Source organism: Mixophyes fleayi, chromosome 4, assembly GCF_038048845.1.
Source record: "Mixophyes fleayi isolate aMixFle1 chromosome 4, aMixFle1.hap1, whole genome shotgun sequence".
NCBI lineage: Eukaryota > Metazoa > Chordata > Amphibia > Anura > Limnodynastidae > Mixophyes > Mixophyes fleayi.
The window spans coordinates 82,076,763-82,220,518 of NC_134405.1; the positions used below are offsets into that span (position 1 = coordinate 82,076,763).

The window sequence follows — 143,756 nt, forward strand, 5'->3', positions numbered from 1 at the left end:
GGAGGGAGAGAGCCCTTGGGAGTCCAGAGCAGGTCGGCTAGGGGAAAGTCCGAACAGGCGTCCCATTCAAGGTCTACCCAGGGTTTAGTGGCAGGGGGAAAGAAATAAACACGAAGATGAGCAAATAGACAGGCCACCTGGTACTGTACCAGGTTTGGTAGCATCAGACCGCCCCTGTGTTTTGTGACGGTCATATGGCTATAGGAGAGGAGGGGGGTTCTGTTTCCATATTTAGAACACCATCAAATTATACAACCAATCCATATGTTGTTTTGGAAGAACATACAGGACGATACGGAAGATGTGCGTAAGTTTAGGTAACAGCATCATTTTGAGAGCCGCTATACGGCCCAGCCATGAGACCTCATAATTAATCCAATTCTTGGCCAATGTAGAGAGTTGAAGAAATAAAGGGGATAAATTGACATAAAAAATACCAGTAAGAGAGGGGGATATGTAAGGCAATGAGTACCCAGACAAAGGGAAATTTATTCTATAGATTCACAGGGGAAGGCAAGAAATATTAACAGGAATATTAACAGGAAGAGCCTCCGATTTGTTGTTGTTTCATTTATAGAAGGAGGCTGTGCTGTATTGGTCCAAGATGTCATGTAAGGCTAACAACGAGGTTACCGGCCTGGTGACAAACAATAGCACATCAACCGTGAACAAACACAGTTTATATGAAGTGGAATGGAAAACAGACCCTGGGAAATCAGGTGACGTTCCTATCGTCACCTGACGTTCCTGGCTGTAAGGCCAGGGCAAACATGAGGGGAGAGAGGTGACAGCCTTGTCTAGTACCGCTGGAGATAGGAAATGGAGGAGATAGGAATCCACTACTGAAGATCCTGGCGGAGGGACCCTGGTACAAAGTTAACATGGAATGTAGAATATTGCCCACAAAACCAAACGTAAACTGCACTTCGCGCATGTATTACCAATGGAGCCGATCAAAGGCTTTTTCCGCGTCTAAGGATAGGAGGATGAGTTCTTCCCCGGTCCCCATCAGGAGTTCTACAACATTCAGAATACGACAGCCCATTACAAAGTCCACCTGGTCCGGGTGGATTAAATGAGGGAGGAGAGGGTTCAGACGGTGGACAATGACTGCTCATATCTTAATGCCAGCACTTCCTGACAGTAATGTATTACTAATGAATGAGAATGTGAACAAATAATTTATGGAAAGACAATTTATATTAAAACATGGATGCACTGAATTCTGACAAAAACTGACCTAACATAAACATGTTCCTTGTAGCTTTCCTGTTTAACAGATTGTCCTTGTTATAAATCCTATTTGTAAACCTGCTTTATACCTTATAAATATTGCATTCTGCAGTTTGGATTTATTTTTTTTAAGTCTGTCTATCTGATTGTAGTGGTGCTGGTTTCCAAAATGGTTTTTTTTTTATGTTAGTATAGACAAAAATGTCACACTTTTGTCATTTAAAGCTGTAAGACCAGCTATCAAAATATTTTATTACGGTGCTGTTCCCTCTAGGTAGAGCCCACTGTTCCCCTCATAGCCCCAATGAAAAACAGGGAGTAGGTGTTAGCGGGAGGACCAAACACAACCCCTGTCACCACCTCTACCACCATTTAAAAAGTAGTAGGTAAAGAGTTATTTGTTCTATTAAAAAAGTGTAGCTCTTTCTTTTGTTAAGTAAACTAGCACAGGTTGCAAATTATAACATGAATGCAGGTAATGAAATTTCCAAATTAAGTATCTGAACTTTCTGTGTTCCTGTACTTAAAATGTGGCATGCCACAGGAACATGGATATTGGATACCGCGCATATAGAGCAAACCACAATGTATTACAGGAATGTTCCACACGTCATACAAAATCATAAAATAATGCAGCATTAATGACAGTTCCTAGTTTCGAGTCCCAGTTGAGTTTAATACCCCAGTCAGTTGTGAATGCAGATAATCTAGATCATGATGTAAATATGTGGCTACTAAGCGTGGAGCTACTGGGTAGCGACTCGACACTGGAATAGCATGTCTATATTTTTTTTGGAAGGGGGTAGGGACAGGAAAAAAAGAACATTTGCTCTATCCCCTCTTATATAATGGACTTCCTGGAACATGTTATTTTTCCAAGGTTCCAATGTAACTTTATATTGTTGCATCTGCATTTGAGATTATGTAGTGAAACATGTTTTATATATTACATTTTATTAAATAATTTGATATATTGTTTTATTAAATTATAAGGCTTTATTTTTAATCAAATAAATTTTGTGGAGTCCCAATTTTTTATTGTCCTGGGCAACACAGTTTCTGAGACCAGAGGGTATGTTTACTAAACTGAGGGTTTGAAAAAGTGGAGATGGTGCCAATAGCAACCAATCAGATTCTAGTTATCATTTATTTAGTACATGCTACAAAATGATATATAAACAGCTGCTATTGCTGTTTATATATTATGTTGTAGCTGTTTAGATGAAGAATATACTAGCTAGAAATTCAGTTTGAAACTGAACATATGAGGCTGTTATTAATATGATGCTGTTACTAATATGAGAGGATGTTATTCACATGAGGAGTTTATTAAAACTAGGTAAAGACCTACACAGGGAAAACAGAATTCTGTAAATGGTTCTCTTACCTGTGTGACCACTATAGAACATACTTACCAACTTTACGATGTTGGTATCTGGGAGCCTGCGAGGGAGGTGGGCGTCATGGGGGACGGGCCTCAAAAATCCCTGTCATTTTGGACCCGCCCCCGTGACGGCATGACGCAAATTGCGTCATTTGACAGCGGGGGCGGGGCCAAATGCCGCAATTCACCGGGAATCGCGGCGTTTGTGATCTTATTCTGCCCACTTCACTAGGAAGTGGGCAGATCCGGGATTTTGCCACACTCGCCCGGGAGTCCGGGAGACTCTCTCAAAATGCGGGCGTCTCCCAGACATTCCGGGAGAGTTGGCAAGTATGCTATAGAAATGTTGTCCCGTTTCTGTATATGTGATACAGTTCCCTGTATGAAAACACCTGCTTCTTCAGCATGTTAATGTGATATTTGTGTGACTTTTTGGACTCACATTTGAGTGTCATTTATGTCTTTTAAAACGTGTAACAGTAAGGGGACCTCGGAGCTACTGTTACATCAAGAGTCGCAAGTTTACATTTTCATCTTTTATTTACATTTATGTCATACATACCAACTTTTAAGATTTCTCCCCCAGAAGATCCGGGGAAGAAGCCATAGCCCCGCCCCCACCATAAAAAGCTGAAATTCACGGCATTGAATGGAGGGGAGGGGCTTATTAATTACACATTTAAGCCCCCCCCCCCATTCACTGCCGTGAATTTCAGCGAATGCAGGAACTTTGCCTACTCTTCGGGAGGACTCCCTGAAATTCGTTAGCCTCCCGGGAATCTCAGGAGAGTAGGCAAGTAATATTTATGCCTGCCTAACCATGAAATCCATCTACATGGCATAAAAAGTGCCCCATTGTAAGGTGAGTAAGGGCTGATTATCACTACCTGTGTGGTGGTTGAAAATCTAGCATTCTGCACTAGTACAAATGCCCTGCTGACACCCAATGAAACAGAAACTCTTCAAGAAATGAACACTCTCTCCCTATATCTTGTTCCAAACAATGGTATCTTTTTTTGCATTTGCTCCCAAAATCTAATGCATTACAACAGCTAACTCGGATTCTCCATGAAACACCCCTCTTTGGATCAGTTCCTCCCATCATACATGGAAAAAAAATTGCTCCCTTTGTTACTGTACTTATATGCAGAAAAACTATTGCAACAACACAAAAAATGAACATAACGCTCTAAAATGTGGTACTAAAGGCTTTTGTGCTCAACTTCATTTTTGGTTCATAAATGATGTGCCTTGTTTCCCACTTTTGAGTAGACATTTTTTCTTTGCATCATTCTTGACAATATGGATGTTAAAAGGTATTATATGTGAAAAAACAGTGCTTTCTAAAACGACATCTTCCTTTGACACAAAATTGTCTGGCAACACAAAATAAAGAGAATGAGTGCCCTCTGCAGGACATATATGGTAACTATTTTATCATTCCTACTGTAAAACAATAATTCAACAGCAATATCACAAGCTAATCAGAAACTTTTATAATTACTTAATCAGTACATCGTAATTATCAACTAAACATTCATCTGGCAAGTTCTGATCTGAAGAGATGTTTAGTAATCTGCCTGTGCTCTATTGCACAGAGTAATAAACAGAGAACTAGCAGAGATCAGTGAAAATAGGGAATGCGCATTTAACTGAGTGGTTACCTAAACACCAAAAAATGTAACAAGATGGCCTGTCATCTCAGTACAGAGGTAGCAATGATCCCATTTACAATCTCTGCCAACGATGATGTGAATAAATCGCTGCACAAAAGAGCATGGCTGGGTGACTTAACATCCGTGAGTACATATGTGAGGAAACGGTGTGCTGCTAGACTGAGAACTTTGTATTCATATCCCGTTTCTCACAGTTTAATGTACTTTTTGATCCTTGGCCCAGTCTAAGTATATACACCAGAGCATCGGTGTATTATGTGTATAATTATTTCATGTTATTAGGTACATTTTGCCCTTGCTATTACCTACAATATTGTATGTAATATACATATAAAGAAAATTGCCATAATGTGTGAAAATAACAGGGCAGCAGCAGTCATTTTGCTTGTGTTAGCTAATGTAATTACCATTTGTCTCAAATGTCCATTGTTATAGGTGCAGCTAAGATTTGCTTTGTAATCAGAATGTCTGAGTTAACAAGCTGGCAGCCCATGCTAATTAGCTAGGTGAGCAGGTAATCTGAGAGGAAATCATCATTATAATCATCACCATTTAATTATATAGCGCCACTAATTCCGCAGCGCTGTGTAGAGAACTCACTCAAATCAGTCCCTGCCCCATTGAGTCTTACAGTCTAAGGGGCATATTCAATTAGCTTTCCGCTTCGCGGTAACGCGAATCCTGCGCACTATTGCCTTTAATACGGTACCGCATTAACGCAGATTTTCGTACGCAACCCTATGGTCTGCGAACGAAAATTGACGTTATTGCGGTACCGTGTATTGACTACGCGGCCCGTTCCGGCGCGATCCCGCGGACCGGAAAGCTAATTGAATATGCCCCTAAATTCCCTAACACACACACACACACAGACTAGGGTCAATTTGTTAGCAGCCAATTAACATACCAGTATGTTTTTGGAGTGTGGGAGGAAACCGGAGCACCCGGAGGAAACCCACGCAAACATGGGGAGAACATACAAACTCCTCACAGATAAGGACATGGCCGGAAATTGAGCTCATGACACCAGTGCTGTGAGGCAGAAGTGCTAACCACTATGCCACCATGAGGTAATGAGGTTAGAGCTTCTAAATGATACGCAGTTTGCCTCCACAGTAATACATTGGCTGACATAGCATTGGGAAATGTATCAATATGTATTAATATAAATGTTATTGTATCAAAATGTATCACAGATTCAGATGTTGTAACACTGCTGATACAATGTGTCAATAGTCTTATGGTTTCATGCAAGCGTGCAGTGTCATTCCCTGCTGTAATATGGTAACCCCATGTTTAGTGTATCCAGCCAAAATAGCTAATTGAGTCAAGCCATTCCATTGTATAATCAGGCTAACAGGGACAGTATGTCTAGCAGCTAAAGTGTCCACTGAGAGACCCCTTCTGTAAAGGGGAAAGTTTGAGATATTTGACGCTACTTCCTGTACATACAGCAAAGAATATAGGGAGAGGAGAATGCCAGGGGAGCTATTGTAGCTTGGAGGATCCTGGTGTACAGTAGATCAGCGAAAAGGACTCTGGGCCAGGCATCGTGGTGTCGCTGGAGGAAACCCTACCAGGACAGGGGCTGTGTGAGCCATTAACCCAGGCTGGGCGACACCGTAACTGTTTTGCTAATCGGTAGTGGTAATATTGCAGGAGGATAAGACTCTGAAAGATACTGAGATTATTACTTTGGAGTGCTGACTGCAAGAGGCTGCTGGAGGGTACATGCTACCATTTACCCTGTAACTTGTGAACGTCTTGTGGTGTTGTGCTGTCGTAATAAAACCTTATTTTGGATATATTCTGGTCTACCCGAGTGAGTTGAATCCCACAAACAGTAATTGCCATCCCAGCTAAGGGTGGTATCCTCACAACATAATATAACAAAAGTATATAAATAATACCATATGTCATATACTTCTAGGAACAGAGCAAGGTAACAACACATGAGTATGAAATATATATATGTGCTATGTATGTAAAGGAAGATGAAGAGAGGAGAAAGCATGACAAAAATCCAGGAACTCCAGAAAAACAGAGACCCAAAAAAGACATAACACCAAGAAGACATTATAATAAGAACACAGTCTCACACACTGGATATTATAATCATGTATTTAGCCCTCTGCACAGGTAGAAGTAGAAATTAAGACACTGATACAAAACCTAAACAATATAAAAGCATAAAAAATTGTGACGAAAACATAGAAAGTTATGGGTAGAAAGTGGAATAAATATGACAATTGAATAAGCAAGGCAAGACATTAACAAAAGATTGTCACTTATATAATACAGGAATACTGAACCAGTCAGAACATTGAAGTCATTCACTTCCTTATGCCCAGATGAAGAAATAGGATTATACTTGTCCCTAAAAAGGTAGTAAAAAGCATATACCTTCTAGTCCTCATCTACCAGTCAATAGAATCAAAATATTCATTGGGTAATCAAAACACAAGGGCAGATGTTCCCCAAGGTGTAGTTAGCCTAGGACCCAGTTCTATAAGGTGGTCTAGACCTTTGCTATTCATGTTCAGTGGTGACAGAAGTTAAATGAGCTTGGTGAGAGGTTTTCTGTATACTCCAAGGAACCTGTCAAGATGTAATTGCTTCAGTTAATACTGCTAGAAAACCACTACATGTGCATCTGCATGTTAGGGCAACAGTTTGATAAAGTTGCTGTACCTGAGAGGCAAGTACACACATAGCCGGTCCTATGGATGCCACTACTGACTTGTGTAATATGCCATTGCATCTGACACAATTGTATGACATATTGCAATTGTAACTTGAACATAAGGCTAGGACTTCACTAGTCATAGTGCCAGTTATTCTGTAGTACACAACTGCAAAGCAGCATCACTAGCCACTTGTCTTCCCAGGGGACTGGCTATGCTAGCTACTCTGTTGGTGGAGCTGGTGGAGGTAAGGCAGACAGAGTATGCTCTCCACTTGTTCCAGTTGTGTTTTATTATAAACACAATTGGAAATGGTCAGGGAGTAACCTCAGCTTGCGAATCGGCTGCCTGCCCTGTCCACAGTTAGTGGGTATTCTGTCATAGTCAGTAGATGCCTCCTAGCACACTGATTGGTGGATGGTGCTGGCCATTCACCAGAGTGTCAGAAGGTCCCCACACACTGATTAGTGAATGGTTAGAACTATCCATCAACCAGAGTGCAGGAAGCAGTCTACTGGTTATGACAGCATTCCAGAACAACTAAACCTGTCATTAGGCACACATTGGGGAAACACAAGAGGAGAGCTGTGGTCTGTTTTTGTCCCAAGAGGGATTATGGTGAGAGGTCTGCATTTTAAAGCCACCATAGGTTTATGGTCTGTATAGCAAAGCCACTAGAGATTTGTGGTTCCTATATTGTAAAGCCACCAGAGATTTGGGGTACCTTTATTGTAATATCATCATAGATTTGCGTTTCTGCACTTTATAGTGGTCTCAATGATAGGGTTGGCATTTAATAGTAGTTACTAATATACTTTGTGTTTTGACTAGTAGTCACAAGCATGATCTCAGTATTGTATATTGTTTATTAAGCTTTAACCTTTAAGATGCTCTATGTAATTTATATTGCTCAGAATGATGTTCCCTGTATTGTATAATAGTCACAAAGAATGTTCTCTGTATTGAATATTGTTCATTAAGATGCTTTCAGTATTGTATCAAGGCCACTAGAATGCTCTCTGTATTGTATAGAGGTCACTATATGGTCTTTGTATCAGTGACTAGGATGCTTTGTGTATTATTATTCCCCACATCGACTCTATATCTAAATCATGTTACATACTAAAAAACATTTCCAGAACACATAAGTATCTCACACAAGACACTGCAAAAACTATAATTCCTGCACTCATCATCTCCAGCATCGACTATTGCAATTCTCTCCTTACTGGTCTTCCCCTAAACAGAGTCAAACCTCTACAATCTATTTTGCACGCAACGGCCAGACTGACTTTCCTTGCAAATCATTCTTCCTCTGCTGAGCCACTGTGTCAGTCTCTACATTGGTTGTCTGTCTTTTACAGAATCCAATAGAAAATACTTCTATGTCCAAAAAAGAAGAGAGCAAGAGAAAATATGTATAGAGGGGCACTCAAAGGGTTAAATTATTGAATATAGAGACAGTCAAATTGAAAAAGATTCATATGTATTTAAAAAACACAATTGGAAATGGTCAGGGAGTAACATGATGAGTGCAGGAATCAATTGTGGGTTTACCCACAATTGATATGACAGATAGCAACACAGAATAGCAGGTAACACTGCTTATTAACAGTATCTTTATTTTGGTCACTATTATTCATTCACATTTTTTATATTTTTGCTAATTTTGTGATTTGTCATTAACCCCAGATACTATATGGGGAATTCTAGTATTTTAATGAATACCAATAAAGCTATGTTTTTTAAATACATATGAATCTTTTTCAATTTGACTGTCTATATTCAATAATTTAACCCTTTGAGTGCCCCTCTATACATATTTTCTCTTGCTCTCTTCTTTTTTGGACATACATGTTATAGTATGTGAGGGTGCACCACAAATCAGTAATGTATTACTTATATAGGTCACATTTGTGTTGACTTCATTAAATATTTCTGGATGGGTTTACCCAGTGCGGTCTACAATTCTCTAGCTCAGAAAAAACTTCTAACCTACAAGGTCATCAGTAGAACTGCACCAACATACATCTCCTCACTTGTCTCAAAATATCTCCCAACTCGACAACACCTTTCTGCACAAGATCTGCGTCTCTCATCCACTCTTATTACATCCGCCCATTTACAGGACATTTTTCAAGCTGCACCCACTCTGTGGAATTCACACCCTTGCACAATAAGACTTTCCTCTGGTCTACAAACCTTCAAGCATTCTCTGAAAACTCACCTCTTTAGGCAAGCTTATAATATTCCTAAACCACCTTCTTAACCTCACTAGGTTACCCTATTACGATCCTTTACACAATTCACATAAAACAACAACCCTCTGACCCCCTGACCAACATTGCTGTGTGACTGGATAACATAGCATACAAATCACTTTTTACCTTTGCAATCTGGCTGGACCAATATGCAATATGTAGATTTAACCTCATGTATATCACTCCCATTGACCTATAGATTGTAAGCTTGCGAGCAGGGCCTTCTTCTCACTTGGATACTCTCTGTATTGTATATCAGTCATTACAATGCTCTCTGCATTGGGTACAGATTCCTCTGAAGAAGATAAACTTTGTTGTAATGAAACGTGTCAGGAAATGAGAATATGTGCTTAAAATGTAGTAAATTATATACAAGCATTTTTGGGTCAGCCTTGATTAAAATTTTAAATAGCAAACGTTGATCTCAGAAACTATAAACAACAAACTTTGATCCTGGAAACAACTGGCACAAAGCGGAAACTCAGCACCAGCTGAATTTAAACACCTTTCATTTCTTTCTGGAGACTGCACATCACGTCCCATATCATCGATTGAGGAACCGTTTGGATCCTAAGGGACATTTTTCCAGTATAAATAAGGTACTTTTTATGTCTTCTGATCTATTGTATTTGTATGAAGACTGGTGTTTTCTCTGGGGAGTTTGCCTGTTACAACTTATTGTGGGACTTTTCTGGTTCCTGAAGGTAATTTACCAAGTAAAAAGATTTTCTTTCCATTAATAGATGATATCTGCCTTATAATTGAAGCTGCTGAAAGATATATTTGAAAGAGGCTAGATATATAGTATGTTACTATTTTCATATTAATGTATACATATGTATGGTTTAATTGCTTCATTAACTGTATTTTTTGTAATACATTGCTGTGGTTTTATTGATATGGAGATATAGTGTATAATAGATAGATAAGAGATAGATAGATAGATAGTCTGTGGATGTGAGATACAGATGCGGTTTTCTTTGTGGTGTTAGTTACTAGCTCTGTGTATTGTATAAAGGTCAACAGAATGTTCTCTATTTTGTTTTCAGGGCACTAGGATGTTACTAGAATGATCTCTGTATTGTATATTGGCCACTAGGATGCTCTCTGTTTTGTATATTGGCCACTAGGATGCTCTCTGTTTTGTATATTGGTCACTAGGATGCTCTCTGTATTGTATATTGGTCACTAGGATTCTCTCTGTATTGTCTATTGGTCACTAGGATGCTCTCTGTATTGTATATTGGTCATTAGGATGCTCTCTGTATTGTCTATTGGTCACTAGGATGCTCTCTGTATTGTCTATTGGTCACTAGGATGCTCTCTGTATTGTCTATTTGTCATTAGGATGCTCTCTGTATTGTCTATTGGTCACTAGGATGCTCTCTGTATTGTCTATTGGTCACTAGGATGCTCTCTGTATTGTCTATTGGTCACTAGGATGCTCTCTGTATTGTCTATTGGTCACTAGGATGCTCTCTGTATTGTCTATTGGTCACTAGGATGCTCTCTGTATTGTCTATTGGTCACTAGGATGCTCTCTGTATTGTATATTGGTCACTAGGATGCTCTCTGTTTTGTATATTGGTCACTAGGATGCTCTCTGTATTGTATATTGGTCACTAGGATTCTCTCTGTATTGTCTATTGGTCACTAGGATGCTCTCTGTATTGTATATTGGTCATTAGGATGCTCTCTGTATTGTCTATTGGTCACTAGGATGCTCTCTGTATTGTCTATTGGTCACTAGGATGCTCTCTGTATTGTCTATTTGTCACTAGGATGCTCTCTGTATTGTCTATTTGTCATTAGGATGCACTCTGTATTGTCTATTGGTCACTAGGATGCTCTCTGTATTGTCTATTGGTCACTAGGATGCTCTCTGTATTGTCTATTTGTCATTAGGATGCTCTCTGTATTGTCTATTGGTCACTAGGATGCTCTCTGTATTGTCTATTGGTCACTAGGATGCTCTCTTTATTGTCTATTGGTCACTAGGATGCTCTCTGTATTGTCTATTGGTCACTAGGATGCTCTCTGTATTGTCTATTGGTCACTAGGATGCTATACGTATTGCATAAAGGGCACTAGAAAGATTTCTGCATTTTATAGAGGTCACAAACATGCTCTGTGTATCGTATATAGATCACTAGAATTCTCTCTGTATTGTATAAATGTCACTAGAATACACTGTGTATTGTACATCAGTCACTAGAATAGTCTCTGCAATGAATGCTATTCAGATAGGGCTGGTAGGTGTTGCATTTGTTTATAGTTTTTTGACAGAACAACTTTTTCTAAGTTTACTTGCCAATATAAAACCACGTATACATTTTACAAACCACACCCATACGTTTTTCATCACAGTAATTTGTCCATTGCAGCACTAGTAGGAGAGCCTGGGCCACTTGCCTGTGTTTGCCCTCCAGACCGAAAGTTGCCACCCCTCTTTGGTTTTTCAATTGTAAGTCACTTGTAGTATGGTTTTCAATAACACAGATGTTCATAAATTGCCCTACAACAAAGGAAGCCTATTACCAGTACAGTGTGCAAAATACATTATTGGGCAGATGCATTTACAATATTTTTTTGACATTTTATGCACATAAACATAATTTTCTGGCAAATTTGGAAACATACTCAGTGAGTAACAGTTGTTTGTTACTGTTGTTACCAAAACAACATCCATTTTCACACAAAATTAATACATATTGAAAGAATTAATTCACTTTCAACCTTAAATAATGAATCAGTACAATCACTTAAACATATTTGCACCAGGTATTATTAAGCTTTTACTGATATTAATCAACATAAAAAAACCAAAGACTGACGTCTGAGTAAGGCAACTGGTAATTAACCTTACCATAAAAGGAAAACCACAAGAAAATTCTGAAATTGACTGTTGGGGACAATATAAAATGCTTTAAATTGAAAATCAAACAGAAAGGTATTAGAAGCAAAAGCTGTTGAAACCAGCAATGTTGACTGAAATGCAAAGAATAAACATTTTCAAGAAAACCAAAAGGGGTCTGTAGTATTAAAAAAGAGATTATTTTTTTTTTAGTCAAAGTAACAAAACAACCCTTGAGAAATGTCCTTTAAAAGCATAACTCCCCAAACAAAGCCACCCATCAACATAAAAAGTGAGATTGTAGACTTTAGGCGTTTTGTTTGGTTTAATAACAAAAACAAATGTAACTTATTTTAGACAGATGGCAACATGAAGCTGTGGGGAAAGTAGTTTGGACCTGAAACCAAAATGTATCACACCAGTTGGGAACCCTTAAATGCACATAATCACTCCTTGAATCTCATTTAAATAATCTTGCAAAATTAAATTCCACTTTCGCATGTTGGGGCATATACCCAGGCATCATCAGCAATTTAGATTAATTGTAACTGGTGGTTTACTGAGCTGATATTTATTGGAATTGAGAATTCACAACTAGGCAAGAAGTACTTCCAAGATTACTATCTACAGTGCACAATATGACTACGTGTTTGATATTCTTATATTTATCCCAGTGGGAGAACTCAATATTCGGGCAATGCTGGACATATCCTAGTAACAAGCTCCAGCATCAAGTAGCCAAGAGAGGAGGGATGGAGCACTGTCTTCTTACCAATAAGCACTGGGGAGGACACTGAGGTACGTCAGCAGCCTGTCCTGCCTCCCAAGGAGGGACCCTAGACGGCTGGGCCGAATCACCGGCTTGTATTTATTATTGCAGCCGCCGGTGTGCTGCCAGTGCCGGCTGCCTGTAGCTGGGTCAGACATGGAGGGGTTCCGGGAGGACCTGGTCAGCGCCCTGAAGGAAGTGGTGGACAACAGTAACTGGCAGTGTGTCGGGGAGAAGGAGAGATTTAAATCCCCCTGCACCAAGTAAGAGGCAGATACTGTGCACAATGACTGCATGCACCACCTTCCTACCTGTGCAGTGTGATGGGTCACTACGATAAGGAAGGCTTCTATTGTGAATCAATGTATTTCATGCACTGTACATTGACAATTGTAAACAATCTATATGGAGGGTTGAGTGAAGATAGAACTTGATGCAATCATGATTCCTACTGAAGCTTTAGTCTGGTATAGGTAGAAGGACACATACCCAAAGTAGCTATTGTCTGATGCTGATTTAAGATGTATTTAACACACTTCTAATATTGTAAATGTATATAGGCTTGTAAAATTACAGTTCAGCTCCAGATGGGTCCCATGTATTGGATGCCAAGCTCTGGTACCCTCAGGGTTATCAGACCAATCTGCACTAATTGGTGTGCAAAAAAAGAATTATAAATTGTTAATTGGTTAAAACTTCCCAAACTATTTTAACGTGCCACAATGCATCCAATAAAAGGTGTAAAATAAATAAAAATCTATATATTGAAACCATATGGAGGGGAAGCTATGGGTTGTTTGTATTCTTTGTTTGTTTTTTTAATGTGTTAATTATGTACGCAAATGTTAGAAAAACACATGGAAATAATATCATGTAAATTTAATGTTTGTGTTTTTAAAAGTGGCAAAAAAGCATGTTAAAAATGTCATGAGTCCACAAGTAACATTGAATGGTTTGTATTAAATGACACACGCACACTATATATGTGTATATATATATATATATATATATATATATATATATATATATATATATATATATATATAATTTGTCCTTGGGTTAACAGCTAATGTATGCTTAGAAGGTCTTCGGTTACTTTTTACTTATTGGTTCATTTTCAATGTTCTGTTCAGCGTCACTTTCCAACAAATATGTGAAGAATATAATTGTTCACTTTTCCTTTCAGGTTATACTCCGATGATGGCGAGCATTTGGTATTAATTCACACAGATGGCAAATTCTATGCTATGGATTCTGCATGTCCCCATGAAGGTATACTATTTACATTTCTTAAAATGATGTATGGTATCTGGTTTACGTATCCGTTGTACAAAAATGTCATAAAACCAGATAAAAAGTAAACAATTGCTGCATTTTGCTGATGTCATACACAGTCACTGAGAAACACTATTAAACAATTTAATGGGGGAGGGGTAAATATTAGGGGCAGAGTGGGGAAACACAGGTATAGCTTCTAAACAGCACTTTGAATAAACCCAATGTTTTATTTTTTTATTTTACTCATTTTATTTTTCTAACTGTATAGTTCACAAGGAACGTTGTAGTCAAGCAAAGAAACCGCATCACATGGCCTGGTGGCAGGTCCTCTTGAGAAAGAAAAACTTTGCAGCAGTGAATAAGTAATCATGACAAGTGTTGTCTACATATAATAGGTGGACCTTTGGAGCAAGGGGACATAGAGGAGCTGTGTAATGGGCGCTTGGCCTTAACCTGTCCATGGCATGATTTTGAGTTTTGCTTGGATGATGGTTCCTCTTCTTCTGGATTACAGGTCAGGTAAATCTAAGTTTTCTGTGAAAAGATTAATATTAACAATATTATTCCTTTGCATTGTACTTATATTTGGAATATTTTAATAGCGTAAGCAAAAATATAACTATATCTTTCTGGCTTTTTTTGTGCCTCTAATGCATTTACTGATCCTTGATCTGCTATCTGGAAATCTGGGGGTTTTCCGTAATTATCGTCATTACAGCTGCACGTCACATTAATGTCGGCGAACCTTGAACTACATTACCCACAGTATCATCATAAAAATTTGGGAAGGGAGAGAGTGCTGTTGTACAATACAGCTTTTCTCTTGGCAGAGACTTTGGGTGCTGCTTAAAAACCGGGAGGCCGAATATGGGGTACAGTACCTATAAATACTCTGCCTAGACTAGTGGAATTCATGTAATTCTTCTAATAAACAAATTCATCCCTCCAGAGCCAGGTTTATGAGGTGAAGGTTTGCGAAGGGAAAGTTTATATCCTGACTCAGAATGTCTTGTCCCTCACTCCTTGGAAGGAAACTTTATGTGAACTCTCAGGTAAGGGTGACCTTTGTGGCATGTTTTAACTGTTTGTAGATCTAGATTGTACATATGATTTATTACATTCCATTTTATTTTTTTTGCTCAATTATAAATGGACTACATTTTTATGTAGTGCTTCATAGTAGAATGGTCAAAAAAAAACTGTGTCCACAGGAAGATTTTGTTGTTGTAATTTTCAAGTTTTTTTTAATTTATTAATAATTTTAAGGAATATAAATAAAAAAGGAAACATTGCAAGATAGACAGACATAAAGACAAACTGACAATCCCCTGGTTCACTAGGATTATGTGCAGAGCGTTCCTAACAGAACGCAATCTAGGAAGAGGGCATACAAGTGTAATGCAGGGACAGAACCAAATTCTCAGTCTTTACCAATAGGGGCAGAGATTGTAACGGGAAATTAGGCCAAACTGTCCCATGTACACTTTGACATACTATTTTATTACAATAAGTTAGTTAGCAGAACCAATTCTTTACCTAAACTTGAACCCCAAAATTTAAATTATTAAACCAACTGTAGAGGTATGAAATGTAGCTTGGGGGACATCTTTAGTAAAAGCACACATTATTCAGTTCAGTAATACACAGCCCTTTCTATATAATTAACAAGTAATGCAAGGTGTTCTGTTCATAGGTAATACAGACTGTACGGAGAGCACACAAGTCACAGATGATGAATGCTCCTTGACTTATTGGGCCAATAAAATACTTTGCACTCCAGATCCAGAAGAAAAGGTAAGACGCCTGTAGCTAACTGCAAACATATGCTGTAAGTTCTAGCAATCATTTTAATTTATAATTTAAAATGATAAAATGTGATGGATTTACATATTTATTTATTTTTAAATAAATGCCACCTACTGTATTTCATTACTGTACATAATATATCTTCATCCCAGGCAAAACTAACACAACAGGTACAAGAGTTGTGGAACTCTTGGAAAGTTACAGACATTGGCCAAACAGAACCTCCTACCCAACCCAGCCGCAAGGAAAACCTCACTATAGTACAACCTGGCAGGATCAAGAGAGGGAAGGGAGGCACGCTGGTGAGACATGTTTACTTTGACAATATTATACATTTTGTGAGAATATGTGGACTCCCTTAACCTGGCAGCTTAAACAATTCACAACTACATGTGTGGGGTTGCTAGAAGTCTCTAGAGGCACCGATAAAGCAGGTAGCTTCAGCGCATATCGTTATGTTACGCCGCAGAGTTCCTGATTTCAGATCATTCCGGATATAAGGACGCTGCTTATGGGGTCCAGTGCTTACATTACATCTTCCAGCAGTTGTGTGCAGTGACATTGACTGACTGTGGTAGTGGTATCCTGGGTCGTATTAGGCCCAGGGGCTCTCCCTGCTGCTGGGGAATCACCGATTAGGTCACCAGGATTTTTTCCGATATGCAGAAGTTTAAATAAAACTCACGATAGATTGTACTGCAATAAAACATTATGGGCCTAAGTCATTAAGGCACGTTTTAAACTGCTCGTAACTGTTACGAGCCGCGGCGGCACTCACCGCCGCCGCGACTCGTCTCCTGGTCTCCCCGAAGTCCCGGCCGTCACCTTGACGACCGGGACGTCACTTCCTCCGCAGCGCCGCATCCCGGCAATGAAGGAAAGCCGGGCGCATGCGCAAATTGGCCCCACCAGCCTGCGGGCTAATTAATGAAATAGATTAATTTTATGCAGGGGGCTGTGTGACTTCAGAGCCAGGCTCTGATTGGCTGCTTGTACTATTTAAGGCAGGGAGGGCTTAGGCTCCCTGCCGGTTATAGCTTCCAGACCCCTGTGTGGCTGCCTGCTGCTGTTCTGTTGGTGTTTAACCTTGGATCTCTGTCTGCCGTGTATGACCTTTGCCTGACCTCTGGATTTGTCTTTGCCTGTGCCCTTGACCTTTTGGCTTGTACCTTCGTTTCTGCTGATTTGCTTGTGACCTCGACCCCCTGGTGTGTTTACTGACGATTCTATCTAGCAAGTGATCCCTGACCTCGGCCTGTTCTTTGGATTTGCTGTCTGTCATTACCCTCTGCTCCTGGGTTCCCCGCAGCTGGTACACATCACACGACCCTCTGTAGTCTGTGGCCAAGTCTGTCCCCACCACTAGGGGCTCCAGTGAACACCAGACTGTCAGAGCAGACTCCGGGTGTTGTTGTGCTAGCTGGAGGGGTTCCTGACAGTAACTCGGCTTTACATACTCCCAAAGTCAGAGTAACGGATCTCAAGATACGTCTGGTGATGACTACTGGTGTGGGTCTGCTTTCCTCTACTAGACTCTGCGGGATGCGTATAATACCTATATGGAATATAAAATCTCAAAAGAAGGAAAAAAATATATATTCAATTAATGTTACATGTCAATATTATAGTCATTTATGATTATACATGGACATTTTTAAAAAAAAAAAAATTTTTCTTGAAAAACACATATTGGGGTGTACTTCATATCTACTGTACTTGACAGATTTTTACAGTTGCTTCTGATTGCAGACATGTTATAGCATGCATACGATACTGACATAACTAGGACTTGGATTAGACCTCTAGCTGGAGCAAGAGATACGACAGAAAACCAACGTGCTTCTGCATGCCCCTGAGTGTGACTTGGACGTGGCTACATGGAAACGCCCTTACTGTGCACTGCCTATGTGCATCCGCCCATTCAACCACCCCGTTCCCTCCCAGAAATAGTAGGCTGTAGTAAGTCGTTTGCGCTCGACGTCGACTTGGACGTGGCTGCGTTCTGTTGCGAATCGTCTGGTTCTGATCATGCGCAGAGTGATTATTGCGGACAATACGCACAATATTGGCAGATATGTCCCTGAATGGCTCAGGCCCTATGTGTGCAGAACTAAAAGCCAGCTCCCAGCCTTTGCACTAGAACCAAAGGCTATATCTATAGACCTCTTACAGTAGAGGAGCTGAGCAGCAGCACACAGTACAGTTTGTTTCATGAGTCCCCTAGCGCAGCAGGACCGTTACATTGGCAGGAAGAGGTTAATCTGATTTAAAATAAAGCAAACACGTTGTCATGTGACATTATGTTCCAGTGAAACCACAATACTTTAATATCACAAAAATGTCATATACATCCTAGAATATCATTTATATTTCTCTCCATGTGCACTTTGCCTGACCCAGAACATAAGGATAATCTTTATTTGTGTCATTTTTGAATGATGTGTTTTCTAAACCTCTTATATATTTTTGATGGTTTTCCAGCAGTGTTTAATCTGTTACAACAGCTTCGTTTTGAATTGGCACAAAGTTTTTCTTTTTGATTACTTTTCTGTTTGCCCATTTATGAAGACTTGGGAAGTTTGATTTACACTCATGCACCCCACCCTTCTGTCGTGGTTTTGACCTGTGTTTTAAAATGAATTTAAAAATATGTTCTACATTCTCTTTAGTCTGTGACATCCAAAGACATGTCTGAGCTTCAAGTAACACTTATTGCATTTATATGGAACGATAAGTATTTCTGTATCTGTAGCAACACTACATTTTGTGTTTCTAAAACACATTCCAACTTGGTTTTTTTTTGTTGTTTTTTTTTGTAAACTTCTAGAAAATCCTCATCATTAAATTGATTGAGCTGGTCATGGATGCACTGCAACTTTTTGGGCTTTTAAACTGCAATATATCATATCATGTGTGTGATGAACTGTCATGTATTATTTACCTTGCTCATCTCTGCACATCTATATAAAAACGTGATTGGAAACGTTTATGTCATAGTGCAGACCGTGATCTGAAATTGAGACGTGTGATTTTTAATAAAGGCACACCCAAGACAAATGAATTACTGTTAGTTACCACCTTGACTTGTTTACTGCATAAATAAACACATTCATCATATGAAAGTTGTGATAAGTAATAGATATTGACTACACCACAATACTGACTGACATCATAACTGATGATAGTGAATTGTATGGTAATAGGTTATAGCCCTGAGTTTTGTTTTTGGTTTTTTTGTAGACTGAATTAAAAAAAAAAAAAAAAGAGCATTTCCTGCAACTTAATTTGATGTCGACAGAGCTATTAACTTCAAGAAGAAATCGCCCAAAATGTAGCTCTAATAATGTGCAAAGTTTGTGCCAGCCTTGTGTCCCAGCAGTGCTCTGCTGTCTTCTAAGGCAGGCTTCATGTAAACACGGTGCAGTGTTTGTGCCAGCCTTGTGTCCCAGCAGTGCTCTGCTGTCTTCTAAGTCAGGCTTCATGTAAACACGGTGCAGTGTTTGTGCCAGCCTTGTGTCCGCTGCCCTGCTCTCTTCTAAGGCAGGCTTTATGTAAACACGGTGCAGTGTTTGTGCCAGCCTTATGTCCGCTGCTCTGCTCTCTTCTAAGGCAGGCTTCATGTAAACACGGTGCAGTGTTTGTGCCAGCCTTATGTCCGCTGCTCTGCTCTGCTCTCTTCTAAGGCAGGCTTCTTGTAAACACGGTGCAGTGTTTGTGCCAGCCTTGTTAAGTATTTAGAAAGATCTGCCATTTGAAGTAGAGATCTGAGAAGTATTGGATCAGTGGAGTCTATGATGGGAAACAGTCAGGTGACACTATTCCCGCAGCATAGACAAAGTCCATATTTACATTTTATTACAATATAGTCAACACCATGCAAAATTAACTTCACTTTTTGGGCGCGTTTTCCTTTTAAGTCATGGACGTTAGATAGTTTTTCATAAATATAGCCGTATAAAGTAAGCAGAAGTCAAAAAAATTCCTGACTCACAACACATAAAAATATAGTTCACTTCATTTGTTTCAGGTTAAGTCAAATGTTAGTTTCCTTTCTCTTGCCATTGTCCGTGCTCTTATTTGTTCACAATCTCTGTATGTATTTTAGTGCTTCATTATAAAATCTCATCACTCCATCAGCTCTGACCAGCCTAATGGTTCTTGCCATTTCCTATCTTGATTATTTTGTGGCCTAGAATGTAATATAGAACTTACATGATCTTGGTGCAACTGGCATGACGACTGCTGTCGTACTATTAGTGCTGTGAGTTGCCCACTATGGATTGACTGATTTATTTTAAACAATAGCTGAAAAAAATATTCCACTTCTTTTTTTGTAGTCTAGAATCCAGCACTCTGGCTGAGCCACCAGATTACTTTCAGCTTCACCATAGCCTATGATTGTGGTTGGAAGATGACTAAACAGATGTCGATGGGTCATGTTCTGACCACATTTGTCACCATAACTGATAATGTTGCTATCTATTTCGATAGGATCATTATCCGGTACTGTGTGTGTTTTGGGTCTGTACACCTTGTGATACTGGGCTAGTAAACCAATAACAGCTGCAGTATTGCAGCATGTGACCAGTCAGGGTTAAATGGGCAATGTAGAGTCTCTTACAGTGTACTTAGATAACTCCTTCTGATTGTAATGGTAATGCCTACTCCTCTTCTAATGTGGGAGGTTAATGCCTCTGTATATTGTGCCCTTAGGCCAGTAGGATCGCATTGCTGCACTCTTTGGCAAACATCGAACAGTGGGCCATAGACCTGTCCTGGGATATCATTGCTCGTTTTGCTAGCTTTCAACTACAAACTGGAGAGAAGCTGCCGAAGGAATTCTTCTCAGATTTTGTGAAAGTGGCTGGAGACGAAGCAAAGGTTTGTAGACCATGTTGTGTAGTTGGAATTGTCCATTTTATGTGTGGTACAATTAACCTGTTTTCTTCTGTTCATCAGCATTACTGTTTGTTGGAGAAGCGTCTTGCAGAGCTGGGCAGTAACTTCGGAGATCTTCCTGTGCACAACAGTAAATGTTTCCCTCTTAAATATCTGCTTTGGGTGTATGATCACTTAGTGTGAGGTTGTTCACCTGACAATATTTCTTGCAAAGATGTCTGTGAGCTTCATCTTTATATGTTTTTCAGGGTTGTGGGAATCTGCATCAGACACTGCACATGACCTCCTGGGGCGGTTGGCTATTGTGCATATGGTCCACGAAGCCAGGTATTAACAAACTCCAAATATGAGGCACTAGTAAATGCTTGTTTTACAGATGCTAGAATATTCATCATCATCAACATTTATTTATATAGCGCCAGCAAATTCCGTAGCGCTTTACAATTGGGAACAAACATTAATAAGACAATACTGGGTAATACATACAGACAGAGAGGTAAGAGAACCCTGCTCGAAAGCTTACAATCTATAGAATATTCAGCTGGAGTCCTGAGAACATTACAGTAAGCTCACCGTGTACACCCTATTTCACCAGCTTAATATTATTGGTTAAGTGGTGAAGGACAATGGCATATAGTTGCTTTGTGCCCCCATGTGTTTTAGCCCTGGGAATCTGATGCTTTTACTCTTGCCTGCAAATAATAGGTAGTGCAAGCATCGAGTTTGTGTTACACTTATGTACGATATGAATGCCGAATTCAATTTGCTTTTTTGGGTGGTATCAAGTCTTAGCATTGGTTTGTTGAAAAGTGACCACATATGTGCAGATTTTTTCGGCCAATTTTGTAAAGCTTTAACCAGATTGGCCAATTAGTGCACTGTGTGAACCCCCATGCTGACCAATTAAAATCCAGTCCACTCCGATCAGAATTGATCAATCGGGACGAAATAAGCACTTTGGCTGATCATTCCCATCTGCGTTTGTGTGAATGGGCGCTCTGAGTGGCAGGTGCCTTGCTCAGTGCAGCACCTGGATGGCTGGGTCTATGCCATTTAATGAGCCGCCCATTCACATTTCAGTGTTTGGCCAGCTATATATACTCAGTATAATAGAGAGAATACATTAATTATGCTTTACTTTTAATTCATATGCTTTTCAGAGGGCTAGACGTTCACCCCCAGACGTTGCAGCGGTTTTTAGCACAGGGGGATGAAGATTCAGCGCAGATCCTGGAAGTTATTTACACGGATGAGATTACTCATGTGGCAGCAGGTCTGAAGTGGTTCACTTACATCTGTGCCAAGGAGCAGCGGGTGAGAGGCTCAGGAGATGGTCTGTGTTCTCTGGGCATTCTTCATCAGACATCTGGTTTACATTTATCGACATTGTTACAGCTTAAATGCCGTGTTCTTCATAATTTAGAAGTACACCTATAAATCCATCTGTATGACATTGATATCTGTGGATGCCAGTATCCACCATACAAGTCCCAGGGTGATTATTACACAAAGATCAGATCATACAACACGGCTGCTTTCTATGCAAATCCTCAGGAAACACGAATTCCTTTTATACTGAATAGTTCAGCTGGAGGGTTTATGGGTAATATAAAGCTACTTTTACCTCAAAGAACAGTAATTACATTACTACAGAATGCTAGAAAGCCCTGCAGCTATGATAATGTAAGTTTGTCCAGAATGATATGTCTGCAATATATTTGAATGTAATGATCATTTATCTCCGTAGGACTGCATATCTACTTTCCATGAGCTGGTACCATTGTATTTCAGGGGATACCTGAAACCTCCGTTTAACGCTGAAGGCAGGAAATCAGCAGGGATGTCTGAGGAGGTAATATTTTATCTGCTGATGTCGGCTTTACTGCATTAATAGTGGAATGCAGCTTAAACTGCATGCTTGCCATGTAATATCAAAGGCACAATTTGCCCTGGCCATAACAGTGATTATTTAGAGGCATCGAGGTGTTTATAAAGCTGTATTGTAGTTTGGGTGGTTTTCAAGTGCCATTAACAATCATTTAAAATACGTTTTTTTCTTTATATTAAAAAAAAAAAAAAAAAAAAGTGTTAAATTCAGGAAATATAATGAAACTGTTAACACAATGAATGGCAGTTTTAAGAGCTGCCATTTTAAAAAAAAAAAGGGCATGGCCAATTTAATACGAAATAGTTTAAGACTTAAACCAAAATGTAAGGTTTTTAAAGGAAGATTTAAGCCTAAAAAAAAGACACTACATGGTTCATTCAATGATCAGGCCAAATTTAAATCGTATTAATGCATATGTATCAAGGTATTTCTTCAGAATATTGTTAATTAATATATTTTCCTGTTTTGATTATATAGATTATAAAAAAAAAAAACTTAAATATACAGCGATCTGAAACAGTTAATTATATTTTGTAAAAAGATTTTTTTTTAGTCATTTATAAAACGCAAAGTCAGTGCTTCACCTTTCTAAAGGAGATCCATCATGAAAGTAAAACAAAAAACCAGATCAGTCAGTGGTAAACAAAGGACTGACTTATGTATATTCACAGCATGAATAGAAAAAGTGTCAGATGCGTGTTGACCGCAAGAGCTTTATAAGATAGAAAAGAGATGGCGTTTGGTTGCTGACACATTCGAAGTTAAAGGGGAACTTACCTCCCATTACACTCTGGAATGACTGCAGCATCTTCAGACGGGAGAGCGTTCCCACTTCACTTGAAGTTATCAGCATGGTAGCCATTGAACACTATAAATGCTAGTGCTTTTCCATCTGGAAAAGCATTGGCACCTATCTATCATACTTCATATGGCTGCAGATAATTCCACAGGGCAATGCTTCGTAAGCATTTATTGGTATATGTTACTTTATAAGGAAATGTTGGAAGTAATGTTGCTTTAGGATAGCTGCGGTCCATTGTTTGAGGTTAGGGAATCTTCTGAGGTAGTTGTGTGCTAATTAATGGTCTCATCCTCTTTTTCAGTGGTACCTACCCTTGGTAAAGCCATCCTAAATGGATCCCTGCACATGGTGGAGATGGATTCAGACGCTTTTTGTTTTAAAGCACAAAGTCGCATTCTACTTCTCAAAGCCACAAGAGCTGGCACTCTATTTTCCAGCTACCTGGACTCATTGCTGGGCAATGTATAGAGCTGGAAGTGAATCATTAGGTTTATTGATTCAATTCATTTTTATGCCAAAAAAGTTAATGTATAGAATATAGGAACTGGCTCACATTTTATATAGGGCTGTGTTAAACATATTGATCGACATTGTGCTTGATAAGTAAAATGAAACCTCAGTGGACCGACATAAGCAACGCAGATGCGGTATTTCTTAGTGAAGACAGAATTGTTGGTCATTTTAACTTATTAAAATGGATCTCGCTGCTTTCTTTTAAAGGAAATTTTTTATTAAAAGATGAATAAAGGTTTTTGAAAGAAATTGTGGGACTAAATACATCATTTTGTGTTAAAAACACCTATCCGCTTTGAAGATCACTAAAGGGTTTAGTACAGGGTTTCCCAAACCCAGTCCTCAGGGCTCCCCAATAGTGCAGGTTTTCTGGATCACATGTGACATAATTAGGACCACCTGTGGATCTGTTACAATGTGTCAGTCAGTAATGAATACACCTGTGCTCCAGCAAGGAGATATGGAAAACTGCACATTTGGGAAACCCTGGTTTAGTACATTGTAAGAAAAATAGTTTGTGCCTCTCTCACTTATGAGAACTGAAGTGGATTCCATCATTGAGTCTGTATGGAATTACCACTTATTTCCATAGTAAACTGGTGGCAAAATTAAACATCCTCAGTTCTCCAACATGATTGTACATGGAGTAATACACACCATTAACTATTTTTAGGTTGCAAAATATTTACTTCAGTCTGTGTTATCCCCAGTTACAAGGATCATCCTTTACTCTTCATTGGGGCCAGTGTGGTCACCCCAATCTTATCAGTGATCATACTATACTCCTGGCCGGATCTCTCCCACAAGATTAGAGTGCCTCTCGGCTCTGATGTTAGTGTCCTGTGTTCTGTAGAGAGACTGGTTTCTGCTGTGAAGACTTGGATTTTGGCGGAAGGTGCAGAGTGTAGAATCGGCACCCCTCCGGCATGACTGATTTCTGCAGAAACCAGGGGTGCAGATATCCATTATAAAAATCCTTGGCTGACATTTTCTTCTTTAATATTACTGTCCTGATCCCGACCCAGCCATCCTGCCAACACACAAAGGCAGCTGTCAGCAATGCTACAATCAGTATACCACACCTATAGGGAATACAGAAGCAGTATTTACCTGACCTAGACCTATGCATTAATGTCATTAAGGTAGATCACTGGTGAAATAAATATAATCAGAAGAATGCAGTTATTTGTGGGAAACTCACCTTACAACGCACCACCATGATCTGAGGTGTAGGAAGATACCAAATTGATCCAGGATCTCTTGGGAAATCTACATAAAATAAATTGCATGGCGTCATAAGAAACATAATTTCTCCATCTGCTTAAGTTGCAAATTTTAAATTAATTTCTTTTATTGAGAACATATTTATTAAAATATAAGACCACAGAAAAGGTGTAACCCGTCATCATAACAGTCTACATCACAGGCAATCTAATAGAAAAGAAACAGAAGTCAGCAACAAATGAAAATGCTACAAGTTGCCTGTATCTATACTCATGAAGGGCCCGATTCATCAATGCACGTATATGCCGATTTTGAGAGTATTGTGTGCAAAATCACTGCGCATGCTCAGAACCGGGAGGTACGGCCAGGAACGCAGCCCTGTTCCGTGCAACAGCGCACGGAAGGCACTTTACTACCCCGGACGATTTCAGGGACTGACCTGGGTGGGGAAGGTGCATATTGCCATAGTGAATTTACAGTAAGGGTGTGCCAAACTCAAGCGCACACAGCCATGCCCGGCAATACGGCGGTGAAAGTAACGCATCTTTCTGCCGTATCTCTTGCTCCAGCAAATGGGCTAGTCTAACTTCTATACTTACACTTTACTTTGTGTAATTTAAGAGTCTAGGCCTGCTGAGCCATGTAGTCCCATAAAGTAAAATTTAAATATACCACACCCCTCTGACACCACATAATATTCCAAGGTACAGTAGTTGTCAAATAAAAAAAGAAAAGCCCAAAATAATATTCCACAGGTAGTTGAAAATAATCTTTTCTTCTGTCTTGAAGCCAAAATAATCCACAGGATCCTGCTTGCAAAATAAGAAACCCATAAACAGCACAACGAAAACTATGATCCTCTATAGAGAACCAAGTCCCGCAGAATGAATTATTAACAGACGGGAGGTCTGTTTATAAGCTAGGGGGCTATAGACGTTGCGTCTATTTACAAAATTTATTAACCCACCGCCCAGGAGTGTGGGGAGAGCCCTAGTGATTTCAGCAGGGGGCAGGGTGTCCCTAGAAGGGGAGGTGCACATTTTTTTGTAGACCCCAATAACTAGAGCAGTGTGGGCTAACCTGTGACACTCCAGGTGTTGTGAAACTACAAGTCCCAGCATACCCCCCTTCCAGTAGTAAACTGCTATATATTGGCAAAGCATGCTGGGAATTGTAGTTTCACAACAACTGGAGTGTCACAGGTTAACCAACATTGCCCTAGAGAATTGAGCCCCGTGCTGAACAGCCTGGGTCTGGTTTGTCATTATGACAGGGGAGCCCTCTGCTGTGGCTTCCCCTGCTATAGTGCCACCAGCCCCAGCTGGCTTGCCTAGTGCTGGTTTTCTTGAAATTGGGGGGATCCCAAGCTTTATTTCCCCCAATTGTGCGGCAACCAGCACTAGACTAGCAGCACTAGGGTTAATATCATTAGGAAGGGGAACCCCAAGCATCTTTTTTTTTTTTACACAGTATAAAGCCGGCGGGTCTGGTGGCTGTAAGATGCAGCCAGACTCACAGGCTCAGACAGGTACATACGTACATGCAGCGTCCAGTGTAGTAGAGTACAGCAGCCAAGCATCTGAATTCAACAGGGTACGGATCTTGAGGCTCTTGATCCGTGGCTTGATGAATTCTGGAACAAGCAAACCCTAGATACGTGCGTTTAATGCTGAGCACAGTTTGAATGCATGATTTGATGAATCAGGCCCATTCACTTATACATCATAAGAAAATGATAGCATTGAAGTACTCAAAGAGGACATGACTGAAGGTTGGGGTCACTAGAAGAGGTTCCTCTCTCGGGTAGGGAATCAGTACTTGGATGGTTCTGCCACCCTTGCCTATAGTCAAAGGATTTTGTGGGAATATATACTGTATATATTTTAATTCTGGGTGTGGACACAGTGGTTTACACTTTAACAGTCCAAGAGAAAATATATTTTTGTGTTGTAGGAGATACTCGGTATGCCCAAAATACTTTTTTTGGTATTGGGTGTGATCCACATTTGGCCAATTATAAATGATAGTATCTGCTGCTAGTAGCCCAAATACACATGGTGACAGTCCATAATATACACATAAGGACTTCCTGTTATACATTTGTGGTATACATGGGATGACAGCTGCCTAACCTTACACTGGTATAGGATGTATAACTATATATTATGTGGCCTCTAATTGAGGGGTAGGGGGATAGGGATTCCTACAGTGAGCTGAAGAGTGCGTCCAGCTATTCTTCAACTGAAACAGAACCTTTGTTCTGCTCACGTAACACTTACAAGGGAGAGTGACAACAACATAAGTGAAGGCCATATTATATTTTCATTAATGTTTATAGCATCCACATACTCTCCAGCACTTTACAATCAGAATATTTATTCACATCAGTCCATGTCGCAATGGAGCTTGCAATGCACAAGACTTGGCATACCCTGAAAGCCTGTGGTTGAGCACTCTGGGACTTGCAGTCCCACAACACGTTTCCTACACATTAGACAAGGACATATGAAAATCAGAATCCAATCTTACAGATAGATGTTTATCCCTAACTAGTGTTCTCAAAAGTGACATCACCTACTACAAAGATGCTGCTGTATCATCTAATTTCAAGTTGTGTACACTCATACCTGAATTAATTAGTGAATCAGGAACTTCTATGAAGTCGAGAAGTTTAATGGGTTTATCCTTCCATACAGCCTGAAGTGGCATCTATAATGAAGCAGAGAATCCAGCTATATTCAGCAGGACTTTAATCACATACAAGTAATTAGCTTTAAAAACAAATGTAAATACCAACTAAATTGCACAAGCAACAACATTTATTTTGCTGGTGGCAATCTTTGATTATCTGAATACAAATTATAGTCTTAAAAAAATTACTGTCTTCATATTTATTCTCCACGAAGGTGATCATTCCTTCTATCACCTAAATATGGGATTTTTAATTCACATGGATCATTTTCAACTACTTCATCATCATCATCATCATCATCATACATACATTTCAAGAGATGACTAAAACACTCAACTGTAATAGTTGAAAACCATCAATTGTACTTGCATCCATTAAAAGTCCATTGTCAGAATATGAAAAATATAAGTATAGTTGAATTTACAGACACATGTTACAATAACAAAACCATCTTGATAAAGCACCATACAGGCTTGAAACAGCTATAGACGTTATCTGCCACCCCCTGAGTCTCATTTCTCCAGCTCTGTTATTGCAAAATGTTGGAGTAAATTAAATTAAACTTATATTTTTCACATTATGACAATGGACTATTAATGGATGCAAGCCTAGAACAAGGAGATACCACTTTGAAATCAAAGGGAGGAAGACTGAAAGGTAACATAACGATAAACCGTTTTACACCTCTTGTAATTTATCACTATCAAGCATGACTAGGGTGCTTTGCACTGTGAAATACTGCAATTCATATATTACAAGTATTTTCAGCTATGTGTGCACCACAATAATCCTCTGTGCTAATAAATCATACAACAGCAAGAACATAGTTCTTGCTGTATTCCCGCTAAAATGTGCCGATTCTGATGAATGTGATATGAGGTCTTGTACCATTAGAACTGAATGTGCAACAAACGTAACAGAACATCTATTAGTCACTGTTCTACGAACATGGCTGTAACCGGTTTACCGCAAATCCAATAGCACGTTCTAAACGAATAATTTGCTGCGGGGTCTGTTCCTCCCACCTGACACAGCTTAACGCAGCGGACAGCTTGGGTGCTGCAGAGAAAATAGGAGCAGTAAGGAGACCAGCAAATCTTCAAGCAATTCCACATGTCTAATGTCCAATATATATATATATATATCTATAGATATATAGATATATAGATAAAGATACATACATATATATATACACACACAGTATTTAATGCACAGTGGCCATCTCTGCTGTAGTTGGAGAGTTAATTATAAGTTTAAGGAATTCTAAACATGTTTATTGAGAAACTACAGGGACCACAACATTCAAATTTTGATGTTGTAAATGAGAAAACGAGGACAATGAAGAAGCACATCACCTACCGAATGTTACTCCTTCTGTTGTCTGCTTGGTTGCCAACCTTAAACACTCAGGTAGATTTTTCAAAACAGATATAAGCTGAGAAAAAAGAAGACAATTAAATTAAATACGCTGTTAGGATACGACCTTATTACATCCTAACCCCTCAGAAGAGACCAGTTACCATTTCCGCCCCATGCCTGGACAACACCGCTTCCAGCTCCTTAGATGTGCACTTGGGTGGAACAGGGAATGTTTTCTGCATCACCATAGGACCCACATCAAACCTAAATATAAAATGTGATTGTTACTTGCTAATCAACAACTGCTTGTAATTCTTCCTGGAAGGTTACATGAGTGCAAAAGACATCGATGCCGGGAGGCCACCAAAATTCACGTTCCAGTGACTTCTATCATGCTAGTATGCAAAGGATATAATACTAAGTAAACGGCTCACTGATGTATGATGTATGATCATGATGATGATTATTAGAAACTAAACTTATAGGTTTTATCTTCCCATAAATAATCAAATTAGTCTATGCTGCACAGGAATCGTCCTCATTCCTCTCCTGATCACTTTTATATCTGAGACTTCCCCTGAGCATTGTGCATGAGTTTTCCTGCGATTAAATGCAGCTGTTACCTACACACAGAATGTAGGACTTTACATATCTAGCAACAATGCACCTCAATGTCTGGTCCCAGTGACTTAATAATTCATAAATACATTTTATTTATGGTGACATTGTCATCCCTTTCTGTATAAAGATGTTGGCACTTACAGCTCATTGACCGTTTAATGACCCCTTCCACGCCAGTGACCGCTAGTCCATACATAGATTAATCTTAATCATAGAATAGCCCTGACTGCTGCCTCTTTTAATTATTTCTACTTAAAATGCAATCATTCATATAATTATCCATCTACATGTGGCGTACAAATGAACCAAAATAATGCAATACAACCCGCAATTCATAAATTTGATCATCCAAGTCTGATCATTTTGAAAACAAATGTATAGCTATATGTGATCACTGAACAATTATGCTTTAGAGATCTATTTTTTACACATGCTAAAAAAAAAATCTCAATTATGTCACATTTAGATTGTCCACGTGTGTTCATTGAGAAGATCATTTATGAGCTAATTTGATGAATACATGAAGCTTTTGCATGTATGAGCAGCTTGAGGATATCTGATACTGTATGTGTTCCTGCTTTCAAAAATATTATTGGAATGGTTTCCTAGCAGGCTCTCCACATTTTACATAAATCCAACAATACACAGAGCTTCCTATAGAATAGATTCTAACTTCAACAAGCTGTCCAGCTTGTGTACTTCTTCTACGCCAGGGTTAATCCTTGAGGCCAGACATCCTTTTAGTTTTAGCAGTTCAGTTACTAAAATGTACTCAATAAATTAGCTTTTAAATACCAGACATTCTTCGGCCTATCACTGTCCCTAACAGGCGGGATTTGGACAAGTCTCTTCTAAGAGTGTGGCCTGATCCCCCCCCCCCCTCACCACCTGTTGTGCAAAATGTTTTGCAGTGTGTCTGTGTGTTAATATGTACTATAAATGTAATGTAGCAACTGTGTAAAAAATATGTATTTAATAATGTTTAAAAACAGATTAAACATTTATCCTGATGTTCCAGTGGGGATCAGAGCAAATCCCGCTGTTCTGGTTCCCATTGTGCTCGAGTATCCATCATCCCGGCCTCACTTTAGCCCCAGCCAATAATGGAAGAGCATCTGCATTAGAGGGGTTTCTAATGACACCTTTCAAAATCTATGAGACGCATTACCCCCTGAGAATCCCAAAAGGCAAAGTTCCACAAAGGATCCCTGAAGGGTTCAGAAATAGCAGCAGGGGCTCTGAAATCCAGGGTCTGGCTACCTTCTTTTTGGAGCTGATTTCAGCTTGGCAGGGGCACAAGACCCTGAAGCAGAAATTCTGGAAGTTAGTTTGGAATGGAGATTTAAAGATAAATCTCCTCACCCAGATTAGTAGAGACTGGGAGGAAAGGGGGCTTTGCCAACAACTGGATGCACCAAGGTGGTGCGCAGTTGACACGGTGAGTGTCTAGTTGCCAAGTAGCACCAGTAGGTTGAGTTTGACAAATAATTTAAAAACTGGGAGCCAGCTTAAAAATGTAGGTAAGTTTTAAAGAAATTTTATATGGTGCCCAATAAAAAAAGTGGACCACAGATAAAGCCCTCACCACCTTTACACACAGCTCACTCCCCTTACAGACTTAAATCTACAGCATACCCTTCTCTATCCCCTCCTATCTCCAGCTTAATCCTCTGCCTCTCACTGCTGTACATCCCCACCCCAAATCTATTCCCTATGCTCCCTCTCACTCCTCAAACCCCTTTATGTCAGCATCATCACTGTCCACTCCTTCACATACCACTATTCCTGTCATTGTCCTCTTCTCCTCATAATATCCCTATCAACATACTCCAGTCACTACTTTAGCCATCCTACCCCCTTTACCATCACCGTGCCCCTATCCTCTCCCTTTCATCATTATAATGATTATAGAAAGTGGAGCAGACTGACTATATTGGTGGGTGAAGATTCATTGGGGAAAAGCAACATATGATAAAACTAAAATTTTAGGTTAGTAGTAAAGGTGAATAGATGTGTAAACAAATAAACAATAATACTCTAAATGTATGAATTTACATGACAGGCACTTACTTGATTCTTGATCCCATTAAGCAGGCCTGGCCACACTTTGGCTCTCCAGGTGTTTTGAAACTACAAGTCCCAGCATGCTTGTCCGTAGATAGCCAGCCAACTGTTGGCATGGTATGCTGGGACTTGTAGTTTCACAACACCTGGAGAGCCACAGGTTGGCCAGACTTGTCCTAAACATTCTATTATTTCCCTTAAAGTAAACAAGTTTTTGGAGGAACAGTTGCTGTACTCTACCTCTTTGGTCTAATCTGCATGATTGTGACTCCAGTGTTCTCATCCCCATTGAGTACAGTATGGATTAAGGGAGCAGGTCCTCGCCACCTGGGAAGGAGGCTGGGGTGCACATTTAAGATCCCACTGAAATAAACACGTACAGTCAGCAGAGGCTAGAACAGATGATTCAGTGTAACTTATGCATTGTAATTTACCTACTAAGGGAATTTTAAAATGAGGTCTTCACTAAGAAGTCGTCCAAACGACGCCACCACTCCAACGTCAAACTGGTTGCATTGGCTAGTATCAGGCCACTCATGGATTGGAATCCCTTGGTCAGCTGCATAGTTCGCTACGGGAAAACCTATTCTCAATACAGACGGCAGAGAAACCACTTCTAGACGTCCAACTACTGCCTCTTGTGCCTTGCTGGTTTATCCATATAAAACGTACAAGAAAAGAACAGGAAAGAATCAGTCACACTAAATATCAAATATACATATTTTGATACTTAAAGTTGTAAATGTAAACTATAATTTGAAATTATTAGATGGGCTAATAAACATGTAGAAATTCTCTCCTGAAGATATAACATAGGCGAAGCTAAACACATTCTCAATTAAACATTTTTAAACTTTATCTGTTTAATTCAGTATCCAATTAAAATCCACGTTTTATGTCTTTACTGACCAGTGTTCAAGCAGCTATTGTACACACTAACTGGTTACAGATTTTTTTAGTTTTATAACATATAACAATATGAACTCCCATTTGCAGAGTGTAAACTATTTTCTTTGGAAAAAAAGTACCAATATATTCAAAGTTTCCTGTTTTATCCTGCAAAAGGTAAAAGTATATGTTATTAGTATTCTTCTAAAGCAGTGTTTCCAGCTGGCGGGCCACATCCAGCACACTAAGCACTCACTTATGGCATAAATTGTATAGCAATCCCCACTTACACTGAAGACACACACTCCAGTTTCACAAAAACACAATAAGCTTCACTATGTGACACCACTGTCTAGCAGAAATCATTGTGTCTTCATTGGCTGGAACTTCACTTACTAATAATGCAGTTTATTTTGCATTTTTTTTATTATGTGTACAGCTGTAATTTTGCTGCGTATTATGTTTATCCTCTTTAATATAACATATGTTAATATTTCAAGCAGTATCCATGTTATATTTCACCTGTATTTATGTTTTCATTTGTTTAAGAAAAAAAAAAGTTTGTGAAAACACACTAAAACTAAAATAAAAACCATCTAAATATTGAACATTGTTTGCCCCATCATTCATTGAGAAACGCAGTTTGTCTGATCTGCCTTATACTGTACTGCAGATTCTGTCTATGATCGGTTAGGTAAGCTACTAGACTATCTTTTGTTTTTAGGTTCTTTACATGTTAGAAATCTGGCATATGTGTATACTGAACTAATCCCAAGTAACTAATGCACAGTCTCAATCAATACAAAACAGCATATTGAAGCGGAAGACAATATCCAATTTGAAATGCAACCCTCCTGGCCCTTTGTCCATCCAACGTGGCATAGTTGATGACATCAGCTCCAGGGTCAATCAGTGAATCTACATATGGATAACAAAGCAGCATCTTATGTGTCTAAGCATGGTGGTACCAGGAGCATAACTTTGCTGAGAAAAATAAAACAGAGAATGTTATGCGTGATGAAATCGGAAAGTCATCTGTGTACGTCATAACTTCAAGGGAAGGATTGTCTAGTTAGTAGATCACCTCAGCAGGCAATCTCCCGAGTGAGCTGTGAAACATGAGTACTTCAATCAGATCCTCACTCTGGGCCTGATTCATTAAGGATCTTAACTTGAAAAACTTCTTATTTCAGTCTTCTGGACAAAACCATGTTACGATGCAAGGGGTGCAAACTAGTTTTCTGTTTTGCACATAAGTTAAATACTGACCGTCTTTTCATGTAGCACACAAATATCAACTTTAAATTTCAGTGTACAAATAAGCTATCGAGTATTTGTCTGCTACGTGAAAAAACAGTCAGTATTTAACTTATGTGCCAAACAGAAAACTAGTTTGCACCCCTTACATTGTAACATGGTTTTGTCCAGGAGGTTTTGACTGGGGTCATGAGTTCGATTCCCGACCATGGCCTTATCTGTGTGGGGTTTGTATGTTCTCCCTGTGTTTGCTTGGGTTTCCTCCGGGTGCTCCGGTTTCATCCCACACGCCAAAAACATACTGGTAGGTTATTTGGCTGCAATCAAAAATTTACCCTAGTCTCTCCTTGTTTGTCTGTGTGTGAGTGTGTGTCTATAGTAGGGAATTTAGACTGTAAGCTCCAATGGGGCAGGGACTGATGTGAATGAGTTCTCTGTACAGCGCTGCGGAATTAGTGGCGCTATATAAATAAATGATGATGATGATTAATGAATCAGGCCCAGAGTGAGGAATGTGACAGATAGAAGTGACCTGTATTTCATAAGAACAACAGGGAGGTTTCTCCTATAAAGTGGGAGTAAATAGGCAGATCTACGGTACTGTGAGTAATGTTGAGACACCTAAACAAGTAATACATCCGCAGGATCCATTTAGGCTCTTTACCTAGTTTTGAATTGAGACAGAAACAAACATTTTTCATTGACATTAAGACTAATTATGTCATATATACAGATTTCTGTGTTCTCTATTATATGAGTAAGCGCCTATTTCTTCTTCTTTGTTTTTTTCGTTTACATATTTTGGTTGTAGGAGGTGTCACTATAACGAGAGGGAAGGGCTGCATTGTTCTCTTTTGTTTGCGCCTGTATGATTCTGAAATTTATATTATTTTATGTAGGCTTCCCAGATAGTTCTAGAGAGCTGGGTGACCCAAGTTCCTAGCACTGTGCCATGAAACAATCAACAGATATAGGTTTTCCCACAAGTTACCTTTTGTTTTAAATATATATATTCCTTATTTAATACATCGAATTCGAATGCACAATGAGTCAAACATATTTAAATCCATAGTAAAGATTTTTTTGCTTTATAAAGAACAAAATAAATAACTGGTAAAATGACAAACAATTAGGGGGCATAAAGGGGGGAAGGAGAGAGGAAAGGAAAGCGAGAGGTGACCCCAGGAACAGTACACCAGAGCAGCATTCCAAAAATGTTATGGAAATAAAGTGGGTCAGGCAGATAAACTAGGAGAGAGGCAACTGAGAATATCTGTGCAGCAAGTGATCACTGAACCTAACGTCCGCTCTCCAACCCTAACGCGTTTCAATTGTCACAACCGTGAAAAAGATTGACAATTGAAACTCGTTAGAGTGGAGAATGGACGTTAGGTTCAGTGATCACTTGCTGCACAGATATTCTCGGATAAAAGAAGCCGGCACCCTGAAGTTACCATCTAGCAGCGATTCATATGCTTGATTATATGCTGTTTTACCATCAATATGTGGTAAGGATCCATCTGTACCTTAGTCCAGTATTGTTTTTTAAGGAATGTATTTTGTTTGTATTTTTATCCAGTTATTGTACTGGTAATAAAGCTGAATTTGTGATTTTGCACCCGCCTATTTTATTTCCGTTGATGAAATAATATTTTTCCCTACGAGTATGGTATTTTACCTTCATCTCTATAAAGGAAAATTAATCACTTTTATTGATATGTGCTGTTAGGAAATACTGAACTATGATTTTTCTATTTTTTCATATATGACACGTTGAATTACACAAAGAGGATTCTCACTTCGAGTAAGAGAAAGAACTTTTATGAAGAATACTGCACTACAAAACAGTGAGAAATTGAATGAACTATACAAATTTATTCATTTATATAGAAGAACATAATGTTATAGCGCAATCTTTTCATTCACTTTTTGTGATTTTGTGATGTACATAGCAAGTGAGGAAATTCTGATGCGCAGTACAAAATGTAAATGTTATATGCTGGGTCATTCATCAAACAATTCTATATATAAAGTAGTCTTTAGCAGTTTATATAAATGGATGACAACATAACCCCCTCCAAAAAAATCATTTCAGCAATAAAATACTGGTCACCACAGCTTATTAAGAATGATTGTGTGTGAATGGAAACTGCAAAAATTAGGTAAATGTTAAAAATATTTTTCTCTTCTAGACATCTAATTGTCTCCTATCTTCATTATTTGATTTGTGTGTATATTTATTACCTGTATCTATGTAGAATTTTTAGAGATTCCAAAGCAAAATCATCGGTTCCAAAAAACATTACATTCAACGGGAGGCGGGGTCTGTGCATCAGACCACTGGAGTTGTCTCCCTTTGACAGTCTATGAGTGCAACTATAACACTGGAAGCCACACATATGATGTCTCTCTGTCAGAATATGGCAGTGTCCTGACCCATTAGTCATCCGTGGAAAGGGACTGCTTTTCATACAGGTATACAGTGCTCGGCTCTGATGACCTGGGCATGTTATGGCTTTTTTCAAGTTCTCTCCCACTTGGGTGATATATCTCCACCACAATGGTGTCTTGGATATGGCCCTTGCTCTCCAGTCCAAGGAACACAATACTTGTCTATTAACACACAGTCTTGTCAATGTCCTACCACTCATTTCTTGTTTCCACCCTCTAGTCCTCCCTTCTGTGTTATATGCACCCCAAGTTGTTTTCCTGCTCAGCAGTCCTTCACCTAGTACTTCTGCATCCTGCCCCACTAATATAGGCTGGGTACCCCAGGATCTGCCGCTGGTATCCTCTGTGCCCCTTCCATTTGGCACATGTCCGCCTGTGTTATGTGCCACCAACCCACGACTACCAGATGAACAGATACGTTCAGCCCGCACCAGACCCCTCCAGTTCGGGTTATATAAACCCATTATCCTTTAATAAGCATCCAACGCAGGGAAGAAGAAAAAACAGCTTCAAGAGATATCACAACCTTCCAAACCATGGTAGTCCGTGGGAGCGGCCATCTTTGAAATGGGAACGCGCTTGTGAAATCTCGCAGAGGAAACAAGAGAAGACGCACTAAGGTTCCGGTAGGCAAGAGGGACACAGCACACAGGCGACATAATAGAGAGACTGCAGCGTCTACGAAAACTCCATTCAAGTTTCGTGTAATTTGATTTGCAGTGATTTTTGCTCAGAGTCAAATTGTCCTGATACTTAAAACAGTACCATACTGCGATTGTTGTGCCCTTTTAAACACTGTTTCTGCACAGGTACTTTTTCAATTGTATCTCATTGTTTTTGGCAAGAGGACAAGTTGTTTTATTTACTTTTAATTGAAACCCTGAGAACAATGCTTTCATGGCCAAAAATGCAAAAACAAAAAAGTGCACAGTAGAGTGGAGTAGTGATCCTGCTATAAAGAGAAAAGGTCCTAAGACAGAAGAGGGTAAAAGGCAAAAATCATGTAAAGTGCATTAAAGAAATGGAAATCATATTAAATGCAGTGGCAGAAACATATTAAATGCATTGAAAAAGCCGGAAATCATTAAGTGCCTTGCTGGAAACCATGTAAAGTGTTTTGAAAAAGCCAGAAATCATATTTAATGCATTGCTGAAAATGATGTAAAGTATATTGAAAAAGCTGGAAACCATAGTACCCAGAGCTGGATTAAGGCTTCGGGGGGCCCGGGGCACTTAAGACAGGGGGGCCCCTAAAATCTAAAATTAAGGGCATAGTGACACATCCTGCATTACATCACCTACAGCCCACAGTATGACACTTACAGCTCTCCCAGAGGGCTCGCTTAGGTTGTCTGCATAAGAAAAATCATTGCTTCCACAAACTAAAATACTGTACATTAAAACAATCATCAAAACACCACATTAAAATGAGTATTGACACCACACATTAAAACTAGCAATGATATCACACATTAAAAATAAAATTTATAATGCACATTAAAACTAGCAATGATACCGCCACCCTCCTACAGACAAAAAAACTGCATTGTTGTGTACACCATTGAACAGTCACCAAAAATTGGGATTGTCCCACTAGAATCACAACATTTCACAGACTTTGCTGCTCTCTCCTACCTGTTCTTCTCACTTTCACCACCTGTGCTGCAGGTTTCTTTAGTTGCGGCTTGTCTGGATCCTGGAATGTTAGGGGCCCTATTTGGAAAAAAAAATGGGTACATTTAGAAAATTACAGCCACCCCCGGCGTTAAATCAGTACCACCCATGATTAATAATTAGGCCTTTCGCCAGCCCCAACATTAAAATAATAGTATTCACATTTAATAAATAACCCTATTTCCCTCCCTACAAACAGCCCCAGCAATAAATTAATAGTATTTACACTTCAGAAATATACCTATTTCCCGCAACCGTCACTGCCATGAAATAATTCATAGGCACATTTAATAAAGGGACCTCATTCTCCCCAAACCACCCCATCTTAAATGAATTGTCCCCACTATTGTGTCTCTCCCCCCCCTTTTTCCTTATGCTGTGTCTCTCACCCTTTTTTCTTATACTGTGCCTTTCTCCCCCCTTTTTTCTCATGCTGTGCCTCTCCCCCTTTTTCCTCACTGTGCCTCTCTTCTCCCCCTTTTTCCTCCATACTGTGCCTCTCTTCTCCCCCTTTTACCTCCATACTGTGCCTCTCTTCTCCCCCTTTTACCTCCATACTGTGCCTCTCTTCTCCCCCTTTTACCTCCATACTGTGCCTCTCTTCTCCCCCTTTTACCCCCATACTGTGCCTCTCTTCTCCCCCTTTTTCCTCCATACTGTCCCTCTCTTCTCCCCCTTTTTCCTCCATACTGTCCCTCTCTTCTCCCCCTTTTACCTCCATACTATCCCTCTCTTCTCCCCCTTTTTCCTCCATACTGTCCCTCTCTTCTCCCCCTTTTTCCTCCATACTGTGCCTCTCTTCTCCCCCTTTTACCTCCATACTGTGCCTCTCTTCTCCCCCTTTTTCCTCTATACTGTCCCTCTCTTCTCCCCCTTTTACCTCCATACTGTCCCTCTCTTCTCCCGCTTTTTCCTCCATACTGTCCCTCTCTTCTCCCCCTTTTACCTCCATACTGTCCCTCTCTTCTCCCCCTTTTTCCTCCATACTGTCCCTCTCTTCTCCACCTTTTTCCTCCATACTGTCCCTCTCTTCTCCCCCTTTTTTCTCCCTACTGTGCCTCTCTTCTCCCCCTTTTTCCTCCATACTGTGCCTCTCTTCTCCCCATTGTTCCTCCATACTGTGCCTTTCTGCGTTATTCCCTTTTTTTTCTTTTTTACTTACCTTTCTTTTAGCTTCTTTCTTCTCTTCTGTCTTCTTGTTTCTTTCTTGGTCCTCTCCGCGCTGCTCCTCACTGAATGACAGGCGTGACTTGATGATGTCACGCCTGTCATTCAGTGTTGACAGTGCAGAGAGGAGGGAGGAGGAGGGACGCCAGCGCCGCGGTGAGGTAAGTAGTGTATCTTTTTTTTTTTTTTTTTACTACCCGGCTCCCCCCACCAACGAAGGGAGCCCCGAGCCCCCCGCCCCCCGCCGCCGCTGCCGGCACCATTAAAGAAAAATAAAATCAGTAGAAGTTATGCGCGCGGCGGCGGGGGGCCCTCGGAGAGAGGGGGGCCCGGGGCACGTGCCCCCTGTGCCCCCCCCTTAATCCGGCTATGATAGTACCTACTTGTCTACTCTCCTGGAAATTCCTGGAGGCTCCCTAAAAGTAGCCATCCTCCTGGACCGCAGTGGAGGCAGGGATTAGTGACACAATTTTTCGCCATTCAGCCCCGCCTCTCACTATGCAATACCATTAATTTGGGCATTTCCTAGCAGTGGCCTCACCATGCGCCCCCTAATACACTTGTCATATGACCTCCCCTCCAGGATAAGCATAAGCATTCTGTTCTTGTATATTTTATGTTGGTGGTATAGTTAGAGATCCAAATTCATGGTTTTTCGTATTATGTTTATTTTTGTATAAGTGGTACTCGTGTGTTTTGTTTTTCTTTAATTATTTTTATTTGATAAGTATTTATTAAATAAAATATATTTATTTGATACATATTTGCAGCTTCTGGTTCTGCCCCCTGTATATTGGATGAATTGTTTTGAATTATTATAATTGTTTGATGGGTCTTCAGAGTGCTGCCTATATATATATATATATATATATATATATATATATATATATATATATATATATGCATTAAATTATACATATACTATATATACTATATATATATATGGAAAGAGGGATACTCTGCACTCTCCAAACACATAATTAATCCTTTACCAACAGGGAATGTTAGTTCCACATATTGCAATATATGTTAAGCTGACCAACTCACGCCAAAGTCTTCCCATTCTGGTCAGTCCTAACATGATCAAATGTTATGCTATTTTATCTGGGCATATATATATATATATATATATATATATATATATATGTCTGCTGAATATAATACATTTGCAGCCTGATCAATAGCCTAGGATGGCGTGTATTCTTCTACTCATACAGGAGCCTTGTCTAAGTACACACTCATTATTAATTGTTGTTGCCATTATTATTTGTTTGTATGCTAGCCAGGAAACAAGAAGACTAATGTCACGTATGATGTGCCCACATAGATATAATTAGAGAAATGGTTGAACATAGTGTACCGTAGGTCATTTATAATACAAGACACTGTACTATTACATATTATGTACACTGTTGTACTGTGCAGGGTCCTATCTAGCGCAATGCAATATGTGCCACCGTTGGGATAGCCAGCCAGCTCCAGTGTGGGATTATTTACCATATTGTACTGGTGTGGTGGTGTCTGATACAGCTAGTGGTTAGGGCAGCACGGTGGCTAAGTGGTTAGCAATTCTGCCTCACAGCACTGGGGTCATGAGTTTAATTCCCTGACCATGGTCTTATCTGTGTGGAGTTTGTATGTTCTCCCCGTGTTTGCATGGGTTTCCTCGGGGTGCTCCGGTTTCCTCCCACACTCCAAAAACATACTAGTAGGTTAATTGGCTGCAATCAAAAAATTAACCCTAGTCGCTTTCTCTGTCTGTCTGTGTATGTTAGGGAATTTAGACTGTAAGCTCTAATGGGGCAGGGACTGATGTGAATGAGTTCTCAGCGCTGCGGAATCAGTGGCGCTATATAAATAAATGGTGACGATGATGATGATGGTTGGTCTGCCGTCCGCTTGCACTGTTGGAGAGCTGCATATAGTGAAAAATTTAGTTATGTTTTACCCAATGAATATTTCCATGAACATTTCCACCTAACAAGGCAGCTATCATAAAAAAAACTCAAGAGTAATGAATAGCAGAGAATGCTATTGAGAGTTAGGACAATTTTATTTATTTAATAAATAAAAATGTTATAAACTTTTCTTTTGGTGTCTTTTTTATTTGTCACAATATAGAGAGGGCTTTTAGTGGGTGATTTATGGTGTCAAGGAGTGGTAGTGGGTGAGGTATGGTGCTAAGAAGTTGTGGTGACTAAGGGGTATTTTAGTGAGTGAGGTATGGTGCTAAGGAGTGGTGGTGGGTGAGGTATGGTGGTAAGGAGTGGTGGTGGGTGAGGTATGGTGGTAAGGAGTGGTAGTGGGTGAGGTATGGTGCTAAGGAGTGGTGGTGGGTGAGGTATGGTGGTAAGGAGTGGTGGTGACTAAGGGTTATTTTAGTGGGTGAGGTATGGTGCTAAGGAGTGGTGGTGGGTGAGGTATGGTGGTAAGGAGTGGTGGTGGGTGAGGTATGGTGGTAAGGAGTGGTGGTGGGTGAGGTATGGTGCTAAGGAGTGGTGGTGGGTGAGGTATGGTGGTAAGGAGTGGTGGTGGGTGAGGTATGGTGGTAAGGAGTGGTAGTGGGTGAGGTATGGTGCTAAGAAGTGGTGGTGACTAAGGGTTATTTTAGTGGGTGAGGTATGGTGCTAAGGAGTGGTGGTGGGTGAGGTATGGTGGTAAGGAGTGGTGGTGGGTGAGGTATGGTGGTAAGGAGTGGTAGTGGGTGAGGTATGGTGGTAAGGAGTGGTGGTGGGTGAGGTATGGTGCTAAGGAGTGGTGGTGGGTGAGGTATGGTGGTAAGGAGTGGTGGTGACTAAGGGTTATTTTAGTGGGTGAGGTATGGTGCTAAGGAGTGGTGGTGGGTGAGGTATGGTGCTAAGGAGTGGTGGTGGGTGAGGTATGGTGGTAAGGAGTGGTGGTGGGTGAGGTATGGTGGTAAGGAGTGGTGGTGGGTGAGGTATGGTGGTAAGGAGTGGTAGTGGGTGAGGTATGGTGCTAAGAAGTGGTGGTGGTGACTGAGGGGTATTTTAGTGAGTGAGGTATGGTGCTAAGGAGTGGTGGTAGGTGAGGTATGGTGGTAAGGAGTGGTGGTGGGTGAGGTATGGTGGTAAGAAGTGGTGGGTGAAGTATGGTGGTAAGGAGTGGTAGTGGGTGAGGTATGGTGCTAAGAAGTGGTGGTGGTGACTGAGGGGTATTTTAGTGAGTGAGGTATGGTGCTAAGGAGTGGTTGGGAGCATTTTAATGGGTAAGGTGTGGTAACGGGTTTTGGTGAACAAGGGCTATTTCAGTGAGTGAGGGATAGTGTAGTATTTGGTTATGTATTTTGTGAGGGGTGAGTGAGGTAGAGTAGTACAGACAGCAATACTTACCCCTGATTCCTTAGACAGCTGATATACCAACAGAGCCGAAACTATGGCAGTGCAATGTGCCATGGCCAAAGGTGCCTAGTATTGCTCCTACCGCTATTGTTGTTTCTCGCCCAGGGCACTAAAATATCTAGTTACGGCTCTGTATTTGCCTGCCTACAAATTCAATAAAAAAAATGTATATACATAAACAAATTAAAAAAAGAAGAATTTGCAGGCTGTATAACTCAAAACTTTGGCCTCTATTTATTAAAACATTAAAAAAAACAAAAACCAGCTGAATAGGCTATGATTGTCGCTTTTACAATTCCTTTACTATGGTTTCCGGTCTTTTGTGTGGATCTAGTGTAGATCTGAGTGTTTTGTGTGAATTTAGTGTGTATATGCCAAAGTGTGTGTGTATATATGTGTATCTGGCTTTTGTGTGGATTTTTCAAAACATTTTTTATAATTTCCGACTTTTTCAATGCACTTAATATGGTTTCAGGCTTTTTCTATACCCTTACTACATGCTTGTCACTTTTACAATACATTTACTATGGTTTCCGGCTTTTTCAATGCATATAATATGATTTCCAGCTTTTTCAATACACTTTACATTGTTTCCGGCTTTTTTAATGCAATTAATATGGTTTCCGGCTTTTACCCACATCCTCCTAAAGCTGGGTACACACTACAGGGTTATTGTCCAATAATCGGCTCAACCAGCCGACATACGACCGCTCGTTTGAAAGTCGGGTCAGTGTGTGTAGTGACACGATGGTTGAAAGTCTGCCCAAATAGACGATTATCGCCTCATTTGGTTGGTCGTACCGTTCAATTTTTTCCGATCAATCACCTAACGATCATGTAGTGTGTATGTAAACATATAGTGGGAATAAGCGCTCTAATCCTGTAATGACAAATCACCCTGCCACGAGCTGCACGCAGAGAGACTCTCCCAGGACCTCAAAATTAAATTATAAGCAGTTACTGCAGCGCTCAGTGACGGAACATATAACACACAACATCTACAAACTCAATTAAGCACAATACATTTGGCGTGTGAGAAACATGTGGTGTTCCACAACAATAAATCATGCACTGTTTGATCCTTAAATGCACCAATAGACTCTCCAACTTGCAGATAAACTTATAGCTAACCAATATAGTTTTCGTAACATAAATACCGTTGTAGGCTCAAATCTGAATAAAAGTGTTACTCCGTTAGATGATATCCGTCTTCCTTGGTTTGTGTATGAGGATCAGAAGGGCACTATCAGTGTTCACAGGTTCATCAGTGCAAACTGCCGGAGGATCCATTAGGATACCAAAGACACGGCCTACGATACCCAGAACCACCTGATTGCATTCTGTCGGCTGGATATTGAGACCGCAATCAGTGCTTACCATCAGGCGGCCAGCCTTCCTCCAGGAATACAGTGCTTATCAGACTTATTACGGATCATATATAAACTGCAGTCCTTGGGAGGACGGATATCATCTAACGGAGTAACACTTTTATTCAGATTTGAGCCTACAACGGTATTTATGTCACGAAAACTATATTGGTTAGCTATAAGTTTATCTGCAAGTTGGAGAGTCTATTGGTGCATTTAAGGATCAAACAGTGCATGATTTATTGTTGTGGAACACCACATGTTTCTCACACGCCAAATGTATTGTGCTTAATTGAGTTTGTAGATGTGGTGTGTTATATGTTCCGTCACTGAGCGCTGCAGTAACTGCTTATAATGTAGTGTGTATGCACTCATGCTGACGATCTCCATAGAGTTTACAGAGTCGGGCTCTTTTCAACCGATGCTAGCGATGAATGTCCCGGTGAATAAATGTAGAGAGTGCTGTAGAAGGAATAATTCATTTGTTCGTTCTGAGACAGAATATTTCGTTTCAGAGTCACAGAAGCTAACGAAATTCGTTAGGACATGTGGATAACTATAACAAGGCAGTTTTAATCAGTGTAACAATGTGACAGTAGTGAATGAATGAATATTGTGCTGTCATTCTCTGGTCTAGAGGACCAGATAAAGGACAAGATGAAGAGCACAGATCTGAAGGTAAATCGTGTCAGTATGTATGTATGTATGATTCGTCAGACCGATTGGACCTTCAGTCGTAGGTATAATCGTTTGAGATAGCACGTCGGTCTGAACAATTCTTCAGTGTGTACCCAGCTTAAGATCATAGGGAACAAGTGGCATATCCACCTTAGGTGCAGTGCACACAATAAAATAGTCAAGAGGCCCATGCCGGAACCTTGACTTGTATAGAGGTCTAGTTATTAAAGGGAGATAAGCCCTAAATGCATAAAGTGGATTTTTTGGTAGGATTTATTGCTTCTCCCTATTTACCAAATTCTTATATTAAATATTTTAGATTTAGTGGCTCATTAACTGAGATGATTCATACAGAGATATACACTGAGATTGTAAACATTATACAGGTGACTTTACTCCTGCATGGTCATATGCTATTCAGTTTTAGCTGAGTAATATTCTAAAGCCAGAGATTGCTGCCTTCTTGAAACAGAGATAATTCTGACCAATGCATGAGGCCTTAAGAAGAGGTGTCTGCTTTGTTTATTTAGAGCTGAGCAGAGGCCTGGAAGGACAGTGGGTGACTTGGCATTGCCAGGCCCCCTTCATCTCAGGGCTCTATTGACCACCTATAGTTTCACCCTGGGTAGTTTGCATTCAGCTAAACAGTAAATCTAAATACATCATCATCATCAACATTTATTTATATAGCGCCAGCAAATTTCGTAGCGCTTTACAATTGGGAACAAACATTGATAAGACAATACTGGGTAATACATACAGACAGAGAGGTAAGAGAACCCTGCTCGCAAGCTTACAATCTATAGGACAATGGGAGTTAGAAACACAAGGGCATGTGCTACATCATATTGCACAATGGACCAGCTAGAACGCAAAGGTAAAAGTATTGAGTGGGCTGTGTGTGTTGTAATGTTGGTCAGAGGGTTGTTGTCTTGTGTTAGCTGTGTAGAGGATGGTAATAGGGTAATCTAGGGAAATTAAGATGGTGGTTGAGGAATATCATAACCTTGTCTGAAGAGGTGTGTTTTCAGTGAACGCTTGAAGGTTTGAAGACTAGAGGAAAGTCTTACTGTGCGTGGGAGGGAATTCCACAAAGTGGGTGCAGCCCGGACAAAATCCTGTAACCGAGAATGGGAGGATGTGATGAGAGTGGAGGAGAGACGTAGATCTTGTGCAGAACAGAGGTGTCGAGTAGGGAGATACTTTATCAAACATCGCAAAATTCTATCAAGCCATGGGAACATATATATTTGTAAATGTTATCAGTAGCTCTTTTATATAAAGCATTATTTATTATAGGTTTAGTGTCCCCTTTATTAATTTGATGTTACAGTTTCTTACAAATAACATATTATCGTACATATTGCAGCTTCTCATTGGTACTCCCACACACACCCCATGTTCAGCCATATAGACTTGTTCTTAAATGTTTTGCTAGTTCTATATTACAGAAACAGAGATGCGGTAGGAATAACAGCTACAGGGGCGCACGCAGGATTTTTTTATTTTTTTTAAAAAAAAACACAAAAAAAAACAAAAACGAGAGAAGCTCCGTTTCGACAGCACTGTACTATACAGCAGCCGCAATGCTGTCAAAGAAACGTCCGCGGTGGTGCTGTATACAGTCTAGTGAACTTTTATTAGTGGTGGAGAGTGTACATATTTGGAGGTGTTCCTGACATAGCAGGAGTCTGCAGAGTCTTTACAGTTACTATTTTCAGTGGAATGCCATTTGCTCCATCTAGACACATTTTATAGGGAAAGCATAGTAATATACAGACATAAAACAAGGATAATGAATGCTATATATGCAAAATTGAAGTAAAGAAAGTCCTAAAGTAATGTTATTGTATAGAATTATTAACGTGAATGGTGATGACATTTTTAATTTTGTTGAAATGCACATGTCATTCTCAGACCAATCACTTGTAAAATTCAATGCAAAGCTTCTGTGCAGTCAGGCAGTCAGAATGTGAAATGGGACATGCTCCAGTGTACACTGATAGTGGAATAAGTAGACACATTTTCAGAAAATAATATGTTCTCCTCTGTATTTTCCCAGGTTGTATTTGACCCCTACTGTCTTCGTATTTCCTTTAATAAACTTTAACACAGAACTCCTGAAGAACAGGTGGTTTGTCATACACAGAAAATATTTCCATCAGTTCAACAGCCTTTGATTAAATATTTTCAGTTGTTTGGTTTTTTTTTTGCTGCTAGCTTTCATATAATGGGGAATATTTATGAAATCTCCGTTTCCGGAACTCCAATGCAAGTTGGAGTGTTACTCATATTTAAGAAAGGTGCATCGCAGCAGATATCGTGGATATGTGCTGCTTTGCATGCTGTTTCGTTTTGCGAGCAGTCACTTCACAACAGTATGGTGACTGCTCCCTACCACAATCTAACAAGTTACGAAAAAAATTTTTTTTTTCGGTAACTTGTCATGTTAATTATGATAATGTACACCAGCTTCAGCTGACGTACATTATCATAATTGAAAGATTTCAGTGCTGTCAGCTCTGTTCCGAAGAGCAGAGCTGGACAGCGAATGTGTGGAGGGATCACATGATCCCTCCCTGTCACTCACCGCTCTCTCTTCAACTATAGTTGTAGATACAGGGAGGAGATGTCTGTGTGCATGTCCAGTTCTGAACTGGACATGCGCAATTCCAGTATGAAGAAAAATGAAGATTACCAGGAGGAGATCCGGAGACAGCGCATTCCGAAGAGGCGGGGTACGTTTTGTTTTGTTTTTATCACAAAAACAGCTGTTTGTCGGAACTGCTGTTTCTGTGTTGGGTTCTTCATAAATTTGAGAATTAGTTCAATCCTTATCAATGCGATAAGAATTGAAAACTATTTTTCACTTTATGAGAAGATTGATAAATGTGCCCCAATGTATCTTGTGTTTAGCATTAGTTTTTATGTAGTCAGGTCCTTGGCTCTCCACATAACATCACTAATTTCATCTTCATTCATGTATTTCATAGTCAGTATTGTTTATTTGCTGGCTCTATAGCACTGCAGATGCAAAAATCTAGTTGCTATTGGTAACAGCTCTTTCTGTTTTCTTAAAGATCATAAACTGTATTTTAATTTACATCTCCTTGTCTCCCCGATGCACAGTTACTCCCTTGCTCACAACTCCCATTTGTTCTCTTCTCTCTGACTACCTAGGCTGTAACTGCACTCTGCGACTACCTGATCTACAGCTGTGCACTCTGTGATTACCTGATCTACAGTTGTGCACTCTGCGACTACCTGATCTACAGCTGTGCACTCTGTGATTACCTGATCTACAGTTGTGCACTCTGCGACTACCTGATCTACAGTTGTGCACTCTGCGACTACCTGATCTACAGCTGTACACTCTGTGATTACCTGATCTACAGTTGTGCACTCTGCGACTACCTGATCTACAGCTGTACACTCTGTGACTACCTGATCTACAGTTGTGCACTCTGCGACTACCTGTCTACAGCTGTGCACTCTGTGACTACCTGATCTACAGTTGTGCACTCTGCGACTACCTGATCTACAGCTGTGCACTCTGCGACTACCTGATCTACAGCTGTGACTACCTGTCTATAACTATGCACTTTGTGACTACCTGATCTACAGCTGTGCACTCTGTGACTACCTGTCTACAGCTGTGCACTCTGTGACTACCTGTCTACAGCTGTGCACTCTGTGACTACCTGTCTACAGCTGTGCACTCTGTGATTACCCAGTCTACAACTGTGTCCTCTATGATTACCTGTCTACAACTGTGCACTCTGTGACTACCTGATCTACAGCTGTGACTACCTGTCTACAACTATGCACTCTGTGACTACCTGATCTACAGCTGTGCACTCTGTGACTACCTGTCTACAGCTGTGCACTCTGTGACTACCTGTCTACAGCTGTGCACTCTGTGACTACCTGTCTACAGCTATGCACTCTGTGACTACCTGTCTACAGCTGTGCACTCTGTGACTACCTGTCTACAGCTGTGCACTTTGTGACTACCTGTCTACAGCTGTGCACTCTGTGACTACCTTTCTACAACTGTGCACTCTGTGACTACCTGTCTACAACTGTGTCCTCTGTGACTACCTGATCTACAGCTGTGCACTCTGTGACTACCTGTCTACAGCTGTACACTCTGTGACTACCTGATCTACAGCTGTGCACTCTGTGACTACCTGTCTACAGCTGTGCACTCTGTGACTACCTGTCTACAGCTGTGCACTCTGTGACTACCTGTCTACAGCTGTGCCCTCTGTGACTACCTTTCTACAACTGTGCACTCTGTGACTATCTGTCTACAGCTGTGCACTCTGTAACTACCTGTCTACAGCTGTGCACTCTGTGACTACCTTTCTACAACTGTGCACTCTGTGACTACCTGTCTACAGCTGTGCACTCTGTGATTACCCGGTCTACAACTGTGTCCTCTGTGATTACCTGTCTACAACTGTGCACTCTGTGATTACCTGTCTACAACTATGCACCTCTGTGACTACCTGTCTACAGCTGTGCACTCTATGATTACCTGTCTACAACTGTGCACTCTGTGACTACCTGATCTACAGCTGTGACTACCTGTCTACAACTATGCACTTTGTGACTACCTGATCTACAGCTGTGCACTCTGTGACTACCTGTCTACAGCTGTGCACTCTGTGTCTACCTGTCTACAGCTGTGCACTCTGTGACTACCTGTCTTCAGCTATGCACTCTGTGACTACCTGTCTACAGCTGTGCACTCTGTGACTACCTGTCTACAGCTGTGCACTTTGTGACTACCTGTCTACAGCTGTGCACTCTGTGACTACCTGATCTACAGCTGTGCACTCTGTGACTACCTGTCTACAACTGTGCACTCTGTGACTACCTGTCTACAGCTGTGCACTCTGTGACTACCTGTCTACAGCTGTGCACTCTGTGACTACCTGTCTACAGCTGTGCACTCTGTGACTACCTGTCTACAGCTGTGCACTCTGTGACTACCTGATCTACAGCTGTGCACTTTGTGACTACCTGTCTACAGCTGTGCACTCTGTGACTACCTGATCTACAGCTGTGCACTCTGTGACTACCTGTCTACAACTGTGCACTCTGTGACTACCTGTCTACAGCTGTGCACTCTGTGACTACCTGTCTACAGCTGTGCACTCTGTGACTACCTGTCTACAGCTGTGCACTTTGTGACTACCTGCCTACAACTATGCACTTTGTGACTACCTGATCTACAGCTGTGCACTCTGTGACTACCTGTCTACAGCTGTGCACTCTGTGACTACCTGTCTACAGCTATGCACTCTGTGACTACCTGTCTACAACTGTGCACTCTGTGACTACCTGATCTACAGCTGTGCACTCTGTGACTACCTGTCTACAGCTGTGCACTCTGTGACTACCTGATCTACAGCTGTGCACTCTTTGACTACCTGTCTACAGCTATGCACTCTGTGACTACATGATCTACAGCTGTGCACTCTGTGACTACTGTGACTACCTGTCTACAGCTATGCACTCTGTGACTACCTGTCTACAGCTGTGCACTCTGTACCTACCTGTCTACAGCTGTGCACTTTTTGACTACCTGTCTACAGCTATGCACTCTGTGACTACCTGATCTACAGCTGTGCACTCTGTGACTACCTGTCTACAGCTGTGCACTCTGTGACTACCTTTCTACAACTGTGCACTCTGTGACTACCTGTCTACAGCTGTGCACTCTGTGATTACCCGGTCTACAACTGTGTCCTCTGTGATTACCTGTCTACAACTGTGCACTCTGTGATTACCTGTCTACAACTATGCACCTCTGTGACTACCTGATCTACAGCTGTGCACTCTGTGACTACCTGTCTACAGCTGTGCACTCTGTGACTACCTGTCTACAGCTGTGCACTCTGTGACTACCTGATCTACAGCTGTGCACTCTGTGACTACCTGTCTACAGCTATGCACTCTGTGACTACATGATCTACAGCTGTGCACTCTGTGACTACCTGTCTACAACTGTGCACTCTGTAACTACCTGATCTACAGCTGTGCACTCTGTGACTACCTGTCTACAGCTGTGCACTCTGTGACTACCTGTCTACAGCTATGCACTCTGTGACTACCTGTCTACAGCTGTGCACTCTGTGACTACCTGTCTACAGCTGTGCACTTTGTGACTACCTGTCTACAACTATGCTCTTTGTGACTACCTGATCTACAGCTGTGCACTCTGTGACTACCTGTCTACAGCTGTGCACACTGTGACTACCTGTCTACAGCTATGCACTCTGTGACTACCTGTCTACAGCTGTGCACTCTGTGATTACCCGGTCTACAACTGTGTCCTCTGTGATTACCTGTCTACAACTGTGCACTCTGTGATTACCTGTCTACAACTATGCACCTCTGTGACTACCTGATCTACAGCTGTGCACTCTGTGACTACCTGTCTACAGCTGTGCACTTTGTGACTACCTGCCTACAACTATGCACTTTGTGACTACCTGATCTACAGCTGTGCACTCTGTGACTACCTGTCTACAGCTGTGCACTCTGTGACTACCTGTCTACAGCTATGCACTCTGTGACTACCTGTCTACAGCTGTGCACTTTGTGACTACCTGATCTACAGCTGTACACTCTGTGACTACCTGACTACAACTGTGCACTCTGTGACTACCTGTCTACAGCTGTGCACTCTGTGATTACCCGGTCTACAACTGTGCACTCTATGACTACCTGTCTACAGCTATGCACTCTGTGATTACCTGGTCTACAACTGTGTCCTCTGTGATTACCTCTCTACAACTGTGCACTCTGTGACTACCTGTCTACAGCTGTGCACTCTGCAACTACCTTTCTACAACTGTGCACTCTGTGACTACCTGTCTACAGCTGTGCACTCTGTGACTACCTTTCTACAACTGTGCACTCTGTGATTACCTCTCTACAACTGTGTACCTGTCTACAGCTGTGCACTCTGCGACTACCTTTCTACAACTGTGCACTCTGTGACTACCTGTCTACAGCTGTGCACTCTGTGACTACCTCTCTACAACTGTGCACTCTGTGACTACCTGTCTACAGCTGTGCACTCTGCGACTACCTTTCTACAACTGTGCACTCTGTGATTACCTGTCTACAACTGTGCACTCTGTGACTACCTGATCTACAGCTGTGCACTCTGTGGCTACCTGTCTACAGCTGTGCACTCTGTGACTACCTTTCTACAACTGTGCACTCTGTGACTACCTGTCTACAGCTGTGCACTCTGTGACTACCTTTCTACAACTGTGCACTCTGTGACTACCTGTCTACAGCTGTGTACTCTGCTCTAACCCATAACAGCCAATCAGATTGTAACTGTAATTTTTCTAGTACATATTAGAAAATGAAAGCAAACATCTCTTCATAAATGTCACCGGCTGTGTTCAGTTTTATGATTCTCTGGACTTGTTTAATCTGTTGTGGGTGCTGAGGCACTGTCAGGGGTGAGTATCATTTGAGAAGTGTGTGTACCTCGAAGCGTTGCAGACCTACAATCCTACTACTTGAGAGCTGGCGAGGATCGATATAGTTTCTATACAGTTCATCTTTAACCATTTAGCTGAATGATAAAGAGGGCTCTTAAAAGCAGAAGTACTAAACCATGAAATGCCATACCATGCTTGGCAATCACCAGACTATATTTAAGTCTCCAAAACTTAGTTGTGAATGCAAAACTGACAAGACTGGCACTCTTACAGATTTACTGCTTCCCATTGCTAGCAGTGTAATTATATTAGTGTTTCTGAGTATAAGTTGTAATAAGAAGTTGTATGTTATGATGACATACACAAGTACGATTAATCTGAAGGAATTACTAATAGTGTGGTTTATAGATAGAACTCTTGACCCCCAATCACAGCAGGCCCATGGCTATGACATGGTTAAATTATATTTTCCTTTTAAGGCTCTTGGCTTCCTACACTGGGGATGGGCTGGTTATAATATAACTAGAAGCTTGAGGTCAAAGACACTAGAGTAGTCAAAATGGTATTGCACTCACAGATAAGCAGGGTTACATGCCAAGGGCAATGGGCATTCCTACACTGAAATATAAAACACAGAGTATAAGTTACCAGTGTGCCAATGACTTCTCACCTGCCAGGACACACCACTCTGCTGTACATTTAGAGTTACCAGGTACATTTAGAGAATACATGTATTTCTGCTTGCTGGGCATATTCTTGCTTCAATCCTAACTGAAAATGTTTGTTTTTTTAAACACACAGGTTATAGCACAATTGTATTAGTTTAATTAATTCTAAGAAATTAGTATCTCCTTAATAACTTCCTTTTACAGTTTATTAAATATTCTCAGGGCAATTAATGTTCAGGAAAATAACTTACTATTCATTATTGTCATAGCTGATTATTATGTTGTACTAAGGTTGCATGTGTAAGTGAAACAGATGCTAGGTGTGTTCTAATCAGGGTTCTACAGTATAATTAATGCTCCTTGGAGAATACATTGCAAACTTTAATGTAACTTTCATGTAATTCTGGGTTCAATGTTTGTTTGTTTGTTTTGTTCTTTTTTTCTAAGGTAAAGGGGATTTTTTGGTAATTTTTTTTCTCAAGACATCAGTTTATTTTTATTTATTTTTACATGGAATTACTGTTAATATGGGATGTGCAGGACCAAATTAGGTAGATATTGCCAGTCAGTTCTCCTCCACAATTTAATAGCAATGATTGGTGGCATCAGCAGTAAGCAGGGTCAGTGTGCCGCTACACTTGTTTATAATACAGATGAGGGTTGGAACAGAGAAATTGACCAAGCTCCTTTGCTGCTCAACAATGTCAGCTCAATGCACACTCTTTATAATTAGGCCTGGATTTGTAGAAAGACCACAAAGGGTCTAGGGTTGTAGAAAGGAAGGGGGTTTGTTACTTATTTTTTGTGCATTTGTACTACTGCTTGAGTGTTTTTAATGATGGGTAGCAATTTTGACTCGCTGGTATAATACATTAAATTATTTCATACAAATTAGAGGGGCGAGGGTGGAGGGGACACAGCAGAAATGGCCTAAGTAGGCAAAAATTTAAAATCTGGCCATGTATATTGCATTTGCATAGCTATGTTTACTTTACAGAATGTCACTGGCCTAAATATATTTCTCTCTCTCTCTCTCTCTCTCTCTCTCTCTCTCATATATGTGTAGCAAAAAAAATATTTTTAAAAATTATTATTGCAGTACCGTGTTAGCCAGAAAAATCTATGTGATGTTAAATACTTTCATGTAAAAAAAGACTAAAGTATTATAGGAGTGATGCCTTTATTGGCTAACCCAAAAAATATTTTTATATTTGCCAACTTTCAGAGCACAGAGGCCCCTTCATCATTCAACTTTACAAATGAATGACTAAGATACAGACACAACATTATTTAAGAGCTGTTGCATCAAGAAATTTTTACAGGGGGAGGGGTATTGGAATATATCATTAAGATAAGCTAAAGTAATAAAACGGAGGTTTTTGTTACGGATGGAAGCATAAAGTCCTATGAGTTCAGAGACCTGGGGGTAAATGTATCAATATGCGGGTTCTTCAACACCCGCGTGTTCAGCCTCTTCCGCGATTAAATTTCAAGCGGCGCTGCATTGTAAAGGGAAGTTAACCCTTTACAATGCAGCTCCGCTTGAAATTTAATCGCGGAAGAGGCTGAACACGCGGGTGTTGAAGAACCCGCATATTGATACATTTACCCCCTGGAGTCACTTTGCTGTGGGGTGTGAAGTGTGTCCAAGTAGTGGATCATAAATCCATGTGTTAGATTGAGCCCTTGTGTCAATGACTGGAATGTTCTTATCAGCTTAAATTTCCACATTTTCCTCTCCCTGTCATTTTTAAAAAGTCCTTTCAGTATTAGGACTTTTAAATCTGTCATACTGTATCCTGGTCCAGAGAAGTGTTTACCCACTGGGGTGTCCAGACTTTTTGTTATTGTGTGTCTCTGTAGATTCATCCTGGATTGTAGTTTCTGCTTGGTCTCTCCAATTTAAATTCCTTCAGGGCACCTTGTAAACTGTATCATGTACACCACATTGGAGGATGTACATGAGAATGTGTCATGACCATTACACCAACAGGGACTGTAATGACATTGTATTCAAATACACATACTTTAATATGCAGTTGGTCCCTCTTTTGCAGCGATAACACCTTCCACTCTTCTTGGAAGGCTTTCCACAAGATGTTTGAGTGTTTCTGTGGGAATTTGTGCCCATTTATTGTGTAGAGCATTTATAACGTCAGTCACTGATTTTGGACCGGAAGGCCTGGCTCACAATCTCTGTTCCAGTTCATCCCAAAGGTGTTTGATGGGGTTCAGGTCAGGCCTCTGTGCGGGCCAGTCAAGTTCTTCCACACCGAACTCATCAAAACATGTCTTTGTAGTCCTTGCTTTGTGCACTTTGGCACAGTCATGTTGGAATAGAAAAGGGCCTTCCCCAAACTGTTGCCACAAAGTTGGAAGCATAGCATTGTCCAAAATAACTTGGTTTGCTCAAGCAGTAAGATTGCCTTTCACTAGAGATAAAGGGCCTAGCCCAAACCTTGAAAAACAGCCGCATACCATTATCCCTCCTCCACCAAACTTCATAATTGGCATAATGCAGTCAGACAGGTAACGTTCTCCCGGCATCTGCCAAACCCAGACTCGCCAATCTGACTGCCAAACAGAGAATCATAATTCGTCACTCCACAGAACACATTTTCACTGCTCCACAGTCCAGTGTTGGTATGCTTTACACCACTCCATCCAACGCTTGGCATTGGTCTTGGTGACGTGAAGCTTGCATGCAGCTGCTTGGCCATGGAAACCCATCCCATTAAGCATCCGCTGCACAGTTTTTGTCCTTATATTAATGCAGGTGGAAGTTCGGAACTCTTCTGCTATGGAATGAGCAGAGTGCTGGCGACTTTTACGCGCCATGCACCTTAGCAGTCGTTGTCCATATAGTGTATTTAAATACACCAATATTGAAGGATGGTGCAACTCTGTGCCCTAGGCCCCTCCTATAATCTATTGCTGTAAGCTTTAGTCAGATGTAACAGTCTAACAATACATTTTTAATTTTTTGTGAAAACTATACAGAGGTGCTCAATTATGAACCAACACCACAGTCTACTGATGTTATACTACTGCTTTAGCAGGTATTATGCCTGCAGTTGAGACTGTAATTATTACTAGATGTCTTTATGTGTGCAAGATAATGGAGCTAAAAAGAGATGGACATTCTGCAAACTAGAAAGTGTTCTTGCTTTAGAGCGATGCTTAGAGTGTACTGGTGATGCAGAGGAGGGCTGGAAAATTTTAGCTATAAAATTGCCCCCCTTCCTTTCTGTCATAAATGCCACATGCATGATGTAAATCAGCTGCTGGTGTGCCCAGATGTTCCCTGAGACTGATCTTGTGGAATCATTCGAAGCCAGTGTAATGAAAGCTGGTGATCTGATGATGTCACCAGACGGTTCTCTGGAGCAATGAAGGAGGTCATTTAAGAAGTGCAGCTGATGCACAAAGAGAAATGCTTTGGTTTTATACCACATGGTCCGTCAGGCGCGGTAGTGCACCTACATGTGTGCAGAAGTGGAAAAATCACCAGAGGTGCACTGTGCAAGTGTAAAAGTCACCTGAAAGTTCAGACTCCTACCTCTTTAGTGCCATCCCTTTCAGTAAAATAAACATTTTCATTGTTCACCTAAAATATTGTTTGAGGCGTCAGGACTTTGTGGCTGATTTATCAAAGGGCAAAAAGTGATTTTTCACTTCACCCTATATATATGTAGGGGGTCACCCCTGGCTATAGCATAGTTTTCACAGCAAATAAGTATCGCTGGCTGTCGCTTGTGTAGTCTCCTGCATTCTTTTTTATGGGCAGGTCTATTTATCAAGTATCGTGCCGAAACCGCTGCAATAACTTCTATTCATGCCATCTCAGGGTGGCGGTAATACTGAACTGAAATAATTGATTAATTAAATGTGAATAATTTTTTTTTTTTATTTAATGGGTATATTAGAAGGATATTGGATAATAGAATGGGGAAAAAGAAGTTTTAGATATAATTTAACCTCTATAGTGTATCTACCATACATGGATGAGCCACAACATTAAAACCACTGAAAAGGGAAGTAAATAACATTGATTATCTCATTACAATGGCACCTGTCAAGGGGTGGGATATATTAGGCAGCAAGTGAACAGTCAGTTCTTGAAGTGTGCGACTTGGAGAAGGATAAATTGTGATGACTCGAGTCAGAGCATCTCCAAAACGGCAGGTCTTGTGGGGTGTTTCCGGTATGCTGTGTTTAGTAGGTCCTACCAAATGTGGTCAAAGGAAGAACACCTGGTGAACCCATGAAAGGGTCATGGGTGCAATAGAATCATTGATGTGCGTGGGGAGTGAAGGTTAGCCCATTTGGTCCTATCCACAGAAGAGCAACTCTACCACAAATTGCTAAAAAAGTTAATGCTGGCAATGATAGAAAGGGGTCAGAGCACACAATGCATCGCAGCTTGCTGTGTATGTGGTTTTGTAGCTGCAGACTGTTCAGAGTACTCACGCTGACCACTGTCCACCAACAAAAGCGCCTACAATGGGCATATGAGCACCAGAACTAGACCAATGAAGCAATGGAAGAAGGTGGCCTGGTCATGTTTTCTGTTACATCATGTGGACGGCCGGGTGCGTGTGCGTCGGTTTTCCTGGGGAAGACATGGCACCAGAATGCACTATGGGGAGAAGGCAAGCCAGCAAAGGCAGCATGATGCTCTAAGCAATGTCCTGCTAGGAAACCTTGAGTCCTGACATTCATGTGAACTTTGACGAGTACCACTTACCTGAACATATTCCATATTCCCTGATGGCAGTGACTTCTTTCAGCAGAATAGTGTGCCCTGAGGAACATTACAAACAGTGCAATGTGTTGACTTGGCCTCCAAATTACCCAACTCTCAATCCAATCGAGCATCTGCTGGATGTGCTGGAAAAATAATTCCAAGCCATGGAGGCCCCACCTCTCAACTTATAGGACTTACAGGATCTGCTGCTAACATCTTGGTGCCAAATACCACAGGACACCTTCAGAGGTCTTGTAGAGTCCATGCCAGAACTGTTTTGGCAGGTGGGTTTAATGTTGTGACTGATCAGTGTATATTTTTATATATAAAAGCTTTATTTTCATTAATAAAATTTTTTTATTCTTTGTGCTAATAGTGGAACTGGAAGCTAAAACTAAGCTTCCAGTTCCAAGCATGAGACAGGCCCATTAGAGCAGAAAGAAGGCTCTAGATTTCCGCGTACCAGCTCAATGAAAAACGAATGTCAAATTGTGGGTATAAGTACATTTTAATCACAGTGATTAAAAAATGTCACTTTTCGCCAGCATAAGTGTACTTTTATAAATAGGCCCCTTTATGTTTATTACATGTGGCAGTTGTGTTTTAAACTGTTCATTCCATGACTAGGTGCACTGCTGGAAATGTGCTCCTCTCTGAAGTGCAACGGGGTAATGGTAAAGTGCACGGTGGGTCCACAGCTGCTCTTGCCCTGCACATGTGCTGTTCCCCATCTCACTGACATCAATATTCATAGCTGCTCATAAAAATGTCTAACCTCAGACCGCCCTGTGAGCAGGTGAATATGAAAGAAACTTAAAGCTGTAACACACAGTAATTGTAAGCACAAGTCAGACTTTATTTTTTCTTGTCAGGTATCTGTTTAATGTGTGTAGGTGAGAAGCATGGCTTTATGGATATATACAGCTGTGCTATATAAAATACACCACACCTTGCTGATCTCTTGCATCAGAAGTGGCCACCATGGTATATAGCTCACTGTCAGCATACAGTATGTGTTAGGATTCTATTAATATGTTACATTAACCAGTTATATCTACTTTCCATTCAGATTATAGTGATAGAATCACTCACAGCAATCTAGATCCAAAGAATAATAAGTGAATTTGTGTAAAGGTACTATTTTGAAAAATCACTATGTGCTGTTTGGTCAGATTGATCCTAAGGATCCCTTTTATATTATATACCTTTAACCCACTAGCATTTGGAGGGTTAAGGCCACTCAGTAAAGCTCACAGTGACAGTTCATGTGGGAGTTTCCTGGGTGAAAGTCACAATGTCCATTCACCTCATTGTGTGTTTACTGGGATAAGACAACAGAACGAGAAATATAGAGAGAAACTATAGGTCAAACAGTATGCCCTGAGGGACAAACACCCGGCAGCGAAATCAGTAAGTAAGTGAGCAAAGATGCACAGATACCAGTGATAACAGGCGATATAGGGGATGGGTATAAACAGCTGTATCTGACTTAGACAACTTTACATATCAGTTCACAATTAACATTAATTAGCTTTGTGGGCAGGATTTCTATGCTTTTAAAGGCAACGTAAGAACTAGTTTAAAAATGTCAGATGTTATAAAGCTGTTTGTTTACATGTGATGATTTAGAGGGAATATTCACCTTCACAAGACTTTATTTAGTTGTACAAACTGTGCTGCAACTTTGACTTTTTACATTGAGATCTAATGTATGTACCAACGTAGAGCCCTAGTTCTCAGTTTTTGGTGCAAAACTGGGTCATATGTAATATTTGGATGTTGGACTTGAGGCAATGGGAAATTTAGGTGCAGGTAGGAGGGAAGAGAGTGCTGCAACAGGTCACCCCCGAATCCTCCGGCCATGCCCCAGAATGTAAAGTGTCCATTCAAAGGTAACTTTCTTCCATATTTTCCTTGATTTTCTTTGATACATATACCCTATAATTTTTATTTCAGTCATGTCTTTATATCATCAGGGAACCTTATTTATTTACACTACCTATGGATACAGTTGTACCCAATGTAGAGAGCACAGCAATGTTGTTTTACCAGAGCAATGAAAATAAATCTGGTTGCCTGGTAAAAGAAATACATGACTGAAAAGCACAGGCAGAATTCACAAAATCTAAAGAAACGTCTTTAGTAATAGTCACAGGACGCCGTGCACAGACCAGTATATCAGTGTGATCTGAAGGTGAACAATTGCCTTCAATTGAATGTGAAGCTATGACACAGTTTTATACTTATCCCATGATGCCAGTGAAAATATTACTGCTGAAGTTAAACATTTATCATTGCAGTGTTATTATACTGTTAATACATAATATATTGCTAAATGTATTATAATATGATCGCAACAGCTTACACCTAGGTGTAAATGTATCAAGCTGAGAGTTTTCCGGTGGGTTTGAAAAACCAATCAGATTCTATTTAGTACATTCTACAAAATGACAGCATGGGCTAGATTTACTAAGCTGCTGGTTTGAAAAAGTGGGGATGTTGCCTATAGCAACCAATCAGATTCTAGCTATCATTTTGTAGAAGGTACTAAATAAATGAAAGCTAGAATCTGATTGGTTGCTATAGGCAACATCCCCACTTTTTCAAACCCGCAGCTTAGTAAATATACCCCCTAGAATCTGATTGGTTGCTATAGGCAACATCTTCACTTTTCAAACCTACCGGAAAACTCTCTGCTTGATACATTTACCCACTAATGTGTCTTATTTCAGTTCTGCTATTTTCTGAAGCCAATCCACTAGTATCTGAATTTATCCAGCTGTAGGTAGATACACCTGACATATAATGCTATCAGAGCCACAGGTTGGCTCACTAGAACCAATCATCTCATCACTGATACATTAGATTTGTGCTTACAGCACAAATCTAATGTATCAGTGATACAGATCTAATGTATCAGGAAGTAATGTGAATATTCACATTCTACAAGCTGTAATCTTTAGATCTGCCGGGACATACAGTACCAGGAGGGATGAGAGGCAGATAAGTGTTGTGTCTTGCTGGTCACTCACCTACAGTGTTCTGATTGTTAATAATACTGTGAACATGCAGGAGTTACAGTATAAAATACAGGAGACTACGTCAAGAATAACTAGCTATATGGCTCATGAGTCATAGCCCTTCTCCAGTCAGAGCAGTCAAATCACAATAAGACATTATAGTCATGTGAGGAGGATAGTCAGCTTATAGATAGTGAAGTCTTCAGTCAACCAGCCGCAGAAGTTATGTCAGCAACATTTTACTGATTATTGAAAATTAAGGGAAGGGGGATGGGGATATGCAGGGCCTGATTAAGGGTTCTGGCCGCCCTAGGCTAATACGGCCGCAGCGCCCCCCCCCCCCCCCTCCTCCGAATATATAGGTGTACAGGAACACTCCTGAATATGAATGTTCAGGTGTATTCTCCAGCATTCAAATTTAGACAGATTGTGCCATTGTCTCTTACCTGTCCTTGCTCTTCTCTCTTGCAACTTTGTTATCCTCTCGTTGGCTTCTGGAAAGTTGGCGTCCTTTTTTGAAAATGCAAAAATGTATTATAATGCAAACCCTGAATGATTAGGCCCTTTAGTTAAAACAAAACACTCCATTATGGCCAGCTAAAAGTACCCCATTGGACAGGCATATATAAGCAATATCTGAATATTTGTTGTCAATCAAATACAAACCTCTACCAGCCCCATCTCACTAATATTTAGTATTCTAGTGATTGCTGAGACCACCCATGTGACCACCACACAATCATGAGATTCTGCCCCCCAAAGCTGCTCTATTTTTTAAATACCCCCTGCAGCCATTTTCCTTAACCACAACCCCCCCCCCCCCGCACAGCCATTTTCCTTAACCCCTGCTGCAGCCATTTTCTTTACCTCCCACCCTGCATCCATCCCCCTTGCAGCTATTTTCCTTACCTCCACTCTGCTAGCTAGCTATCCCCCCCAGGGCCTGATTAAGGGTTCTGGCCGCCCTAGGCTAATACGGCCGCAGCGCCCCCCCCCCCCCTCCTCCGAATATATAGGTGTACAGGAACACTCCTGAATATGAATGTTCAGGTGTATTCTCCAGCATTCAAATTTAGACAGATTGTGCCATTGTCTCTTACCTGTCCTTGCTCTTCTCTCTTGCAACTTTGTTATCCTCTCGCTGGCTTCTGGAAAGTTGGCGTCCTTTTTTGAAAATGCAAAAATGTATTATAATGCAAACCCTGAATGATTAGGCCCTTTAGTTTAAACAAAACACTCCATTATGGCCAGCTAAAAGTACCCCATTGGACAGGCATATATAAGCAATATCTGAATATTTGTTGTCAATCAAATACAAACCTCTACCAGCCCCATCTCACTAATATTTAGTATTCTAGTGATTGCTGAGACCACCCATGTGACCACCACACAATCATGAGATTCTGCCCCCCAAAGCTGCTCTATTTTTTAAATACCCCCTGCAGCCATTTTCCTTAACCACAACCCCCCCCCCCCCGCACAGCCATTTTCCTTAACCCCTGCTGCAGCCATTTTCTTTACCTCCCACCCTGCATCCATCCCCCTTGCAGCTATTTTCCTTACCTCCACTCTGCTAGCTAGCTATCCCCCCCCGTCACATCAAAACTCCCCCAGTCACATATATCAGCCCCCCTCCTCTGCCCTCCTTCATACATATCAACCTCTCTACCTCCCTATAGATTTTCATGGCAGCCCCCCCCTCCCACCCTATAGATTTGTATGACAGTCCCCCTCTCCCTCCCTATACATATGCAAGACAGTCCCCCCTCTCCCTTCCTATAGATATGCAGGGTAGTCCCCCCCCCCCCTCCCTATAGATATGCAGGGTAGTTCCCCCCCTCCCTATAGATATGCAGGGTAGTTCCCCCCCTCCCTATAGATATGCAGGGTAGTTCCCCCCCTTCCTATAGATATGCAGGGCAGTTCCCCCTCCCTATAGATATGCAGGGCAGTTCCCCCCCTCCTTATAGATATGCAGGGCAGTTCCCCCCTCCCTATAGATATGCAGGGCAGTCCCCCCCCCTCCCTATAGATATGCAGGGCAGTTCCCCCCCTCCTTATAGATATGCAGGGCAGTTTCCCCCCCTCCCTATAGATATGCAGGGCAGTCCCCCCCCCCTCCCTATAGATATGCAGGGCAGTTCCCCCCCTCCCTATAGATATGCAGGGCAGTTCCCCCCCTCCCTATAGATATGCAGGGCAGTTCCCCCCCTCCCTATAGATATGCAGGGCAGTTCCCCCCCCCCCCTCCCTATAGATATGCAGGGCAGTTCCCCCCCCTCCCTATAGATATGCAGGGCAGTTACCCCCCCCTCTCTATAGATATGCAGGGCAGTTCCCCCTCCCTATAGATATGCAGGGCAGTTCCCCCCCCCCCCTCCCTATAGATATGCAGGGCAGTTTCCCCCCCCTATAGATATGCGGGGCAGTTCCCCCCCCTCCCTATAGATATGCAGGGCAGTCCCAACCCCCCTCCCTATAGATATGCAAAGCACTCCCCCCCCCTCCCTATAGATATGCAAAGCACTCCCCCCCCCCCTCCCTATAGATATGCAGGGCAGTTCCTCCCTTCACTTACCTGTAGTTGTGCCAGCATCGCTCCTCTCCTTAGATCAGCAGATAGGAAGTGAAGACGTCTTGCTTCCTGTCTGCTGCACAGCAACAGGCAACCTGGCGATTGGCTGTGTGTTGCTAACCACTGACCACCAATGCTTTTGATCGTCGAGCCCTCCACCCCCCCACGGCGATCCCCAGCGGCGATCCCCAGCGGCGACCCCCCCCCCCCTCCCCCACCCTGAAAAAAAAATGAATGAAGAAAAAAAAAATGTAAAAAAAAAAAAAAAAAATACCCACAGTGCAGCGCCCCCCGGGACCCAGCGCCCCAGGCTGCAGCCTGGTCAGCCTAGTGGTTGATCAGGCCCTGGGGATATGGCTGGGGACACCCATAAATAAGGCATTGTATATACCAGGTTTTCCCAAACCCAGTCCTCCGGGCTCCCTAACAGTGCAGGTTTGATGGATCACATGTGACATAATTAGGACCATCTGTGGATCTGATACAATGTGTCAGTCAGTAATGAATACACCTGTGCTCCAGCAAGGAGATATGGAAAACCTGCACTGTTAGGGAGCCCTGAGGACTGTGTTTGGGAAACCCTGGTATAGACAATGTAATAGTTATGGAAACAGGGGAAATTACAGATCTTGTCACAACCCATGTGACTGATCAGATGAGAGTATATCCACAGACACCAGATCTATATTATTCAACAAAGCTAAATCTGACACTGTAAAACCCAAGACTGAACCCTAGGGCAGGACCAAGTCACCTGTAGATAACATCACATGGAAAACAGGAGGCCAGCACAGAGCAGACTATTCTGTACTATCTGGTTGGTAAACCAGTGCTGTTTTCAAGAGGATGAGTTGCCAACTCTACATATAAGGTCTGATCATTAAGGCACGTATATACCAATACATGCCGTATTTTGCGTAAAATCGCATTGTACATGTCCAGAACCAAACCATACACCAGAGAACACAGCAACATCCAATTCATCTTTGAGTGCATAGGGCGGAACAGGAAGGGAAATGAGCGCTGGCACAAAGTGTACAGTAAGGATGTACCAAGCTTGATTCCACTCCTTGTTGAACACGGATGTGTGTATACCCGATTTATGTGCTTATTTTTAAAAATGCAAAATACATTTGTGTTCTGTGCCTTAATGAATCAGGCCCATAGTGTTTTTGAACTGTGCAAAAGCCATATATCCTTAGCACGACTCACCAGGCCAGGATTTGTGACCTGTTTCATAATGAGATCACATTTATTTCTCTTGTGTATCCTTACCAGCTTAAAAAATGATCATTGTCAACAGTGGCAGAATGCAGTTATTTATTTTATACACACAAGGGTATGTTTATTAAAGAGAGAAGAGTTGGCACCGAACAGTACAACTGGGAGCTAACACCGAGCTTCCAGTTAAGTAGACAGACTGGGGCTCCATAGCATTAAGTAATCATTGATATAGCCCATTTATTATCATGGCAGCTGAGTATCTTTGAGCTGCTACATCAATGTTTTCCAAACTGGGTCATCAAGGACCCCCAACAGGTCATGATTTATTTAATCATACACAAGTGAGTGTGAGTTGTATCTATTTGGCTGAGTAAGTAATTTTCCCACCTCTTCTCTCTGGCAGAAAAGCACAAAACATCATGAGCTCTTGGGGACTGCACTGTGCTGTTAAATGTTAAATTGCCATAATAAGTCTTTCAGTGATAGATATACCTCACTATCTATGACGCAGATTGGCAGAGGAATCAGCGTAGCAAAAGGCAGTATGGGTGGGTATGTTACTGATATAGATTATAAATTTGTACAGTGATAGGTCATTGGTAGCAGGTAGCATGTTAAATATCAGTTTCCAGGTGCTACAGATTTATGAATCCCTGCAGGAACCATGTGTATATGATGGATTCAAATGTTTAATGCAAATAATGTCCTTTACTTAAACAAACACTTCATTGTATATTTTATTATGGTAAAATAAAGATGGGGATTCACAAAGTTGTATATACAATAAACATTAAACCAGCATCTGAAATAGCAAAGCAGCATGTGCGAATATGTAAAACTACCGCAACCTTAATAATAATATAACAAGCTTTGCAATTAATAAAGTTTATTTTCTGTACTTCTATATGTAATTGTGTATTGCTATTATATGGCATATGTTTTAATTGTAGCCAGTAGGGGGCAGTAATATGCAAGTTGTGTGCAATACATACAGTGACTCCTCTGTCACAGTAGCAATACAGTACCAAATATATATTTCTTCTAAGAGCATAGTTCTTCAGTTTTCATTGAATACATGTCTGTTCATGCCACCCACCTAAAGGGCCAAGTTGCAGAAATATGGTCTCTCAGGTGACAAGCTGAATGATTGGATGGCAATAGAACCTACTGATTACTCTCCTTCCAGATCTGGTTATAGCTACAAACACAATTGGTTAAATCCAATGACATTGGTTAAGTTTGGAACCTTATATTGCAGTGTTCAGCCAATTTAGAAATAAATAATCATTTCCTGGAAAACTGATGGTATCCTGCAGTGCAAGTACAGCTCTGGAAATTAGTGTGCACCAGGTAGGTAAGTGGGGAAGCAAATCAGGGGAGAGGTCAGTTGAGTAGTGGGTAGAGAAGCAGAATGGGCACACATAAGCAAGCAAAGAACAGTATGGAAGACAGCATGTCACTTTTAAGTACAACCTTACCCTTCTGAATTTATTGCTTAGTTTGCAAAATGTTTTTAATGACAAATGAGGCTGAATAGGACGAATGCACTTAAAGGGCGACAGGGTTTGTAGTAAGCTGTACAAATACCTGAAGGTGTTAACATGGGTTGGCCCGACCAATGTGTAATCCAGTGGGAGGGACCTTGATTGGTATAGGAGGCTGCACTTCCTGTTCTGGTTCATTCCACAGCACGAGATCCCACCCACCCACTCCTTTGGTAGGGTATGTCCGGTTATGTTGCGGTAGGAAGGCACTGCATTCAGCGGCTGATTTGTGGGCGCACAGGTAGTTGTCGTAGGTCACTGCCCCCCGTTGAGGCACCAGTAACTCCCTTTTTGGCCCTTCGGTGAGGAGGGTCCCTGTTTGACTCGGTGAGGGAGGGCAGAGTGAGTTTTAAAAGGGGCAGTCACTCTGACGCCAACTCAGCGCAAAAGTTATGTTGGGATTTGTTCCCCGTGGTGGTGGACGTACGGCGGTTTGCGCCAGTCCACACGTGATAGTGTTTGTCAGCTTGAGAGCTGTTTTGCAGTGCCCTTTCTCCGCCACCATAGGTCTAGTTAAAATTAAAAATCATAATAAAATTTCTGGCAATTTTTAATAACTTATACAAGTCTCCGTGTGTTTATTTGCATGCAAAGGTTTAGAATTATAAGGTTGATGTAAGGTTTACGGAACATACACGGTGAGCCCTTTATGCAAATCTAAACATTTTCAGAAAGAACTTGGCGAACATGAGGCCGATTCAATTAGCCACGAGGTTCTGTAATAACCTTGCGGCTACGTTAATGCGTGCATTGCTGGCAGTTACGGTAATGAAACCTTCATTCTTTTTTGCTTGCACCTTTATGTGCAATAGAAAGAACAAAGATAATTGCCAAAGCATCATGCGGTACTTCGCTGCTAATTGAAAGTATAGTATTGGACATCACTGCTCTATACATTTGGCTCTCTGTAATTACCGTGTTATTCTCCTGACTTCTTGGCTGCCGGATTCTGATCAGTGTTGTGCTGCTAGTTCATATAAAGGAATGAGCATACATTACATTGTCCACTCTGACCATAGACAATCAGCCAATGAGGCTTTTGCAGATTGTTGACACGCTTCTAGCACCATTTAGATGTGTGCGGCCTCTATAACACAAATAAGGCCAGAAGAAAATAATATTGGCTTGACCTAAAATAAAGCGTTTGAATATAAACATTTTTCCACACTGCGGTGGTGAAATCTGATGATGTTAGAGACACCTGCAGTGTTTCTCTACAGTTGACCTTATGTTTTGTTTCGCAGAATAAATAGAAGGGATATTTAAACATGACTGATGCAAGTGGAAATCAGAATATTCAGGCCACAACCGCCATGTCTGCTGCTCAGAAGAAATTAAAGCGAGCTATATATTTCTTCCGTACTGGAGACCGTAAGTACTACTATGCTGTTTTGTTTAATAAAAGATATTTGGAACATTGGAAGAGATGTCAATCGGAAAGGAGTAAAAATAATGACTTTAGTGTATTTTATTTAGAAATGTTTTTTCCTGTTTAACAAAGAACAATAAACATAGTTATAAAAGGTGTGATATGAAACAATGATAATTTCTCTTCCATCATCATCATCATCGTCATCATTTATTTATATAGCGCCAACATATTCCGTAGCGCTTTCCATCATTTGAAAATCGCCTTGTTCTCTCTGGTGAAGTCATTGGGGGATACTTTTGTTTTCTTAGTATGTTAGTTTTTTGGGAGGAGGTGGTGCCATATAGTTTTTAGGGCATTATAGTCTTCCTCAAGTGCCTTAGTCCCCGATTCATTTAAATATGTAAACCAGAGGTGCCAAAGTATAGAAAATAACTGAACCAAAAACCAATCACAGTGACAGACTTACCTGCATTATATGATATATATATCAGAAGAAAATGTATATTTTGTTTTCTTTTTAGCCCTTTCTACTTGCTACTTTCTCTGCACTGTGGGTCACTGATCATATCACCATAGGCAGTGAGGACCTGTTCAACAGACACTTTCTGTAAAATGGGGGTAATATATCGAACATCTGCTACTAGAGACAGTGGAAGCAAGAAAAAAACTTGTGACCGTTTTGGCTCTATTAACTGACATAACTAGAGCCCCTGAGCTGCTACAGTGCTCCGTTCTTGGCGCACAGCTGCTCCATATGTAAGAATTGTTTGTGTTTAAGGACTCTTGGGGGTATATTTACTAAACTGCGGGTATGAAAAAGTGGAGATGTTGCCTATAGCAACCATTCAGATTCTAGTTATCATTTTTTTAGTACATTCTACAAAATAACAGCTAGAATCTGATTGGTTGCTATAGGCAACATCTTCACTTTTTCAAACCCGCCGTTTAGTAAAAATACCCCCTGATGTACTAGGATGCAAGTACTAATGCCATTTGCATGGTTCCTGCATTGATGTTTCATGCAGATCCTTGTTTAGGCTAAAATATTCAGACATTTATTCAGGCACTCAAATGAATTATGCAGTTGAATAAATTTAATGAAATGGAGTACCTGGGCTCCGTTGATAAAAACCCCACCTACCTGGCACCCCTTTCTCACAAGGGTAATACATTGTGTCTTGTTCCTGTGAATTGTTTAAGTCTTATCTTCACTGTCCAGGTTATTCTCCAGGGAACAGGAATGGGTTAATTTTGTGGCTTTCCCCTATTATTCCCCAGAGCCTTTCCCTAGACATACCAAGGCATTCTCTGCAGGAGAATACTAAAAACAACAGTCCAATAGAAGCTCACGGGCCTAAGTGATTTTACCAAACCCCTATGACTCCCATAGGGCTACAGTTATATTGAAGTATATAGAGTTCCTGGAGGATTACAGTTTCTGTTGGATCGGAGGCTATGTGCCTCAGTGATTGGGCTAGTAGAAGCAACGGGAGGACACATTTGGTGTCTAGAGGAGGCTCAGCTTGCCAGAAGTGGGCCTGCCAAAAGCAGGGAGACTCCTGGTCCAAGCTGCTGTCAGCTGTGTGGTTTGTTGGCAGAACGGGGGAATAATCATTGGTCTTTGGAACCAGAGACCTATCTAGAAATTTTAGCACCTGGGGCAGGAAAGAAAACCTGCCCTCAAATGTAAGCAACTTAACCTAAAATATGAATCTTCATGCACCCCCTATAACATTATGCCCTGGGCTGTTGCTCCTATCGCACAGATCTAGTTCCGACAATGCTTATAGTCATAGTAAACTACCACAGACTGTTTGCAAGGTGAATTGCTAATGTCTCTGGGACCTATATTTTTCTGATTTCAGCTGTATTTCCCTCCTATATGTGTAGATGTTTTATCTGTATGCTTTTATTCCAAATATAGTGTAATGTTTATTATTAACTGCATTGTATTGTTTACTAATTTTATTGTGAGTTTACTGTGGTGCGAACTAAGGTCACATTTTTAACCTGTTTGGCCTGAATTCTTTTTTGAGGGGTATCGTCACAGTAAACCTGATCCCGTAATCTACTTTACTGTAGATTATTGGATCAGGGAGCAGATCATTGCTAAATAGAACAACCAGTCCAGAAGAAGTATTTACTGAGGTGCTAACATTGAGCTGCTTTTTTCCCCTTTCACAGTCACCATCTGGAATTATGTCATTCTCGCCCTGTCCGTCCTTGGATTGTGTTTGGGGCTATACCTTCTGAGCAAGAATATCTTCAACAACAAGTGGGTTTATATATTACTTGCCTTGGTTTCTATCAAGGGATCTCACGCAAATTGTAGAAGGGAAAAATAATTGTTCACAATACTATTAATGAGCTCCATTTTCTAAATATGCACCTAGAATTAGATTTTCACATTTACGCTAAACACTTGCAGAGCTAGGTGGAGATTGAGATTGTGGGCCTAGTTCCAAAGACAAAGTCAACATGCACCTTCAAATACACTAGGCAGACTCATCCTTGCACTTGCAAATCAAAGCACCACAGGTCTGCATGTTTTATGGTTCATAGATGATCCTTAATGACTTAAGGAGATCTTTAGATTTATTAGAGACCGTGGCCCAAGCCTTATAAGTCTCCAAGGAATTGGAACGATCTTCAGTTTCACCGGCAATAAAATTCACACACTACCATCTTCTCTTCTCCGAATCTGTAATTGTATTTTAATCTGCAGTTTGCAGTGCTTTCTTCTGCACGGTGAGGTTCAATGAACAAAATGATGACTGGAAGTGAAGTGCCAGTCCTTGAAAGGTCATGTCAGCGGTGTAAGTTCATAGGCAAACCGAGGGGGAGGGGGTTCCTAGTGCCTGAAAATCCCCCTCCAAGCCTGGGGCACTGTATCATGGAGGTGGATGGACCCTGCTCCCCTCCCACTTCACACGGCTCTGCTTGAAAAGGGAGAGCTGCGTGCCCCTAACAGTAGTGCATGCAGCATTGCCCATGTATATTATGGGGAAAGGAAGAGTCGGAGAGCAGCCAAGCACTGTCTAAAATTATAGCCACGCCCCCATGCATGCTGGTTACGCCCACTGGCGGCGTGGTGTGTAAACCCCCCTCTACAAATCCTGCGTTTGCCCCTGGAGTTATACCATTTCACTAGGTACTGGTTTGTAGTTTAGGTGGACAGCCACTTAGTGTTTCCTGTGATTCTTTGTTTAATTCCTTAGCATAAACTCTATTAAATATTGCACCTTTTTTTTTCTTTTCATCCTTCATGTATTAGAAAGAGGAAGATGATTGCCATGTATCAGATGAACGCAGCTGATAAGCAACAAGATGAGTCAGATGGCAAGCAGGCTGTACTGACCTTGGAGAAAGAGACCCCACCACAAGAGGACTTTCTGATCAAGAAGGAGATTCAGGCAGGCGACATCACAGTTCAGTGGAAGGACGGGCAAATCACCTCTCTGTACAGAGATCTGCCGGAGGAAGATGTATAAAAGTACACGGACATATTTATTTTCTTGCAGCTGGAGAGCATCAAGCAGATATCTTTATTTTTACAGAAAGTGGGTAGAAAACATTGTCAGAAATCGACCAGTTTATTTCAGAACTATTCACAATCTCTCAGACCAGTACTGTTTTGTTTAGAGATCAGTAACTGAGTTACGTTACTAACTGAGCAAGTAACGTACTACTTACAGTGCTGTTCCACTTGGACCCGTACAAGATTTAAAGGATCAGCCTATAATTGCACTCTACTGTCTGCAATAGGATGTTCAATTTGGATCTTTTCACATTTAATAGGTCAGTTCCTGCTAGGAGTTTGACTGTTGCTAATCTGACACTTAAAGGTTTGATATCTCAAAGGACTGTAGCAATAGACTAGTATACGCAATTTATATATTTATTTCAATGTGTAGAACAACATGTTCTTTCTACTCTGAAAATTACATTGTGTGATAATGGTAGAAACAGCCCCTATTGCTAGTATTGCTCAACCTTCTCTCTGTGTGCTGTAAATTAAAAGAAATTTTCATGATTTTCCGGCAAGAACAAGCCGCGTTGTCAACAATAAGGTCACATGATAGTCTGTTTTAATTAACATTTTCTTGTTTTAACATCTTTGGTCAAATAGTGAACAACAAACATTAAAAGTAACCAAGACTCAATCTCTGTTTTGTGAGGAACTTGCAATTACTTGACATCTGTACAGATTGTAGGCCAATGCTTTTATACAAGTCACAGAAATCTGAGGTTATATCATACTTGCCCAAGTCTATACCAGATTTGCAACTCTGGCCACTGAAATATTTGTCCATATTCAAATCATTCCGTATATTCTCTGTAGGATTAAGGTCTGAACTTTAACTGGGATACTCTAGGACATTGATTTTCTTTCTTTTTTTTTTTTTATTTTCATTTTACAAGTGAAGGAGATTCAGTTAAGATAAATAATGAAGACCAGTCACGTTTGCCAGCAACTGACTTTCTTAAGCTTTCTATAATGACTATTTCATCTTTCATGTCTCCACCTTCCACTGTCTCTCCTCATTGTGGCTGTACAATAGCTGCACAGAAATGCCAGTCACTAATCTGCTTTATTATTGGTGGCTGATAATGCTGCTGCACATTGTCCATTCACCAACGACTACAATGGTTATTCCACCACCTTATGTAGCAGTGGTTCCCAACACCTCTTATTGTAAGCTCATTTGTATGGTTTTTATGTGCATGACCCCTTACAGCGCTATGTAATATGTTGTCACCTAATGCTAGTACGGTAATAATACCTCCGAAGTGTTGATCAGTGGTAAAGAATTCCAGAATAAATCCATTTTGTTTCCATGATGTCTGAAAATAAAATGGGAAGAATCCCAAAGGGAGGAATACTTTTTATAGCCTATGTAGGTTCCAAAGAGTCCTTTAATGATTATCTTTAAAATGTGGTTACTGTAGGATGGATTTAGTTTTGGCTCCAGTGGAATCATCTTTGTTGATATAAAGTATAATTTCCTTTGATTCTATGGGTACAGTTGGTGGCGGCTGACCTATCGATAAGGTAGACAGGATCGTTTATAGTATGTAGGCGAGTAGAGTCAGTGATGTCAGACAGCTGAGAACTGTTATGGAACATTGGTAGTGAGCCAGTGTGTCGTCACTTGCACTGCCCTCCTTCTGCTGTCAACCTCCTTCTGTTTGTAATCCAGGAGGCTACTACTTGGGATCCTTGTGGCCCTGTGGATTACAAACAGAAGGAGGTTAACAGCAGGGTGCCCCTAGTGGTCATTCACAATTAGAGATGCTCAGGCTCGATTCCCCGAGAACCTAACACACCCGAACTTAGCAAATCCGAGTACGGAGCAGAGCCGGCTCGTTACTTTCGCACACCCTCGGAATTGAAAATGAGGCAAAACAACATTGTTACATCGTCAGATCTCGGATCTTGCGAGTTTTAAATTCTATAAGTACTGCTCTCCACGGCGATCCAGCACCATTTCACAGAGGGACACAGAAGGGGTAGTGCAGTTCTTGGCAGTCTCTAGTGCAGTTGGGTAGCGTTATAGGTAAAAAAGAAAGAGAAGGGGTAGCAGCGTTCTTCAAAGTCTCCAGTGACATTCAGGAGAGCTCCATTGCTCCATTGCTAATTATCACTACTGAAATAGAAATAATCTGCAGTCACATTGTACTGTGCTATCAAAATGGATTCACAGCAGTACACAGAAGACCAGGAGCACCAAGCAGCTGCTGACACCAGTCATAATGATAGTAATCCCTCTATGTCATCTGCTAAAGCCTATGTTAAAGTGCATAGTGTTTTTAAGTCAGAGAAACAAAAATGTAAAAAAACACCTTTTACCTTGGTCAAAAAACAAAGACCTGTAATCCAGGCAAAGTTATCTGCAGAAAAAAAAAAAAGATTGCCAACATGCCATTCTACACACGCAGTGGCAAGGAAAGAATGAGGCCTTCAACTTTCTGTATGAGTGCTAGTTCTGCAACTGTCACTGAGGCATCTTCTTGTAAGGTCAGTCATGACCAAGCAAGACCACTCCAAAAGTGGTGTCCAAATACTTTTACGTGTAAAAGCCGAGCTGGAAGAAAACCGTAAGGCATTAGAGGAAAATGTATGTTCATATTCAAAAATGACACAAATCCCTGAGGAGAGTCTATCCACGAGTGCTATGTGTAAATCTGACCTATCTGATAGTGTACCCATAAAGAAGGCCCCTTTCAGAATTTCTGCAGATGTGTGCATGAACAGCCCAAGTATAGCCAGTGATACACAAATTGAGGATGCCACTTTGGTATGACAACAGCATGAGAGGGATGTTTGTGTAGCTAACGTGGGGCGCTAATGAGGATGTTGATGAGGATGATACTGTTTGTGTAAGTCCTGCCCCAGTGGCAGGGCCGGATTAACCCTAGGGCTAACTGGGCTACAGCCCAGGGGCCTCGGGCATTCAGGGGGCCCTTGAAAGTGCTCAGCAGCAGTATTGATCAGTCGGGGTGGGGGCGCCCTCGGCGCGATCAATGCTGCTGAGCACTTTCACTGCGCTCCTTCCCCGGCACGCTGTAGTCTCCTTACTGAGGAGATCTCGTGAGTCTCACTCTCACAAGATCTCCTCAGTAAAGAGACTACAGCGCGCCGGGGAAGGACTGTAATGCCAGGAGAAGGAGGTCAGTGCCTTGGGGGCAGCTCGGCTCACCGGGGGGGGGGGGGGGGGGGGGGCGGCTCGGATCACGGGGGGAAGGGGGCCTTCACGGGGGAATGGAGGCCCCCTTAGCCCAGGGGCCTCCATTCCCTTAATCCGGCCCTGCCCAGTGGAAGCAGTTATTGCATGTGATAAGAAGAAGGCCATTGTCATGCCTGGTCATAAGACCAAAAAATCCACCTCTTATGTGTGGAATTATTTTTACCCAAATTCTGACGACAGTTGTCTAGCCATTTGTAGCGTTTGTAAAGCCACAGTAATGTGAGCATGGATGTCTAAATAGATGTGTATATGTATTACCTTCCACTTTGCTGCTGTTTCATCAGCAATGCACAAAGTGTTTGTAATCTGCACTTTACGTCAAAGGTACCTAACTATATTATAATTTTTTGAGAATTGGGGCTGATTCGAAGCTCAGTGATGAACTTGCTTTTTGCTGGGAATTACAATGGCTCTTTTTAGTGCATTGTCTGGCACCCTGGATTGGTCTGGGTCTGATAAAAGCACTCATCCTGGGGAGGAGGGGTCGCCATGTATCAGCTGTAGAATTACCACAGTTCTCCAAGGAAGGGGTGTAGTGATCAAATGAACCATAACTGATTTCATGATCCAAGGACAATTCCATCTTGCACCACTTTTCTTTTCTGCCACTGCTGTGTGGCAATGTTTCCTAGATGTGCTAGGAACTGCCGTGTGTTTGAGTCATTGCTTTGTCGTTTACCATCCAGCCAGGTTGCTACAGTCTTTGTTTGAAAGTGTATGAAAATAATATTGTGACCTGTGGGGAGGTCAATATTGACTTGAAATTAGTGTTGTCAAGGTTAATAATAATGTAGGCGGAAAAAAAGCAAAAAAAAAAGGGATTTTAGAAAAAAATCAGGATCCAAAACCAAACCACGCAAGGGCGGTTTTGCCAAAACACGAAGTTAATCCAGATCCAAAACCAAAACCAGAACACGGGGGTCAGTGAACATCTCTAGTAGAGAGTTATAGCCAGATGTAAAATGAAGCGCCAAGTGGTGTCGTGTCTCTACATATTGCAGAGCTAGAGCCGGAACAAGAAAGGATGTGGCAGTGGAGACACACTTCTCCATTGGGTATACTCACATTCCACTATGTGTAACATGGCATTGCAGGAGATGTGCATCCTGGTTCCAGTACTGGAGGTCTGCATCCACTACAGCCCCCCATTCACCTGCTCCCAATTCTGTATTATTTTGTTTGCAACATGATTTCCCTATGTCTGCCCAGGGGTGTGATAGATATGTTCCACATTTACATGATAAACATTTATATGGTTGACACCATAATATAGACAGGGTTGGAAAGTCGACAATAATGACAACGACAGTATTGTTAGGTCGACAATTAAAATGTCTATAGTGTTATTAGGGCAACAGTTCGAATGTAGACAGTATTATTGGGGCAACAGCTGAAATGTGGACATCATTATTAGATCGACACTAATATCCCTAACCCTAACAACACTGTCAACCATGTGAATTGTCAACCTAATACTGCTGTCGACTTTCTAAATGTCAACCAAATGAATGTCTAGGTGTCGACCACATACCCTGCCCAGCAGTGTTTGCATTGACTCCTTATTTAGTTTCCCTATCTATTTCACAACCACGCTTTCCCCTTAGGGTTAAGTGAATATTAGTTTATTAGTGAGTGGAAAGTCGGGTGGTTTAGTTTTTACTTGCTATTATTATATGTTTTGTTATTTTATTTAGACGGTTGGGGCAATCTTTAGTTACTTCATTGGGTGAATGTTCAGGTGAAAGCCAAATAAAAGTTTCCATGTAAACAAACCACTGCATATATACTAAATATTTCCTTTTAAATAAATTCCTCATTAGAAAGAATAGCGTAAACTTGTTTGGTTGTGACTTTTATTTACTTGCTAGACAAAATAGTTAAATAAAAAAAACAGTTAGAAAAAGATACATAAAATTGCGTTTTGTTCATATGCCTCACATACATTTATGTATATGTTTTTGAATAACACTTAACAGAAAACATGTTGCTGCTATTATGCCTGGCTCAAAATCCATTATACTACTGTTATGGTTTTCATTAAAGCAAACTGGCAATATTTAATAGTAAAAGTAATACAGTACAATACAAAAGACACAAGGTGGCACACTGGTCAGCATTGCTGCCTAACAGCGCTGGAGTCATTAGTTCAGTTCCAACTAGGGCCCTATCTATATGGAGTTTGTATGTTCTCCTAGTGACTGGGTGGGTTTCCTCCGGGTGCTCCAGTTTCCGTCAACAGTCCAAAACCTGTGTGCGTGTGGTAGGGAATTTAGCATGTAAGCTCCCATGGGGCTGGGACTGATGTGAGTGATTATATATATTCTTTGTACAGCGCTGCGTAATATAATTGGTGTTATATACTTAAACAATAATCATAGTAACAAATGACAAACAATAGGCTGGGAGTATGAGCAATGGCAGTCCAGGATCCATAGTGTGAGCAATGATAACAAAATGGAGTTGTAAGGCTACCTTAAATCCAGACAAGGCTCAAAGACACAGACACACAGAAGATGGGATCTAGTTAGTGTTGGAGGAATAAAAACCAACATACTAGAGCAGAATGAACTCCATCTATTCCTGGGGGTATATTTACTAAACTGCGGGTTTGAAAAAGTGGAGATGTTGCCTATAGCAACCAATCAGATTCTAGCTGTCATTTTGTAGAATGTACTAAGTAAATGACAGCTAGAATCTGAATGGTTGCTATAGGTAACATCTCTACTTTTTCAAACCCGCAGTTTAGTAAATATACCCCCAGGAATAGATGGAGTTCACAGCCAACAAGTCAGAGCTGGTTTATAGGTTTTTGGGCAGCACAGTGGCCTAGTGGTTAGCACTTCTGTCTCACAGCACTGGGGTCATGAGTTCGACCATGGCCTTATCTGTGTGGAGTTTGTATGTTCTCCATGTGTTTGGGTGGGTTTCCTCCGGGTGCTCCGGTTTCCTCCCACACTCCAAAAACATACTGGTAGGTTAATTGGCTGCTATCAAAAGTTGACCGTAGTCTCTCTCTCTCTGTGTGTGTCTCCCTCCCTCTCTGTGTGAGTGTGTTTATATTAGGGAATTTAGACTGTAAGCTCCAATGGGGCAGGGACTGATGTGAGTGAGTTCTCTGTACAGCGCTGCGGAATTAGTGGCGCTATATAAATAAATGATGATGATAGGTGGGGAAACCCAACACAGCAGGGGCCCCACGCAGCACCCATGGTCTGGTCACATATTGCTGTGTGAGTTCACTGGGCAGGGGTCTCGACATGGCCATACTACATTAACTCCAGGTAGTTGTTGCAGGTTTTGCACAACTTGAGTGTGTTCCAGACTGGATAGGGGCATGGATGCCACACATAAGCAACACTATACTTTCACCTGCTTATTGATGGCCTTAACTTGCCCTGGGCCCCGAACAAATCTTAAATAGCCCCCTTTTGTCAGGGGGAGGGCTACAAAGTAGCCCCAGCTGCGATGAGTAGCTTTGTGCTGCAGGGGCCACAAATCACATTGTTAAACCTTGCTTCCCCCGGGGTCTGAGAGAGCACCTGGTCTACCGGGACTCTGGGAGGACTCTCCAAAATTTGAGAGCTTCCCTGACAATCCCGGAGAGTGGGCAAGTATGAATGAGTATAAAGAGGAGGTGGATAAAATATTGGAATTGGAAATTGGACAAATAGATCCAGATACAGACCTACCGACATAATGAGCAAAAACACTAGCTGAACAGCAGCTCAACATAACACAGAAAGCACAAGGAGGAGGTTAACATAATAAACATAAGACAAAAGACAGTAGCAGCAAGGAGGAAGAGAAAACTGAAACAGAAAAAAGCAGATGTCTGGAATAAAAAGTAAAACAAAACAAAGAAAAGGAAGATGGCCAGGAGTAACGGGCTAGGAGCAGAAGATATGTGGAATGAAAACTGTAATGCAATACTCAAATGGAAATCTTTTTCGGGCCAAGTATTCAGTCATGGTTTCCATTAAAAGAAAACAGCAAAACAAGGTAAATATCAAATTTTAGTACATAACACACACAAAACTGGTGAGAAATAAGAACATTATTTAATATGAAATAAAGCAGTAGACTACAGTGCAAGGAACACAAAAGTAACAAATTACAAACAATAAATAGATTGAGACAATGACAAGTATGTAGTGAAATATGATTTTGTAACCCTGTACTTAAATGTTGCCAGGTGGGTGCTCTATGTAACATTAGGTTTAGTACCATGTTCCCTGGATTAGCTAATATAACTTTTGGTTATCAGAGTATCCAGCTGACCAGCGTCATCCTGAGAAATTACATCAACCATTGGCCAACGATGAAAATGGCCAGACTGCCTGCACTAGTGGTCGGCCATTTTGTACTGGAAAGACCAGTCAGTCCAGATGAGAAAATCACAGTAAATAGTTAAATTGAGGCTTGGCCTTGGATGCCTACAGACTGATGTGACCATGCTTCATTGTCTGGTAAAGTGGGTGCCCATTTTTCTATGTCAGACATATCTAGACTGCTCGGAGCCGCTCACCACAGGATACCTTCTCTCCCTCTTGGGGGAGGCTACGTAACAATCCCTCAGATAAGCAGTTACCAATGGACTTAGGCTGGGTACAGTGTTTTCAGCCAATTATCGGGCCAATTAAATGATAAACACAAAAGGAATTTACATGAGCTGCAAACGGTCGATATAGTGTAACTTGGAAAGGGTTCCCTGATTTGTGAGGTGTCGTAGTGGGATGTAATTTGCTCATTTAGGAGCAAAAGAGGCAACCATGCCGTGATGTTCAGTGATATCAATATTGCAACCAAAATTAAAAGATAAAAGCAAGAACCTTAGATTCCTTAGATTGTACGCTCCTCTGAGCAGGGCCATCTCTCCTCCTGTTTCCACCACTTCTAACTCTGCTCTCCAGCTACTTAGCCCTCCTCCTCGAGGACCCTCCACCCCCCGTCCACTCTCGCTCCCTCCTCCCCCCTGGGGGTCTCCCCATCTTCCGCGCCCTCCTTCTTGGGCCCCGTCGTTTGCGGATCCTCCCTCCCCCTTCCCCGCCCTCTCTAGCTGTGCATTGAGCGTACTGAGTTGCTGTGTTTACTGTACGGTGCTGTCTCCCATTGTATTGTGATTTTGTTTGTCTCTGTACGGCGCTGCGGATGCCTTGTGGCGCCTTATAAATAAATATTAATAATAATAATAATAATAATAACCTGAAGTAAAAGAAAATTGATGTTCCTATACTACTAGCAGTTATTTAAAGATGGTGAAATTAGCATGACAATGGGAAAAATGTGAACAATTTCAAAATATTGAATTGGGAGGTGGAAATGTATGCAGTGCTGTCACATGCAATGCTACATAACAAAAGATTTTCCTTTTTTCCAGACTAAACGTGGTGAGTGTCAGTGGGACTTGTTTAAAAAGAGCAGCGTGGTGCTTCCCTGTCAGTAACGTGTGCTGATAATGGCAAACATAGCATAGGGAAGGAGGTATTATTAATCTCTTGCACCACGTGATGGATCCATGCATTCTGGCTGGCTCTATCTTTCACAAATATTCCTTCAGAGACTTTGTATCATTGAAATTAGAAACATGAATCTTGCCAAATTGTTTTGCTAATCAGTGGCGCACGCATGGGGGGTTTTTGGGTCCCCAGAAACCCCCCCCCCTCCGCTAAAAAGTGCCCTACATGTCGGCACTGTGTTATACAGCAGCCGCGGCGCTGTCTAAGAAGCGTTTGCGGCGGTGCTGTATTGTATACAGCACCGCCGGGGACGCTTCTTTGACAGCGCCGCGGCTGCTGTATACTACAGTGCAGTCGAAACGGCGCTGCCGCCTCTAGAATTATTATTTTTTTCCGGGGGCGGAGGAAACCCCCCCTGACAAATCCTCCGTGCGCCCCTGCTAATCTCTAGTGAAATGTGTTCTAACCTACTGCTAGCTGGAGAATAACATGTAAAAACTTTCTTCTATTAGGTTCCCAATTTATTGAAAACGAACACCAGGAGACCCTTGTAACTTTCCGCAAATGCCATCTCATAGTTCTAGTGGGGGCCAGGGAAACCAAGAAACATTCGTGGCTTACAAAGTTTTATTGCTAAGTTATTATGGAATCATTCATCGTACTACAACAAAGATAACCTGAAGTGTTGTCAGACATCTGTCTATCTAATTACTACAGGTAACAGGAGTATGAAGTGTTTAAAACCAATAGGTGCTTCTTTAAGATAATAGTTTTATGTGCAAAAATGTTGCAACCAATCAGGTATAAGGATTATTTATTGAAGATTTACAACCAAAAAAAGTGCAAATCAAATTAGCAAACATGACATATTTCGTACTATTGTCTGCCGTAGTCTGCCAAGACTGCATCTCTCCTGTCCAGCTTAGATGTTCTGTCTCTTTCAAAATGTTGACAACAATGGGCAAAGTTATCATTTTTCCTGGTCAACTTTCCCTCGAGCTTAGTTGAGTATCAGAGGCTTCTCTGATTATTTTGTTTTGCACTTTTTCACTATACACTTAACTAGTGTTAACTGTCCTAACCTGTCCATCACCCGCTGTAATGTTTGCGCATATGCAAAGCTGCCATATTCAAGCTCACAGACACCTGGCAGATAAGCTGGCACAATGACATCACATACGTACTGTTCTATGTTGTGAGCTTTGTCAAGTGTCATGAATGACCCCCTACAGTGCCTCGTGTAATATTATGTAATCATCATCATTTATTTGTAAGGCGCCACAAAAACTACACAGTGCCGTACAGTCAGAGTTAGAAATAACACAAAATACAATCACACAGAAAAGACAACATGAACAAACAGGGTTGACGTCAATATTTAATAAATGTTTTTATGACGGCCAAAATCTGCATAGCTAGATAGTGAATGGCCTCCACGGTCCCATGTATACGTGTTGGATCAACTTAGTGAATGACACAGTTGGGCATGAGCGCTTTGTATATACCAGCAGGAAATGTCCTTTACAATATGAAAACATTTGGGGTCTTCTTAGGCTTTACCCTCCATGTCGAGTTCCTCTGACATGGATTGAACCTGTGAGCACCCCTGATAATGTGTTTTATGCATATTGTATTCTATATATTATATGCATTGTATATTCTATAGTCTTTATATCCTGCTATTCTGCAGAAGGATGTACACAAATGCTTTCTTGTTATCTCACAATACCCTTTTCACACCCAATGTTAAAGCATTGATACATGTAATATGAATAACTTTTTTTTCCTATCATTTGTAGCTTAATTTTCTTTGTTTTTTGTTGTTGTGTTTGTAAAACCTGTTTAGTTGAGATATGTCAACACAACAATAAATACGAATGTTGAAGCTGCTGATTTTAAGTTGCAAAGTACTGTACAAAACTACCATTATCTAAAAGAGCAGCAATTTCAGCCTAAGAGTTCCGCCGCAGTCTACAGGCAACTGAAAGGTTTTATAGTGCACACGGTATGTGTGAGTTTCAATAGTGAATGTATTTGGCCTTTCTTAAGGTAACACTTGTACAACAGGGCACTTGCAGCTGGGGGTACCCTGCACTAGGCATCTGCTGCTGGTTAGTGTTAGCAGTGCTCCAAGTTTGCCGGCTCTCTACTGGCTCTAGTAGGCTAGCTGTGACTCCAAACAAACTCCTAGCTTCACCTCCAGGCTGCTGCAGGAACCCCTGCACTAGCTCCAGAGCTGCTCCAGGTCCATCTACTTTTCAGAAGCTCCAGCTATAGAGCTAATAATGAATTTCATTTTATGTCCATGTTTAATATATATTTTACATGAATGTGGTATATTTTATGGAAATGTCTGACCAATGATAACTGGATAGCAATGTTATTCTAATCTGATAATTCATTACAAAATGTTAAGTTAGCAGAAAGAGGAGCAGCTCCAGAAGATGAGCTCCAACAGTAACCTCCAGAGTCTTGTTCATTCTAGTTTGAGATCAGCTCCAACTACAATATACCAGTTCCAACTCCACTCTGGAGCATAGTTAAAAATAAACAAAAAATAATAACTCCACTGCAGACTCAGGTCTTGGAGCTGGCTCCTGGTTCCCAAGCGGAGCAGCAACCATCTCTTCTTCTGATTGCTTTTGCAAGGTACGTTATATAAGAGAAGTTGGCATTTGAGCAAGGTTCACTTGTCAGTCAGAGGGAGCAACCACATTCCTTCCGCTGATCAGACGTCTGGAAGGGAACCCAGCTTTCTGATAACACAGTGTGGGAAGTAAGGTTGGCAACAGGAGTAGTCTAAACATCTGGGTAACACATCATCATCAGGTCTCTAGCACTCACTTCAGACATGCGACCTATAATTCTATTAAAACTATAAACCCTGATCTTCCCATATCCAGTGCATAGTTGCTGCCTTTGCCTGTGTATATAGTCCATATAAATCCACAGAATTCATGTTCCATGACAAGGATGACCTTGTACTTCATTTATCCAATGCTCCTTCAAGTAAATATTTCACTTGTAGCTGATGAATAAAGTAGCATTATCAGCTGGTTAGAAAGCTGCAGTGAGGAGGATTGTTAAGAAGACGTCTCCCAATGTCACTCGCCTTGTTGTGTTGGTCTTTGCTGTATTGTATTAACTTCAAAATGTATAATGTCCTTAGTATGGCCAGAGAGGTTTTCAGTGCCGTGCCTCCGATCCAAGGTATCGCATGATCCAGTTTATAAAGAGGGACTAAGTACATTGTATTTCATGATCAATATGGTCCCAGAATTAAAATATCTTGAAACCCTTAAGAATGGTGAGTGTGGGTGCCTTGCGTTTGCTTTGGGCTCTTGATGACTTCACTGTGACAAGTTTGGCTTGAGCCACAGAAGGAATCTCCTTGTAGCTAAGAGGGGAGAGGGTGCTGAGGGTAGGCATGCCATGACGGCCGCTAGCTGCAGTGGACGACATAGGAGGCAAGCCGAGCAACGCCCTCTCCTCACTGATGTAAAGTGGTGGTCTTATATGAGCAGACCTATCCGCTTCTCTCCTCACCTCTTGTATAGCATCGTAAAAAACCTGCTGCACCAACCGGAAGTCCAGGCAAGCGGACACCTCGCGGAACAGACAGCCATGGCGGGAGGCAAGACCCGAACCATCTGCTATACTGACCTGTCTGAGAGATGACATAGAAATGCGGCTTAGTGATATCACAAAGTGCACTGACAGGAGTAAATTTGCTAATCAGCTGAACCACATTTCTCTTATATATCTACATTCTAAGTACATACTAGTAATGCAATTTTTGTGAAATAACTGTAGCTGGACAGGTTGTAGTAAATTCATTAATCAAACTGAATGCAGTGTACTTCCATCATCCCACCATCAAACTACCAGACAGTTCATATATTCACAGTGATCTCTTACCTACTAATTACATTGTCATCAATTACTACTCAAAGTAAGTAAAGGGGCCCATAGGAACATTAAACATAACTAGCCAATACATTCTAATGATATATATTATTCCCATATATTCACTGTGTCTGATTGCTAGGCTGCAATCTCACAACAAAATTGCTGCCTCCTCTGAGTGCAGCCGGCTGGTACAATTTAATATTCAATTTGTTGATGGCATGAAAATACTTATACTGTCAATGGCAAATAAGTCAAAATTAAACACTGCTATAACATATAAATCCCAAATGTTTTACACTATCCATCTGTTCTGTGCAGTAACATTTGACTTGTAAATAGATACAAATAATATCAATTGGATTTAAAATGATAGTGCAAAAATATGAATCAACATTTTCTAAACTAGTCTTAGTAAATTGTGGAGTTAAAGTAAATCAATCACCCTTTTGTAAAATTCCGCCATTTTTAAAGGACAACTGATTTGAAAGTAGATGTAAAACACATTTTGATACCTGCTACAAGGAAGTGCCCCCTTGAAAATGGGAAAAGGAGTCTGAAAAAGGCAGAGTGTTTTCTTACTGATAGAAGAGAGCAGAAGAGCAGAGATCCCAGCTGGACAAGAGGAGACAGAGGGAAACGTTAGAGGCTCATGTGTTAATGTAATAAACTGCTATAAAGGGAATCAATTGAATGATCTGGAGGGAAGCATAAGACAGCCTGATGTCTGACTCTTACGTACACATCTATTGTCTAAGAACTTTTGCAAAAGGGAAAAAAAAATCTTTGTTCAATTTTATAGTATGAAAGCATATTGCTGTAGAACCATATATGCAGAAGACATCCATACACTGTGCTGATAGTAAATATGTTCAATTGTACAACACAAACAACTTGTAGCAGCTAATTTACCAACAACATGATTAGTGGCTGCATAAGTTTACTAAATACCTAAATACACTTTTTTTTATTGCATATAATGTTAAAGTCATCACTATTTGCAACTTTTTTTGTGACTGTTGCAGAAATCATTAATCACTATATTCTTGCACCTTAAGTGCAAGAATATAGTGATAGTTTAGCACTATTTCAATTTACCTTGCACATGGACTGCTCTTTAAAACTGTATTACCACCTGAAGTACTATAGCTCCGCCCCCTCCCAGGAGCCCCTGGTCTCTCAGGGGCCCCTGGTACTGCTCCATGTAGTATTTCCCCAGGGGCTCTGTAGTTAGCCTCACAAGCCCCAGCTTAAAACCCAGGGCTGTGTAACGCTTTGGAGGGGTGTCTGAGTAGGAGGAGCAAAGGGAAGCCGCAATTATGGAGATTTTGGCTTCTGATTGGTCCTTCTGCTCACCCCTCTTCTGAAACCATTTTAAAGTGTTGAATGAAAATGTTTCCCACTTTAGGTGGTAGTGCAGCTTAAAACAGCCTTATTACATGTCCCTATATCTTTAATAGTGTATTACCCCACTTGACTCAAGACTCACGTTAATATGTTGCTATCCCATTGTAAAATATCACAAGAGAAAAGCTGGAGACGTTTTATTATTTATGACTATGTCTAGACAGACATTTTGTATTTAAAGTACAGATGTGCTCCTAAGACACACTTAAATCACATCTTCATTCACTTGAAAGGGATTTCTAAGTAAAATACTGTTAGATGCATATTCTTTACCAAACACATGGTATAGACATGGAAACTAATGCTTGAAATAATGCCATGAAAAAAAACACTAATCTCATTTTATAAAATAGAAAGAAATTTTTTTTTTTTTAAATAGAAGAAAGATGTTCACCTGAATGCGATCTATATGTCAATAAGGAGCCTACAGATCAAAGCAAGAGCACTGTTCCAGCTTTGACATTTATATTCTCTACAATACAACTTTTATCTAGCAAGCAAACAGCTAATATACAGTATATATATATATATATATATATATATATATATATATATATATATATATATATATAGATAGATAGATCGATAAAGAGAGAGAGAGAGAGAGAGAGAGAGCAGCATGGGACAGTGATGAAGGAGAGGGGGGAGCAGCATGGGACAGTGATGAAGGAGAGGAGGGAGCAGCATGGGACAGTGATGAAGGAGAGGGAGGGTAGGATGGCACAGTGTGATGAAGGAGAGGAGGGGGCAGCATGGCACAGTGATGAAGGAGGGGGGGGCAGCATGGCACAGTGTGATGAAGGAGAGGAGGGGGGCAGCATGGCACAGTTATGAAGGAGGGGGGCAGGATGGCACAGTGTGATGAAGGGGGGAGCAGCATGGCACAGTGTGATAAAGGGGGAGCAGCATGGCACAGTGTGATGAAGAGGGGGAGCAGGATGGCACGGTGATGAAGGAGAGGAGGGGAGCAGCATGGCACAGTGATGAAGCAGAGGGGGGCAGGATGGCACAGTGTGATGAAGGGGGGCAGGATGGCACAGTAATGAAGGAGAGGAGGGGAGCAGCATGGCACAGTGATGAAGTAGAGGGGGACAGGATGGCACAGTGTGATAAAGGGGGGAGGGAAGGAGCATGGCACAGTGTGATGAAGGAGAGGAGGGGGGCAGCATGGCACAGTGATGAAGGGGGGGTCAGCATCGCACAGTGATGAAGGAAGGGGGCAGGATGGCACAGTGTAATGAAGGAGAGGTGGAGGAGCAGAATGGCACAGTGATGAATAAGGGGGGGGCAGCAGAAAGGCACCGAGTGATAAAGGAGAGGGGGGGAGCAGCATGGCACAGTGATGATGGAGAGGGGGGACAGCATGGCACAGTGATGAAGGAGACGGGGGAGCAGCATGGCTCAGTGATGAAGGAGAGGGGGGGAGCAGCATGGCACTGTGTGATAAAGGGGGGAAAGCAGCATGGCACAGTGTGATGAAGGAGAGGAGGGAGGCAGCATGACACAGTGATAAAGGAGGGTGGGGGAGCAGCATGGCACAGTGATGAAGGAGGGGGGCAGGATGGCACAGTGTGATGAAGGGGGGAGCAGCATGGTACGGTGTGATGAAGGAGAGGGGGACAGCATGGCACAGTGATGAAGGAGAGGGGGGAGCAGCATGGCACAGTGATGAAGGAGAGGGGGGAGGCAGTATGGCACAGTGTGATGAAGGAGCGGGGGAAGCATGGCACAGTGTGATAAAGGGGGGCCAGGTGAAGGGGGGAAAAGCAGCATGGAGGGTGCAGTGTGATCATAAGGGGGCACAGCATGGTGATGATGAAGGGGCGCAGTAATTTGTGTGTGATGGCACAGGGGGCTTGTGGTAATGTAGTGTGAGATAGGTGGTGGCTAATTAATGGGTGCAATTTTGTTTGTGGGGTGATGGTGGGGCAATTTAATAGTGGGGACTATTAATTTAAGATGGGGTGATTTGGGGGGCTACTGAATGTGGGGGTGAGTTTGGAGAGAATGAGGTCTCTTTATGAAATGTGACTATGAATTATTTAATGTCAGTAATGGTTGCGGGAAATAGGTATATTTATGAAATGTAAATACTATTCATTTATTGCTGGGGCAGTTTGGAGGGAAGGAAATAGGTTTATTTATTAAATGGGAATATTATTATTTTAATGTTGGGGCTGGAGGAAGGCCTAATTATTAGTTGTGGGTGCTATTGATTTAACGCTGGGGCTGGTTGGAAGTTTCTAAATGTGCCCATTTTTTTTCCAAATAGGGTCCCCAACATTCCAGGATCTAGACAAACCGCAGCTAAAGAAACCAGCAGCCACAGGAAGTGAAATTGACAAGAACAGGTTGGAGAGAGCAGGACAGTCTGTGAAATGTTCTGATTCTAGTGGCACAATCACAATTTTTGGTGATTGTTCTGCCCATTGTAAGGGGTAGGCCATGACTCTGAACTCTTTATGTACACACTGCATTCTTTATGTCTTGAAAGTCAGGAGTGCTGGGACATATGTCACGCTCCGGCGAGCAGGCACTGCACCCTCGTGCCAAAGGTGTACACAACAGTGTAGGTTTTTTTCTGTAGAAGGGTTGTCCAGCGCTTTTCACCTGCTAGCCACGCCTCAATGATGCATAGCCATGCCCCAATTGTATGAACACACCTACTACCACTTTTACCACGCTCAACTATAAGGGTGACCCCATGAAGTTGTTGTACCGGGGCCCTGAATGCCTCTTGGCAGCCCTGGGCACAAATTCCAACAGAAACACTACCAACATCTTGTGGAAAGTCTTCCAAGAAGAGTGGAAGTTGTCATCACTGCAAAAGGGGACCAATTTAATATTAAAGTATATGTATTTGAATACAATGTCATTACAGTCCCTGTTTGAGTAATGATCAAGTGTCCAAACACTCTTGTCCATATAGTATATATATTTATATATATATATATATATGTACCGTATTTCCCCAAGTATAAGACGCACCCATGTATAAGACGCACCTTAATTTTGGGGCCCAAAATGAAAAAAAAGATGTATTACATAAAGACTGACAGCTCCGAGACTGTGGGAGGTGCCTGAAGGACCTTAAGGTCCTTTTGCCAATCAACGGGGACACGCTGTTCCAAACAGCCAGCGGTGACAAGCTGTTCAACACAGCTAGCGGGGACACGCTGTTCCGATTAGCGGGGACTCCTCTCTTACACCAGGTGCCGACTTCTTCATTAAGGTAAGTAGCACTTGCAGTGTATAAGATGCACCTTTTTTTTACACCCAAAATTTGGGGGGAAAAGGTGCGTCTTATACATGGGGAAATACGGTATATCCGGCCTTGGAATAATCTACAAAACACGCTGCCCAGCACATAGACAGTGCAAGTTATTTTACACTGCTAGTAACACACCTTAATATTATTAACTTTTATTTGACTTCATATCATCCAACAGGGAATCCCAGACCGCAATAATCCCTCCAACCAGTATCGACCTAGGTATGCTTATGGGTAGCGCTGGTTCTGCCTCTATCCCACTAGCCTATGTATAGATATAGCCAATAGTGAAATATACACTCAAGGTGATCTACAATAATGCAAAGTTGCTGCCTGCAGTGGAAGTGACACTTGCATTGATGTACCCATATTTTGCAAAGGCAACCATTTTTACAGGAAGCAAATCATTCTGTGCCAAGATGCTGACATCTGCACATTATAATAATGCTCCAAGGTCTAAATAGACATTATCCCTAGTAACATGCTTAGATGCCTGTCTCAGGAGCAAGATGTCCCTAGAATTCACTGTAAAATGCTGACAACTATGGAATGTAAGGGAGAAATCATTCAAATGTACGACTGTAACACATTTATTAAGGAAAATGGTTTATTTAAATGACCCTATTCACTAAAATGAATGTATAGTTTTATCTATAATAAACCATACATGTTTGGCACCTAAATTTGTGTTGTTAGCAATATTTCGTCACTTTGTTATATTTCGTCACTTTGTTATATGACCTGGATTCCCACCTCAAATCTGCCCAGGAAAGATTCAGTGGATATTTCCTGTTTCCAACCAGCTAATCTGCCCCCGACCTTTCATTCATTCTTGTAAAGAACCCTCCACTTCACTTAGCAACTGTTGTACCAATCAGTATAGTGCTTGCTTAGCAACTGTTGTACCAATCAGTATAGTGTTTGCTTAGCAACTGTTGTACCAATCAGTATAGTGCTTGCTTCTCCCCAATCAATGCAACTCTGTCTCAGACCAATTATTGGATTCCCTACATACACTGAATATATGCAATTACAAAATGTCTGCAACTAGTGCACACTGTGGGTGATTGGATAGACATATCACAACTGGTAGACACAGGACCAGATTAACAGGGCTAGTGGAGCTGCAGTTCCATTCCTCTTGCAGAAATAGTCTCATTGTATTAATTGTACATTTTTCAAACATTTCTTTAAAATATTTTCCTTAAGTGGAAGTACAGGTTGGCTAGTTTGAAAGGGCCTATGGTGGTGGAAGTGGGGGCAGAGAGTTGCTTCTCTACCAGTTTTATTCTAAATTTAATCCTCTGCTTCACTGTGCTGCTCTTCAGGGTGCAGTAGGAGAAGCAGGCTACTAAAATAAAATACACCACTTAATTTCCTCTGTAGTCATTGGTTAGCAAGGGAGTAAAGAAGGGGCATATTTTATTTAAATTACCTGCAAAACTCCCCCTCCCCGTGGCCCAATGCCTCCTTCCTTCACTGTTGCTTACATTCTGCACCAATGGAGGTGAATGATCCCTGCTCAGATCTGCTTCCCACATGTCTGTTTATGGTGTCAGCAGTGGGTTTTTATGTTTTTTTTTGTACAAAATAAGAAATAATGTCATTATAAAATTATACTTAGTTTTAATACCTGCTCTTCTAGAGATGCAGGGACAACCCCAATAGTACCTAATGTAGCTTGATGATGCAATTCATGCCATCAAGTAGCAGGGCAATGAGTATGATGACCTGATATTCCTGGGTCACGGCAGATAAATAGGCACAACTGAGCAAATAAATATGTATTGTGGGTTGACTGCGGGTTGTAGCGTGGGTTGTACTGCGGGTTGCTTTTTGTAGGCTGCATTTTCATGAATACTGACACTCGTAACAGTCCATTTCGAGAATTAAACAACATGCTCCATTTTAATGAATAACGGATCAGCTTACAAAATGGCTGCTTCCATTGTGTGTAGGTCGAGAGGTGTTCTTTAAAGCCGCCCTACCACGTACTGAATTTTATTTACTAATTTCTTTCTCGGACTAAAACTGACGGGTGGAGGCAGTTTGAGCAGGAGGAGCAATCGCAAGCCACCATCAGGGCAAATGCAGGATTTCTAGAAGGTGGTTTCCAAATGGTGATTTTAAAACAAGTGTGTCCATCCCAAGGAAGTGGCATGAATAGCACTTAACAAAAGATAGCCCACCCCATACAGAGCGCAGTGTATGTAATTCAACAGAATACACAGAGATCTCCTCATACAGTGTATATAATACAGTATTAATCAATGACACCATAGATGATCTATAGATTGATACTGTATTATATACACTGTATGAGGAGATGTGCATAAGCTTTTGGTGACATCATCCAACTTTAGGAAATCTACCTGTCTTGAACAATGTTTCCCGATTGGCTCAGAATGGTTATCACGTGATAGACAATAGTTATTTAACCGCCCTTAAAACCAGCAAAAAGCCATATCAATAATAAAATAATGATTCAAGCAGGTACTACTGTTGTAGTAAAAAAATAAGACATATTTACCAGATAGATGTAAAAATGCCAAAATCATCTGCAACAATAATAACACTGCTGTTAAACCTAATGCAACTGTCATTTTTGCAATTTTAAATCTAAAGAACACATCCAGTGTTCTGCACAGCCAACAGAGATTCCAGTGTCTGAAAAAATAAAATTGTGACCTTCATTCACTATATGTCTGACTGCCATTTCTACAATGTTTAAGTCGATATATTGGCTGCCATGTCAGAGTGACTATCACACATCTCTATTTCATATAAATAGCATAAGTGGTCAGGAAGAGGTTAACATACACATTGTATAAAGAAAGATAGTGTAACTGAGGCACAGCTGAGTTTTCCCTCATGTTAACAAACCTGATTGTTCTCCAATCCACTGCCCTGATTGATCAGTACGATCCTCACAGGCACGAGACTAGGTAGGAGGAGCTGCTGCCACTGACCAGGAGTGGAAGAGGGAGTGCCTGACAATCAATACATTGCAGCTTCTGATTGGTCCTCCTGCTCACTCACCACGCCACCACTGCCTATTTAAAGTTGTGAGCCGCATTTATTTGCCAGTTCTGTATTCCGAATAAGGGGAGGGGCACCTTAGTAAAATATTTTCCTTAGGTGATAGTGTAAGCAAGTTTTTTTTAATCATTCACAAATAGGCAGTATTAGTACTGGTGATGTAGATGTATATAGATATACGGGTTGATACCTGTATCGTTCCATGTCCAGCTTGTTCCCCAGTAAGAGGACCGGGGTCTCATGTACTGCTCCTCTGTTATACTGAGAGATGATCTCCAAGTATTGGCAGCAGCCCTCAAAGCTCTGCTTGTTATCTATGCTGTACACCACCAGAAAGGCATTAGCCCACTGTAAGTACCTCTCAGGATTCACTGGCCCATCCTACAGGGAAAAGAGAAAAAATATTATTTAACAAGGCATTTTAAGAATAGTAAAGGGACAAGTTAATAAAATAGAACAATTTAAATGGAGAACATAAAGATGTGTCTACATACTTGCCAACATTGCTAATTAGAAATTTGGGTCAAAATAGACCAGGGGGTAAATGTATCAAGCTGAGAGTTTTCTGGCAGGTTTGAAAAAATAATCAGATTCTAGCTATCATTTATTTAGTACATTCTACAAAGTGACAGCTAGAATGTGATTGGTTGCTAAAGGCAACATCTCCACTTTTCAAACCCGCTGGAAAACTCTCAGCTTGATACATTTACCCCCAGGTCTCTGATCAGTCTGATCCACTGAACAACATTTTGAAGGCCCCTTTCTGATAGCCCTTCATGGCTATTAAAAAATGTAGACTGATGGCAGACGTGACAAGAGAGTGATAAAGGAGATTACATATAGTAACTTTTTACACTTAAAGTTCATACAGATATGCATGCAATATGTGTTGCTTTGAGCAAAGAACATATGATCCTGTATGGAATTATTTGCAGTAGATGTGGCACCATAGAATAACAACAATTTAAAGGAGATATGGAGAGGGTGGATTTACAAGGGCATTCCCTGATTCTCTATTTCTCACTGCAAAAGGAATTGATTTTTAGAGCATACTTGCCTACTCTCCTGGAATGTCTGGGAGGATCCGGAATTTTGGTGAGTCCTCCCAGACTCTCTCCAAGATACCGGTTGTAGGCGGGACTTAATGTCACAAATTGCATAATCAGGCCCCGCCCCCACTGTGCCATGCAGTGAGTAGTGGCATTACACATCAGGGGTGGGATACGGTGACCACACCCCTTCCCGCACTTGCAAACCTGACCCTCTCCGGCAGCTATTAAAAGTCGGCAATTATGCCTTAGAAGTGGGCAGAAATTGGGCCTTAGGGCTAGATTTACTAAGTTTGAAAAAGTGAAGATGTTGCCTATAGCAGCCAATCAGTTTCTAGCTGTCATTTTGTAGAATGCACTAAATACATGACAGCTAGAATCTGATTGGTTGCTATAGGCAACATCCCCACTTTTCCAAATTCGAAGTTTAGTAAATATACCTCTTAATGTTTATTTTCAGCATGCTGCTTTTTGCACATTCCAAGCACAGTGTATACAGAACAGCACTTTTATAGGTGCATTTGCACCAATGTAAAGACAAAACATTAAAATGTACAAGAGTGACACATTTAATAATGTAGTGTGTTACCTACATTTGTGTTGTTAGTAGTGGATTTTTTTTTTTTACGTTGTTTATGGGCAGAAGAGATCCCCCTTTCAAATGTTCATAGGCAACTTCCAGTGGCTGTTTTGTGATTCAATAACAACTACACATCTTTATTGAAGGTGTAAGGACACTTGGCTGTACATTTAGCATTAAATACATAGCTCTTTTTACATTTGACTGTGACATGCACAGTTTAGAAAGTGTGCTACTTTAGATTCCATAAATCACTGAGAATAAAAGTGACAATTTCAGGAGGTATTCCAGTTGTTTATAAAGAAATATCTCCCCACACATGTATTTGTAGAAACTATTATAGATCTCATTACAGATCTTTATTTCAGTTTTCATCACAGATATTTGATTGTTTAATAAACACAATAAAAAAAGAAGAAACAGCGCTGTTACTAAGTATAACAATAAAAATACTAATGTAATGTAAAGGTTCTAATCCAATAAAATATATGAGGGCAGGAAAAGGAAGCCAATCCAAATCAATATAAAATTATATATTGATTACAAAATAATTATACATATAAAAATATATTATATTTACATATTCACCTTTAAAAATACATGTAAAGTATGTAATAGTCATATAAAACCACAACTAAACCCCAGTGCAGACAGCACAAAGTATCTTTCCCAGTGACAACAGTTAAGTTGCCAATATTGCAAAATATATAATAGTATATACGAAAGATCTCACTGTATTCACCATGTGTGAGTAGCAAACATCACATAATTCAAAGATCTTTCAACTAATTACATTTTTGTAAATATTTTAAATCCTTATTAATATTTAGGGAAATATACTATAACTGTATGTCTAGCGTTAGACTTAGGTATAGTGTAGTTTCTTCTTCTTACTTGGTTATTTTTGTATTCTAAGGAAATTGCAAATCTCCTGGAGACGTCTCTGTCTCTCCGTGGACGGCTAGTTGAAGTTATTAAAATATTTTTCTGAGTGCCAATAGGAGCGTTGTGTGATATTTCTTTTGTATGTTGAAGTTTTAACGACACGTGGGACTTAATATAACTGTAACCAGTCTACTTTTAGATTATTCATTGCCTGGTGTAGAGGAAATATTACATTGAGACATAAAAGGAGATACTGCTGGGAATGGAGAGATGTGAGTCACCGTTACATGTCACAAGCAGGCAGAATAATGCTGTGTGAGTGAGAGGTCAATCCCTGGACCTGACAGTGGATTTCTGTCCCTTTATATTCAATGTATTCTGGTCACAGAGTACACAGCCAAGGTCAGCAGGTTTGAATAGAGATAGTAAAGTTCATGCACTGACTGTCTGCTGCTTTTTCAGCTAATACCAAGGGATCCTGAACATTTTTTTTTAACTCACATCAAAGGCCCCTTTGAATGTGGCCAAGATTGAGATCAAAAGATTCATTGTCCAGTACAGGAGCACTCTGTCTACAACCTGAGCACTGTCCTCCAGATCCCAGACTATTACTGTCCAACAAAGAGGCTCACTATACGATAGGGCAGAGCAGAAAGCAAGCGTGAAATCAGACTTAACCCTCTCCAATCATCCTCCTCAACGTCTCCTGCTCTGCTACAATATGATGAATGATAAACAGCCCTTGAATGTTACCTTGTGATTCTCCAGACTGAAGATGAAAGTTTATGATGGAGAAGACAACTACTGGTACTTCATGTGCTCTTCAACTATAGACCCCATCATCGGTTAGTCAGGTCCCAAAACTATAGCACCACCAAGTTTAGCATTCAGAATTCACTATTTGCAGGAGTATATTTATCTAGCCCATACGCTCCTCAACTTCCAAATATCCCTGTTTTCAGATATGAGTAAAGACTTCCAGAGACCCTGGGTAGTGACAAGAACCTACATTCTACACTGTTATTTCTGACCAATATCTCTTTTACATCAGGAAACTAACTATACAAGTCAACATAAGTATAATATACACCATACTTGCCAACCTTTAAAAAGTGAATTCCGGGAGATTCCGGGCAGGGAGCGTGGTTGGAGGGGGCAGGGTGCGGTCAATCGCATCATTTTGGCCCCACCCCCGCAAAAAACGTCATTTTGTCACGGGGGCGGGGTCAAAATGACGTGATTCATTGCGAATCGCATCATTTTGATGAGTAAGTTCCAGTATTCGGGATACTTGCCTGCTCTCCCGGGAGTCCGGGAGACCTACCCGAATTTTGGGAGTCTCCCGGACATTTTGGGAGAGCTGGCAAGTATGATATACACACCAACCTCATACTCCAAGTATTTTGTAATAAACAACACAAACAGCTCCCCAAATTCATGTAGCATGTGTCAAGTCCATCAGACCAAGCTCAATGTATCTCTTGTTAAATTTATATTTATAGCATTGAATTTGTTTTCAGTAGATGTTGGGTCATCTACCACCTCAAAAATCCTTATTATAACCAACCGCTGATCTGCAGAATGTATTGTGCCATTATAAGACAGCGGAAACAACAGAGCCTGATTATCCAAAAGGCTGTCTAGGCTGCAGCCTAGGACTCAAGGCTATTTTTTGGGAAGGGCTGGTAACATTTTTTGGGTTTCAAAATTGTGACACGGAGATGTATAAACTGAAATTCATTTTAAAATATAAAAGCATAGTTGTTCTCCAAAGTAAAAAGAGAAGACATGAATGAAAAATGTTTTAAGGTTTTAATCTTGAAGTATTCCCATGGTAAAGTCTGCAGACAATGAGCCATCCTTGGAGAGGTGCTTGGGGGATAAGTGAGTAGGGGAGACAAAGATGGCGACAGGCGTATTCGTGAGAGTCCCTTCCCGCACATCTTCACCCTCAGTAGCACTCTTTCATGCCTCTGTTCTGCTATACATATTCTGATTTTAATGAAAATGACCGACAAAGATAGCTGTGATCCTTTTAAAATGCCAAATGGAGCTGAATTATTAAAATACAGGAACATAAACATTGGTGGAGGGGTGGGGGGTGAGGAAAGCCAGATTTTAAATTAAGACAAGTTCATTTTTAACCTACTGCATATTAGCCTGGCATGGAATGCGAGGGAGAGCGTATTAGCCTAGGACAGCCTGAACCCTTAATCAGGCCCTGAGCAAAGCAGGATTTTAACAGCAATGGGCAGCACAATGGCCTAGTGGTTAGCACTTCTGACTCACAGCACTGGGCTCATGAGTTTGATTCCTGACCATGACCTTATCTGCATGGAGTTTGTATGTTCTCCCTGTGTTTGCGTGGGTTTCTTCCGGGTGCTCTGGTTTCCTCCCACACTCCAAAAACATACTAGTAGGTTAATTGGCTGCTATCTAAATTGACCCTAGTCTGTGTGTGTGTTAGGGAATTTAGACTGTAAGCCCCAATGGGGCAGGGACTGATGTGAATGAGTTCTCTGTACAGCGCTGCGGAACTAGTGGCGCTATATAAATAATTGATGATGATGAATGTTCCACCTTCTATTTCTTTGTACTTTTGTGATGCACCATATTCTATTCTGATATAATACTCACCGGATCAGCTGTGTCCATAACTCTTACAAGAACTGGCTGATGGTCTACAATTTCCTCTGAGGTGTATGTGTCCTCTGCAACACAAAACGAAAACGAAAGAGTATGTAGCAATCAAATTAGCAGTATTTTGACAAGAACTGAAGCTACGTTCACCTTTACAATGAATACAGAGATGGGAAAAGTCAATGGGCATATATAAAATTGTTCGTAAGTACCATTAAATATATCAACTCATGAAGAATACTCAAGGCAATAACTACAAGACCCTATCATATTATTATTATTATTATTATTATTATTATTATTATTATTATTAATAATAATAATAATAATAAGAAGAAGAAGAAGAAGAAGAAGAAGTTGTTTTCATAAAGCCCCAACATGTTCTGTAGCTTTGTACTAAAGCAGATAATCAGCCACATACTTGAGAAACTTAAATAAATATATAACAAGTAATAGGATGTTAGGATTCTGGGGTTTGAAATATGCTATGCATATTGATAAAAAGAAAAAAATAATGTTATAGTAAACCTACATTTTAAATATAATTTATGTTTACACATAAAAGCCATTCACAAAACATTAAGGGGCAGATTCAATTGTCCGCAACGTTCCTAAGAACATTGCGGATGTGCTTTTTTTACCAATATTACGGTAAAAAGTAACGCAGTTTTGCCCGTACCTGTATGGGCTGCGAACAAAAATCAGCGTTATGTCTGCAAAAAAAAAAATCTACGCGAGGTGTTTTGTGGCCGTTCCAGAGGCACCTCGTGCTGATTTTTTATTACTTGAATCTGCCCCTAAGGATGTAAACAGTTGATGGGCATTCAACTTTCGATCTGTAAAATAATACATTAACTTACAATATAACATAACTGTCCCAATATTGCAGCATATGTCGCCCCCAAAACAACATGATGCACATAATAATACTGACAAAATAATTCAAATTATTATTTGGCACACACTAGCGTTCATTTCGTCAGAAGCCAATTTATCTACCAGTATATTTTTGGAGTGGGAAGAAAAAGGAGGACCAGGAGGAATCCAACGCAAGCACAGGGAGAACATGCAAACTCAACACAAATGGGGCCCTGGTCACAATCAAAACCAGGGCCCAGCGCTATGAGACAGCAATACTCACTAGTGTGCCACCATGCTCCATAATCCATTGTTTTGGGTGCTAACTGAAATGACTGACTATTTCCTAAGCGTACTTTCCTAAAGCATCAGTTGGCATCTTGTAGAATAGCTTTCTTCAAATTATCCCTCATATTTTCAATTTTATTAAAATCAAATGATTGCGGAAGTCGGAGATGATATTGACTCTTTAACATGTATGTGAACCCATTCTTTCACTTTGCAAGATGGTCAGGTGACTTGTCATCTATAAAGTAGCCATCACACTTTGCACAATAGTTTAATCTTGTGGCCTCCCTGGAAGTTGCTCAGTATAGCAGTATAACACTTTAGCATGTCCACTTCCCCAATATGCCAATGTGTGTGTATTCCCAATACCAGACACGGACAGGCAGATGGATCAGGGAAAGAGTTAATCCGTTTAAATAAAAATGAATGTTCTGGATTTAATTCAACAGCTATGACTGAAAATGAACTATGGTTCCTTAGAGAAGTGTTCTCAACAAATGTTGAGTGAAAACATTTACTTCACAGCCCATCTGGGCACATGGAGCTTTTAGTACGCATCAGAAAAAGATTCATATCTCTTTAATCTCTGCCATTAATCAACTCTGATTCCTGACCAAGTCCTGCGTCTTGTCACGTTAATGAAGACAATTATTTCCATAAGACAGAGTCCAGATAACGCCCCTCTTGTCTACAGACACTCAGAAATCTTTGGCAATGTTTCCCTTCCAAATATAACTAATTTTCCAACTTCCGATATGAGTGATGTGACGGCCATGTTAAGAGGATTCTAGGCTGTAGGATGAGAAAACCTAAGGTATACACCAGTGGTTGCCAAACTGTGTGCCGTGGGGACCTCACAGGGGTGCCGTGGCCAGGGCCGGTGGTAAGCAAAGCGGAGGACTACTTGGTAATTATTTTGGCCTAGCGGTGCCTTGAAAAAATGATGGAGACCCTAAGGCTGCCTCGAACTAAGAATGTTTGAGATCCACTGGTGTACACATGTTACAATTTACTCATACAATTTGATTTTTATTGAATTTTACATAAATCTTTCAATGTGTGGATGACGTGCACATGCTCTACCAAGGTAAACAGGGACATCTTTGCCTGTGTTGGATAATATTTTAATTTTAGATGCAAGTCTCATAAAAAATGAGTACCATGTGTGTGGAAATTGCAAGGCAATTGATGCAATCCAAAATTGGGATTGTAACATATTTAAGTATCATTTCTGGTCTCCCTCGAATCAGAAATCAAACAAACTGAAAACTAAACTCTGGATTTATAAATTAATATGCTATTTTGAACATCTGATTTTACACACTGTTTTTAATAGTAGAATAATCGTAACTAGCAAGCCGGCAGATCACATGGCAGTAGAACACATATTGATAGAGTGCAGAAGAGTTCTTGATTGTGCTCTGTATTAGTGTGTGTGTGTGACCACAAATACTAAAGCTTTCATGAAGTCTGTTTTTTTGTGATACTGATGATACATCTTTAAGGTCAATACTGAGAAGTCACACTTTAAGGGTTTCTTACTCTATATTTTCATTTTCCCTTTGTATTTGCCTAATGCAATTATTATCTGTTGGGGTTCCTCAAGTTGCTGTTCTCAGCTCTCTGTTTTTCCTTCTTCTCTCATTGAACAAATAAGCTCCTTTTACCCCCACCACAAACTTGGCTCATAATTATTATACTGTAGTATGAGACATGTGAAGACTTTTTTCACCTAATTGATAATAAGTAATACTAGTAATACTACTGTATATTATTCATTTAAGCATCATTGTTGTTTCTAGGCTGATCTTCCTCTCTCACCGCTCCACATCTGCTGCACCACTTTGCAGATCCTTACACTGGCTCCCTGTGTCCTCCAGAATCAAATTCAAATTACTCACCCTTATCTACAAAGCCCTCAACAACACTACCCCTGCATACATCTCAAATTCATATCAAAATACTCTCCCTCCCGCTCTCTTAGATCTACCTCTGACCTGCGCCTTGTCTCTGGTAACCACCTCTCACTCCCGCCTACAAGACTTCTCCCGTGCTGCTCTCCACTTATGGAATTCCCTACCACGCTCTATCAGACTTTCCCACAGCCTTCAAATCTTTAGATGCTCTTTGAAAACCCATCTTTCTTTTTAGAGGTGACCTTATCCTCGTTAACACTATTCACACTAATACACCCTCACAGTTGTCCCAATCTCCTCTCTAAGCCACACTTTCTCCTATTGTTTCAGCAGTGCCCTCTTCCACTTAGAATGTAAGCTCTCTAATGAGCAGGGTCCTTCATACCCTTTGTTTTCATGTCTGTATTTATTTTGTCTACCTTGTATGTCCCTGTTTTATGTATGTCCTGTTTTCCCTACTGTACAGAGCTGCTGAGCACTGTGGCACCCTACAAACTTTCGGTGAATGCTATTACATTGGTTTCTCCAGTGGCCCCCAGTCTGACACTGCTAGGGAGCCCTTGCAAAATTTGCTATTGGCCCTTAAAATGCATAGTTGCATCCATGCTCTACAGGTATTGGCTGTTTTTGTCACATGACTATCATTATCACTAGTCTGGTAGCTCACAAGTTACAGCTCAGCATGATAAGGATGTTGAGTGGGAAGCTCAGATGCATCTAGGAAAGTAAAGGATTTGATATTATGGTGCCAGAACATGCACTTTCATCAGTATATATTTGTATTCAATGTGTACCATATTCATAAACATACAGACGTTACAGGATATATATGCTATACCAGAGAATCAAGCAATTGTCCAAGCCATCAAAGTGCACCATAGACTATCAAAGAGCAATCTATAATGGTAGAAACTATCATACTTGCCATACACTATCACTATCCATAACAGTGTACCAGGTGCTAGCACAGAGCATTATATCATGGTACAGACCATATCGGGGAAAACAATGATAGGGGTCCATGTGCTATCACAGTACCAGGAGTAATATATAATGGTACAAAGCATAACAGTGTACCATGTGCTGTCACAGAGCAGTATATCATGACACAAACCATCACAGGGCAGCACAAGGCTAGTTGCACATGGGCATTATGTATCCTGTTTGGTATGTGATTTTTCCGCAAATTTCCTCTGAACCTCCTTCCCTCCAGTTTCAGTGCATGTCCTCGTGTTCTAATACTTCTCTTCCTTTGAAGCATGTTTCCCTCCTGTACCTTGTTAAAACCCTTGTACCTTGTTAAAAATTGACAAAGCAACAATCATACCACTGCAGGCTGATCTGGCAGTGGTCGAATCCCTGGTAGAAAAGGCTCCTGACCACCTCTCCTAGTTAGTACATCCATAAAACATATAACTCACCGAGAAAGGGGTCATATTCACTTATAAATCGTCTGGTCAGAAACTTCACAGTCAGAGCTGAAAAAGAGGAAGTGCATGGGTTAATTATTTTATTACAACTAATGGATAAATACAGTATTCACAACCCTAATTATTATTATGTGGTTGGTTTGCAGTGAAATCTATATGTCCATTTTTAGCATTAGTGAAAAATAATATCATACCTGCCAAAAGTCCCAATTTTAGCAGCATGGTCCCGATTTTTGACTGCAGAAAGAGGTGTCATCTATCGCAAAAGGGATGTAGCATCACATATGTATATGTGTATCAGGGCACGGTGTAACATGTCCTGATTTTGGCAGGTATTTAAGCATCCTCATTGTCTGTGCGAACATGTAAACCTTTCTCACTAGACTATGAATAACATTATCACAAGGAGCTGATTTGAACCAGGATCTGCAGCATATCTTCCACAGTCATTATTATATTGTCAGCAACATTAATGGCTGACCGAACTTAAGATACACAATAGCTTCCATAAAGCATAGGTCGATATTGTTTGTTGATGAGCATTTAGAATGCAAAACAATATATATTATAATCAGTAAACACGTCATGACAGGGATTAAATAGTTTACAGACACATTAAATCTTTCCAGACATCAATGATATACAATTGGGTGACAATAAATACAAACTTGCATTATTTGAAGATGATTTGTTGGCTGCAATAACTAATCCTGTAATTGCCATCTCATGAAAGAATGTTATAAATTTGGAGAATTGTCAATCTTTAAGATTAATTATTCTAAGTCAGTTGCTCTTAACATTGACATTGCAGACTCCATCATTGGTGGATTACAGCGCACCTCTCCGTTTACTTGGCATCCTTCCCAAAACAAATACCTAGGGATTATTCTGACTAAATATGTAACAAAACTATATAAATCTAACTTCGCTCTCCTAATACCCAAATTGTGTTTGGAGCTAAAAGGTTGGCTGTCCTGTAAATTCTCTTGGCTTGGAAGAATTAATATAATTAAAACTAATAAGTTCCCCAGGATCCTACATTTATTTCAAAGTATACCAATTGTGATCCCAAACCCCATTTTTCATGGAGCACCAAAAGATCGTTAGAGACTTTATCGGGGGTGAGGGGAGAGCTCACCTTAATCAGTGAACATCAGGGAGGTATGCAACTACAGTGGTTTCTAGGTTGCTATAAGACAGTAATATTATATAGAACTTTGGAATGGTCCAGATTAAAGGGCACAAAACAATAGATAAACATGTTGCCTCACCTACGCTGCTAAAAATAGCTCCTTGGATACAAGATATCCCAACCGTATCGCCTCCGACAATTGGTCCAATCCTTAGATGTTAGCGGAGACTCAGGACCAGTAAATCTATTTCTTAATACAATTCCCCAATCACCTCAATCATTCACAGTCTATGGTTTCTCCCAGGTACACATCCACAAGCAGTCAACACCATGAAGAGACATGTCAGTCAGCTGATTGACTCGAATGGGGTGCGTTCATTTTTAGAAATACAGGAATTCCTCTCTCTTCCCATATGGTAACAGCAGTCATACTTGCTAATAAAACATTGCAGGAGATAGGCAAAGAACACAATTTACACAAAACGTATTCTTCCCTTGAACAGTTATGTACTGGTATTGTACATATCCTGCAGTGTCTGGTCTAATACAGCAGAGTAAACCTACACCCGTAGTCAACACTACACCTATCTTTAGACCCATTCCTTGTTGACATTGGGAGTATGCAGAGCTGATTAACTTGCAGTTTAAAACAAACGCACGATGCGCTCAGTATGCGTGTCATAATGACCCAAGCCCCTACCCAACACATTAAGGGCCTGATTCATTAAGGATGGAAATGGTGATATGTTGCGTCCGATTCAAGCTTTGGGCATCTCAAAGGTACGTGATGTCCAGTCGTAATACTTGCACCAGCTGAAGGTGTGGTGTAAGTGGCGATTACTAGTGATGACAGCTGTGTATACATGCTAGAACATGCGTTTGAAATCAGGAGCGACCGTAAAAATGCATTTTATGTACAGTAGACATGCTTAAGATCCTAATAAATGTATTTTAAAGTTTTGTCATTGATGACTATATTATTAACATGTGACATTAATTGAATAGTTGTTTTTTTTTCCGTGCGTTCTACTGGGACTTTATATTCCACATATGTATTGGACGTATCCTGCAGTGTATTGTATGTTAGAGCTGTTATTAAAAAAAGCATATAATGTTCGGTATGCGTTTGGTGATGAATCAGGCCCTAAATGTGACCCATTGGCTAAAAATCTTTTTACTAGCAAATGCATGCTCTTAAGGGGCTGGCTGGGCTGGGAGCCACGGGAGCACTTTCCCCCCAAGCCGTTCCCCTATTGGACTACCTATGTCTGGATCACTGGACCGAGTTGAGTCTTGCCCCCATGGCTAAAATTTGCTAGGCCTTCCCTGATGCTCTTCAAGCTTTTAGTAGTCGAAACACAATGTAAAATCCTATCCAGGTGGTATAAATACCCTATTATGCTCAACAAAGTTTCCCCAAGTATACCAGCCACTTGCGTGAGATGAAATGCAGCCTGGGAACCCTTATACACATTTGGTGAAAATGTGATTGGGTAATCTCTTTTTGGCAAAAGGACTTACTGATTTTCTCCAAAAATTGTGGGAGTTGAGGTATCGACTGATCCTGGTTTCTGGCTTATATTGCACACCAAAATCCCAATTGCAGTCTATAAAAAAAAATCACTTTTGATATACTTGAATAATGCTGCCAAGGCAATAATACCTGTACACTGGAGATCTGACAAACCCCCATCTATAACAAATTGGTTTAAAAGAAGCAACTTATATGACTATGAACAACATCACACATTCAGCCCAAGATAGATATATAGAATTTATGTCTACTTGGCTTAGAAGATACATACAAGTCAAATTTGGATGTGCCTTTGGTCTTAAACCCAGCTACCTCATTTACTTGAGATAGGTGTGGCATGGCATAGGCCTTACCGAGACTTTTCCAGGTAGGTAGACACTGCTGGTCAAGGAATCCTCATTGAGGATTATGCATGCACTAAAGGGCTGATTTATTAAAGGGCGAAAGACCCTTCAATAAATCAATAGAGCTTTTTCTCTCTTCAAAGGGTTACCGCTGGCAACAATGCTGGAGGAATGATTGCTTTTGCATGGGGAAGCCTATTTAACAAGTATTGAGACACATGTACCATCACAATACCTGTTCTGTTATCACCATCTCATCCTAAGGCTAACCCTGCCTAATTTTTGTGGACCCCACCTACAGTTGTTTTGGTCCCACCTACATGAGGCCAATCCACCACTGATATGAGGACCCATCTACTAACCTTAAATAATCCTCCCACAGATGCTTATTCTGGGGTAAAACAAAAAAGTATTAGATTTTCAGATCCACGAATATTACTTTGTAAAAGACCATAGGTTCTATTACATGCAATTCCCCTATTGCCACATCCATTTCCCCAAACGTCCCAGCATACAACTTGTTGATGATTATTATTATATATTCCCTTCCTCCCCCTAATTACCTGCCTTTCATATATTGCAGTTTGATTCATTCTAGACTTTGTATTATTTTAACAATTATATTATTGGACATTTATTACAGTGTAAAAGTTTCTTATTTTACTCGTTACAATAAATAAAGAATATATGCAAATACTTCTTGTTGAGCTACAGCAGTGCAGCCCTCTGAGCCTTCACCTGTGGCCCCTGCTCCTACCTGTTTGATTGTCAGATGTATTTGTTATAGCTTGTAACACTTGTTTAAAATGCCAGCTGATATGTTATTATAGATAGGTGTCTCTATCTTTGATTAGATGTATTGTTTTAAATTATCATTGAGATCTTCTTGAAGGTTAGACGGCTGCACCGTATGCTCCCCGAAGTGTATCAGATTGCCCATCACTGAGCTAGAACATCAACATGGGCTACGCGCTATACTCTTTCGCTGGCCATTGTACAACTACATTCCCTATCATGTCATGTTTACTGAATAAAATAATATAATTTTAAATACACATTTTCCAGTAAATCTTTACTTCCAAAGCTTAGAGCATAGGAATAGATGATGGGACTTCAATCTAACATTAGATTGTTAGATTATCCCTTAGATTGTACGCTCCTCTGAGCAGGGCCATCTCTCCTCCTGTTTCCACCACTTCTAACTCTGCTCTCCAGCTACTTAGCCCTCCTCCTCAAAGGTCCTCCACCCCACATCCACTTTCGCTCCCTCCTCCCCCTGGGGGTCTCCCTGTCTTCCGCGCCCCCCTTCTTGGGCCCCGTCGTTTTCGGATCCTCCCTCCCCCTTCCCCGCCCTCTCTAGCTGTGCATTGAGCGTACTGAGTTGCTGTGTTTACTGTACTGTGCTGTCTCCCATTGTATTGTGATTTTGTTTGTCTCTGTACGGCGCTGCGGATGCCTTGTAGCGCCTTATAAATAAATATTAATAATAATAATAATAACATGCAGAAAAATAGGAATTTTATTGTACAGTTGGTCAATACTGAAAAACAGGGACAATTTCAGGGCCAAAAAATTCCAGGATCAAATTTTGGGACTGCTGCTTGCACAATAGAGAGATGATGGGGTTGTACTCCAAGGTATCACCCATGAAATGCTTCAATGCCTGATATCAGCAACAAAGTGTCTTTGGAATGTTGGCAACTATACTTAGCCTGACATAACAGAACAATAGCATGTACTCAGCTGCATATGCAATGTAAGGACAATAGAAATATCTCAAGTAGCCTCTTTATGAAAGGTAACATTAAATATAATAACTAACCTACTCCTACTGCCTAGATAAGACATGACTAGCTATTGTTAAGCCATAAAGAGAAACACCAAGACTGCATGACATTGTATTGTACGAAATAGCCGTTTATTTTACACATTGCAGTTAATATTGCAGTTTAGTTAACAATTTTCTTGAGGCTGACCGCTAAAAGTATCAATTATGGTAGAAAACAAAATAGGAAGAACACGCTCCCTAATTACAGCATTAAACTAGCATTAAGGGGGGCACGACTTAAACCTCTTGTTGAGACTGAGCCCCAAAAATTCCCCACTATCACACTATATCGCCAAAACTGGAGAAAAGTACATGAAAAACAGCAATCAGCCACAAAAACATCACCAGCTGCTCTGCCAGCACGCTCACTAAAATGTAAGGACGGATGGGCAGACGGGCAGTGCCACCCCTGTGTATGGATGAATGGGTAGACGGGCAATGCCGCCCCTGTGTATGGATGAATGGGTAGATGGGCAATGCCGCACCTGTGTAAGGACGAATGGGCAGACGTGCAATACTGCCCCTGTGTATGGATGGATGGGTAGACGGGCAATACCGCCCCTGTGTAAGGACAGATGGGCAATGCCGCACCTGTGTAAGGACGGATGGGCAGATAGGCAATGCCGCCCCTGTGCAAGGACGGATGGGCAGATGTGCAATGCCGCACCTGTGTAAGGACGGATGGGTAGACGAGCAAAGCCACCCCTGTGTAAGGATGGATGGGCAGACAGGCAATGCCACCCCTGTGTAAGGACAGATGAATAGAGGGGCAATGCTGCCCCTCTAACAACATAACTGTTCTGAATTCCTCTGGTTACTGTGTCTACTCTTTAGGATAAGAATATTTTTTTTACAATCATGTTTTTTTTTAATAAGCAAGAATTGTTGAGCTCTAGATGTTGCTATAGTGATAACATTTGAACACTTTGCTCTGTTGCTATATGAACCGCACATTTTTTTGCATACACAAAGATCATAATTGCCAACATTTTAAAACTGCTTCCAGGAACATTTTGCTCCTGATTCAGGGAATCTCAGCACATCACGGTACTGTCTTAGTGGATCTTGGAGCAATACAACCTTATCATATCACTATTTGATTATAACTCGCTGTTCCAAACAAAAATGGTAACAAACGTGCAGAAAAAGAGGACTTTTATGGTGCAGTTGTGCAATATGAACATACAGAAACATTGCCAGGTACAAATCATTAAAACCTGAGACTGTACCTGGAAATTAGGGACAGTTGGCCCCTATGAAAAATGATAGAGGGTACATTATCGTGGTTTCCTTGATCATACTTTGTGCTGATAGTGGGCGCAGCGCAGGCAGTGATGGAACTACCTGCGCTGTGTGGGGTGTAATGGCTATGGGCAGTGATGGAACTACCGCCATTGTGTGGAGTGTGACGGCTATAGGCAGTGATGGAACTACCTGCGCTGTGTGGGGTGTGACGGCTATGGGCAGTGATGGAACTACCGCCGTTGTGTGGAGTGTGACGGCTATAGGCAGTGATGGAACTACCGCCGTTGTGTGGGGTGTGGCGGCTATGGGCAGTGATGAAACTACCGCCTCTGTGTGGGGTGTGACGGCTATGGGCAGTGATGAAACTACCGCCGTTGTGTGGGGTGTGACGGCTATAGGCAGTGATGGAACTACCGCCGTTGTGTGGGGTGTGGCGGCTATAGGCAGTGATGGAACTACCGCCGTTGTGTATGGTGTGGCGGCTATGGGCAGTGATGAAACTACCGCCGCTGTGTGGGGTGTGACGGCTATGGGCAGTGATGAAACTACCGCAGCTGTGTGGTGTGTGATGGCTATGGGCTAACCCCTTATCTCTGAGCCACATAGCCACTGCCTCCCCTGCAGTGGTGCTAGTTACAGCACTGTGTGTCCCTCTTACACACTGAGCTACATAAACTGTTGGCATGTTATAAATACTGTATTCAGTAGAATCATTATAGGTATCAATCCATTTTTAAAGAGATTGGTTGTCAATAGTGCTCACTGCATAGTCAGTATGAAACAGAATATAAAAGTCTAGAATCCTTTACATAAAGAATACTGCTTTTTAGAGATTAAAAGAACAAAGTAGGGTAACTACAATGCCATGCAATGCTTGCATTGAATTATATTTTAGGGCTTGAATATGAGTGGATTATAAAATATTACATACTACCTGCAAGGTTGTATTGACTGTCCGAGTATGCAGCTATAATTCTTTATGTGCTATGTATTGCTATTTGAGTGGACTGTCCCATAGAGGGCTATCTTGGGCTAAGTCCCTGAACTACCATTTTGTTTTCCTAATGAGCGGAGTTTCGAGCCCCCAGACTAAAATTTGTCAGCCAGCCCCTGCTGTGCACCCATGCAGAATTTGAGAAGCTGTTATCCTGGTTTTGCCAATGTACTGTGAGTCAGTGGGCGGAGTGGGCATGTATAAGGTGGTATGCCATACCACCACTTCTTTTACTGCCTTCATTATAAAGCTATCAAAATCCAATCACTTACATTTTCTATATGGCCATACTGCACTTCTATATGCCCATATCGCCACTTCTATATGCCCATAACGCCAATTCTACATGCTCATACCGTCACTTCTATATGTCCATACAGCCACTTCTACATGCTCATACCGTCACTTCTATATGTCCATACTGACACTTCTACATGCTCATACCGTCACTTCTATATGTCCATACCGCCACTTCTATATGTCCATACCGCCACTTCTATATGCTCATACCGTCACTTCTATATGCTCAGACCGTCACTTCTATATGCTCACACCGCCAATTCTCTATGCCCATACCACCACTTTTATATGTTCATACCACCACTTCTACATGCTCATACCGCCACTTCTATATGTCCATACCGCCACTTCTATATGTCCATACCGCCACCTCTATATGTCCATACCGCCACTTCTATATGCTCATACCGCCACTTCTACATGCTCATACCGTCACTTCTATATGTCCATACCGCCACTTCTATATGTCCATACCGCCACTTCTACATGCTCATACCGTCACTTCTATATGTCCATACCGCCACTTCTACATGCTCACACCGTCACTTCTATATGTCTATACCGCCACTTCTACATGCTCATATCGTCACTTCTATATGTCCATACCGCCACTTCTACATGCTCATACCGTCACTTCTACATGCTCATACCCTCATTTCTATATGTCCATACCGCCACTTCTATATGTCCATACCGCCACTTCTACATGCTCATACCGTCACTTCTATATGTCCATACCGCCACTTCTACATGCTCATACCGTCACTTCTATATGTCCATACCGCCACTTCTATATGTCCATACCGCCACTTCTACATGCTCATACCGTCACTTCTATATGTCCATACCGCCACTTCTACATGCTCATACCGTCACTTCTATATGTCCATACCGCCACTTCTACATGTCCATACCGCCACTTCTATATGCTCATACCGTCACTTCTATATGCTCAGACCGTCACTTCTATATGCTCATACCGCCACTTCTATATGCCCATACCACCACTTCTATATGTTCATACCGCCACTTCTATATGCCCATACCACCACTTCTATGTGCCCATGCCACCACTTCTATATGTCCATACCGCCACTTCTATATGTCCATACCATCACTTCTATATGTCCATACTGCCACTTCTATATGCTCATACCGTCACTTCTATATGGCCATACCGCCACTTCTATATGCTCAGATAGTCACTTCTATATGTCCATACCGCCACTTCTATATGTCCATACCGCCACTTCTATATGTCCATACCGTCACTTCTATATGTCCATACCGTCACTTCTATATGTCCATACCGTCACTTCTATATGCTCATACCATCACTTCTATATGTCCATACCATCACTTCTATATGTCCATACCGCCACTTCTATATGTCCATACCGCCACTTCTATATGCCCATACCACCACTTCTTTGTGCCCATGCCACCACTTCTATATGTCCATACCGCCAATTCTATATGTCCTTACCATCACTTCTATATGTCCATACTGCCACTTGTATATGCTCATACCGTCACTTCTATATGTCCATACCGCCACTTCTACATGCTCAGACCGTCACTTCTATATGCTCATACCGCCACTTCTATATGCCCATACCACCACTTCTATATGTTCATACCGCCACTTCTATATGCCCATACCACCACTTCTATGTGCCCATGCCACCACTTCTATATGTCCATACCACCACTTCTATATGTCCATACCATCACTTCTATATGTCCATACTGCCACTTCTATATGCTCATACCGTCACTTCTATATGTCCATACCGCCACTTCTATATGCTCAGACAGTCACTTCTATATGTCCATACCGCCACTTCTATATGTCCATACCGCCACTTCTATATGTCCATACCGTCACTTCTATATGTCCATACCGTCACTTCTATATGTCCATACCGTCACTTCTATATGCTCATACCATCACTTCTATATGTCCATACCATCACTTCTATATGTCCATACCGCCACTTCTATATGTCCATACCGCCACTTCTATATGTCCATACGGCCACTTCTATATGTCCATACCGCCACTTCTATATGTCCATACCGCCACTTCTACATGCTCATACCGTCACTTCTATATGTCCATACCGCCACTTCTACATGCTCATACCGTCACTTCTATATGTCCATACCGCCACTTCTACATGTCCATACCGCCACTTCTATATGCTCATACCGTCACTTCTATATGCTCAGACCGTCACTTCTATATGCTCATACCGCCACTTCTATATGCCCATACCACCACTTCTATATGTTCATACCGCCACTTCTATATGCCCATACCACCACTTCTATGTGCCCATGCCACCACTTCTATATGTCCATACCGCCACTTCTATATGTCCATACCATCACTTCTATATGTCCATACTGCCACTTCTATATGCTCATACCGTCACTTCTATATGTCCATACCGCCACTTCTATATGCTCAGACAGTCACTTCTATATGTCCATACCGCCACTTCTATATGTCCATACCGCCACTTCTATATGTCCATACCGTCACTTCTATATGTCCATACCGTCACTTCTATATGTCCATACCGTCACTTCTATATGCTCATACCATCACTTCTATATGTCCATACCATCACTTCTATATGTCCATACCGCCACTTCTATATGTCCATACCGCCACTTCTATATGTCCATACGGCCACTTCTATATGTCCATACCGCCACTTCTACATGCTCATACCGTCACTTCTATATGTCCATACCGTCACTTCTATATGCTCATACCGCCACTTCTATATGTCCATACCGCCACTTCTATATGTCCATACCGCCACTTCTATATGGCCATACCATCACTTCTATATGCTCATACCGTCACTTCTATATGTCCATACCGCCACTTCTACATGTCCATACCGCCACTTCTACATGTCCATACCGCCACTTCTATATGTCCATACCGCCACTTCTACATGTCCATACCGCCACTTCTATATGCTCATACCGTCACTTCTATATGTCCATACCGCCACTTCTAAATGTCCATACCGCCATTTCTACATGCTCATACCGTCACTTCTATATGTCCATACCGTCACTTCTATATGTCCATACCGCCACTTCTATATGCTCAGACCGTCACTTCTATATGTCCATACCGTCACTTCTATATGCTCATACCGTCACTTCTATATGCTCATACCGTCACTTCTATATGCTCATACCGCCACTTCTAAATGTCCATACCGTCACTTCTACATGCTCATACCGTCACTTCTATATGCCCATACCGCCACTTCTAAATGTCCATACCGTCACTTCTATATGTCCATACCGCCACTTCTATATGTCCATATCGCCACTTGTACATGCTCATACCGCCACTTCTATATGCTCATACCGTCACTTCTATATGCTCAGACCGTCACTTCTATATGCTCATACCGCCAATTCTATATGCCCATACCGCCACTTCTATATGTCCATATCGCCACTTGTACATGCTCATACCGCCACTTCTATATGCTCATACCGTCACTTCTATATGCTCACACCGTCACTTCTATATGTCTATACCGCCACTTCTACATGCTCATACCGTCACTTCTATATGTCCATACCGCCACTTCTACATGCTCATACCGTCACTTCTACATGCTCATACCGTCACTTCTATATGTCCATACCGCCACTTCTATATGTCCATACCGCCACTTCTACATGCTCATACCGTCACTTCTATATGTCCATACCGCCACTTCTACATGCTCATACCGTCACTTCTATATGTCCATACCGCCACTTCTACATGTCCATACCGCCACTTCTATATGCTCATACCGTCACTTCTATATGCTCAGACCGTCACTTCTATATGCTCATACCGCCACTTCTATATGCCTATACCACCACTTCTATATGTTCATACCGCCACTTCTATATGCCCATACCACCACTTCTATGTGCCCATGCCACCACTTCTATATGTCCATACCGCCACTTCTATATGTCCATACCATCACTTCTATATGTCCATACTGCCACTTCTATATGCTCATACCGTCACTTCTATATGTCCATACCGCCACTTCTATATGCTCAGACAGTCACTTCTATATGTCCATACCGTCACTTCTATATGTCCATACCGCCACTTCTATATGTCCATACCGTCACTTCTATATGTCCATACCATCACTTCTATATGTCCATACCGTCACTTCTATATGCTCATACCATCACTTCTATATGTCCATACCATCACTTCTATATGTCCTTACCGCCACTTCTATATGTCCATACCGCCACTTCTATATGTCCATACCGCCACTTCTATATGTCCATACCGCCACTTCTACATGCTCATACCGTCACTTCTATATGTCCATACCGTCACTTCTATATGCTCATACCGCCACTTCTATATGTCCATACCGCCACTTCTATATGTCCTTACCGCCACTTCTATATGTCCATACCATCACTTCTATATGCTCATACCGTCACTTCTATATGTCCATACCGCCACTTCTATATGTCCATACCGCCACTTCTACATGTCCATACCGCCACTTCTATATGTCCATACCGCCACTTCTACATGTCCATACCGCCACTTCTATATGCTCATACCGTCACTTCTATATGTCCATACCGCCACTTCTATATGTCCATACCGCCACTTCTACATGCTCATACCGTCACTTCTATATGTCCATACCGTCACTTCTATATGTCCATACCGCCACTTCTATATGCTCAGACCGTCACTTCTATATGTCCATACCGTCACTTCTATATGCTCATACCGTCACTTCTATATGCTCATACCGCCACTTCTAAATGTCCATACCGTCACTTCTACATGCTCATACCGTCACTTCTATATGCCCATACCGCCACTTCTAAATGTCCATACCGTCACTTCTATATGTCCATACCGCCACTTCTATATGTCCATATCGCCACTTGTACATGCTCATACCGTCACTTCTATATGTCCATACCGTCACTTCTATATGCTCATACCGCCACTTCTATATGTCCATACCGCCACTTCTATATGTCCATACCGCCACTTCTATATGCTCATACCGCCACTTCTATATGTCCATACCGTCACTTTTATATGTCCATACCCCCACTTCTACATGCTCATACCGTTACTTCTATATGTCCATACCGCCACTTCTATATGTCCATACCGCCACTTCTACATGTCCATACCATCACTTCTATATGTCCATATCGTCACTTCTATATGTCCATACCGTCACTTCTATATGTTCATACCGCATTTCTATATGTCCATACCGCCACTTCTACATGCTCATACCGTCACTTCTATATGTCCATACCGCCACTTCTATATGTCCATACCGTCACTTCTACATGTCCATACCGCCACTTCTATATGTCCATACCGCCACTTCTAAATGTCCATACCGCCACTTCTACATGCTCATACCGTCACTTCTATATGTCCATACCGTCACTTCTATATGTCCATACCGCCACTTCTATATGCTCAGACCGTCACTTCTATATGTCCATACCGTCACTTCTATATGCTCATACCGTCACTTCTATATGCTCATACCGTCACTTCTATATGCTCATACCGTCACTTCTATATGCTCATACCGCCACTTCTAAATGTCCATACCGTCACTTCTACATGCTCATACCGTCACTTCTATATGTCCATACCGTCACTTCTATAGGCTCATACCGTCACTTCTATATGCTCATACCGCCACTTCTAAATGTCCATACCGTCACTTCTATATGCTCATACCGCCACTTCTAAATGTCCATACCGTCACTTCTATATGTCCATACCGCCACTTCTATATGCTCATACCGTCACTTCTACATGCTCATACCGCCACTTCTGTATGCTCATACCGCCACTTCTATATATCTATACTGCCATTTCAATATGTCCATATCACCACTGCTATATGTCCATACCGCCACTTCTGTATGCTCATACCGTCACTTCTATATGTCTATAACGCCACTTCTATATGTCCATAACGCCACTTCTATATGCTCATACCGCCACTTCTATATGTTCGTACCGCCACTTCTAAATGTCCATACCGCCACTTCTAAATGTCCATACCGTCACTTCTACATGCTCAGACCGTCACTTCTATATGTCCATACCGTCACTTCTATATGCTCATACCGTCACTTCTATATGCTCATACCGTCACTTCTATATGCTCATACCGCCACTTCTAAATGTCCATACCGTCACTTCTACATGCTCATACCATCACTTCTATATGCCCATACCGTCACTTCTAAATGTCCATACCGTCACTTCTATATGTCCATATCGCCACTTCTATATGTCCATATCGCCACTTGTACATGCTCATACCGTCACTTCTATATGTCCATACCGTCACTTCTATATGCTCATACCGCCACTTCTATATGCTCATACAGTCACTTCTACATGCTCATACCGTCACTTCTATATGTCCATACCGTCACTTCTATATGCTCATACCGCCACTTCTATATGTCCATACCGCCACTTCTATATGTCCATACCGCCACTTCTATATGTCCATACCGCCACTTCTATATGTCCATACCGTCACTTTTATATGTCCATACCGCCACTTCTACATGCTCATACCGTCACTTCTATATGTCCATACCGCCACTTCTATATGTCCATACCGCCACTTCTACATGTCCATACCATCACTTCTATATGTCCATACCGTCACTTCTATATGTCCATACCGTCACTTCTATATGTCCATACCGCCACTTCTATATGTCCATACCGCCACTTCTACATGCTCATACCGTCACTTCTATATGTCCATACCGCCACTTCTATATGTCCATACCGTCACTTCTACATGTCCATACCGCCACTTCTATATGTCCATACCGCCACTTCTAAATGTCCATACCGCCACTTCTACATGCTCATACCGTCACTTCTATATGTCCATACCGTCACTTCTATATGTCCATACCGCCACTTCTATATGCTCAGACCGTCACTTCTATATGTCCATACCGTCACTTCTATATGCTCATACCGTCACTTCTATATGCTCATACCGTCACTTCTATATGCTCATACCGCCACTTCTAAATGTCCATACCGTCACTTCTACATGCTCATACCGTCACTTCTATATGTCCATACCGTCACTTCTATATGCTCATACCGTCACTTCTATATGCTCATACCGCCACTTCTAAATGTCCATACCGTCACTTCTATATGCTCATACCGCCACTTCTAAATGTCCATACCGTCACTTCTATATGTCCATACCGCCACTTCTATATGCTCATACCGTCACTTCTACATGCTCATACCGCCACTTCTGTATGCTCATACCGCCACTTCTATATATCTATACTGCCATTTCAATATGTCCATATCACCACTGCTATATGTCCATACCGCCACTTCTGTATGCTCATACCGTCACTTCTATATGTCCATAACGCCACTTCTATATGTCCATAACGCCACTTCTATATGCTCATACCGCCACTTCTATATGTTCGTACCGCCACTTCTATATGCCCATACCACTACCTCTACATTTCTCCTTGACCACTGCTGTGAGTGTGCTGTGTATATTTGGTGGAACCAGAGCACATAGCCTTGTTATTACTAAGCTCACACTGATATTTCTCTCACCTGATTTCCCAGCTCCGCGACACCCCAGCAGCACCAGGTTACATTCTGCATGCAGGCTCCGTTCATTGGAAGCAGTGAAGTGAGAGGCATTGAGAACTCTGGGTTTCCCAAACATCAGAGACATTATCTGCCATTAGCATCAAGAAAATAGGGTTAAACAATGCAGTACAACATCTAAGAAGAAAAATGAACTGTAATTTAAGATGTTCACACATTGTTATTCTAATATAAATGCAGACTACAGATTGTTATAGCACACACAAGATACTGGGGAGGTGGTTGGGATTAAAAGCAGAGAAACATATGAAGTGAAGTTAGATTTGGAGTGAAGTTATAAAAACAAAATGAACAAAACCAGATTTATATTAATTCATATTACATTGAATGTGTCTGTAATCAAAACAATAACAGTAGATTGTCCTTCAGAATTATTATATGTAGTGGGATTACATTTGAAAGAAATTTCCAGTCTCATAAATGTCTTTTGAAAAAAATTAATAATTCACCTCTCAAACCTCCCTAGCGAGCAGGGCTCATCCCTGGCCCCTCTTCCTATGCACTGGCGGGAAACCTGTCTATATTGGGAGGATCTGATGTACAGAACTGGGAGATGTGAAGCATTATGTGGCTCCCACCTTCCTCCATGTCATGATTTTGCGTAATTTCACGGACATAATTAGTTTTAACATTTCCACCAGAAAGTCATTGGTGCTGCAACTTTCAAATGGTAGTGTGTTTTAATTTTCTATTCTGTACAAAAAAAAAGGACTGTTAGAATCTGATTGGTTGCTAAGGGTTACACCACCTTTGTCATGTCCTTCTTTCTGCAACGTAGATTTTATGAGTTTCTGAATGACTACAATACCCATTGGAAAAATATATACTAAGCATAGTTAGTGATTGATTATGTGGGCTGCTTTTAACATTTGACATGTATCGTGTTCCATGTTGAATACTATATAGACCACTGATGGCCCACAGGTGGCCCTCCGATCCTTCATCTGTGGCCCCCAGCTCCTTCCTGCTTTATTATCAGATTTGTTTGTTATATCTTGTAACACTTGTTTAATACGTCTGCTATGTTATTACAAGAAGGTGTCTGTTTGATTATATGAACTCTTTTAACTTATTACTCAGACTAAGAATAATGAGTGACCCTCTAGAAGGTTAGAGGGCCAGCCATGTTGCCCTTCAAGTGTGTCAAGTTTCCCTTCACTGGTACATACAGATATACGAGTGGTAATCAGAGCAGCCAAGAGAAATTTTAGAAGCGCCAGTACAGCAACTTTTTGGGGCTACATACATAGCCACCGAAGGGGGTGTGGCCAAACTAGGATGATGACTCCTCCCACTAAACAGGCAGGCTAGTGTCCCCAGTACTTTGAACCTGAACCCCTCACCCCCTTTCGGCACTTCTGGTGGTAATAAAAGTACACCAGACAAGGACGAGATTACCAAGTACACACCCCTGACAGTCTTCTCTGTCTAACTGCAACTTTTTATAGCGACACAAAAGGTAATTTACAAAAAGTGCAACACTTTTTGCGGACGTTTGCTTGGTTTTCCGGGAAAGTGTATAAATCTGTGGGCCCAGTTGACGGTGTTTGCTAGAGGACAGATGTAAGCAGCAGCTGATGAAGGACTTAGACAGGTCGTGGTGTGGGTTAAGCGTATCAGTGCACCTTACTTTGTACTGGATTGGTAAAACAAGATTTTGTTTTGGGTGGCGGGGATCATTTAGATGAGATAGAGATGTCGGTACATTTAGAGGAGTGTTTCACGCTTTGCAGTAGAGTGCACAACATTTTTGTCTCCCCCCATACTTATAAGGGGGCACATTTTATAACTTACACTTGAGTTCTTTCAGGAAAGCTAATTTCTTGGTGACGCATGTAATTAAGGCGGCCCCAATGTCCCCTCTCATGACTAAGCAATAAATTACGTCAAACTGAGCAATATTTTAAGAGAAAACAAGAAATATTTAAAGTAATAAAGGGGGTCATTTTAAGGTCGTAGTAGACTGGATCTTTGTGTGATGCTTTTACTGTTCCCATCATGTTGTTATTATTATCGTTTATTTATAGGGTGGAACATTATTCTACAGCAGAGAATTTGCCTTCTACTTAAACATAAAATACTAAACTAACTAAATAACAAACACACTGGGCAAACATAAAACATAATGAAGAACATACAAGCAACAAATATAAAGACACACATCTTGACAAGATGAGAATGGACAAGACAACAGAATAATCTAAAACTCTTTTTCAGGATTACCCGCAAAACTAGGCACAGTCTGATTTTAGGGAAGTGTTTCCAAAGACCATGAAGTAAGCGTACACTTTATAAAAGGCATTGCACACAAATACATAGATCAAACGTGAAATATTTATAAACAGCAAAGTATGCTCTGTATACAAACAGACCATATGTATAATAACAACATTCACATGACAGATGTCAAAATTCCTAAGCAGTGCATTCACTCCACTCCCCTCACTAACTATAATGTGGTGCTATGAACGATTTTGGGTCTGTAAATTCTCTAGTATAATTCCATCCAACTGGTTGCCCATTGGCCAAATAACAATCTCCAAAATCATTTTGTGGCCCTCGTCGTCCCTGAGAACCTACATATGTTCTATATTATTTTTTATACACGATATATGGCTTATGAATATTAATTTAGAACCAATAACTGTTCCGTCCTCTGAAGCACTGTGCAGCATTGCTATAAATTATCACGGTCAGGGGAGAGCTGGCAAAGTTTAGCCTATTTTAAAAGAACAAAATTGCAGGTGGCCCAGTGACCCAGCCCAAGGAAGCCCATTATGAGATGGGCCCAGGGGGCAGATACTTCCAGCCCAGCCTGCCCCTGATCACAGTAAAGGGCAAATGACAAATGATAAATGAGAGCGCCAGCTGGGGCAATGTTTGAGGATAGGTTGTTTGTAACCCTTGACATAATGCATTACAGAACACACCTATCTGACCACTGAAGTAAAGGGTGTTAATTAATAGTTTGCTGTGAACATTGAGCTAGTTGAGTCAGAGACCAATTAATATTATTTTATATATATTTTACTTAGACACTTCTCTCTGTAGCACACAGTTTGCACTATATTACTGTTCAGTGCATCCTAACAACCACAATAACACATACTATTTACCAAGAGCCCTCACTGCGTAACACACAAGATGCTGACTGTCTGGCACAACACATAAAGGTTGACCTGTGAAACACACAATATGCCAGGTACAGTCAAATAAGTCACATAAAGATTTCAGATGGATTCATGGATTATGCATCAAAGTACTCTCACCTGGCATTAGTGAGAAGAGAAGAGTTTTGTGTCTGACAGCTTAGAGACTCTGTGATTTTCCATGATACCAAGAGAGCTTCACATATCCATCGGAGAAGATGCTGGAGAAGCACATTTTATGTCAGGAGCGTGGTCCACGGTACAGGGATGAAAGGTCCTACCAGGAGATGCTCCTTAATCCTCTGTAATTCTGGGATCTGTGCTAATTTCCTGTAGATTTGTTTTACCACCGCCTCAGATGTCTCTTCCCAACAGCTGGAATACACCCAGCTCTCCCCTCCCTGTATCTACACCCCCTCCCACCAGATACTGTTAGGTGTTTCTCAAGTTATGTTCCAAGCTTCCGTTGTGTCCCAGTCACTACTGGTGTGTGCAGATATGCAGCAATGCCTTATGATGGTGTCTGTTCTTTCTTTGGTTATTGGCAGTTATATCACATTATAAAATGCTCTGTGATGTAACACATGGAGTTATTAAACTTTATAAAGTATTCTTTCCTCTATTCCAGGTGCTCTGATTTCCCCTCTGATCAAGGCTTTATTCTGCCTGTAGCAGAGATGTCTCATTTTTCCTGCTCTCTTGCCAGATGTCTCTGTGCCCAGATTCCCTCTCACTGTCTCTCTTCGGTCTCCTGTTCCATCACTCTGCAGATGGGGCAGTGCTGTTCTATTCTGAACAGGCTGCCAAACTCCTTGTATGGGAAGTATTTTTTCAGTGCCCCAGAGGAAAAAACGGGAATCCTCTTCAGTTTGTCACAGATCATTAACGAAGCTAGAAAATGGTCCCTGGACATATTACTGCACTGTTCTAATGATGATGTTTATAATTCCCACTGTGTAATACACATATCACATGCTCTCTGAATAATACTGTACATAACATATGACCAAACACATGTCATATAATATGACAGATGTTATTAGGTGCTCTCTCTATATATATTTTCCTACCTACTTACCGGGCTGGATCTATTTATATTATCCCACATGTGATCTGGTAGGATATCCTGTAGATCACAGGTTACATTGAAATGCAGAATACAGACTTGCATAATACTGGTATATGATATCATTGTCGGATAGGGACATGAAGGGCCCACCAGGGGATGTCATGATAGGGGCCCACCAGAGGGGGAGTAGCCACCAGCTGAGTGTGTGACTAGAGAGGGCATGGTCTGCCCACCGAGGACATGACTAATGCCATATTGTAGCAAATAAGAATGACGTGTATGCAAAAAAGTGCACAGTCTGGACCCCAGCCTCTAGATCGGTACATAGCGGAACAGTCACCTAAAATCAGGACTGTCCCACCAGAATCAGAACAGTTGGCAGCTATCGTGCTCTCTCCTACCAGTCCATTCAGCTTTCACTTTGCTCAACCCACCGCTTTTCGGCTACTTTGCCGGCGGTTTTGCCTGCGCCGGATTTACTAAAGGCAAAGCCGCCGTCAAAACGGCCAGAAATGACTTTTTTCTAAACCACCACTTTACAAACCGCCATCCCGATTTTAACAATGATGAACATACAAACAGCCGGATTTACTAAGCTGGGGTTTGCAAAACCGCTGCAAAACAGCCATCCAAACGGCCAAAATGAAAGAGGTGGTTGTGATGCTGTTTGAGCAATCTCGCCATTCAGAACATAAGAGAAATGCCCATTTCATGTCCAATGATTGCTCCATTAGAATTGTATATAGTAGTAAATGGGCAAAGTGTTATGTAATTTCCGGGTACTTTTTTTTAAAAAAAAATTGATCCCTTTTTGATTGCAAATTAATTTGTGAAACCAAAATAATACTAGAATTTTTTTTTTTTTAAAAGGCAATAAAAATAACGGTGACTATAAATATTAAAGATGCACAATGTGGCATTACATAGTGAACCCATAATATAATGTTAATGTAATCCAAATGTGACAAACCAAAAAGGTGTTTCTGACTGAAATCACAGTCAATCACAGTCTATTGGGCAGCAGTTAATCATGATGCTTATAAAAAGGGTCCATCAAATGTTTTCCGGGGTGGGTTTGTTGGAGAATGGCTTTTGCAGGGAATGTGGTGCATTCTTGCCAGTGTATGTTTGCAGATTTTCATGTGATGAAGGCAGAAAGGCGGGAGGAGGAGGAGGAGGATGGACAGCAGTTGGCATCTGTTCCGTGGAGCCTGCGCAGACCGCGTGCTCCACGTGCATTTACAGTGCATTTGAATCTGGATTCTTTGGCTGATGTGGACGTAGTACAAATGTTTCAGCTCAATCGCACTAACCTGATGAGACTTTATGAGCAAGTGAAGGATGATTTGGAGCCTACAACCAGTCGCTCTAATGCAGTGTCAGGACTACTCAAACTACTGTGTGCAGTTCACATTTTGGCCACAGGTTCCTTTCAATCAGTGTCCTCCAGAGTTATTGGCATAACGCAGCCTATATTTTCCAGACATTTTGGACAGGTCTTAGTTGCCCTTAAAAGAGTTTGCTCTAGATATATCTGCTTCCCCAGCCAGGAGTCACAGTGGCTAAAGGTAGCTTTCTATAGGCTCTCGGGCATCCCAAATGTTATGGGAGCTATAGATTGCACTCATATCGGCCTGAGACCACCTCACCACAGGGCAGAGGTTTTCATTAATCGCCATCCCTGAATGTGCAGGTTGTCTGTGAAGCTAACATGCGTATAATGAGTGGTGTGGCAGGTTATCCTGGTTCATGTCATGACGCCTTTATCCTGAGACAGTCTACCCTTTATGCCAAATATGAAAGTGGTGAAATGGCTTTTGGGTATGTACTTACCATTTTTTTTATTTCCCTTATCCTTCCTAGAATTGCCGCACGTGTGCTAACTGCTGTACAACATAAAACAAACAACCCACAAGGGGTTAATGGCACACACTCTGGAATAGGGGGATGTATAGATGTGTATCTAGATATAAAAAATATGCACACATATATAGGTATATATACCCAAAAAATAGATAAATAGAGAAAATGATTCAATAGACAGGAATATCCTGGTCTCCCACTGCTGCAAACCCGTGGTCTATTGCATAAAGGCCACCAATAATGTCTAACAGACAAGTGAAAAACATGCTGCATTAAATGGTAGCTAACATTTTTGTTTAATTGTAGGAGATTCAGGATATTGGTGTCGCTCCTGGCTGATGACTTCTCTGCTGCATCCTCAAACTCCTGCACTGCACAAATATAATGAGGCACACATAGCCACTAGAGGTGTGATAGAGCGTACTTTTGGACTATTGAAAACCAGGTTCAGGTGCCTTGATAAATCTGGTGGTGTGCTTATGTATGCACCTGAAAAGGTGTCTGATATTGTGCTGGTTTGCTGTCTGCCTTATAATCTGGCTTTACAACAACTTAGCCCACCGATTATTGCAGTAGACAGTGAACAAGTAGGGGTCCATGTCCCATCTGGTGATGTGCAGAGCACAGAGGGGGTGGCAGATTAGAGACTGTCTCATTGCAAACTACTTTACATGTAACTGCATACTAGTAAAAGCATTTCTTTGTTAAAAATTTATTTGATGTGTGAGCAATGTTTTTTTTTTTTTTAAATTTTAGAGTTTGCAAGTTTGAAACAGAGGATAGTGTGTACTTCTCATGTGGTAATTTCGCAAATCACTGGTAAGTTACCGACAGATGTCAATGTGTAAGTGCCAATTGTGCAATGTTTTTTGAAAGCAGTATAATAGTGTTTAATTGCCAGAAAAGAAAGACTGTTTGCATTGAAATGTAACCACATTTATTGCGGTAGTAAACATAAACTATAAATGAACATTGCATAAACATGCACCAAAATGTACAAACTGTATTTGTGGTACGCGTAACTGTGGAGTAACAGGCTGCAAATAGTGCAACATTTTGACCAACGCTCAAAATGGTACATGGGTTGAATTGTAAACAACGGTTTTTAAGCATTTTTTACTTAACCAACAAATATTGGGCTACCAACGCCTTTTGGCAGGTACATCTGAGCCTCTGGAGACACTCTCTCCTCTCCCTCGGCCACCCCTGGTGCGAGCACCTCTCTTTGGAGGAGTACTTTGTATGGAGCAATTAGGCGTGCTAGCCGAAGTGGTTGTGGCCGATGACATTGGCAAATGAAAAGCGTAACATTATTTCATAGTGGATTTAGCCTGTCATTCTATTGACATTGGCATTCACCTCCCTTACTGTTTTGTGTAAGGCCTCCACAGCACCAGTCATTTGTATCATGGTGACATTTGATTGTTCTATAGCTGCAGCTCTACGATTTAAACCTACAGGAATTTGACTCTTACTGTGGTGTGCATGCCTCAAATGACCAACAATATGTGACATATATCTGGTTTGGCTGTTCATGAACTGGGATTGCAGGAGCTGAAATCTGGCAATTGATTGGGCCATTTCTCGCCCTGTATCCAGTGGAGGAGGTGCAGTTTGCTGCTCTTCTGTGTGTTCCGCAGGGCCAGTTGTTTGATCTTGGAGGTTAGACACGGGGGCATCAACCACTTGTAGGGTGATTAATCTGTCTTCCTCTGTGTGCCGTGACATTTGCAAGGACTGCCGCTGACCTGGCTGATAAGATGATCAACCACATGCCTCACAGACATGCCACTTGCTGCAAAATAACCCTACATGCCTTTAGATCTCCCACATGCACACTCAACTCCCCATATGCTACTCACACCGCTCCACATGTCTAAAAACACCTGCACAGTCAGAGCCCACAGAGGAAGGATGGAGAGCAAGTGGTTCTGAATGCACTATTCTCTCTCTTCCTCTGATTGGTTGTGCTTCGTGACCTCCCTGTAGTGTGCAGAGGAGCATATGACATGGAAGCAAGCTGCTCCCATTCAGTCGGATACTCTGCAATATAACAAAGACGGGGGCACAGAGCTGGGGGCCACAGGTAAAGGCATGTTGTTTTAGTAGCGGCCCGTGGGACACCTGTTACCCAGCACTGGTTTAGGTAACTACAATGCATAGTGTAGGCACCACCAGCTAGGGTAGGGGGCACACTAGGGATTTCCTCGGTACCCCAGTGGGTCAGTCCAACCCTAAACACTTCCCTTCCTGCAATGCATAAGAACTGTTCACGCAGGAGTTTGAGAAGTTTCCCTCTTATTAAGAAATCTCCCAAACATTCCGGGAGAGTAGACAACTATGGGGTTCTGGTGTCTGTAGTGGAGTGTGGAGGTAATATGTCACTTTTTAAATAGTTGCAAAGGAATATCTAGTAAAAACTAAACAAAGTATTTTAACTTCATGTTTCATATCTGTAAATTTCTATTTTGTGGTTTAATGCTCCTTAAGACAACAATAGTTATGTGCCTACAGGCTTCAAGGGTGTCAATCTGATCCTGCCTGGACACTCTAAATGAGGGTGAGCCACATCTAAATGAAGGAAAGGCTCAGTAACCATTTGAGAACCACTGAATTACAGCATATTTTCAGCCATAGGCCAGTACGTGTTGTTTGATGACAATTATCTATGAGATGATGTAAACATGTCAGTTAACACAGTGCTCTATATTTTCTGAAATGCACTTTCCACTACCTAATATGATCAGCTAAATTTGCAGGAACGTTGTGTTTATATATACCAATGGTTTTACATGCATTTGTGTATGTGTGTGTATTTTAGATACTGCGTATGTTCCTAAGTGCAAGTTCGTAATTATGTATCTGTCTGAGTGTCTGTGTATTTAAGCATGTCAAGCTGTGAATGTGGAAGAATACAAAGTCATTATCGGAGCTATATAAATTTAGCAGTTTCCATCTATCCCTCATTAATCACTGGAACAAGTAGCAACAGATGTGGGTCACTCGGCTGAGACCTCTGTTGTTAATGACTTTTGGACTGGAAGGAACAAAGCAGTGTGGCTTTAGGAGAGAAGAAAGTATGTAAATGTTTATATCACTTAAGTGTTTCTCATAAACAGCTCTTAAAATATCCGAACTGTGATGCAGTGGGTGTGCTTGTAACTTTTGTTTGGATTACTGAAGGTGCACTGAGACAGACTGAAAAATCAAGGGTTTGCTCTTCATGTGGGATCCAAAATCGATTTTTCCCTCAAACATTTAGCTTCTTTCCCGGACCCACATAGGACATATTTATTGAGAAGGCATTGAAACTGTTAGGAGAGCTTCCCAAACTGTAACAATGGAAGTCAGTGGAGGTCTACAGTACACTGTGGGGTTCGTTAATGGATTAGCACCTACAATTGGTAATTAAGTTCACCCACATTCTGTGCTAGCAATGATGTAGGGAACGTTCTGTAGAAGGCACGCTTGATGCTTGATGTACATGATATTCTTTTTACATGTCAGAGGTACTTGTGCCTCAAATAATTTTTTCTTCTTCACATACATCAGATAGAAGAGCCTACTTATCAATAGAGCCCCAATTGTGTCATTAAGGCCGATTATTATTATCGCTGTTTGTCACAGCGGTAAAATATCATGTATCGTATCGGCGCAATTTACCAAAGAAATTCGCCCGGGCATGGGATAGTTTTGTAGATGTGGGCATCTGGGGGCCCAGATTTGGGATTTCAGTTGCGCTAATGTGGGAAAAAATATGCGGAAAAAGATATCCCAGGTGAAAGTCCCATTCCATTGTCAAGATATCTCCTGCTACCGACCGAGGATCCCTGGTTCTGGAGCAATACCTGGGAACCTGACAATTGTGCCTGGATGCCATTAAATCCAGATCAGGCAGACCCAATCTCTGAACCAACATCTGAAGCACCTGAGGATGGAGAGACCACTCCCCTGGAAGGAACGAATGTCTACTCAGGAAATCCGCTTCCCAATGTTCAACCCCCGGATTCAACACCACCGAGATGGCTGGAACAAAGGCTTCGGCCCAGGTGAAGATCTGATTTGTCACCTTCATGGCCACTGCACTCTTTGTTCCTCCCTGTTGGTTTATATATGCTACCGCAGTCGCGTTGTCTGTTTGCAGACTTGCCGGCTTGCCCTGTACTAGAGACTGCGCTCCCCGAAGCGCCAGAAGCGGACCCACATAGGCAGGTAAAATTTAAAACGGCAATAACTTGTAAAGGCAAGTTTGCCTTTACAAGCCATCGCCGCATTAAATTTTTACTGCAAAGTCGCCAATTTCTGGCGACTTGCAGAAATCGGACTATCATACATTTACCCCCTGGTGTCCATGAGAATTCCCAGAAAAATGATTCTCTGAGAAGGAACTAACTGAGACTTTGGATAGTTTATAATCCAACCATGTTGTTCCAAGGTTCGAATTGTGAGACTCAATTGCTGTTCCAAGGCAAGCCGAGATGGGACCTTCAGAAGTAGGTCATTTAAATAGGGAATGATGTTCACACCCAGATTTCACAAAGGAGCAGCTATAACCGCCATAATCTTTGTAAAAACTCTGGGCGCTGTTGAAAGGCCGAACGGCAGAGCCCGGAATTGGAAGTGGGAGCTTCCCATAGTGAAGCGCAGAAGAGACTGATGTCCCTCCCAAATTGGAACATGGAGATAAGTGACTGATATCTTTAGATGCTAAAAACCATGGATGACAGAACGATGTGATTCCATCCGGAACTTGGTCACCCAGAGGTACTGATTCAGGCCCTTTAGGTTGAGAATCGGACTAAACGAGCCGTCTGGTTTTGGAACCAAAAAGAGGTTGGAATAAAAACCCTGTTCCTTTTGAGACTCCGGAACAAGACATATAACTCCCGCGGAAATAAGAGGCGACCGAACTCATCATCAACTGCCTTCTTTTTGAATCTCGTGGAAGAGGCGTGTGAAAAAACTGATGCGGAGTGGGTCCTTAAAGATGCAAGATGTAGTCTCTGGGCATAATTCCTAAGACCCAAATGTCTCGAGAGGTCGCCACCCACTGATCCTGAAACAAATGTAGGCGATCCCCTACCACCGCGGCCGCGAGGAGAAGAGGGACCCTGTCATGCTGAGGGTTTGTCTGAACTCTTGAGGACTTGGCGCCTCTTAAAATAAAACCCCCTGCCTCTTTCAGCCTGTCCCTGGGAACCCTGGATTCTGCATCTACTGGTAGACTCACCCCTGTGAACCGGGTTTCCCCGAAAGGACTGCCGAAACAAACTAAACCTAGGAGCACGTCCTTTAGGCGCATTCACTGGTAGGGAAGTACTCCTTCCTCCTGTGGCCTGACTGATCATAGTATCCAATTCAGGTCCAAAAAGGACCAAACCAGAATAAGGCAAGGCTTCCAGGGACTCTCTAGATTTCACATCCGCGTCCCAGGAGCTAAGCCAGAGGATTATTCTAGCAGAAACTGCCACAGCCGAAACTGCAGAAGAAATGGATGCTGCATTCTGTGCTGCTTCATATAAATAACCCGATGCTTCCATCATGTGCATCGCTGAGGCCACTAGTTGTTCAGCCCAAGATTCCATAGCCACCCCCCCCATGGATGCAATAATGGCCGAATACTACCGTCAGCCGCATCACTTGTCACGAGATGCGGCCGCCTGTGCGCCCCCCGGGCTGCAACCTGCCAGTCCGCGCCTGTGCCCAACCTATTTAAGTGGTCCAATCTCTTTCATAGGGAAGATGACAGGCTGGCTCTAATTGGGCAGACCGATGGGGAATGGGAGCAGTCTTAGAAATAACCCCCTCGGCTATCTGTGAAAAAGCCGTCACATTGTCTGCCGAGGTAGCTGGGGCAGACCCTGTAGAGTCCCCTATCTCCATGATCGCAGTCTCTGCTTGTCTGTTAATAAGCTGAGCTTACAGAGGCACAGACTTTGCTAGCGAGGAAAACCATGCTGGCTCCTTTACCGTCATTGCGGTGACCCCCTGTGCCTGCGCTCCACCAGACGCCACTTCACACTTCTAACCCAACCTCAGAGGACTTACAGCCTCACTCATCAAAACGGAACGCTATAGCATTCCCACTACAGATGTAAGCGCTACCGGCAGCACTTACATCTCCTCACCTCTAAAGAGATAAAATAGGAAAAATAAGAATAAAACTAACCTAATCCAAACAGCAAGTACTTAAACAGTACTCAGACAGCCCAGCTCTTTGGGCACTTAAACTACACTGAGACTAGTAGGGGTTGCAGAGGGGAGGAGTCAGCGTAGAGTTTAGTTTAACTATTAAGTGCCAACTCCTCTGCGCCCTCATACAACCCCATTGTAGCTGTGTTCGCCAGAGTGGATGAATGAAAAAAGATAAAGCCTATTGCTGATGAAAACTCCCATCAGTTTCACAATCAGGGGCAGACTGGGCTGGAGGGCAGGGGGGCATCTGCCCCCCCCCCCCGGTCCGAGCCCATAGAGGGCTACCTTGGGCTGGCTCATTGCGCCACCTGAATTTATTTTTCCATTAAAATGTTCCTAATAGGCTGTTGAGTCCAGTCTTGCCAGCCTTCCCCTGCTCACAATCCTAATTCAAGATCTCAAACGAGAATTTTGACCCGCAACTCACAGTGTACAACTTTGAATCCTTATACAGGTCTTTAGCTGTCTTGCAGGCTTTGATGAACTTGGTGGTTATTGGAGCTGCCACTTCAGGATTCTATGTTCCATGCATTATTTTGCTACAATAATGCTTTGGCTTTAAGCCATAATGGTTGTTTTCGGTAAACTTTCTGACATTGAGTAAAAAGTGTCAAATTTGTGCCTGTGAATAATAAATCGGTAAAATACTCCAGACCGTAGTCCTACAGCACTAAATCTTACATGATATTCAACAAGCTAATGTTTGGGGGGTCTGAAGTGATAAAAGAGGCCTAGTCTCAGTCCACGGGCCCCTTTTCCTCTAAATTTTCGATTAATTTTGAGTTCTATAAACAATGTGTAGATAAAACATGTTCTCAGCAAATGATAAAAAAATGTCAGAAAATAATATTTTGAAGGGTTGGCAGCACTGTAAGACATTCTCTGCAGTTCTACATCTCATGCACTGTGAGGAGCACCCATATACCTTATTTAACAGGTAGCTTCACAGCAATTATTTTAGCAGATATTAAGTTAAGTTCACTTTTAAGGAGACATTTGAAAACGTGTGAATGAAGTGGTAAGATATTCAGAAAACTATCAAGAATTTTTGCAGTAAACAAAAGCTTTGGGGTTTTGTCGCCATTTTTTACAGTGCATTTCTTTTTGCCAGATAGAACCATCAGGTACCACATTAATTGTGGAGGTCACATGGTTAGAAGTGTGAAGAATGCATAGAGTACCAAGTGCTTGATTCGTCTCAATGACACGTGTTCCACTTGTAAGTATACACTTCTATAGCACTATATTATCATTGCATAATATTTCCTCATATGATCAAGTGTCTACATATTTCCATTAATGAACCATCTAAACTTCACAAACTGGTTAAATGAAACTTTGGGGTATATTTACTAAACTGCGGGTTTGCAAAAGTGGAGATGTTGCCTATAGCAACCAATCAGATTCTAGCTGTCATTTTGTAGAATGCACTAAACAAATGAAAGCTAGAATCTGATTGGTTGCTATAGGTAACATCTCCACTTTTTCAAACCCGCAGTTTAGTAAATCTAGCCCTTTGTCTTGAGGAACTGGTGATAATTGCCCCATGACAAAACTTTTTATCACTGAAATTAATTTTCTGTATTGTATTGTTCATCCTGAGCCAATAGAAAGAAGTATTGCCATAAAGCAGCTATAAATAACAATGATATATCTTGTTAATGTCATGCTAAATCACTGTCTCTGGTTGATTAATGGTAGTTAATTGAATTCTTCCTCCACTTTATTCCACTTCCTGTAAAAGAAAACCCTTTATGGACTGGTCAGTGATTTTCAGGAAACAATTAAAATGTCTGTGACAGTTTCCAGGATTTTCCAAATTCATCATTCACATCTGGTATATTATATTCAGTTTAAAGCAATCACATATAGAATTTTTTATAAATAGCAAGTTTTAACCATGAATCTGATTTTTCTTAGCTGTCCTTCTACAAATCCTTTTCTCCTTTTTAAAAATCTCTCTGGAGGTCGCAAAATATGGCTGCCAGTTACAATGACACAGACTCACACCTCTCAGCATGTCATGAGGGTGGAGTAGGAGGTAGAGGTTTTTACATAACACAGAGCAAACCGGGCCCAGAGAGATGTTCCAAAGCCTCTCTGCTCACTACATCATGGGCCCTGGGACTGTGGTTGCCATGGTAGTCCATGACACTGTGCAGAATAATAAAACCTTAATAGCAGCCTAAAGAAACAAAGGGATGTGGTACATGTTTTCATGGGATTTGCTTTAAATCACTTGAATGCCTGCAGTGAAAATACAAATAAACAGATTGAGCATATGTGTTTATATGACTAGATAGTGATATTGAAAGTGTACACCTACATGTTTATATTTACATATTTTAAGAGACACTACTCTTTGATTAGTAAAGTTTATATTCTGCAATAATAGTAGGAAGCAAGGTGGTTAGAATTGCTGCTCTGGGGCTATGAATTCGATACCATCCAGGGCCCTATCTGTGTGCAGTTTGAAAGTTCTCCCAGTGTTTCCTCCCACAGTAGGCCATTTTTGCCTGTGTGTGCAACTGTATGGTAGGGAACTTAGACTGTAAGCACTAGTGGGGCAGGGACAGATGTGAGTGATTTAATGTTCTCTGTACAGCGCTGCTTAATAAGATGGTGCTATATAAATAACCAATAGTAAAAGACACACTTTATTTTTCATATCATGAGACATTGAAAAAATTACTTCAGTACAGTCAGAATGTGAATATTAATGCTGACAAACCCATTGTTACCCTATGATTTCACTTATTGTACCATAATTTATATGCTAAAGGAACTGTAAAGTTAATACTTTTCTTTTGCATAATTGTACCTAGCTCTGGGGAATATATATCTTAGACCTAGTTTAATGGTATCCCTATGTTCAGGTTTTGATCAAATTCAGAAATTGTGTCTGTTACCTTTCTGCCTGCTTCCTGTCGACAATGCCCTTATACACTGCCTGAAATGGCACATAACCCTTATCATAATTACCATCCCCCCATGCTGTAAGAATATTATCACATCTCAGTAAGACTGACATAAGAGGATTGTGGAGAAGAGAATCCAAACCATGGTACTGTACTAAATGATGAGCTGTGCAAACACACTTAGCAACACTTATCATAAACTAGGAAGCATCTTATAAGCCAACTGTTGGTACACATTCATCCCTTAAATAAAAATAGAGTTCCTTTAAATGATAAACTACAAATGTAATTTTTGGTGGAATATACTTAAGTAAATCCCAGCCCCCAAAACTTACTTACCTGGAGTCCGGCGTTTAGGTTAATCTTTAGGTCTCCCAACGTCGTGTGCAAGCCTACCACCTTACCCTCATTACCACACACTTAGTGGTCAACATGCTGCCTGACTGTAAAAAGACCTGATTGGCCGGAGCGAGAAGAGTCCAATAACGTGTCACACTTTCCTTGCTCCTGCTGACCAGATTTTATTTTTGTTAAAGGAGTGGGAGGATGCAAGAGTTAGGAGAGCAGCAGTGGGTGCGTATAGGACGCCTGGGGACCTGTCTGACCTAATAAATGTCATACCCCAGGAACGTAAGGGACTAGGGTTTACTTAAGGTTAGTCCACCAAAAACTATCTTTTTTTATTTTAATAAAATGGTGTCTCTAAGTGTATATGCCATTCTAGAGCACTCCTAGTTTGTATAGAAAGTGTGTGATATAAGAGAGTAGCGCACAGTTATAAGAAACTCTGGTGAGGATTCTTGTATAATTTGCTGGCCATTAGCTTTGTCTTCATAGGTAGCCTCAGGAAGAATGTATGTAGCTGTCCTCCTTTGTTGAATCCAGCCTTCTCCTTTATGGGCCTCCAGCTGTGTGTGCCTACCTTGTAGAGCAAGGTCATCATCCTATTCAGGGCAAAGACCATGTCTCCCCGTATCACAGAGGTGAATAGGGCTCCTTTGCTGTTGACGTATTGCCCAGAAAGAGTGGTCCACTGTTGTGTGCTGAGGTTAAAGTTCTCCAGTGTGCATCGTAAGAAGTCATCAGATGGACCATTTCTCATGATGTACAGATTGTCTCTGTGTCCCACCATGCAATGGCCATAGCTCTGCGGTCGCCGTATTGAAGATATATTAATTAGATCATCTTTCCCGGTATCATATTCATAAATGACGGTTGTTTCTTGGGGTTTCCAGAGACAAATGAAAATCCTTCCCATAGCTTTTGCAGCGGGTGGTCCTGCTGTCGGCTGAGGTAACTCTTTGCCAAAACTCCAAGTCTGTGAAGATAGAGAATATTTCTCCACAAAAGCCAAAGGAACTCTCTCATACTCCCCTCCAAATGCGTACAAATGTCCCTCATGTCCTACTAGTGTCACCTCATATCGTAGTTGATGTGGGCAGGCGAACTCACTCCAGCTGTGGCTGTCTGCATCATAGCAGAAGCTTCTCTCCACTACTTGTTTGTTGGCTCCCCGGGCACCACCCACAATGAAAACTTTATTGTTTAATATGGCAACACCAGCTAGAAAAGTGCTGGCATTGTCTGGAATACAGCCTAGGCTCTCCCATTGGTTCTCCTGCTCATTTAAAAAGCACATTGTCCGTGATGTATCCTCAAGGAACTCCAGGGTTGGAGTATGGGCACCTACTGCAACAAAGGTGCTGGGCGTAAGGGAGTTCACATACTGAAGGAGCTCAGCGGGCAAGCAGTTTATATCCTCTTCCAACTGCTCATAAATGTCTCGAATGTACAAGGCCGCAGCATGGAACAAGTCTAGTAGTCCATAGGTGGCAGCAGCTTCATACATTACCAGACAATTTTCATAACCAATCAGATTGATCAAGTGCTTGCTAAGAAGCTCAACTTGTAGGAAGGCCGCACACTCCACAGCTTGCAAGATTTCCTCACGGCTCAAGAGAGGCCTCTCTCCTGCTATTACCCTGAGGGTTATCAGGAAACCCATTGCACCCAAGTTGCGAAGCAGAATTTTATCCTGGGTGCTCTCCCTCATTCCAGATTGGAAGAGAGCACGGAAATATTCGCTGTGCTCCATCAGCAGGTCCTTGTCTGTGGCAAAAACTGTTTCTTCCACTGTAACATCGAGCTTGGTCATTTTGGTAAACTATAAGACACATGGGTGTCTTTGTAACTCTGTTTCATGGGTGTCTTTGTAACTCTGTTTCTTTTCCTTCCTGGTAGGTTACTGTGTTTGATCTATGCCTTGGAACATCTAACATGTCTATTGCTATATATAGCATCCGCTCATGTGATCATACATGCCAGACATAGCAGACTGCCAGATACATTTGACAAGGCAGCCACAAGTGCCAGCTTTCACTAAACAGAGATTTTCCCTGCAGTTAACCTAAATGATTGCAGAGCACTGTACTAATATAACTTTGTATGATATACGAACGGTAATGTAATTAAACTACAATATTCAATATTTATGAGAATGCAGCCTACCAATCCACTAGGCACTAGTGAAATCACTGAAGCATGAAGCTTTGTTCCTAGTGAATCCCAGGCTGAATATAAGCTAACTCCGCAAAATAAATGCCTCACATGTTCACACTGTGGCCCAAAAAAATGGGAAAAATATTGTGTAACAACCTGTGACTGTGTGTAGTGTTTATAGGTTACACAGTGCACCTTCTTCTTTACCCCTCGCTAGCTCCTGGGTATGGATGTAGGTGACCACAGGGTCCCTGCACATGCAGATTTTTACAGGTGCTGAGACACATTTGTGCTAACTCAGGGGTGCAGTGCAAACAGATGCTGCAATGATTTGGGTGCCAGATCATCTCTATATTTCCAAATAAACTATTTATTTACATCCCATCACAATTTTAATAAGTTGCAGCAATAAAGTAAATATGTACAGTTCATTTATACATCTCCTTTCTCCTCCTGCACAGTTTTTAATGGTATCTGTAGGTATTAATAAGACCTTTCCCACATCTAGGGCATCTCCTCTCATTCTGCAGTCCTGACACAATCTATATGTACTCCCAACTGCATCTCACCCTCCTCTGTGGAGGTGATACCTGACTTGCTTGGGGCTCTAATAGTCAGCGCCTGTGCTAGGGTTAACGGCGCCCTAGGCAAAATTTCGCCGCCCCGCCCCCTCGAACACACCAAAAAAAAAAGGAGAGTTTACTTACCTTTTCTCTAGCTGATCCGCGCCTTCTTCACGCAGAGGCGGAGTGATGCATTCTGGGAGGGGAGGGGGGCGCCGGGAAAGAACTTTATTCACACTGTCTGTCTGACAGACAGTGTGATACTTCACAGATGCCCCACGGACACTGAAAAACAGCGGCGGCGGGGTCCTCTCCTGAGCCGCTGACTAGATTAGAAAATCTAGTCAGCGGCGCCCTGCAGGTCCCGGCGCCCTAGGCAACTGCCTAAGGTTGCCTAATGGGAGCGCCGGGCCTGCTGATAGTTCCTCTCAAGTGTGCTCCCGGCCCTACTCACCCCTGCTCTGCGGAGGTGATCTCTCCCTTGGGCTCTGACACTTTCTTCACTGAGTTCTCTCAGTCCCTCCTCTACACACAATGCTGCCTCTTAATGCGGCCATGCTGCCACATGCAGCTGCCACCCCTAGTACTTGAGGATATCCATGGGGCTTTCCCCCTTACCATAAGTTGTATATAGAACAGTTGCCGCAAACCTGCTTCCCAGGCAGGGCCGGCTTTATAAATTATGGGCCCCAGTACGGGCCCCCCGTGCCCCCTCCCCCCCGATGAGCACCCCCCCCATGAGCAACAGCGCAACACATACTAACCTGGGGGCCCGCTGTCTTGCAGTCTGCTGGTCTCCGCTACTCTGTCTTCAGCCTGGCTGTCACCGTGACAGCCAGGCACCAGAATGTAATTGCAGGGGTGGAGGAATCATTCCCCTGCGATCATGTGATCTGTCACAGGCAGCGCAAGACAGCAGGTCAGCAAAACAGCGGGCCCCCAGGTAAGTATGTGTTGCGCTGTTGTACCGGGTCCGGTACAACAGTACCCCCCTGATGGCTGCCCTGTTCCCAGGTATGCCAGCCTTCCCAGGGAAATATTTGCCCCGGGGGGCAAGACTCGACTCAGCAGCCTATTAGGAACATTTTAAATGAAAAAAAAATGCAGGTGGCCCAATGACCCTGCCCCTGATGCCAGGGGGTCCCCGGGCCGTCACATCACCTCTCTTGTCTGTCCCTTGCTCTCTCCTCTTTTTACCTCACACTTTTCTCTTCCTTAATCCTCTGTGTGATAGATGACCCTTCTTCTCCTCTAGCTTCTGTTGCTTACTTTCTTCTCCTCTCCAATCCCCCTTGCTGACAGCCCCTCCTTCTTCTTCTCACTCTCTCGCAGGCTTGTGTGTCTTGTCAGCGTAGCAGCCAGCTTGACACACAGCTATCTTATAAGACACCCTGACTATACTCCCTTCTGTACTTCATCTGAGGTCTATGACAGCTGGTCCTACTGTCTCTCACCACCCACCCTTTAGAATGTAAGCTCTCCCTCTAGAATGTAAGCTCTCCCTCTAGAATGTAAGCTCTCCCTCTAGAATGTAAGCTCTCCCTCTAGAATGTAAGCTCTCCCTCCAGAATGTAAGCTCTCCCTCCAGAATGTAAGCTTTCCCTCTAGAATGTAAGCTCTCCCTCCAGAATGTAAGCTTTCCCTCTAGAATGTAGGCTCTCCCTCTAGAATGTAAGCTCTCCCTCTAGAATGTAAGCTTTCCCTCTAGAATGTAGGCTCTCCCTCTAGAATGTAAGCTCTCCCTCTAGAATGTAGGCTCTCCCTCCAGAATGTAAGCTTTCCCTCTAGAATGTAAGCTCTCCCTCCAGAATGTAAGCTCTCATAGGCAGGGTCCTCTCTACCTATTGTCCCATGTCCATCTATTGTCTGACTCCCTTGTACGTCCTATCACGTTTTTGCTGTGTGAGTTCCCCTAGCATTACTCAAACGCCTCTGTGTTACTTATATGTATTACCTTATCTATTGGTTTCATGGTTCTGTATCCAGCGCTATGGAACCTGTGGCGCCTTATAAATAAATAGGAATAATAATGTGTTCTGGATACTGCATTCTTGATTACTCCGACAGCATATCCGAGAGATTCCCAATCCTCTTGCGAAGTGTGTGAGGCAGGGCTCCTGATGCAGTGGCGGATCCAGGGGTGGGCGACCGGTGCGATCGCCCCCCCTAGCAGGGGCTTGCTGCCGGCGGCTGCACACTGTGCAGGGTCCGTTCGGCAGTGATAATGTGCTGCCCAGCTGCTCTGATTGTGTTTAAAACACAATCAGAGCAGCGGGACAGCACATTATCACTGCCGAACGGACCCTGCACATATTGTGCAGCCTTAGAAGTTATAAAGGGGGCGGGGCCTAAATCGCCCCCCCTATATCGCCCCGGGTAGAAAAAAATTCTAGATCCGCCCCTGTCCTGATGACACAATTCACTGCAAATCACGTCCTCATGGCTCCGCTGCGTGATGACATGAATCGTGGCATTAAGCAGCAGTGGGCGGGGCTGTGATGACACGAATGGCGTTGTCACATCCCCCGCACTTACCCCTTGGACATTCCCTCCAGGATCTCCTGGAGGGGAAGTATAAAAAGTAGGCAACTATGGCTAATTGGCACATAGGAGGCTGTTGTATACATTCTAATGATTTTAATTAACTTTTTTTTAAAAAATGCCCTCTGGCAGCATCTACTAAATATATCACCAAATGCAATATTACTGGTTTCCATCTGTGCATTTCATCATAATCAAGTAGAGGTATTTGTTTTAGTTGCCCCCAGATACCATACAGATCTCTGTTCAATTTTCCCCAGACAGCTGTTTTGTGTTATATACCAAAACAATGAATATAAACATCTCTGCTGGATGATATAAAGACATGCCTGAAAACTACACCAGGAATCCAGAAAAATAAAGCTGTTTTTATCAAAGAAAAAGTGTATATGCAAATCAATAATTTAAAGCATTGTTACCTATTCTCCCAGAACGTCTGGGAGACCCATGAAATAGGAGGGAAGACCACCCAGCCTACTGAGAGAGCAGGAAATCCTCCCGGAGAGAACTTACCTGCCATTGGGTGGCATCTACATAGCACAAATTGCAGCAAGGAGCCCTGCCAACCTCAGTAAACACTGAGTGCCAGGGGCATGATAACCTTGCCAACTCTTTTCCTATTTTGCCTGGAAACAATTTAGGAAAAATAGGCAAGTAAAATTCATCCAAATGTGTAATACTTCTTTAACTTAAAGAATGCTCTTCGTCATTGCACACACCTCCCCCCTTTCTCTGTTAGAAGAACATCCCATAGTGCTCTATGATTCAGCCATGAAGGTTGGATTCCCTTCAGCACACAGAATTATAATAGCCTACATTCAGGAGGATGTATCCGCCATCAAACCTCTACATACAGATTGTAAAGTCACACGTTACCCTAGTTACAGCTGGCGGTTGTCGTGTGATTCTTGTATTACAGCAGGCAGCTCAAACACAGGTCACATCTGCTTTCCATTACAGAGTGGGGATTACGTGACCGTGAAGGGTTAATGGGTGTAATGTCAGAGACACAGGCTTCCCAGGCTCTGTTGTTCTCAGTTGAACACGTACAAACAAACAATATCTACAGACAACCCATGCCACACAAGGCCGTTATCCAAAATAATCAGACTCTGCATCTATCTATCCTTTCATTCAAATTACCTTTTTTTGCTTGTAACAGACTCAATAAAGTAAATCCTCATTATATCCGACTGTCCTATTTTGTTTGCATTTGTTGCATCTTCTCTTATGCTGAATATATTATTTGAACATTGTAAATACATGTTAGATACATTCCTGCATTGATAGGCGCTATATAGTTCCCTAGGAGACCAGAGACGTGTTTGTGACTAAAGTCTGCTACATCCAAACCACTGGACATCAAAAATGCTGAGAGGAAGTTACTAATAGGACAGTCAGCAGAGGAGAGGTCATGGGAATTATCTTTTGGATACCATCACAATGCATAATTGTTTATCTTTATAAAGCATGTGAATATATTGGAAACATGGCAAGGATTAATAGCATGCATGAGTTAATCTAAGTGTCCCAAACAGATCCGAAACAACTTTAGCAGACGATCAGACCATGCTGGTCGCCAGCCTGTTGCAACGTTTCCTGTGTAAGGATAAGCAGTCATAGCACCATATTTTGTTGTTTAGGCGTATTATGACAAAGACAAAGGCCGCTTATTAAACTCATCCAATGCATTTCTCCTGATGCGCTCTTGAACAGGCTCTGTCTAGTCACAGTCTCACATTGTAGTTTGAAAGGGCTACAGAATTAGTTACAACAAAAGTAAAGGGCAAACACCTCAGTGTTGTGTCTAATATAGTGCTGGACAATTGTCTATGGAGGCTGTTAGATGTATTGGAGGGCACAAAAAAGCCACAGAGGGCTGCATCCAGTCTGACAGCCCTGGCCTAAAGTCTACAGATTATGTTTTGTAATGATGGCGTTCAATAATATTTGAGGAGTTCTATATGTTTTGTTAATGAAATGATTCATGAGTGAGAAGAGTGATGAGTGTTAAGCGATAGTAAAACAATCTCATTCTCTCTGAGAGAGAATGTAATAAGGGTGATCTCCCAGCCTCCGGTGGACCTATATGTGAGCAGTGATGTACTGACTCATGAATGTGCTGCTTTGATTTTCCTCTGTATATAATCTCTCTCAGTCTCTGTATATATAAATCAGGGCGCTATGTATACTTAGATTAGCAGAGCTGTTGAAGGAGGATAAGGGCCAGATTTGAGGGATTTCCTGATGTGATTTTAAAGGAAGCCACTCTCACTTAGTTCTTCTGTAGTATGCTCACAGTGCTTTTATCTTCATTTGTTTAATACCGTGACTGTACATCCAACGTTTCACTTTTTCACAATTATTAACTCATTAAATCATCCAAACGTGGACAGATCTAAAGCTGGGTACACACTACAGAATTTTCCACCAACTTTTTATGCCGAGCGATTTTACATGCGATCAATGTTCTGATCGCTCTGTCCATGGACTGCATACATACTAGCCTTGTTTAAGACGACAAAGGGAAGAGCGGACGTCACTTTAGCGACTTTTTACAGCCATGTTGTCGTGAGCAATGACTGTAATTTCCTACACACTGATATACCAAAGACATTAGCATAAATGGGCAGAGCTTTCGCTATAGTTAACACCCAAAACCACATAAAAAGAGAAGGCACCACTGTCTCTTCATTCATTCCTATTTGTAAACCTACAATGGATATATTGTAGGTAGAAGAAGAACAAGCAACTGCACTTTTCCTGCTTGCTGTGGCAAGAAGACTGCAGGTACGGAACCAAACAGAAAAAAGGAGAAAGAGTAGATCTTGTTGGAACAAAAATTAAAAACCTTGATAATACTTTTGTTGACATGTATATGTTGTTTGCAACTGTTGTGACACCCTTTAAGTGTAATACTATTTTTTTTCACGTGTCATATTCTACAATACAAATTATTTTACTTTTTTTACCTGCAATAAAACTGTTGCATCAACGCTGTGTGATTTATTCTGGGCATTTTACAAATATTAGTTAATAAAGGTAAATATGACTTTATAAGTTGAATAGTTTATAAAGGTTAAAGTTTATAAAGGGTAAATATGAATAGATTCACACATAGATGCAAAGGGTAATAACACACGTGCTTTTTACAAGTGTAATGGTCTGCAGCCAGGCAGGTGCAATACACATCTATACAAAACACAAGCCTGTGATGTGCGGATACTGCACCACATGGGACTGGTACAGGCATCACAAATTTACATACACACAGGAAGTATCGGAGGATTGTCGTGGATCGGTCGGAAGTTTATACACACTACACAATGAAAACCTGATTGGAACGAAAATATTAAAGGGTACGACCAACCAAATGAGGCGACAATGGTCCATTTGGGCAGACTTTCGACCATCGTGTCACTACACACACTGACCCGACTTTTGAACGAGTGGTCGTATGTCGGCTGGTTGAGCCGATTATTGGACAAAAACCCTGTAGTGTGTACCCAGCTTAAGGGACCAGTTTGATCAGGTGCTGCTCCTTCTGTGGACCATAAAAGGAGTAGTTTTAGTCAGTAGCGGAGGACATGCATTGCAAAGTACCAAAGATGAAGGGTGACAGCGAGTGTAAACCGCCACACAACTGATACGATTTTCATCTCAGAACCGCAGAATTTATCAACCTTCTGTGCCTGAAAACTCAAACCGCATCCGATGTGGTGGTTTGAAAACCTCTATACTGCATGCGCTTCAGGGCAGTGCATGGTGAAAGCGGATATAAAACACCTGGTTTTATCTCTTACATTGTCTTCTAGCTCAGCATAGGGCCCAGTACTCTAGGGGTTGAGGGCCCAATAAAATAATCGAGTGCCCTCATGTAGGGAGTACTGGCTCAATGCAGAACAGCACTGGGCCCCTCCTGGTACCCCTGGCCAAAGGATACAAGGGTAATTTCCAGGGTATTCATGCTCCATCCCGCCCTCTCCAATCTGCCAATGACCATCGCCTCTCTTCCCCCCTGATCACCTCCTCCCATGCGTGTATCCAAGACTTCGCCCGCGCTGCCCCCCTCCACTGGAACAAGCTCCCTCCCTCTATCAGAACTTCCCCATATCTGTCAAGTTTCAAACGGGCTCTAAAAACCCACCTTTTTCTTAAAGCCTTCCAGTCTCCCACTTAATTTCCTACCTTTTCTTCTACCTCTTCATTCCCCTTCCCTTATCCTTATCTCTCCCTCTCTCCCCTGTGTCTCTCTGTCTGTCTACCCTACCCCTTAGATTGTACGCTCCCCTGAGCAGGGTCATCTCTCCTCCTGTCCTCACCACTCTTAACTCGGCTCTCCAGCTACCTAGCCCTCCTCCTCGAGGACCCTGTTCCCCCCCCCCCCCCCCCGTCCCCTCTCGCTCCTTCCGCTCCCCTCTGGGGGTTTCCCTGTCATCCGGGCCCTCCCTCTCAGGCTCAGCCGTATGCAGGACCCTCCCCTCTCCCCTCCCCCGCCCCTCTAGCTGTGCTTTGAGTTCACCGAGTTACTGTGCTTATTGTTTACTGTACTGTGCTGTCTCACCTTGTATTGTAACTTTGTTTGTCCCTGTACGGCGCTACAGACACCTAGTGGCGCCCTATAAATAAAAATTAATAATAATAAAATAATAATAATTAAGTATTTGTATCCCTATTAATAATAAAATAGTATTGCCCCCATTAGTAATAAAATAATGAGTTGCGACAGTGATAATAAAAAAGATTAGTGCCCTCTGTTATATTAATAGTTATTAGTGTCCCCAGTATTGAATAATACAAAGTGTAATATTGCCCCCACAATTTTCAAATAAATGTTGTATTCCTACTAATGCTTATCTAAAATCTCATTCTTGGCCCAGTGTACAGTGATGGCCAAAAGTTTTGAGAATGACAAGAGTATTGGTTTCACAAAGTTTGCTGCTTCAGTGTTTTTAGACCTTTCTGTCAGATATTGCTATGGTATACTGAAGTAACATTACAAGCATTTCACAAGTGTCAAAAGCTTGTATTGACAATTACATTAAGTTTATGTAAAGAGTCAATATTTGCAGTCTTGACACTTCTTTTTGAAGACCTCTGCAATTCGCCCTGGCATGCTGTCAATCAACTTCTGGGCCACATACTGACTGATGACCGTCCATTCCTGCCTAATCAATGCTTGGAGTTTGTCAGAATTTGTGGGTTTTTGTTTGTCCACCCGCCTCTTGATGATTGATCACAAGTTCTCAATGGGAATAAGGTCTGGGGAGTTTCCTGGCCATAGACCCAAAATTTCGAAGTTTTAATCCTCAAGCTACTTAGTTATCACATTCGGCAAAGTGCTCCATCAAGCTGAAAAAGGCATTGTTGGTCACCAAACTATTCTTGGATAGTTGGGAGAAGTTGCTCTTGGAGGATGTTTTGGTACCATTCTTTATTCATGGCTTTGTTCTTAGGCAAAATTTTGAGTGAGTCCAGTCCCTTGGCTGAGAAGCAACCCCACACATGAATGGTCTCAGGATGCATTACTGTTGGCATGACACAGGACTGATGGTAGCGCTCACCTATCCTTCTCCATACAAGCGTTTTTCCAGATGCCCCAAACAATCTGAAAGGGGATTCATCAAAGAAAATTACTTTACCCCAGTCCTCAGCAATCCAATCCCTGTACCTTTTGCAGAATATCAGTCTGTCGCTGATGTTTTTCCTGGAGAGAAGTGGCTTCTTTGCTGGTCTTCTGGACACCAGGCCATCCTCCAAAAGTCTTTGTGTCACTGTGCGTGCAGATGCACTTACACCTGCCGGCTGCCATTCCTGAGCAAGCTCTGCACTGGTGGTGCCCCAATCCTGCAGCTGAATCAAGTTTAGTAGATGGTCCTGGCACTTGCTGAACGTAAATCTACCCCCTAGACTCTTCACTAAAGAGCACCAGTTAGACAAAGTAGTTATAAACTGTAACTGTATTAGCCAATGTTTGGTAATAAGATATGAGTTATATTTGCAAAATAGACCCAGGTGAGCAATTCAATTAGCTGTTTTAACTGAATGATTCAGCCATGAAAATTCATACCTTGCGCCATTCAAATTACATATATTTCATCCTTTTGAGCTTATCCATACATAATATTTGTAACCAAATTTAGAGAATAAAATTTAAATTGGACTTCTCTAAGTCTTGACAGTTTGACAGTTTTTTGCTTTACTATATAGTAACTTGTGTTAGTGGCATAAAGGATGTAAGCCACGAAAGCTCCACAAATCATGTTTTTGTGCTTTGGTGCTTTACAAAACTTTAGGCAATCCTTAGGAAAATGTGAGCTGGACATCTGGTGACCTTCAGATGTCTCTTAAGTTACTTTGGGATTCTGTTTCCTCTAGATCCTAAGAATTGCTGGTTTTTAAGGGCACACATTTCCTATTTATATTTGCATGGCATAATTTTGCTTAATTTCGGTAGTCATTAAAATCAAACTTCTGAAAGAATAGGGGATTTAAATGATCTCATTGAATGTTAATCTATGCAGGGGAGAATAATAAAGACAAATGCAATAATATATATAGAAACCTATGTATAACAATTAATCCCATAAATAAGCAAGAACTGTTAATAAAATCTATCAGGAAGTACAGTAACTGTCACCAAAAAGAGGTCTTATTAATTAATTATTTTCTGTATCATGACCTTATAGGAATCATCACTAGAACTAATTCAGATGTTGGCTATAGATTTGTACACACACCGAAATATGGCATGGAGGTATGTGACAATGACTCAAATATGGTTTAAATTTGTTATTAAATATAGCACAGAGAACTGCAGTTCAGATCCATGTTGATTAGACAATTTGGGGGCTCTGAAGTCAGACGTGAGAAGAGGGCGTTTAAGGTCGT

At 41.5% G+C, this 143,756-nt stretch overlaps 5 protein-coding genes across 11 annotated transcripts; 2 read left to right on the plus strand and 3 right to left on the minus strand.

The window, feature by feature from the left end:
- The first annotated feature begins 12,902 nt into the window (after positions 1–12,902).
- On the plus strand, positions 12,903–24,296 carry LOC142151709 (uncharacterized protein HI_0077-like). Its single transcript, XM_075207636.1, has 12 exons — positions 12,903–13,124; positions 14,048–14,133; positions 14,535–14,653; positions 15,089–15,191; positions 15,833–15,933; positions 16,098–16,247; positions 20,659–20,826; positions 20,905–20,974; positions 21,093–21,171; positions 22,005–22,158; positions 22,592–22,696; positions 23,836–24,296. The coding sequence occupies exons 1-12, from the start codon at positions 13,018–13,020 to the stop codon at positions 23,863–23,865; spliced, it is 1,272 nt and encodes a 423-aa protein (XP_075063737.1). The 5' UTR covers positions 12,903–13,017; the 3' UTR covers positions 23,866–24,296.
- On the minus strand, positions 24,252–37,201 carry MTFMT (mitochondrial methionyl-tRNA formyltransferase). 2 transcript variants are annotated; one of them, XM_075207634.1, is made up of 9 exons: positions 36,397–37,199; positions 32,446–32,655; positions 32,248–32,370; positions 29,484–29,586; positions 29,323–29,398; positions 28,931–29,022; positions 27,899–27,980; positions 25,249–25,316; positions 24,252–25,077 (listed from the first exon to the last, which is right to left on the minus strand). In XM_075207634.1, exons 1-9 carry the CDS (start codon positions 37,065–37,067, stop codon positions 24,880–24,882), a joined length of 1,623 nt encoding a protein of 540 aa, XP_075063735.1. In that variant the 5' UTR covers positions 37,068–37,199; the 3' UTR covers positions 24,252–24,879. The 2 variants fall into 2 exon arrangements, with proteins under 2 accessions (XP_075063735.1, XP_075063736.1); XM_075207635.1 differs by having other exon boundaries at positions 24,903–25,129; positions 36,397–37,201.
- Positions 37,202–37,217: 16 nt separating this feature from the next.
- SLC51B (SLC51 subunit beta) lies at positions 37,218–71,633 on the plus strand. 6 transcript variants are annotated; one of them, XM_075207638.1, is made up of 4 exons: positions 37,218–37,412; positions 67,343–67,469; positions 69,655–69,745; positions 70,745–71,633. In XM_075207638.1, the coding sequence occupies exons 2-4, from the start codon at positions 67,367–67,369 to the stop codon at positions 70,959–70,961; spliced, it is 411 nt and encodes a 136-aa protein (XP_075063739.1). In that variant the 5' UTR covers positions 37,218–37,412; positions 67,343–67,366; the 3' UTR covers positions 70,962–71,633. The 6 variants fall into 6 exon arrangements, with proteins under 6 accessions (XP_075063739.1, XP_075063738.1, XP_075063740.1 ...); XM_075207637.1 differs by lacking the exon at positions 37,218–37,412 and adding an exon at positions 52,908–53,032; XM_075207639.1 differs by lacking the exon at positions 37,218–37,412 and adding an exon at positions 59,084–59,145.
- A 9,283-nt stretch (positions 71,634–80,916) lies between these two features.
- Positions 80,917–120,062, minus strand: RASL12 (RAS like family 12). Its single transcript, XM_075207643.1, has 6 exons — positions 119,338–120,062; positions 116,012–116,138; positions 100,936–100,992; positions 96,450–96,523; positions 91,489–91,679; positions 80,917–83,342 (listed from the first exon to the last, which is right to left on the minus strand). Exons 2-6 carry the CDS (start codon positions 116,133–116,135, stop codon positions 82,955–82,957), a joined length of 834 nt encoding a protein of 277 aa, XP_075063744.1. The 5' UTR covers positions 116,136–116,138; positions 119,338–120,062; the 3' UTR covers positions 80,917–82,954.
- A 10,937-nt stretch (positions 120,063–130,999) lies between these two features.
- Positions 131,000–133,509, minus strand: KBTBD13 (kelch repeat and BTB domain containing 13). The gene has a single exon (XM_075205194.1). The coding sequence runs from the start codon at positions 133,415–133,417 to the stop codon at positions 132,038–132,040; it is 1,380 nt and encodes a 459-aa protein (XP_075061295.1). The 5' UTR covers positions 133,418–133,509; the 3' UTR covers positions 131,000–132,037.
- Between the last annotated feature and the right edge of the window lie 10,247 nt (positions 133,510–143,756).

Coding starts and splice junctions, on each gene's coding strand:
- LOC142151709 (XM_075207636.1), top strand. CDS start 13,018: ATGGAGGGGTTCCGGGAGGACCTGGTCAGCGCCCTGAAGGAAGTGGTG. Junction 16,248..20,658: donor GAGGGAAGGGAGGCACGCTG/GTGAGACATGTT, acceptor TTGTGCCCTTAG/GCCAGTAGGATCGCATTGCT. Junction 21,172..22,004: donor CATATGGTCCACGAAGCCAG/GTATTAACAAAC, acceptor TATGCTTTTCAG/AGGGCTAGACGTTCACCCCC.
- MTFMT (XM_075207634.1), bottom strand. CDS start 37,067: ATGGGTTTATATAACCCGAACTGGAGGGGTCTGGTGCGGGCTGAACGT. Junction 29,587..32,247: donor ATGCAGATTAGACCAAAGAG/GTAGAGTACAGC, acceptor TTTTATATTTAG/GTTTGATGTGGGTCCTATGG. Junction 27,981..28,930: donor AACGTGCTATTGGATTTGCG/GTAAACCGGTTA, acceptor GCTTCATTATAG/ATGCCACTTCAGGCTGTATG.
- SLC51B (XM_075207638.1), top strand. CDS start 67,367: ATGACTGATGCAAGTGGAAATCAGAATATTCAGGCCACAACCGCCATG. Junction 67,470..69,654: donor TTTCTTCCGTACTGGAGACC/GTAAGTACTACT, acceptor CCCCTTTCACAG/TCACCATCTGGAATTATGTC. Junction 69,746..70,744: donor AAGAATATCTTCAACAACAA/GTGGGTTTATAT, acceptor TTCATGTATTAG/AAAGAGGAAGATGATTGCCA.
- RASL12 (XM_075207643.1), bottom strand. CDS start 116,135: ATGTCTCTGATGTTTGGGAAACCCAGAGTTCTCAATGCCTCTCACTTC. Junction 100,993..116,011: donor TCGCGGAGCTGGGAAATCAG/GTGAGAGAAATA, acceptor CCTCTTTTTCAG/CTCTGACTGTGAAGTTTCTG. Junction 91,680..96,449: donor TTATGGACACAGCTGATCCG/GTGAGTATTATA, acceptor TTTTCCCTGTAG/GATGGGCCAGTGAATCCTGA.
- KBTBD13 (XM_075205194.1), bottom strand. CDS start 133,417: ATGACCAAGCTCGATGTTACAGTGGAAGAAACAGTTTTTGCCACAGAC.